The 133,513-nt window shown below is 37.8% G+C and overlaps 7 protein-coding genes, 1 long non-coding RNA gene, 2 other non-coding genes and 1 pseudogene across 22 annotated transcripts; 6 read left to right on the forward strand and 5 right to left on the reverse strand.

The window, feature by feature from the left end:
- Window positions 1–1,919: 1,919 nt before the first annotated feature.
- On the reverse strand, window positions 1,920–2,888 carry LOC131323925 (protein NRT1/ PTR FAMILY 5.7-like; annotated as a pseudogene).
- A 73-nt stretch (window positions 2,889–2,961) lies between these two features.
- LOC131323926 (protein NRT1/ PTR FAMILY 5.6-like) lies at window positions 2,962–3,754 on the reverse strand. Its single transcript, XM_058355760.1, has 3 exons — window positions 3,381–3,754; window positions 3,063–3,195; window positions 2,962–2,991 (listed from the first exon to the last, which is right to left on the reverse strand). Exons 1-3 carry the CDS (start codon window positions 3,713–3,715, stop codon window positions 2,962–2,964), a joined length of 498 nt encoding a protein of 165 aa, XP_058211743.1. The 5' UTR covers window positions 3,716–3,754.
- A 23,388-nt stretch (window positions 3,755–27,142) lies between these two features.
- On the forward strand, window positions 27,143–35,827 carry LOC131324792 (uncharacterized). Of its 8 annotated transcripts, none has more exons than XR_009199452.1 (8): window positions 27,143–27,222; window positions 27,307–27,635; window positions 27,772–27,973; window positions 28,388–28,445; window positions 28,690–28,782; window positions 29,019–29,159; window positions 31,560–31,620; window positions 35,502–35,827. It is a non-coding gene; the product is annotated as an uncharacterized LOC131324792 (long non-coding RNA). The 8 variants fall into 8 exon arrangements; XR_009199453.1 differs by having other exon boundaries at window positions 28,696–28,782; XR_009199454.1 differs by lacking the exon at window positions 29,019–29,159.
- Window positions 35,828–44,237: 8,410 nt separating this feature from the next.
- On the forward strand, window positions 44,238–48,829 carry LOC131324794 (uncharacterized). Of its 4 annotated transcripts, XM_058356912.1 has the most exons (7): window positions 44,254–44,459; window positions 44,492–44,633; window positions 46,595–46,657; window positions 47,284–47,456; window positions 47,718–47,778; window positions 47,881–47,943; window positions 48,561–48,829. In XM_058356912.1, exons 2-6 carry the CDS (start codon window positions 44,511–44,513, stop codon window positions 47,941–47,943), a joined length of 483 nt encoding a protein of 160 aa, XP_058212895.1. In that variant the 5' UTR covers window positions 44,254–44,459; window positions 44,492–44,510; the 3' UTR covers window positions 48,561–48,829. The 4 variants fall into 4 exon arrangements, with proteins under 4 accessions (XP_058212896.1, XP_058212895.1, XP_058212894.1 ...); XM_058356913.1 differs by having other exon boundaries at window positions 44,238–44,633; window positions 46,595–46,685; XM_058356911.1 differs by having other exon boundaries at window positions 44,254–44,633.
- Window positions 48,830–50,430: 1,601 nt separating this feature from the next.
- TRNAD-GUC (transfer RNA aspartic acid (anticodon GUC)) lies at window positions 50,431–50,502 on the reverse strand. The gene has a single exon. It is a non-coding gene; the product is annotated as a tRNA-Asp (tRNA).
- A 4,224-nt stretch (window positions 50,503–54,726) lies between these two features.
- On the forward strand, window positions 54,727–55,558 carry LOC131324795 (defensin-like protein 125). The gene is made up of 2 exons (XM_058356916.1): window positions 54,727–54,797; window positions 55,244–55,558. Exons 1-2 carry the CDS (start codon window positions 54,755–54,757, stop codon window positions 55,453–55,455), a joined length of 255 nt encoding a protein of 84 aa, XP_058212899.1. The 5' UTR covers window positions 54,727–54,754; the 3' UTR covers window positions 55,456–55,558.
- Window positions 55,559–57,033: 1,475 nt separating this feature from the next.
- On the forward strand, window positions 57,034–57,105 carry TRNAP-AGG (transfer RNA proline (anticodon AGG)). Its single transcript has one exon. It is a non-coding gene; the product is annotated as a tRNA-Pro (tRNA).
- A 341-nt stretch (window positions 57,106–57,446) lies between these two features.
- Window positions 57,447–58,505, reverse strand: LOC131324796 (copper transporter 4-like). The gene has a single exon (XM_058356917.1). It carries the CDS (start codon window positions 58,421–58,423, stop codon window positions 57,935–57,937), a length of 489 nt encoding a protein of 162 aa, XP_058212900.1. The 5' UTR covers window positions 58,424–58,505; the 3' UTR covers window positions 57,447–57,934.
- An 8,545-nt stretch (window positions 58,506–67,050) lies between these two features.
- On the forward strand, window positions 67,051–72,160 carry LOC131324797 (uncharacterized). 3 transcript variants are annotated; one of them, XM_058356918.1, is made up of 5 exons: window positions 67,077–67,106; window positions 67,234–67,316; window positions 67,932–68,003; window positions 69,164–71,447; window positions 71,551–72,160. In XM_058356918.1, the coding sequence occupies exons 4-5, from the start codon at window positions 69,240–69,242 to the stop codon at window positions 71,812–71,814; spliced, it is 2,472 nt and encodes an 823-aa protein (XP_058212901.1). In that variant the 5' UTR covers window positions 67,077–67,106; window positions 67,234–67,316; window positions 67,932–68,003; window positions 69,164–69,239; the 3' UTR covers window positions 71,815–72,160. The 3 variants fall into 3 exon arrangements, with proteins under 3 accessions (XP_058212903.1, XP_058212901.1, XP_058212902.1); XM_058356919.1 differs by lacking the exon at window positions 67,077–67,106 and having other exon boundaries at window positions 67,113–67,316; window positions 67,937–68,003; XM_058356920.1 differs by lacking the exon at window positions 67,932–68,003 and having other exon boundaries at window positions 67,051–67,316.
- A 23,498-nt stretch (window positions 72,161–95,658) lies between these two features.
- LOC131323927 (uncharacterized) lies at window positions 95,659–100,379 on the reverse strand. Its single transcript, XM_058355761.1, has 5 exons — window positions 100,185–100,379; window positions 99,301–99,363; window positions 97,723–98,244; window positions 96,888–97,655; window positions 95,659–96,081 (listed from the first exon to the last, which is right to left on the reverse strand). Exons 1-5 carry the CDS (start codon window positions 100,377–100,379, stop codon window positions 95,659–95,661), a joined length of 1,971 nt encoding a protein of 656 aa, XP_058211744.1.
- A 1,185-nt stretch (window positions 100,380–101,564) lies between these two features.
- On the forward strand, window positions 101,565–103,848 carry LOC131324798 (L-type lectin-domain containing receptor kinase IV.1-like). The gene has a single exon (XM_058356921.1). The coding sequence runs from the start codon at window positions 101,641–101,643 to the stop codon at window positions 103,672–103,674; it is 2,034 nt and encodes a 677-aa protein (XP_058212904.1). The 5' UTR covers window positions 101,565–101,640; the 3' UTR covers window positions 103,675–103,848.
- The last annotated feature ends 29,665 nt before the right edge of the window (window positions 103,849–133,513 follow it).

Consider the following 133,513-nt stretch of genomic DNA (forward strand, 5'->3'; position numbering starts at 1 on the left):
GTTTGAAACTTAGACGATGGAGTGTGCTTCAGAATGATTCACGTCTTTTTTTAGGCATGAATCATGTGTTGCTTCAAAAGGTACACCGTGTGAGTTCCACGGACCATCTACGTTGAGTTGAATTTGTCACGTCAAAAAGTAAAAAAAAAAAATGATAACGAGATTAGAATATGTTGGATACTACGTACGGAATAATAAAATTCCATCCAAGTGGAGCATTATTATACCCTTATGATGTACGTAAGGAGGGGAAACAAGTGGTTGCAGTCGTTACACTTATGATTTTGAAAACTCTAGGATCTTAATATAAAATTGTTATATTTACATCAAAATATATATACACCCCCACCTCAAGATTTTTTGAAGTGATATTATCTAATTTGTAGTCCTTATTAGGGGTAACGTTCTCTCTATTTTTTATATTGAAGACCCAAATTAAGAGTTTGTTTGGAACCTAAGAACAAGGAAAGGAAAACAAACAAATTTCCTCTTTCATTGTTTGATTTTAGAGCCAAAAAAGAAAAAAAAAAAAGCAAATAACAAAACTAAAGCTTTAACATGGTACTGCAAGTTAAGAACGTTAGCCCTTGGCATCCTGACGTAAGTCATACCAAAGAGGAGTTAGCATGCAACTCTTGATAAGCATAAAATAATGCTAAAAACGTCATATTTTCTTACGGTAAACCGTACGATTATTCGATTTGACAGACGTCCCGAGGCCTGTTCCAGAATACATTCTTAAAAAATAAGTACTTATTTCATATTTTCAAACTTAAAAATAATTTAAATAAAAAATAATTTTTAAAATTTTTTTTGCACCGTATAAAAGATCTCAATGAGATCTATCAAACAAGATCTGTATTGATAAAAAAATTATTTGCGTAAGTACATAATTTTTGAGCTTAAAATTATCTTCTAAAACACCTATATGCGTATAGCTTGGTCATAAGGCATGTCATCTTTGGACGACTACAATCCTCTCTTTAGCTAATTAACGGTCAGAAAACGAGTCTCAGTAGCCCTAAACCTTGACCAAACAGCCAACTTATACTTCCAAACATCCAATCTAAAATTGACACCGACAGATGTGCTCATTTCATCATTTCTAGAGAGTGTGGGTTTGATGTTCGACTTGAACAGACTTGAACAATAATGACGAGAGGTTAATACGATCTCATTTCTGCTGCGTGTGCTCGGACCAGTTTCATTTATCTTGCATCAACAACTCTTCCCTCCTCCCAGCCTTCAGTAAACAAGTGTAAAAAGTTGAAAGTGTTGTTCGGGCCTAATTTTGGGTTGTGGCAGCTTTCACATTGCACCTTTTGTATTGGTATTCGCACTTCACTTCTTGACGAGAAGTGCTAGGGACACATCAGGTGTGACATACCGTACCTCAGCCACACTCCTTTCACATACAGGTGGGGCCCGTTTTAGTGGGCTCCACCTATATGTGAGAGAGGTGTGGCTGAGGTGTGCCACACCGATGTGCCTCTAGCATTTCTGCTTCTTGACACATGCACTTCACATTTTTTTCATTTTCTAGACATAATGTACATTGTGATCAACAAAAGCCATACAAAATTAGTTTAGTTAGTGTGAACGTACCCATGTAGAGGTCAAGAGTTCAGGTCTTCTGATAGACAAGTCATGGCCTTGTAAGATATCTAGACAACCTTTGTGCAGCGTGAACAATAAACATGTAGTACTACGAATGACGTGGCTAAAGAATTCCGAATTTTATGCTATGTCGTTAGTCTTGACCCCGGCCAGTTATTATTTTGGAATTGGCCCATAGGCACTGGAGTCTTCGCTTAAACCAATTTATATACTTATCAAAAAAACAAAAAAAAAATTCAACCAAAATCAATTCTCTTCGAAATTCAGTCACTTGATTACATTATTTTGAAGACAATTACACATCACCTTTTTCTGAATACGATTACAACGACACCCCACTTAAAAAGGACACCAAAACTACGGTAGACTATATCAACTATGCCGCCGCCACCACTGCCCCTAACGCCATCACCTTCATAACAACCGGCCACAGTCACAAAACCCTCTCCTGCACATTCTTGTAAGTATACCGCTGCGCTAAGACCACATAAACCCCTATATTCGCAGCGGTGATCACCGCTAGAAGCCAGTAAAAATTGTCCCAACGACTACTATTCCAAGTCCTTCCCGAACCAACTTTTCCCGCTCTTCTCAGTCACGTAGTCCGCGATTGTTATCAACCAGCAGTTAACGTAATACGCCGCTCCCATTACACAATGGTAAAGTGCAATCCCCGAGCTTCTCATCGAATCAGGGACTTGGTCATAGAAAAACTCTTGCAATCCCACTAGAGCAAATCCATCTGCAACCCCAATTATGAGAAATTGAGGAGCTAACCATAAGACACTCATTGTAATTGAACCCTTAATTGGATCATTCTCAACTAGGGTTAGCCTCTTTTTTTCAACTAGGGCTGCAACTACCATAGTCACGACCGAGAAAACCATACCAATTCCGACCCTTTGGAGGATTTTGAAGCCTCTCTCATTTCTTGTCGCAGCTCTCAGAAAGGGTGCTATTTTCTCGTAAATTATGACCGATGAGATCATTCCTCTAGTGGCAACAGAATAAATTGAGGACGGAGGGATGAAGAAAGAGCAGCCCATTTTGTGGTCCAGGGTTGTGCCTTGTTTGATGAAGAATGTTGAGGATTGTGCCACACAGATACCGAATGGCAATGCGGCCGTCAGCCAGATGGGGATCATGTTGAGGAGTAGCTTCATCTCTTCTACGTGAGTAACAGTTGTAAGTCTCCATGGATTCTGTTGCTTCTCAGTTGAATCTTGCCTGTCATCAATAATTGCAGCCTTGTCAAGAAACCTGTAACACATGAACGATATCACCTCAAGGAGAGGATAAGGGTTTTTGGGTATTTTCTACTTAATGAAAAGGGCTAGACGTGTCCTAATGAAACAAGCGATTCGACATGATCCTCTATTTGAAAAGAGGAATGCTAGGTACAAAGAAAGTGTAATGATAAGATAAGTCGATGGAAACAAACTTACTTGAGCTTGTCGGTGTGCAAGAGGAGCCTCCCCTCTCTCTTCTACGTGAGTAACAGTTGTAAGTCTCCATGGATTCTGTTGCTTCTCAGTTGAATCTTGCCTGTCATCAATAATTGCAGCCTTGTCAAGAAACCTGTAACACATGAACGATATCACCTCAAGGAGAGGATAAGGGTTTTTGGGTATTTTCTACTTAATGAAAAGGGCTAGACGTGTCCTAATGAAACAAGCGATTCGACATGATCCTCTATTTGAAAAGAGGAATGCTAGGTACAAAGAAAGTGTAATGATAAGATAAGTCGATGGAAACAAACTTACTTGAGCTTGTCGGTGTGCAAGAGGAGCCTCCCCTCTGTCTTCTGTGACTTGGAAACTTCATACAACTGACTAGGATTCGAAGGACAGGCAAGATTTCTCTTGCTAAAGGCTGCAACAACCACCTGAACCATCGGAGTCAATGGACTCCCTGTCGGCGTCCTATAACGATAAAATGGCATCCCGATGCAAAATACGAGCAGACTGGAAGCCATCACAATAGTGAGTGTAATGTCAGCAACAACCCAACTCACATGGTGTTGAACGAAACTCACTACTGTCAGTGCAAGCAGTAAGCCGGAGCATAGGCCAAAGGTCCACCAGTTGGAAAAAGACATCTTTTTGGTTCTCTCCTCTGAATGATTGTCGTCGAATTGATCTGCTCCGAAGTTCTCCCAGGAGGGTCCTGTGGCCCCAAGTGCCGATGGAGATCAAGTAGATGGCGAGGAAGAAGATCACTTCGTGAATTTTTCTTGGTTCAGAGCAGGTACTGGTGGAACCACATGGCCCAAGGTTTGGAATTAGTCTTGACATTGTTAGGAGGATTAAACCCTGTTTGCCCAACATTGGATAATTTATTCATGTTTAATCAGTAGATGGCGAGGAAGAAGATCACTTCGTGAATTTTTCTTGGTTCAGAGCAGGTACTGATGGAACCACATGGCCCAAGGTTTGGAATTAGTCTTGACATTGTTAGGAGGATTAAACCCTGTTTGCCCAACATTGGAGAATTTATTCATGTTTAATCAAACGAAGTAAGAAATTGTCCAAACAAGGAAGCATTATGATCCTTTCCATTAGTTAACAAGCCAAATTCATTCACTTCTTAATGGATATCAAATTGGGTATATATGCATTTTTCGTAGACCGTATGATCCTTAGGGCATTGGTCAGATGAAAATCTATTTATTTTCCTTGAATTGATTTTACGGTGGACATCCATGTGCATTAATATCAATGCTTTAGCACCTCTGTAGCCCATTTAACAACTTATTTTTTTAATTAAAGGTCATATATTGTGAGAGAATCACATGTTTCGTAAAGCAAAAAAATAAGTACTTAAAAAATAAGAACCTTAGCAGAACGGAGCTTAGACATTTCGCCACACAAGGTTTCTAGAAAGAAAGTGGGGTTGTTTCAAGAAAACATCGTTTAGACATTTTGCCACACAAGGTTTCTGGGTTTTACGAGAACGAAAAGAAAATGAAAAATTGATACTCCCTCCGCCTCCGTAAAGTTAGTCTATTACGAAATTACGTGCAATTTTCAAATTTAAAAATAATATACTTACCGAAATATTTTTTGTGCAATATAAATCTTGTTTGAACGGTGCCAAAATATCTAAAAATTATTTTTAGTATATATTATTTTTGAGTTTGAAAATTGCACGTAGTTTCATAGCCGTAGGGGACCAACTTTATGGGACAAAAAGAGTAATAGACTAATGTAGAATATGCGAAGGCCCAATTCCATGATTAATTGGACCAGATGAAGTCTCGGAAGCCCAAATGATGTTTAATTTCAGATTAATTACCCAATTTGGCAAAATTCCGACGAGCTCGGAATAGGCCCAAACTTAGTGGGTTGACTTATTTTCGCGTTCCGGTCAATACTCGGCCACAAATTTTGGGACTTTTTTTTAATTTTTCAACTTTAATTATTAGGGTTTCGAGGTTACACCATATAAAAGGGTTGTAACCTAATGTTTTGATTAACTTTTGATCAATAATATTTTAGAGTTTGCTTGTGGAGCCATGAGTTTTTTTTATCTCATTTGAATTAGTATGGTAATTAATCTCTTTGTTAATTCCGCTGCGTCATAAATAGGCCACTAGTTTAATTTGACATATAGGGAGATCAAGCTAACAAAAGAAATTAAAGCACTCAGTCAATATTGTTTCCTACAAAAAACACTAGTCCAGTTTCGGTTTTAGACGTGGATTTTGACTGGCTAATTAAAGTGGGATTTGAGTTTGTTTTTTACTTTTTACCAGAAGGTAGACAATGGAGGAGGCAAGCACAGTTGAGAATCTGCCCAAATAAGCATCAGCTAGGAACCCTCCCAGAAGTGGGCATTATGCTGGTAACACCAGTCCAATAACTGGCATTCCTTGCTGCTGTTTTGAGGTCTTGATTCAGCGCTGTAGTGAGGTATAGGATTAAACTTGTTGCTATTCCAAAGTGGATCAACCTCTCACTGAACTCATTTGCTGCCAAAAAAAAAAAAAAAACATCATAGCCACAGCCAGATCAGTTGTAGTTTAGATTTCCGTTTGACCAAAAACAAAAAAAAGTAGTAGTTTAGCACTAATGTTTCAAGTTGCAATTCAGTAGCTATGCAAGAAGTAGTATATTGTAGACACCCCAATTTGAACTTATTAATCATCCTTAATTTGTGGTCTTGAGGCTTCTTGATGATGAAACGGAATTAAAACAGGACTTGACTAAAGCTTGAACGATGTTTCTTGGTCTTTTTCAAAACCAAAACCTTTTTTTTTCCCAACACCTTGAGGATAAAATGGGCACACATTTCAGTGTACAAAATATCTATGAATGAAACCAATTGGGTTAGAAAGAGAACTCAACCAGCTTTCCAACGCTTTGAAAAACGCTTAAAACTTAGTTCGGGAGTGTTCGTGGTGCCCCTCTGAAGTTGGGCAGCCACTCTTGAGCGCCCAGGACCACTCTTGAGCGTTCAGGACCGCCGAAAGCACTTTCGAGCGCTCAAGAGTGATGGTTCCGAGCGTTTAAGATCACTTTTGAGCGCTTAGGTCTGCTGACAACTGCCCAATGAATATGAAGAGCCTTTCCACTCATTTGATTTGAACGAATTTTGACTGAACTTTCAACTTGAAACACCCAGTCATGCACCCAGGCCTGCCTGAGGCAGCAGTGGATGCAATCATCACATTTTACCCCTCAAAACATTTTCTTTTTATTTTTAATTTTATTTTCAAATTAAAATTCTAATTTTGGCTTGCCTATAAATACCCCATCATTTCAGCATATGAGAAGGGCCACGAAATTTCTCTCTCAAAGCTCCCTTGTTTTCTGAAAGGGCTCTCCCTCTCTCTAAATGACTTCAAAATCTCTTTCAAAAATCAAAAACAATATCAAGAAAAGTCCTAGAAAAATCTGAGAGTTTAACCATAAACAAGCTCTTGTTTTTCTGTGATTTTTCAGTCCATTCCAAGCAACAAAATCATCCAGAAAGCATAGTCCAAGTCAAGATAAGGTATAACATTTGGTTTTTCCAAGTTATTTCCTGTTTTTCCACTTCTGAGGGAGAGCAGGGGCTCATACCAGTTTCCCATACTGGTTGTGAGCCCATTTGATCTTGGTTTAACAACAAGAGCAAGATGAATACAAAGTAACAACCTTTAAATTTGGGCATTGTATTCACTCTCGAGCGCTCGGGATCACTCCTGAGCGCTCAGGAGTGTTGTTGTTGCCAAAATCCTATTTTGTCACCAAATATTGCTTTTTCTATATTTCAGTAGATACTGGGTGTGCACTGGTCCTTCCAAAACCCAGTTAGTTTTATTTTCAGTTGCAAGAAAGCGAAGTTCGGATGGTTAGGATCAGTTCTTAGCTGTTTAAGCCCTTTGCTGAGCACTGGTGCATATTAGTAGTTATGTATTACTGTCTTAAGTATCATAATGCATATGTTCTAACCAAGGTTTGCAGGGTGGCTCAGCAGAGTTCCTGAGCGCTCAAGAGTGTAGTCTCAAGCACTCATGAGTGGTTCCGGTGGCAGTAGTTGATTTTCTATCATTTTTCACTTTGTATCATTTCATTATCATATATTGTATACTGGCACATGCATGCACCCTTTATTTGATATACCTGTGGATACCTGCTAGCTGCTTTTATGAAACAAAATGTTTTTGATAAAATTCCACAAATGTTGAGTAGAGACCGATCTCATATCGGACGAGAGTGTTGAAAATTTACGGAATTTCAGATGAATGAAATCGGGACTACTGGAGGGTCTCTCGAGGCAACCGTGCTCGTTCCGAGTTCGTTGAATCTGGACACACTACAATCAATAGACGTATTGAATTGTGGAATTATGCAACTCTCGTAACCCTCCTCATGATGGTGTATTACTCTCATAACCTCCCTATTCATTGGCAGAATTCATTAGCATGTTAATGGCAACATTACACCTCTTTTGCCTCCTTCACCCTATAAAAGGAGGCTCGCATTTTTGGAGAAGTCACAAGCAAATTCACAACGTACCAGCATATTCTGATATACATTCTTGAGAGAGAGAGAGATATGCGGTAGTCAGTTCGTCAAGACGGTCGACGGTGGTGTTTCGATGGCTTGCTGTTTAGCCAAGCCAACTCTGGGAGGAAGTCGCCGACGCAACCCACAACACCCACAGTAGGCGGCAAATCTTTCTTAAGGAGACTGTGGTATTACACAGGACTCGGTTCGACGTTCAGAAATCTGTTTGTATCTCGTACTTACATTTTATCTCCTGTTTACACTTATGTAATCTGTTTCAATCATGTATTGTATCATTTTTAATGGAATTGTTATCTGGAATTATATGTGATTGCCGAATTTTTCCCAACAAAGAGGAGTGCTATAAAACCCTTCTCCTTTTGTAACGTGGCTTCCGAACTCGAAATGTTATCTGGTTTTCAACTTCAAGCAATTATTTTAATCAAACCGGTTTCTCGGGTGGCGAACCGCAAATCCAGGCTGGTGACTCTTTTATTTTTCAAATCAAAACATATTTTTCGAACCGCTCCGATCCCCCGAAGCTGTGGTAGCCCACATTTATACTGAACAATCCCAGTAGCGAAACAATACCAAATTCGGTATCATATTTTTTCGTTTTCGCTTTTCGATCTGCTATCATTAACTAGAGAAGGAGAACACGTATAGCTTTTCCCGGGAAAAAGGGGTTTTGTCAAGTTTGTTTTTCGGAAATTTCCAGCAAAAACTCACTTTTCAAAAGCCGCTATAAAAATATTGCTACCAGATTTCCAAAGGCCGTTTTTGCGAACTAAACACTAGAAAAAATTAACCGGAATTTCTTACACGACCGGTTTTGAGAGCACCGGTTTTGTGCAGCGTCTCCCGATGGGCCGGAGTAGGTGACTCCCTTAATGTGTAACTACGAGACCTTCCACGGTTCCGTCCCAGAGACTGGTGTGTAAAAAATCTTTGCACCTATCTTTTTGAAACTTTTATCGGTTTAATTGTTTTCATAAAGCACAAAAAATGAAAACGCAAAAACAAGGAAAATGGAAACAATTCTAAGACCCAAGCTCTATCTATTTGGTTGCCCGGAAAAAAAAAAAAAATTGGAAGAAAAAGGCTTCTTTATTTTCTTGCAAGCCAAACAGGTCAAATCTATATCAGTATTTTTTGGGCATGGTGTATATATACAGTGGCTAATTATATCACAAATATACCAATTACTACTATATATATATTTATTCTTATCAATTATGAAGAGTGAGGCTTTCCAAACACCAGTGGTGGCTCGGAGAGGAACCCTTCCTTTATAATCCAAAGAGGAATCATAAACCCATTTCTCCTCATCATAACCCACTGATTGATCTCCTTTCTCTCTCTGTTCCATTTTCATCTTCAGGTTTTTGGTTTCCAAAATGGACCAAATTTTGGAAAACAGAACAGATGCCTCTCTCAGGAAATACTGCAGAGGATATCAGCTGTGGGGTGCATGGGGTTTTGCCTCTTCGCACTATATAGGGAGGGCTGGGATGATTGGGAGCTCAGAAAAAAACAAAAATATATAGAAAGTTGGCAAAGATTTGTGTTAGAGAAAAAAATATTTCAAAATTTAGTCCATCCAATTAAATCTGTTAGATTTTTTTGAGGCTTCTAACTTAAAAATAATTAGAAACAGATGGAGTAACCTAACCTCTACAGTACAATACATTAGCCAAGTTTGGGTGCCATATGTGAGCAATGTGGATTATGGTTTAACAAGCATAATATTAAGAAATATTATTTTACCATCTTTTCTAGATTTTATTATTGATTTTTCCTACTTAGTCTAGGTTTTATTTATTTATTATTATTACACATGTTTCTTAGGCATAAAATTTTGTCAATTTACTTGTCTAATATGGTATCAGAGTCATAAAATCTAGGCACTTTGGGATACTCGCTTTCCAACGGTTGGCCTAAGCCTCATCCATCGTTGTCCCCTGAGCACTTACAATATACTTGTTAAACTTTGTCTCACATCATTCACCTAAGCCACCCAAACTTGGTTAATACAGTTTAGAAGCTACTCCACCTATCGCCAATCAGCTTTAAATTGGAACCCTGCAAGAAATGATGATAAACCCCCTGATGTCTTCCTTAATCACAAATGGCCCTTTCATGTATGAGAAATGATGTTAAACCCCCTGATGTCTTCCTTAATCACAAATGGCCCTTTCATGTATGAGAAATGATGTTAAAACTCCTGTGGATTCAATATATCATATATTATATATGTTCATTGCACCAACATGCCAAACAACTGTTCGACCATATATGTAATGAAATAAGTCGAAAGTGGCCTAGATTGGCAAACTCACGCTTTTGATAATAAAATAAATAATAAAAATATCTCAAAATTCTCAATTCTTTTATATGGAGCCAAAAGTTACAAATTTTTGTGTGTGACCAAAATGAGTCTTTCAACGAGTAAAAAATAAAAGGGCTACTAATATTGCTCAATTTTTATGAAAACGACTCTTCCAATGCAATGAGTAAAACAAAATTAATTTGATTCAGAATAAGTGAGGGTCAATAGTTCTTCATTATTATTTTTTTATGATAAAAGGTGAATTTGTCAATGTAAGCCAATGGTTGATTCCTTCACGTGTTTGGTGAAACAGTTGTTGATTGGAATGTCTGTAAAATAGAAATAAAAATCACAAGAAATTTGTTGTCATCTCTCATACATGAAGGGGTATTTGCCATTAGGAAAATCAAGGCTTACGATTTGGGATTTGTCCTTAATTTTTGAAGTCTCTAAGTTTGAATTTTTCGGGTGCTGTAAACTCTTCCGTGGTTAAGTTCATACGGAATTTTACTCCGATTTTCCAATCATTAGACGTTGAGATTGGTTCCTTAAATTAAGATAGTCGAGGTGTGCGAAAACCGGCATGGACACTTTTAGTTATCAAAGAGTAGATACTCTCTATCAAATCCAGTTATGCTGTCTACAATAATTAATGGAAAAGAAACTATTGTGATGCATGGTTAGACGTGGGCCAATCAATTTCGAACTTTTTATTAAAATAATTTCCCAACTAGTCCCAAATAATCACGTGAGTGCCCTAACTTGTTGGAGAATTTTTTGTGAAACCTAATCCAACTAACTTATAGACCATCTTAAATCTATATAGTCTGTACGGGTATCAAATTAGTTCATCCCGATGCATCAATATCCATTTGCCGGATAAGTACATTAGCACCGGAAGCTCGAAAACTTTTCCAACAGTACAATTTTGGAAATTGGTTAAGTTTGGTGTGTGAAAGACGACTCTGAGCGATGCTTGTTACTTTTCGGTTGCTGAACTTTGTATCATTTCAGGTGTTATCAACTTCTTTGGACCAGTTTATACGGAGTTTTGCTTCAGCTTCAAGTGGATAATGGAATTGAGCTCTCAAGATTAGTCGATGTGCGCGTAAATTAATTGATCCGGACACTTGAGTTAATGAAAAAGAAGTGTATGGAATCAAGATTGAAATTTGATATAGCTGGAATGGAATAAGCTATTTGAACCTTGTCAACTCTTCTACGGTTCCTAATCCTATGTTATCAAATTGAATAAATTACAATTAACCCCCATGAACTATTACTCATTTTCATGTTAGCCCCTTAATGTATAAAATTTGACACTTAACCCTCTTATAGTTTTATGTAGTGGCAATAAGCCCCTACTGTTAGAAAACTATTAGGGTTTTTGATGGAAAAGGCCATGTGAGAGGCACATGCCACACTAACTAACATATTAGGACAATAATGCCCTAACACATTCTTATTGCATCTAATTAATTTATACCAAAAAATTGCCTTAGATTCGGATAAAAAAGAGAAAATTGACATTTCAAAAGAAAAATAAAGGGAAGAAGAAGAACAAGAAGATGGGTCCATGGGAGTATCCTCCATTAGAAATTAACACCCAATAGTTGACGTCTCATAAATCCACCATGGCAAGAGGGGTAATCACATAGACATGGTTATTCACTAGGTCACGAACTCCCTTGATTGGACCAAACAAAATAAGGCATAAATGAACACCCTTAAATTCAATCACATGGGATCACATGATTCATATTCCATGTTTTCTTCTTCCTCTAGTAACCGAACAAACCCAGTTCTCTTTTTTTTTTTTAAACACGAGTGACAACAAACCCAGTTGTCACTCACCACTTTTCCCCCTTTCCTCCTCCTCCATAACTTCCAGTTACCTCCCTTCATCAACTCAATTACAAGAAATAAAAGTTCATGAACCAAATCAAACTTTGAAAATCGATCCGCCCTAATTAAATTCTGCAAGACTTGCCTTCCCAAAATTATCGAGAAGCACAACTAACATATTGACACTTTTACCACCATTCCCATCCACAATTGATCTCATTTTTGCCAATAAAATGAGAAAAATATGGTAAGCCACCAATACTATGCTGCTGCTACTCTAATTAAGGAGAAATATTGAGGACATTTCACCAACCCACCTACCATTTCCAAAATTAACAAAGCAAATTTAACCAAATTCCACCCATTTATGGTAGTAATCTTGTGGATACAAATGTGCGGCTACAAAAATATATACATTTATTACACGAATACGAGAGAGAGAGAGAGAGAGAGAGAGAGAGAGAGAGAGAGAGAGGATTAATGGTGTGCGTCACTGCATTGGGCAACGTCGAGGTGAGGGTTCAGCATATTGGTGGGTTCACGGTGGGTTATGGGTTTGTGGATTGTAAGAGAGACGGATAAATTGGCTTGGGAATATGGAGGAATTTTCAAGGATACTATAGTAATTGACCATTTTCCGTCAACAACGTCAATGGTATCTGACGTACATATAGTTGGAGGAAGTTAAGTGTCAAGTTTTGAACAATAATTGAGGTTGTGCAGCGAGAAGCGGTCTTAGTTGAATGGGGTTAACTGTAATTTACCCTTTGAAATTTGAGCTACTATACCTACTGTATCTATCTGTGAGAAGCGGTCTTAGACTCTTAGATATCAACTTCCTCCAATTGCAAGTGATAGCTAACAAAGTGCAGTTGGAGATTTTTTTGGGGATCTTGGGCTTGTTAGGAGAAAAGACAACGAAAGCATCATTAGAATGCCACATTAAGCCATCCGTAAAAGAAAGAACAACTCGGTGAACGAGGCTCTCGCTACTCCAAGATTTAGGAAATGATTCATGGGAAACAGAGAGGCTACTTTAGCATGGAAAATGATAACGCCGAAACTGTTTTTATTTGTGGCAAAGTTGTAATGCATAAAAGCCAAAACAACAGTGCATAAAACCCAACTTTGGCACTACAGTTTTGACAAAAACAAAAATAGTTTTGGCATTGTCAACATCCCTTCAGCATAAGCAGACAGCAGGGTTAGCTCTGAGACTTTTGGGCCCCTGACGGAATTACAAAATGGGGCCTTATACATTTTCTTTTAAGAAATTCAGAATAAAAAGTTACCTTCAAAATAAAACTATCATAAAGATTGTACAACATAAAATAGGTCTATGCTACTTCATATTTAAATACAAAGGTGATAGGCTGTCAAAACTATTTCAGTACAGTATATAGGTCCTACTTTGGGATTAAAATTTTTAATTTGCTTCTTTTTTCCCTTTTTTTTTTAATTTACTCCTTTGCTGCGTATTTAATGGTGGATTGAAAGACTAAAAGTACTCAAGGTATCAGCTAAAAATGCATTAAAGTAAAAAAAAAAAAAACCAGTTCCATTGTTTAAGCGCTATCGATAATGCATTCAAGATGAAGGAGAAAAATAAAAAATGGCAAACTTATGGGAATTATTTCTCAATAATAACGCAAAAGGGCCTATACTAGTGCATATTTAATATTTAGCAGATGTCTACATCTTAAATCTAGATGGGGCCCCACTTTCTATTTTTATTTAACTTGAGTAATAAAAAAAGATTAAGGCCCCGTTCTGCTAAGGAAATTTTCCAAATAAGTAGGACTACTTACTTTTTGAATTAATTTGCTATATTATGAGAAAATGACATGTCTCGTAAAACAAAAAAAAGTACGTAAAAAATAAGAACCTTAGCAGAACATGAAGCATAAAAAATTTCATGTCAACCTCTGGTACATATTTACAAGTTTTGGGGTGAGTTAGCTTTTGAGGTATCTGTTGGGAAAATCTCGGCAATCACGTAATATTTCAGAAAACAATTTCATTATCAATGATAAAATTACAAGACTGAATCGAATTACAAATTACAAAACAGTTGATAGAGTATAAAGAACGAGATACAAACAGAATCTTTATGATCAAAACCGAGTCCTGTGTGATATCACAGTCTCCTTAAGAAAGATTCGTCGCCTACCGTGGGTGTTGTAGGATCTTGTTCGGCGTCTTCCTCCCAAAGTTGGCTTGGCTAAACTGTAAGCCGTCAGAACACCACCATTGACCGCCTTGGCGAACTCATTACTGCCTGTCTCTCTCTCACACAAAGAACGAATTTTAGAGCTCTCGAAGTTGTGAATTTGCTAGTGCAGAATGAAGAGAGGACTGCCCATTATATACTGCTCATGAGCCTTTGAAAACAGCCAGGAAATGAATATGGGAATTGAATTCTTAGCCTTGAATAGGGGAGAATCAATACACAATACTACCAGAATGAATGGCAGGTGCAAATGCCAGCATTAACCTCTATTCATGGGGTATTATTCAGCCAAAAACTGCTGGAAAATTGAATAGTCTTGTCCAGATTCAACGAACCAACGGGAGTCCTTGCTTAGGCTCCGAACCTCGCCTTCCAATAAGGTTGAAACACCCCAAGCGTAGGGCTAGGTCGTTGATAGCATAATATCCGAAAGTCCGGGATCGTACCCACAGAGAATCGAAATATAGCTAGTTTGGATTGTAGGTTTATATGGTAGAGTGCGGCGTTCAACACGGCCAACTTGATTTTTGCTTTAAAAGTGAAAACTAAGGAAAAGACTAGAAATGAGCTTAATTAACTTAAAAGAGGCAAGTCTAGGGATCGTCCATCCCTTGACAAAGGCCGCTACCGGCTCTCGATTATAACTCAAGCGAGAGTCACGACCGCGTGCTCACGCCCGGAAGATTTAACTTTAATGACTATATTTATCAAAAGATGTGATTAAACGGAACTAAACAAACCTATTTTTGCTAATGTATCTAACACGTAGGAGGCCACGAGCCCTCGGTACGTCGCTTGCCAAGACCGCTTGACTAAACTTCATACCAAGGAGTTAACACCGCTCGCTTAGACCAAAATGGCTAGGTTAATCCAATTTCGAAAACCATGATTTTAAGCCCGAAGTTTCGAGAACCAAATAACCGCCTAGATCTTTAGGATAGATTAGTCCAAGACTTAGCCAAAAGACTACTCACACATAGCTAAAAGACTAGACATGGTAAGAAAATGGAGCGAAAGATTTAACCGAAGAAAACGAAAATAAACTTGATTTATGCAAAAATCCGAAGCGTAGCTACAACATTAATAAACGAGAAATTAACATAAGACAAATACTTACTTGAGTTCTTAAAGAAATTAACACAAAAGCTTGAAGAACAACAATGGAGTTCTCTAGAAAAAAAAAGAGACTTAGGCCTAAATCTAACTAAAATGGCCATCCCTTCCATATATGGCATATAAGCCTATTTATAGGGCCCTAAAGTTAAGTTACAAAGGACTAAAAAGTCTCAAAAATATCCCAAAAATATTCCATAAGTGGAAATTTTCCAGAAATGGAAGATTGAAAAAGTAGCAAAAACGTGGATATTTTCTACAGGATGAACCGGTATTGGCCAAATCCCAGTACCGGTACAAGGCCTTCAATAATGCTGAAAAACACCAACTCTGGACAGCATGAACCGGTACTGGGCAATCCCCTGTACCGGTACAAGATTGACAGATTTTTTGGGCAAATTCGTAGGCTCGCTTCGGACACTCCCGAACTCGGATTTAGGCGTTCTTTGAACCGTTGGAAAGCTCGTCGAGCCTACTTTCTAACCCAAGTGGTTTGGATCAAAGGTAATTTGTACATCAAAATTTATGACAATTCTACCCTCAGCACGTCGGAAGATGAGTAGCTTTAGTAAAATTCTCACTTCTTCTTCAATTCCCTTGACTCTTGGGCGACCCGAGCAACCTCCAAACCATCTTTCGAGCACCACAATGGGGTGGCACATAGCCTTGAGTACTTGGGTGCACTTGGAGCATTCCTTGACGATCAAACACACCTTATTTATACAAATTGCCTGAAATACATAAAAACACACTTTACGTGCAATATCGCATAAAAATGACAACATATATGTACAAACACAACATACTAGAGGACTTAAGCACCAAGAATATGCATTATTGGATACTTATCAATCCTTTCGGTTGTCTTGGGAGAACCTCCGAGCATCCTAATTATCATTCACAAAATCTGGAAATTTTCCAACAATGCCCCCTATGAATGAAATTGGCAGGCATACTGACGCAGAGTACAAAGCTAACTTGGAGAGAGAGAGAGAGACAACGGATAATTCCTGTATAGGATAGGTGGCTTTTGGCTTGGAACCTTCCCTTGTGATAGTCTATCGGGTTTACTACAGAACTTCTCCTGACGTAGTTCAGTTCTCATTGTTGGGTTCATTTTGGCCATGACACCCTTTTCTTGGTTCTGCGAGTATTTTCTCGAGAATTTCGCCACAATTTTCAAAGAAGTGGTCTCACTTCATATTAACATAGGTGACCTTCCTATAAAGGGTATCTTACTATACCCCGCCTGGCAACCCAGCACATAAGAGTCATTAAAAGCAATGCTTAACCTCTTTCCATTTGCAGGTATCACTGTTCTACACCATAGGAATGGGTAGGAGACTAAGTCTACTCAGTGATCGTTCTCGGCTACTTGCGAAAGATAGTCTCACTGAACTTAGATCTTGGGATCTCCAGTCAACTAGGTTGGCTAACCCCGCGGAAACTATGAGCGTAGTGGCTTTAGCCCCATCCCTTTCGATGCTTGCTCAACTAGCTCTCGGTTTAACCCTTTAGTTAGCGGATCCGCAATATTGACTTTTGACCTCACATAGTCAATAGCGACAACCCCATTTGAGAGTAGTTGCCTAATGGTATTATGTCTATGTCGAATATGTCTAGACTTACCATTATACATATTACTTTGTGCCCTACCAATTGCAGATTGACTGTCGCAATGGATACTAATTGCTGGCACAAGTTTCGGCCATCTCGGAATATCCTCCAAAAATTGACGGAGCCACTCGGCCTCCTCAGACGCTTTATCTAGAGCAATAAACTCTGATTCCATCGTTGAACGTGCTATACACATCTGTTTGGAGGATTTTCAAGAAATAGCTGCACCACCAAGTATAAAAACATATCCACTTGTGGATTTTGAGTCCTTCATAGCTGATATCTAGTTTGCATCATAATACCCTTCCATTACTGCTGGATATTTGGTGTAGTGGAGCCCTAAATCACGAGTATACCTCAAATAGTGCAGAACCTTTACTATTGCCTTCCAGTGATCACGACCTGGATTACTCGTGTATCTGCTCAGTTTGCTTACTGAATAAGCTTTATTGGGTCTTGTACAACTCATAAGGTACATTAGACTCCCAATTATCCGAGAACACTCTAATTGAGATTTGTCTTCCCCCTCATTCTTGAATAAATGCAGATTTAAATCCACAGGGGTTCTTATGACGCTTGAATCAAACGGGTTGAACTTCTCAAGAATTTTGTCAACATAGTGTGTTTGAGACAATGCAAGTTCGACAGACGTTCTGGTGATCTTGACACCCAGAATGACATCTGCAAGGCCCATATCCTTCATGTCAAACTTTGAGTTTAATATATCCTTGGTAGACCGAATGACCTTGTCATTGCTACTAACAATGAGCATGTCATCAACGTAGAGACATAAAATGACGTACCATTCTTCTGTGTCTTTGATGTAAACGCACTTGCCACATTCGTTGATCTTGAAACCACATGACAACACAGCACTGTCAAATTTCTCATACCATTGTTTCGGTGCTTGCTTTAGACCATACAATGATCAAACAAGCCTACATACTTTTCCTTGTTGGCCTGGCGCGGAAAAACCCTCGGGTTGTTCCATGTAGATCTCTTCATCTAAATCGCCGTTCAGGGAAGCAAATTTTTACATCCATTTGATGTATCTCAAGGTTACACAAAGCTGTGATTACGATGATCATCCGGATGGAAGTAATCCTCGAGACTAGTAAGTAAGTATCAAAGTAATCTAGGCATTCTTTTTGTATGTATCCTTAGATAACAAGCCTAACTTTATACTTATCAATTGACCCATCTGCTTAATTTCATCTCCCTTTTGAAGATCCATTTGTAGCCAAGAGGCTTACTACTTGGTGGCAAATCCACTAGTTCCCAAGTATGGTTTTGCAGTATGTAGTCAATCTCACTCTTAATGGCCTCTTTCCACAAAGGACCCTCAGGCAGCTTACAGCTTCCCAGTACGTCCAAAGCCCATTTTCTACTAGATAAGTCGGAAAATCTAGACCAAAAGATGTTGATGTTCTAGCTCGCTTGTACGTCGTGGTTCAACATAAACTTCCTCTTCTTGGCCTCGTCTGCTTTCATTAGCCGGATGCAAGGTCCGTTTAGCGAAACTTGACTTTCCAATGGATCTATAAGGAAATATGTGTTCAAAAAACACTGCATTCATTGACTCAATGAGAGTATTTTTGTGAATATCTTGTATATCTGACTGATACACGAGAAATCGATAGACACTACTATCGTTTGCATAACCGATGAACACATAATCAACGGTTTTAGGGTCTATCTTCTCCTTCTTAGGAGGAGGTACAACCACCTTCGCTAGACAACCCCATGTTCGTAAGAATGTATAGGTAGGCTTCCTACCCATAAACAATTCATACGGGGTTTTACCAACATATCACGCCCTCGATTTTTGCATAAATAAATAATCTTTTTCAATAAAATAACTTCGCATAATATAAATAGTACCCAAAGAAAGTTCCCATGTAATCACTTACAAAACCAAGTCCCCAAGTTTTAAGATTTACAATATTGGAACGAAGGCCCAAAATTTCATAGTTAGCCAATGACGGTAAGTTTAAAGGGTACATGATATCTAAAGTTAAAAGAGTTTAAATAAATTTACAATTTACATCTTTTCAAGAGATCAAACAAAAGATGATTGAACCGTTTCTCAATGACAGCTTTCGAAAAAATATAAGGTCAAGTATGCACACCATGCACTCTGCGTCAAGATTCTTGAGATGTACCTGAAATTGATAATAGGTTAAACTACACCAGTCCAGTAGAGAAATTTATACTCAAGTTATATGAAAATGTAATGAAGCATGCAACTAGAGTGCATGAATTCAAACAAATGAACATGAGGTACAAGAGCTACCACTACGAATAGACAGACTAAGACTCGAGAATCCTGGATGTCCTACAAATGTCCCTAACCATTCATACGTCAACTACAAGTAATATTTAAACTCATTCCATTTACCATTGAACCTCATTTCATAAAACTTTATTTTTTGATTTTCAAAACAATTTAGAGAAAACTCAAGACCATTACAGGTCAAACTCCGTTGATTCGAGCTTGAATACTGGAGTCCGTTGATTCGTGCCCAAATACCGGATCCATTGATTCGCTCAAGAATACTGAAGGATTTTTATCAAAAATCCTCTTTTCAAAATCCAAATTTCTTTCTTTAATAAAACCTTGATAAAACCAACATTTCATTCTTTTTTTCAACAACCATAATTCCAAGCAACAAACAATCCAAACATCAACATAGACTTCTAAAGTCAATCAAAATTCTCTTCATCATGCAAGACATTCAACTGTGTTACCACCCCTTGCGTCACATTGAATTCTCTCCACCTAGGTTTCCGCATTACCACACCTTGCGTTGCAGGACCCTCAATTCAAAATTCACAACTCACGTAAACACAAATGCATTATCAATCCGTATATAAGCAGACATCACTTTTCAAGTTCGCATTCGTTCTTACATCATTAACAATGAATACAAACTCATAAGCACACCCCATTGTAAATTGATAAATACTTTAAGTCCATGTTATTCCTCTAAATCTATCACGACGCCCTACGTCACGTACCGAACCCACAACGACTCCACGACACATCACCGGCTAGGTTCTAAATGAGAATCTTATAGAACGAGTGCCAAAAGAACCTAGGGAGCTTAACAAGACAAGGCACGAGGATACGAGTCACAATACTACTCATCGGATCACTAGACAAACTCATGTCTACCCATAACACTCAACACATTACCCCTTATCATCCACGGTACTCCTATCAATCTTACGGTACATTTCCTACCCAATGACACTAATATTATACTCCAACGAGTGCCAAGAGACAAGATCGAATAACGAGCCATTAGGACACAAGCAATCATACTCGAGAGTGATTTACACTGTGTTCGGTTCCCCATTTTAAGTTTTTATTTCGTAAAGTTGTTTTTGAATGCCAAAAAGATGTGGGGCCAAAAAGAGTTTTCCAATGCCGACAAAGACTACCTCTTTAAAGTTAAAATCTGACTATTGAACCATGTGGTGTACAGTAAAATGAGCCTCCACCACTCCCACCCTCCTCTGTCCTTTCCCTAGCTTTTCAAGAGAGAGATGAGTGGTTGAGATGAAGTTTCAAGAGAGAGATGAGTGGTTGGGATGAATTTCCGAGAGAGATAGATGAGTTGGGAGTAATTGAAGAGAGAGAGGGTTTCGGGACAGACTTTTGTCCAACTTGCCAACTGGGTCTTTAATCGTCCTTTTTTCTTTTCTGGTAAGTTTTAGTCATGGGTTTCACTTATTTTTTAAATAACTTATTCAATCACATATTTTTACATTTTAACTCAAAATTTTTAATCCAAAATTGTGAACCAAACAAAACGTTAAACATGTTCTAATCATATAGGGAGTCATAACACGGAACAAAAACAACTATAGGAGTAGCTACAGATATCGGTAGACTAACACACCTCTACTCAAATGGTCATAACTTTTTGTGTACTAAGAGTTTTAAGGTGATTCCGGTGGCAAATGAAAGCTGACTTCAAGACCTTCGAATCGATATAAAGTTTGCATGAAAGAAGTTATGGCCGTTTGAAGTTGACTAAAACCCAGAAAACAGGCAGAATTTCCAGATTTGACCGAAATACAAAACCCAACCTCAAGCACGAAATAAAGTACGATCTAGGTACATAAACATCATATAAACATATAACAAGAGTAAAAAATTTCTACCACAATGGATTTTGAGCAAAACCCTAAGTGACTCAAGCTTGAAACCACCAAGATTTAGCTCCTCCCAAGCTACAATATGAGACCTAGGTCCGAGAATCCCTAAGATCAAGAGGAATAAGTGAGATTCAACAAGTGATTGAGAGGAGAAAGAGAGAAATTTGAAACTGATAGAGTTCTTACCTTTTTGAGTGCAATAACCTTGATTCCGGATGAGATTAGGTTGAACAATTCATAGATCTTGAAGATTTTGAGGTGTTTGATGTACAAATCCAAGGATTTGGGTAAGAGATTGAAGAGAGAAGGGAGATGGGTGATTTTAGGGTTGAGTTCGTGGTCGTGGAGTGAAAAATAATATAAGAGGTCTATTTATAGTGTCTAAATCGCGTGCTGAAATTTCAAAATTTTTGCAAGGTGTACCGGTACTGAAAAATTACGGTACCGGTACAGGTACCCAGAAGATTCAGCATTGCCCAGCTTCTGGTCGAGGTGTACCTATACTAGAAAAAGCTGTACCTGTACACCATGGACAAATTTGAACTTTTTGCCAACGTTCATCGAATCAAACCCTGATTGTTACCAACATTTCCACACATCATTACAACATCAAAACTCGAAGTTCAACTATTTTTCTGAATGTCCGGTACACAATGTTAGACATATCCGAATAATCCTCATTAATAAACATATAATTTAATGTAAATACGATCTTTTATATATTAAAAGATTAAAGAAAATATAAAAAATTTACGGGTCTCTACACAACATCTTTGCGAGGTATTTTATTGAGGATGTAATTAGTGGTGAGAACAGCATCTCCCCACATGTTCTGAGGCAATCCAGAACTGATCAACATTGCGTTCATCATATTTTTCAGTTTACGACTCTTGCGCTCAGCAATTCCATTAGTCTGAGGCGAATAAGATGCCGTCGTTTCATAGATAATCCCGTGTTGGACACAGAATTCTCCAAACGGTGACTGAAATTCACCACCACGATTACTTCTGACCACCTTAATCTTTCTGCTCAGTTGATTCTCAACCTGAGTCTTGTAATGAACAAATTTGTCCAGGGCTTCATTCTTACTTTTCAGCAAATACACATAGCAAAATCAAGTGCTATCATCGATAAAAGTAATGAAATACTTGTTACCGGCCCGAGTTTGGACATTGTAGGGGGATGAAAACAATTGATGTTTCGGATCAATTGGATTGCAACGGCTTATTCGTGCCTTTTCACCGGAACCCTAATTCGACGTCGGAACCCTAATCTGCAAAATAGACAGGGGGTGAGTGCACCTTTGCCTCTCGTGGCAAAGGCCCTCCGATGCCAAAGTTAGTATCACGTACTAGCAATCAAACCCTAATTATCAGTAGGAAAGCAATCAGAAAACAATGTATTGCGTACCTTTTGCCTCTAGGTTTACCTCATATTTATAGATTTTCATATGCTTGTTGCCCAAGCATCCCTGTTGCCATCGAATTCCCATCTCGTATAGGAAATTCAGGATATCAAGGATTCTCGTTTCCTTTATCAGTTTATTAGAAAAGAGTCCTTTTTAGGATTCTTTTCCATTACTGGCCGAACATCCCATTCTCATTGGGTATCTTTCTTAGATCCTATATTCTCGGGATCTTATTCCCTTACGGGACATGACTTATTCTGGAATCTTCCAGAGCATTCCCTCTGCTCCTCCTCTAAATTGGAGCTCTTTCTCTTGTTCAGCCATCTCAAGGCCGAACAGACGTCTTGGACCAGTCACTTCACATGTAACTGGTCGTTTTATCAATTACTTGGACTAACGACCTCACATGTCTTTTGTCTTTATTAGCCGAACAAACTGTATGGATCAATAACTTCCCATATCATCGCCGTTCACCATACTGCTCGGCGATAAGTCCTATCATACTTACCACGTGCTCCCAAATATCACGTGTTCGGCAACTAAAACTATCTGTTCGGGAATACCTCCCTACAGACATATTTCAGATCACACACATTAGTGTGGATTAAACCTAAAGGCTATGTGCTTCTTTGTACGGCTTTGAAAGATACTCTATTCATTTTAGCCTCTACACAAGTCTCACACTTGTGTTTCTTATCAAATTGAAAAGCTGAAATATGGTCCAAATTAATTAATCTACGCATAGAATTGTAATTAACATGACCTAGTCTACCATGCCACAAAAAGGAAGACTCAAGCACATAAGCAACAGAGGATTTCTTTTTATTGATAGTAAGGATAATAGTCATTACATTCATCTTAAAGAGACCATCGATCATGTAACCTTTCCCTATATACATTCCAGCTTTAGTCAGAGTGATCCTATCAGTCTCGAAAACCAGGCGGAAGCCGTGCTTGCTCAACAGCGAACCAGAAACCAAATTCTTACGAATATCTGGCACGAACAACACATTAAAAGGCCTTTTAAAGCCGTGAGGGCGGGCCAAAGAACATAGGGACTTCACAGTTAAGCGTGCTCATCCTGGGGTAGTCCAGGGATGGGTGACCCTGCTGGGAAGTCTACGGTCTTTGGGCGTCCAAAGCAGACAATATTGTACAAAGATGGATGGGATTGTTGTGGGCACGTGGCTGCACCGGCTCGGGCCTGCATAGGGCACCGTGCGCGGGGCGGGGCGTGACATTATTCAGAGTCAACTCTTTTCCCGAAGTTATCTTTAGGACCACTTTTTCCTGCCCCGCAACGTCCGAGGTAGCTGAATTCCCCATGAACAACTTTTTACCATTAGCAACCGGCTCAAAGGTAGTGAACAACTGCCTGTCACAATAGATATGACGTGCAGCCCCGGTGTCTACCCACCATTCCTACGGGTTAGAACCAACCATTTTTACTTCAGATACCATAGCCGAGAGGTTAATATCGGACACTCCTGCCTCCACCTGAGCCAAGTGGGCCTGAGTGCAAGGGTTAGGTGGCTTCTTACACTTCGAAGCTTTATGCCCGAACTTGTTGCAATTGAAGCACGTACCCTGAAACTTATCTTTCTGTTTCTTGGCAACACCACCTCTCGGTCCCAGATTGACACTCTTGTCCTTCTGTTTACCGGCTTGCTTGTCAGACCGCTTGTTAGAACGCCTGTCATTCTGATTTTTCCTCACACCGGAAGATTGACCATGCTCCATCATATTTGCCTTGGCCATGTAGGAAGCCTTTGCACTCCTATCCATACCCCGATTCTCCTCTTCAATACGGAGCTTGATGAAAAAAGTCTCAAAGGTCATCTCCTTATTCTTGAACATGAGATAGCTCTTGAATTCTTTTCATGCTCGGGGTAGCTTGTGGATGACCGCAGCCACCTGGATTGCTTCACTTAGAATCATCCCTTCAGTCCTGATCTCATTGAGCAGGAGCTGCAACTCTTGGACTTGGACTGCCATAGACTTGGAGTCCACCATCATATAATCAAGAAATCGGCCCACAACAAACTTTTTGGACCCAGCACCCTTGATCTTGTATTCATGTCTAAGGAATCCCACAACTCGTTAGCCTATGGAGCCTCGCCATACATAGAATACAACAAATCATCTAGAGCATTCAGAATATAATTCTTGCACATGTAGTCATGTTCTTTCCATCTGGTCACATCAATTCGCTTATGAGTGTCTGGATTGTCCTCAGCAATAACAGGTGCTTCCTCGACAAGCCACTTTGCCAAGTTCAAGGTGGTGAGATAGAACAACATCTTCTGTTGCCACCTTTTAAAGTCGACCCCAACAAATTTGCTCGGCCTCTCCACGTGAATCATGCGTACCACTGGCTTAATCACTTTAGGCAAGGCACACCAGGCCACATGCCACCTTTAGCTAATCCCATGCCAAGTACCCAAACTGCATCCGCCAAGCAGATTATAACAGTGGGATCAAGGCCAGGCGATGTCAAGGCATAAGCCAAGTAGATCACCCTAAAGGTCAACCAAAAATTGATCCAAGGCCAAGCCACGCACGATTGCCTTAGGCCGTAGCCTTACTGTTTATCCCATCACCGAATAATGGCCATGTCGCGCACGACAGGCCGTGGCCGAAGCCAAACGGGTCTGTTATCATATCACGTTTCGATTCATCAATCAATCTATAATAATCTTGTATGAATCACCGATCAATCTGCCGAGTAGATTGATTAAACATCTTACACTAGTGGTACTCCACCATGTCATGAACCTGTTCTTGCAACTCAAAGATTAGTGCAAAACAAAAACTATTTTCTGGAATCCGATGCCGATCAATGATCAAAATCTTTCTTAAGCTTGTTGGGAAAATCTTGGCAATCTCGTAATATTCCAAAGAACAATTTCATTATCAATGATAAAATTACAAGACTGAATCGAATTACAAATTACAAAATAGTTGACAGAGTATAAAGAACGAGATATAAACAAAATCTTTAGGATTAAAACCGAGTCATGTTTGATACCACAGTCTCTTTAAGAAAGATTCACCGCCTACCGTGGGTGTTGTAGGATCTTGTTTGGCGTCTTCCTTCCAGGGTTGACTCGGCTAAACCGCAAGCCGTCGAAACACCACCGTAGACCTCCTTGGCGAACTCACTACTGCCTGTCTCTCTCTCTCACACAAATAATGAATTTCAGAGCACTTTACCATTGTGAATTTGCTGGCGCAGAATGAAGAGAGGAGTCGCCCATTATATATTGCTCAAGAGCCTTTGAAAACAACCAGGAAATGAATACGGGAATTGAATTCTCAGCCTTGAATAGGGGAGAATTAATACACAAAACTACCAAAATGAGTGGTAGGTGCAAATGCTAGCATTAACCTCTATTCATGGGATATTATTTACCCAAAAACTGCTGGAAAATTGAATAGCCTCGTCCAGATTCAATGAACCAATGAGAGTTTTTTCGATTGTCTCGGAAAACCCTCCGAACGTCCCAATTGTCATTCACAAAATCTGGAAAATTTCCAACAATATCTGCTGATGCACGTATTTGAAGGCTGAACCTTAAAATTTTTTCTGAAACTTGGCCCTTTTTCAAGTTGCAAATCTGAATGAAAAAAACCTTAAGTCGAGAAAAATACCTTCACAATATGGTCAACATATTTCTTTCTTTATCAAAAGAAACCAACAACCCAGTTGATCCCATTTCTTGACCGTTGTAACATGCGATTGAATTGTTTGAGAGCAGACAAATCAAAAAGAATAATTAGAACGTAGATTTATTATTGTAATTTAGTTCATGCCGAAAGCATTTTTATTTTATCATGAAACAACTGATTAAGATAGATGAACAATAAAAATAACGTTAAAGGAATAAAATTTGAAGTATTTATTGGATTGCATCGCAAAAAATGACCCAATAAAATACATTTCTGATGCTAAATTAATAATTTTGTTTTTGAAATCAATAAAATTATTGGTACACCATTTGGGGTACACCAAATATAACTATTTCGGGATCTCACACAATTGGAGCAACTCAATATGTTTAAAATGTTGTAAGGATTTTTGTAAAAAGTCAGCTTAGTCAAATATCGATAATAATTTAATCTATTTTTTGCTCAATCAATAAATTGAACGAAGAATCGATCCAGCCCTTATCGATATTTAACTGAACTGATTTTCTACATAAATCCTTAAGAAGATGGAGTATTTTAATATTAAACGGCTCTGAGTAGAACTCCTTCACAACGCCGTGTGCTTATGGTGAACAACCAGGCCGAACTGCAGATCCCAACCGTCCGCAACAAACACAACCAGGCCACTCCGTTACCGTCCGATACAGTAATCGAGAACTCGCGCGGATGTATATATAATCGTGGACTTCAAAATCTCAATTTTCGCATTCCGGTTTCACACACACACACACACAGAGAGAGAGAGAGAGAGAGAGAGAGAGAGAGAGAAGAGAGTCCTTGTCAATTGAGATTCGAAAGGCAAGTTCTAATGTTGTTTTACTTAGTTAGATTTTGACTTTTTCTCTTTCTGTATCTTCGATCTTTTATGATTTTGTTTTGATTTATTCAAGGTTGCGCTTCTGTATGCTTCTAGGGCTCGATTCTGTAGGCAATCGATTGTAAAATTGTTGCCTTTTGATCCCTTATCTTAATTTGATTTCTTGTCATGTTGGGTCCTTATAGGTTCGGTAGTCGTATTTCAATTTTTTTTTTTTTCACGCTTGGAGTTTGATGATGGTTCCAATAATTAGGGTTTCCTGGAAGCTAATTCTTGTTAACTAGAATGAGTTTTGTGTTTCAGATGGTTGAGACCATGTTCCTTCGGCCGAATGACCCTGAGCACAATCGTCCACTAATTGATTCGTATGCAAGTACGCATGTACGTAATTTTATGTAGTATGTATGTTGTGCACAATTTGTCTGGTTGATGAACTTTTGCTAATGCTCGACTTTACTGTTCAAGGCTCGTCCTAGCGTCGACCCACTGGAACAACCAGAGTACCGTGACCTCACTGATGAAGAGTGGGAGATATACAACAAGATCATGGATGAGAGTGAGGAATGTTTAATATGCGCTCATAGTTTTTAATGTTTTTAGATATGTATGTTTGTCGTTGTTCTTACGTTATAATCTTATGTGTGCAGGGATTTGATGCTTGGCAGTGTCCTGAAAATTTAACGGAGAATGGTTTAATCAAAACACTTTTAGTTTCTAAAGAGGAGTTGCCAGATGATTATGAGAAGTTCAACCAACTGTCACAGTTCGCTCTTGACCAATACAACGACCAGCAGGTGTTTCCTTGTGTGTGTGTGTGTGTGTGTGTGTGAGAGAGAGAGAGAGAGAGAGAGAGAGAGAATTCTCTATCTCATCCTCTTTTGTTGGTTTTTCCTTCTCTTTACTGGGTTTAACTTCTTGCTTCTGTTCCAGGGAACAAATTTTCAATTTGTCAAGGTCCTTAAGGCAAATGTGGAATTTTCTGGAAGTTGTATTTACTAACTCACCTTTCAGGCTGAGGATACAGCTAGTGGTGCTTTTGAGAATTTCCAAGCACGAGTGATTCTTCATTACACAATAGAGAGAAAAGTTGACCTTGTCAAGCTTGAGCCAAAAAAATCCCAACCTGTTGAAGGTACATTTTGGTTGCTCATATATTCTTCCCATAATTCAATGTTTAATTGACTTACTATATAGCTTGATTTCGGGAAGTAGGAGGAATGAACCGTTTGATTTCTATGATTACATCCTTTGTATTAGTGGCATGGCTATGTGCTTAATCTTTTGCAAACTGTGATGTTCTATATCTAGCATGGGGATTTACCTTTTAATGGATACCTCCAAATTTGTCAGGTGAACATGATAAGATACCAGTTAATTAATTTGTACACCCCAAATATTCTTAGAAAAACAAAACAAAATATGAAGATCCATTTTCTTGTAATTTCTTATTGAGAAAACTTAGTTTAGACTTCAGAGCCATTTTTTTTTTTATTACTGTTAGGCAATGCTTGGGTACTTAAGAGACTTTTTATTTTGCTTATTTTAGGCGAATAACTAACTGTCCTATCGTTGCGAAATGGCGAATGACACCACTGAAGGAAATTGTACGCTATGCCACCATTTTGAATCATCGCTATAGTTTAGGGTCTGGTTCTTCGGTTATTTTTTCCAATTCGAATAGTTGATAAAAATTCGTTACGAAGGCTGCCCCCACAGATTTGTTTCAAGAGGGAAAGCCCTTAATCCTCATTGCCACGTTTTGCAGTGATAATAAACTGCTTATACTCAATCTGTCCTGTTACCACATCGTCTTCTCTTCTAATTCCACCTATGACAATCTGATGTTAGTTGCAGAAAGTGGAAAAGGAACTAGCGTTGATCCAATCAGCCCCAGTGAAAGCAAACGCACTTGCTTTTCTTCAACTGATGTGCCACTGAAGAGTGAGTCTCTCTCTCTCTTTCTATAGATCCTTGCTCTTCATTATGTTGGTTTCATTATCTTGAAACTGCGTCAACAATACATTTTTCCATGTTTGAAAGATTGAAAATTTTGGGCGTTAAGCCTAGAAGAATCTCACTAGCCTAGGATGATGGATGGTTTTATCTTCTTGTGTGCACATTATCAACTGCAACTATGAAAGAAAGCAGAATCTCATAAGCCTTGTCTCTGATTGCAGGTTGCTTATGAGTTCACTGGGCTTCAAATCCCATCTTCAGCATGGTGAATTAATGCGCGTCTCTTTTAGCTATACTCCTAATATGGACTGTTTTATGGACTGATTATTCAAAAAGGCAGTTTTCAGCCATGCTTTCATAAGGTAAACCAGGAGAAGCGAAAAATATGAAAAGATGGCGTGCAATCTTCCCAACTCATTTGAATCCCCTACTTTCTTTCCATGAATTTAGAATCTTAAAATAGTCCAAAGTCCAAACCCCCTCTCTCCTGTGTCGCCTTGATTCGTCTATACTGGTTCGTTATAGACAACACCCTATGAAAGAAATTCACTTCATAACCTTAAACATACAAATTGAATAATGCATCTATCCCGAAGTAACACTTCAATTCAATAACCATCCCTTCCATTGTAATTGAATAATTACCTGCAGACTAAAAATCGATCGAAAAATCGATTTGGTGGTTACTTTAAACTGCCCAATAATTGGGTTACGAAAAAAGCGAGCTATTGTCATCTCCTTGCCCCTCAACCTGTGGCGGACCCAAGAATTTGACATAGCGGGGGCACCAATTTTCCTTGTAACGCCGTAATATGTGAGTCATAGTTAAACACATTCACACCAAAATAATTTTAGCATTCATGATAATGTAATAATTTAAAAGTATATATGCATTTTAATATCAATCTACTTGGACAAATTTGCGCACCTCGACTATATGTGTTAAAACAAAATTATCACATGTTCATCATCTATTTTTCTATTATTAACTCTACAAGTACAAGTTTCAGAGACCAAAAATGTACAAATACAATGTGCGAGTTCATATTGAGTACTACACAAATGATTGAAGACGTTGGGGAGTGGGGGAAACCTTGGTTGTGAAAGAGTTTTAGTGGATTTTGAAAATAAAATAAAAAAAAAACTTTGGAGTGCGGGGTATTGAACTGTTTTAGTGGATTTTGAAAAAAAATTAAAAAAAATCTTTGCAGCGCAGGGAATCGAACTCCCGCTGTTTGTTCCTTATAGGACATTGCTTACCATTGCACCAAACTTCATCTTATTGTACAAGTTAACATATATATATATATATATATATATATATACACACAAAATCGGAAATTTTTTTTATAAAAAGAAAGGCGTGGGGCACGTGACCTCATGTGCCCTATGGTGGGTCCGACCCTGCCCTCAACAACTCGTAATTATCAATGAAAACTTTTTAATTCTAAAATTCAAGCAAAAAAGAAAAAACCCAATGCAAAGTTATCATTTCATAGTTGAGATTTAGCTCACTTAGAATGTACAGAGCTTTTGTGCATATATTCAGCTCAAAATGATTTATGTGAGTGAATTTATAAGAATGATTATACTTGTATCAACTTAAAATGAAAGACCTTGGGGTCCGGTACATCGTTGGTCCTCCCCCCCCCCGTTGAAAAGGAAGTACATGTCGTAGCATACTCCGAACTTTTTTACGTATTCCAAAGCATTGAGGGAGGTTTTTTGTTGCAACACTAAGGAAAATGAATGGGGGCCGTGTTTTTAGGCTCCTGACAAGAGTTATCATTTCATTGTACTTCGAGGCAACTAGACTTTCGCACGCGCTTGAAGCAGTTAAATTGTTCACGGCGGGAGCACCTTTTCGCTTTGGGTGGGGCTAGTTGCCTTGAAGTACAATGAAAGAATAGCTCTCTCTTGTCAGGTCCCCCATTCATTTTCCTAAGTGTCGGAGCAAGAAACCTGACAATACTTGTAGTTATATTGTTCATTCACTTGATGCTTTGGAATACGTAAAAAAGTACGAAGTATGCTATGACATAAACTTCCCTTTCAACGGGAGGGGGACCAGCGATACACCAGACCCAAGGTTAGTTTTAAATTTTATTTTCTTGCTAATATTTGTTTTTCGTAATTTATGATAGGTTCATACAAATATAATCATTCTTATAAATTCACTCACATAAATCATTTCGAGTTGAACATAAAATTGATTGCAAGTATGCACCAAAGCTCTATACATTCTAAGTGAGCTAACTCTTGACTATGAAATGATGATTTTGCATTGTGTTTATCTTTTTTGCTTGAATTTTAGGATAAAAAAAATTTCATTGATGATTACGAGGTGTTGAGGGGCGAAGAGATTGCAATAGCTTGCCTTTTTTGTAACCCAATTATTGGGCAGTTTGAAAATTTTTAGTCTGCAGGTAATTACTCAATTGCAATGGAAAGGATGGTTATTGAATTAAAGTGGTACTTTGGGATAGATGCATTATGCAATTTGTATGTTTAAGGTTATGAAGTGAATTTCATTCATAGGGTGTTGTCTATAACGAACCAAGGTGACCAACATTCTTCTTTATGTTTGTGTGCCTGGTGCTGAAATGTACCCTTCTAGGTATTGAATTGCTTTGATTGTATCAGTCTATAGGTCCAGATAAGCTTTGTCAATATTTTTCTATTTCCTTGCCCTCACCCTCTCTCCCTCAACTTCAATATAAATTTAGGTTGTATTCTTATATCCTTTTTTCTTGTTGAAACAGGGTGTTCCACCGCATATAGACAATTATGTGCCAGTGCTTTTCTTCGAGTTCAGGCTAACAGGTATAAGGATGGTCGCAAAATTTTCTCTCTGTTTTCCCCACAGATTGTACAAGAATAAAATGGCCAGAATAGCAAGTAGGGGGAAGAGTTGTTTCAATTATATCTTTATATGGTGCATCATGTTAGTAGTTTTCGGTAGAACATCTGTGGTATTAAGATTGTCTTTCGAGACCTTAAGACCTTGTTCGGTTTGGGTTTTGAGGGACATTTTAAAGTGTAATGAGTGGAGAGAGATAGAGAAAATTTACTGGGGACGGTGCGCAGGTGTTTTGAGTACCTCAAACAAACAAGCCCTAAAGATTGCTTACCTTGAGTACAGAACTAGTCTGGTTTAGCTAATTCCTGTTTGGTTTCTGTTTCTGGATCAGTGTTATAAGACACTTTCCAGAAGATTGGTTTCTTAAACACACAAACTTAGAGGTTTTCAATTTGTTTTTTAAAGCCATAATGGTTTTCAAGAACTTGAAAATGTCCTTTTTGGTATTTTCCTAAAAAAAAAAAACGTTTAAAAAAGTTCTGGAATATGTCAACAAACTGTATTTTTCTTGGATTTATTTGAAGAACCAGTGACAGAAGTTGAGTATTTTTAGTAATTAATGGTGTATTGTTTTTTTATATAGAGGTAAAGATTGTTTAATAAAGGTTCCTTTACCTAGAATCATTTTTCGAGATTACGATTGAGAAACTGATTTTGATACCGTAAAAAACTCATTGTATTCGGATTGCATTTTCTTCTAGTGAAGTTGGTTCTGAGAATCTGGAAATACATACGTTAAAGAAACTGGTCACATAAGTTTATTTCCACGGAGCTCGAGAGGTTCTAGGTTATTTGGTTATCATGGAACACGATATTCTCAATTGAGATTAGTGGAGAAGATGGACGCCAATTAGTTGAGTCCTAAGGCGGGTTTGGTTTGGGTGGGCAACTTTCTTAACAAAGGAGTTTCTGGAAAAGTGTTTCTGATTTTGAAAACTGCAACTAAACACTGGTGATTTGTGGGGGGAATTCCCACATGCTTTACACTTCCATAGGGATAGGACCTGCATTTTGGATGTTATGCTAGTACTTAACAGTGATAACATTACATACATATCTTAGGCCATCCACAGTGGCATAATCAAAAATGGATAACCAAAAGTTGACACATCAGCTTTTGATTATCCATTTAAGAGATTGCTAAGCTTAACAATGTTGAGGTCCACAATGGTCACTTTTAGTCCATAACTAAAATAAGGGATACACTACAATTTCACACTCTCTCTCCCCTTGTGTTTTCCACCATTGATCACTTCCCTCCATTACATTTTTTTTTGGCAAAAATATATCGATTTTTTCCTTTAATTTTGGGGAAAAAATTGGTGACTTCCTTCCCTAATAATACAATATTATGAATTTGGAAAAAAAATCATGTACTCAAAAAAAAAAACAGATGTGTTCTTGAATTTGTAAAAAAATGTAAGGTTCTTTATGTACTCAACCATAGGGAGAAGAACGAAAAAAGAATAAAATAAAAACGGAAAAAAAAAGTGAAATACCTTAATGCGGCGACAAATGTTTTCCACCATTGATCACTTCCTTCCATTACGGTTTTTTTTTGGCAAAAATATATCGATTTTCTCCCTTAATTTTGGAGAAAAAATTGGTGACTTCCTTCCCTCATATTATGAATTTGGAAAAAAAATCATGCACTCAAAAAAAAAAAAAAAACAGATGTGTTCTTGAATTTGTAAAAGAATGCAAGGTTCTTTATGTACTCAACCACAAGGAGGGGAACGAAAAATAATAAAATAAAAACGGAAAAAAAAAGTGAAAATACCTTAATCCAGTGACAATGAGTTGAATTGTAAATAATTGAAAGATATGAGCTTCACTTTTGGAGGGAAATAAAAAGAAAGAGTTTGTGGCTAAAGAAAATGAGATACAGAGCAGGCGAAGAAAATAAGAAGAAAATATCATTTGAAACACATGTGTACATAAATTTTAGAACCAGTTAACTTATGTGGCGTGAGATCCACAAATTTTGATTATTGAAAAAGGTTGCTAGTTTTGGTTATCCAAAGCCCAAAATTTGATTATTTCTATGAATGTTGTTAAGTTTGATTATACCATTGTGAGTCATCTTTTAACCCAATATTGTTAACTTTAAAAATAATTTGCTTTTGATTATGCCACTGTGGATGACCTTAGAACTTAACAGTTCTACAAAGGTTGCTAACATTGAGTATAGAACTAGTCTGGTTTCCTAATTCCTATTTGGTTGCTGTTTCAGGATTGGTGTTATTGGACACTTTTCTTAAACACAAAAACTCCATGGTTCATCTTGAATTTGTTTTGTTAGCGATAATTGTTTTCGAGAACTTCGACATACCCTTTTGGTGTTTTCCTTGTTATAGGTTTTTTTCTGCTGAAAAAAATCATTGTAAACAAGTTTCGAAATCTACCTAGTGAACTTTCTTTCTTTTTTTCAAAATTATCCTAGAAGACTGATTCTGAAAACTGAATCGAGTGGTTGGTAGTCTTGACCTTGTTCATTTTGGTGTCTCAAAACCCTTGAGCACGGTCTCCAATAAATTTTCTCTATCTCTCTCTCCACTCATTACTCTCAAAAACCTCGCTCAAAACCCAAACCGAACAAGGTGTTTGTTCTTTTTCGAACTTGCGGGTGAATGTTTAGGGTGTTTTCATAGTTTTTACAATTTTGATAACTGTTCGAAATTGTCCCACATCAGTTAATTATCTCCCTGCAAAACTAGTATATGACTATATGAGTCTGAGCGACCTCTCCATTCATTGTCAATTGGTATTGAGTTGGATGCTTTAATATGGTATCGGAGCTAGGTTTTTGGAGGCTTTTTCCCTTTTTTTTTGTGCCATAATTCATAGTTGCACTGTGTTTCGTTGTAATCTGTGTTTCGGATCCTTTGTTGAACTCTTCACATGCGAGTCGAGAGTCGCACGTGAGGGAGAGTCTTAGTTTCAGGGAGCTCCTAAAGTGGTGCCACTCCCACCTTGGGGGCCCGGTTTTGCGCTCCCAACTAAGGAGCTTGACGGACAATGTTCTAAAAGTCGTTGGTAGCTAGTTGGGCGGTTGGCCACCTTCGAGTGATTAATCGGTACATATTAATTAGTAATCGACGATTAATCGTTAGTCGGACCTAATCGGATAGACCCCTCCAGAGATTAATCGCCGAGTAATTCCGTGTTTTATAACATTGTTGACGGGAGCCCTCTCTTGTGAGATGGACGCTTGCTCCTTACAAAGATGAGTGCTTTTGTATGATCTTTGTATAGTAAAACATGGATTTAATAATTGGTCTTTGATGAACTTATATATCTAGCCCAAGTCATGATATCTTGAAAAGAAAATCATACTATATTGTAACACTAACCCATTTCTTACATTTATGGAAGACTTGGCTCATATCTTTACTTCCTAAAATGATTTTACTTTTAAAGTGATTACTCTATGCTACATTATTTTCATAATATATGAGCTTCTGTATTCCCTCGCTCCCACACCAGCTCCCACTACGTTGCAACTAAGGGGGAGTGTTGGAAATTGTCCCACATCGGTTAAATATCTCCTTTCAAAACTAGTATACGAGTCTGGGCAGCCTCTCCACTCATTGCCAATTGGTATTGAGTTGGATGCTCTAATAATAACATGAACTGGTTCATGACATCCATCAGTTGAATCACTTAGGCGCTGTTTGGCATCAAATCTTATCCGGGCAGCAAAAACCAGTTCAACCCAGTTTTTTACATCCCGCAAACTTGTTCTCAGTGTTAGAAACGTAGGGAGGTGCTTCTCCTGCTTTTCTTCTGCCACTAATCCCCATCTGGTAATTGACATTTGTATTTTTCTTGGATTGATTTGCAGAAACCCAAGGGGGGCAGGAAGATGATCGGTAACACTTCCCCACCGGAAGCATAAATGAAATGGTCGAGATCTGACTGTTGTATACACGTCGTGAAACCCATATTCCTTACTACTACACCTTCAAACAGGATTCAAGTAAAGAAAGGTACTGTATTCTTGTACTTTTGTTCATAAGCTGAGGAAATTTTGTAGAGGTACCGAATTTTATCTTCAATGAGGCATGCACCAGCTAAAAGTACAGTTTTGATTTGGTACTGCTCATGTATTGTCATGTATGAGATTTTGATGGCTTTGCTGTTATTCTTTGGATAATTTGAATGCCTCTACTCCTGTGTTTTTATATATATATATATATATAGAGAGAGAGAGAGAGAGAGCTTGCTGCTATATCTACTGATAAATAGTAGGGTTGCAAAACGAGCTGTTCATGAATAGCTCCTGCTCATTCGTTTAAAGCTCGTTTGAGCTCAATGAGCTGGGGAAAAAAAATCTTAATTGAGCCAACTTTGCGTTTACGCTAGCTTGGTTTGAGTGGTTCTTCAACACAAAGATATTACCAAATTGTGTTTCTATTCGTATATAGATCGATTACTTCATGGATTCTGGACTTACTTAATTCTTGATTTTGCTCTTTAAGCTTGAGTTCCGTTTATATTAGTTCAATTCGACCACTAGAGATCTATAGCTCAAGCTGAGCGCATGTTGAACTAATTTTCAATAAGCCAAGCTCGAACGCTAAAATGTTTGGCTCTGCTCATTGTAGTAGTAATGCATTAGTGTTTCTCTCACAAAGGAAACCGAGATCAAACTCTGGTTGGGAGGCACAGTTTGTGGATCCATATTTCTCTCTGAACTGTTACACAAAATTGATTCTCTTAGGAGGATCAATCGAAATTACCAGGAATGAAGAAGAAAAGTAACAAATGAAAGGAGAACTTTGAAAAGCTATTGACTGATTAGATATGGGAAAGGGTCTGTTCTACAAAGAAAGAAATGATATGGGAAAGGACAATGAGCTCTCTTTTTCACTACAAAAAAGAAGAAGGATTAGATGGGAAGGATGGGCTGGGGTACGGCACTAGTAGCATACGTTTAGAAGTGGGCACGACAAGACACGATTACTATAGGAGGGTTGGTGCGTGTTGTCGGTTGGGTATTGTCTTAATTCAATTCGACAAATTCGACAAAACCATCGCCAACGATATCAATTCTCTCTGTATAAGTTGGACTCATAATCTCACTCGACCTAAGTCTCGTTATATGAGTGATTGCCCGTTGCAGTCTATAAGTCTAGCGTGCCAAGATGGACTATGAAGCCAACCACCTTTCTAGGTTGAACTTGCCTCTATACTTATTAGTCTCCGATTAAGTATTAATCCCATACCCGACTAACATAATTTTTGATATGGTTGATGTTCGCGATGAGCTTTACAATGTATTGGTTCTAATCATAAATGTGAACCTGAGAAGGTCCAAAATTGGCCAACTGCACAGCACAGTCCCTTTCACGAACGTAGTCCAAAATAAAATGTACAAGACTAGGACACTGGGCTTAAATGGAGCATGTGTGGATACGAGAAATCAAGTAATTAGCAAAGGCTTTGTTGGTATGCATAAAGGACTAGTTGGAATTCATGAACTTATGGTTTGCTTTGTAAGCTTATCGCCTTCATTTTTTGTGAACCGGTTCTGATCATAAATGTGAACTTGAGAAGGTTCAAAATTGGCCAACTGCGTGGTGCAATCCCTTTCACGAGCCTAGTCCAAAATAGTAGCAAAATGCAAAGACTAGGACACTGGACTTAAATGGAGCATGTGTAGACTTTTGCTTAAGTGCCACGTAAACCCCTTTGCTGTCATCTCCTCATGGCCAAGCTGGATTTTTTTTGTCCAATTTTCTTCAAAACTGAAATGTCATGGGCCCCCAGATTTGACCCATTCAATCCGAAAAAAAGAACACAGCAAAATGACAAATTGAACTGTCAGCCCATTCAATCAGCCCCATTATCTATACAAGGAATAGTAAGAGACGTGCGCGACCAGAACAGTGGTGGTTTTTGGGTGGCGGGATTGGGTTTTCACGATTAATTGATATGTTAGCCGGGACACTTGAGTTATCGAAAACAAGAACAGTGTGGCCTTTATCTAGGATTGTGTTTTTTATGTTTTTTAACTCGCAAGAAAAGGGATCCAAAAACTAATATACCTGACATAGAAATGAATGGTTACCTGACACAGAAATGAATGGTTATAATCATCTTTGTGAGTTTTCGATCGGATGGATCCAAATTCTCGATACACAATTTATACCCCATGGACTCACAGATTAATCTTTAGAGAAAGATGGTGTCTTGAGTTTTAAAAAAAAAAAAAAGTTGAGAAAACAAAGATCGTAATGCAACAATATTATTCACTATTGACAAGAAAAGAGAGAGCTAGCTACTAATTTTTAATGATAAACATGCGGATTTATCATGGTTTTTTATTGTGTAGTAATATATATATATGGATGTAAATGTGTCATACTATTTTCATGTCTAATTTACCTATTTTGTTGGTTTATGTAATCTCTTTTGGTGCCATTTAATGGTGGTAGTCTATGAACTATTTTGGAGTATTAATTTTGGTTCAAGACTTGAAGTGTTAATGAAGTTACGGGCTATTTTTATAAACAATTTTGCGATTATGTTTTCCAAATTCATATTTTATGGAAACGTTTGAATGTTTAGGGTAGAACCGAAACCGGACCGGTATAGCGGTTAGGTTCTATAGTTGTAATGGTTAGGTTTTAGTTCTCATTTTTTCAAAACCGCTAGAAATGGTTTGGTTATTGGATTCTTATAGAACCGGATCAATCCAAACCATTGACAACTCCTGTACCCGCTTTCCGTTTTGAGTACGGTTCTGGAGACTCTTGAGTAGCCCAAGTTGAATATGAACATGAGAACAGAGGAGCTGGTAAGCATGGAGTTTGGAGATGGTGTATGAAAGGACTACCCAAATCCATACCATCAAGTGATTTGCTTAGTTGGTAATTGCTTGAAGTTTCTCTATCATATTCTTGAATTCGTGTCTCAATATCCGCACAGGCGGAGTGGAGTGCAGTTAGTGTCTCTCTTGTACTCCCATGAACATGGGCATATTTCGATTCTCGTAAGCACCCATCCTCCTCTCAAAATCCCCTAAAATAGAGTAGATTAGGATTAACGAATGAAAAAAAAAATTTCCATATCTATTAAGAAAATAGAATTTCATATTATTTAAGAGTGAAATGAGTGATCACTTAATAACATTTCGTGATATGACACTGCATCGATCTTTTCTGATCCCAACTTTACTTTATGGATCTGTTAGTTTAGATTATATTCTATTCTATCGGATCAGTGGTTATAACTTACTGTACCACTTTCCAACGAATCCGTGATCTTTATCCAAATCATCATTGGAAAAGAAAATGGTCCACCGGGTTTAGGGTCTTGAGGAGCCACCACGTGCAAGGTCAAATTGAAGCCCCGTTCCGTTAAGAGAAATAAATTTTTATTTTCTAAATTATAAGTGATGTAATGTGGAAGAATAATCTGTCTCGTAAAATCAAAAATAAATATTTAAAAATAAAAATTTTAACAGAAAGGATAACAACCCAAATTAAAAAACTTTAACACATATGAAACCCCGTAGTAAATGAGTTCTAGATTTTAGTACAACTGGTCCCTTTTTTTCTCAAGCATGCAAGAAGTGTTAGTCGTCAGTGAGATTTAACTCTTGGTCTTCTACATTGGGGTACATAGTGCCTACCAACTTGACTACCACCTCATTTTCAGTTCAACAGGTCTTTGAAATATATAAATTATGAATCAAATCTGAATGCAACAATTTGAGATGGTATCGTCTTATATGGGATTCCGCTCAAATTTTTATCCAATTACTTTTATTAGAAGATAATGATATTGGTCTCTTCAAATAATTATGATACATGTGAGGTGCCGGACCAACGTTGAGTTACTCTACGTCTTCCGTTCCGTTTAGTTTGCTTGAGAGTACTTTATTTTAAGATGTCCCAAATTATTTGCTCTCTTTGAAAAGTAAAAGATCGAGAACATGTAAACTTCAACGAACAAACCTTCATCAATGATTAAAAACTCGTTCTAACTGTAGGGAATAAGAATTAATATTGGAAATTTCATTAAACTAATTAGACATACTTTACTTGCATGTCCTTCAAAAAATAAGGTTCCTCATGCATATATAGGAACAATTTGGGACGGAGAGAGTATTAAGAAAAGAGAATAAACACAACCCAATCCCGATGAATTTACCCAAGTGGCCATGAGAAAACAGTTAGAGATCCCAAGTTCGAATCTCACGAAGATCAAAAATTTCAAACGTTTCGGTCGCTGGGGGTTTGTCCGATTTTTTAACTTTAAGTTAACGAAATTAGTCAAAATGCACATAAACTGATCCGAACATCTAGAGAGAGAGAGAGAGAGAGAGAGAGAGAGATAACCATAAAATGGATAGATAGGTGGGGAAGGGTTTGATGATAGGATTGTTGAGAAATTTAAGGCTGGAATTTAAGAAGACGGCGGACAACCCATGTGACCTGGAATTGGACGACACACCCACGTAAACCATGCGGCGACCCACAGTTTTAAGGACTATATTTACTAAACCACTGATCGGGGCCCAACTTCATTTGTCACCATTCTGACCCCTAATTTGGACCCTTGTCCACCGCCTCAACTGTCACCATCTTTTCTTGGCCTTTTTCCATCCAACAAATCAGGTCCGCTCTCTTCCCTCCACAAAATTTTTGTGCTTTTGTGCCAAGTGATTTTTCGGCCGTCGGACTATGTGAATTCTTTATTCATGTTTTAAATCCAACGGTTGGAAAAAAAAAAATCTCGGCACAAACGCACATGGGTTTTTGGCATTGAAGCTCCTGCCTCCCAATAAATATCCAACAAATAGGGTATGTTCTTCTGTCTCGAAAATTCCTATGCCTTTGAACTGAGGAATTTTCCATCCGTTGAACCGTGTGATTTTTTTTCATGTTTTGAATCCAACAGCTGAAAAACTTCTCGGCATAAAACAATATGAATTTTCGACATCGAAGATCCTGCCCCAGCAAATTTCCTCTGTGATGATTTTTTCAAACATTCAGAATTGGGAATTTGGAATGGTTACAAATGTATCAGTTTGTGTAACGTATCTTAAAAGGTGAACCCAACTTTATTGAAATCAATTAGGCACGGAATCCTCGTCATCAAATTCCCGTGTTCCAATGTTTCACATCTTCCTCGTTTCAGACAAGCAGCTTTTTAACTTCTCCGACTTTCCTAGTACTAGTAATACCAATTTTCGCAACCACCAATGACATGCTTCTACGTCACTATGCGTTCTTCTCGATTAATTTTGGAACCTTAAAATTAATGAACGAACAAATTAACCTCCAACTTTTTGGCTGGCGATATATAAGTATTTAATTTAAAAGGCCGTTCTTTTTTTTTTTTTTTTTTGAAAGATGAAAAATAAATTTTATTAACCTTTGAAATTGATACAAAGATCAATAGGATAAGGATAGCGATAGAGAAATCATGTTTTGTCAAGATGGTTGTCTCATCTGCCTCCCCGGTGGAGGCGTGAGTTCTAGCCTCAAGGGGGGCGCGACTGGTTCCAGAAATATGGATCTGGACCCCTTGTATACTAACATACTACTCCCTCCGTCTCGATTTGTTTGTTCTCTTTTTGACTTATTACATGTCCCAAATTAACTGTCCAATTAAAAAATCAATTGCTCAGATTATGTAATTTTTCAAATCAATAGATTAGATTTAATTTCTTTAATAAATTGAAAACCCTAAATTAAACAAACAAATTCGGGGCGGGGGAAATAACTACGAACTACTGCACATCGAAGTAGCTAGTCAAATAGTTATAGTACAAAACTGAAACCCGTTTCTAGCTAGCTTAATATCGTGGTAATTGTCATCATTCCACGATGTTGTTCCAATATCTTAAGAGAGAGATTGTGAGTGAAAAATATTTCCTCGAGTCATATCTTAGGGTTTAAGGCTTAGGGTTTAGCTCGTGGAATGGATTTAGCTCAGAGCTAGGGGGTGATTTTTTTTTATCTCGATCTGGTGGTAGTGGTCTATGACTTAAGAGTTTGTTCTTTGATCTCAAATTTATTTTTGCTTAGCAGGAATTCTTTGAGACCATCTCACTCCACGCCTAAACGACATAAACTGGATGTGAAAAGAATTGTAGAAAATTAGACCAAAACGTACGCAAACTAGGCCGAAACAACTTTCGCGCATTAGTCATTACCAATATAAAAAAATAATTTTGTCCCGATAAATTGGACCGTCCATTGTGTTTTCATGAAGAATTTCATGTGTTTTGTTCCATGTACTGTATTAGAGTCAATGGTTAGACTAAAGTCAAGTGCATCACTTGTGGGAGTTTGGACAAAAGATAAGAAAATACAACACCCCTTCAACACGTGGTCATTTGGGCCAAATTCCACAGGCGGCCTTTGCTCCTCTCTTTCTCTCCGTCTATCTCTTACTCTTGTCTTATTATACAAATAGTTGCGTGGGGTTCATATCGGGGTCCACACAAATAATTGTTTGATTGATCATATAAAAAAATCAGCTCAATAAGATAATTCTAACTAATTAATCTAATCGTCTTATTTTTCATTCAAAATTTAGGATTCTTAATACTGAATGAATTCTGAAAAAAGAAGAAGAGAGATGTCAAGAGAACTAAGTACTTATTTTACATTTTCAAACTCAAAAATAATGTAAATGAAAAATAATTTTTTAATTTTTTTTGCACAATATGAAAAGATCTCGATAAGATCTATCAAACAAGATCTATATTATTAGAAAAATTATTTGCCTAAACACATTATTTTTGAGTTTGAAATTACCTACTTAAAAAATAAATACTTATTTCGTGTTCAGGAACGGGGCCTAACTGTGTCAGCCTAGTCTTTTGATCTTTTATTGCTTAATTCTCATACACACTTTTATTCCGGCGTAGTATTTTCTCTAATGCATTCTTCTGCTCGTATTATCATGATGATCAATGACCACTGAAGAGATTTATTAATTTTAATTTATTTATTTTACTATTATCTGATTGCATGTTGCTAGTCTGTTGATAAACAACAACTAGAAATTAAAAGTTGGTAACTTCCAGTCCTATTATTAATTATGAGTTACCAAAAGACCAGGCCACCTGGTTCGGTTGGACAAGATAAAATGATAAGGCGGTCGGTTGGACAAGATATGTATATAATGATGATAAGGCCTGGTCACGTGCATAAAGCCGGAGCGGATGCAGGTGCGGTAGCGCATGCAAGCGTGGGCATGAAATTAGCGTCTTTTAAAAACTTTCAACATAATTAAAATTTGTGAACGCAAGAACTGAGAACACAAGCACAAAATGAAAATTGAGAGTTTGAACGTTGATGATTTTAAAGAATTATGTGACTAAAAAGGGCCTAGAAACCCCCCGCTCTCTTAAAACTGATCGAAGTGCCCGATGCAAAGTGTTCAAACCTGGACGGAGGGGAGAGGATAGAGTTGTCATTATCCACTTTGGTATTCGTGGCAGCAAGAGGCCGGGAGAGAGAAGATTGGACAGGTGGCATAATTCTGGTACAGTTTGAGGAGAAAACGCCCACTAACTGAAACTGAAAATCACAAAACGACAAAACACTGGTCGGCGGAAAAGATCGATCACAACTCCTTTCCTTTTAAGGGTTTTCGTTTTGAAAATAAATTCTTTACACCGTCGGTGTAAACATTTATTTTCTCCGAATCAATTGCATTGCGCTACGTAATCATAATTTTTTAATTGAGACCACTGTTTTGACAAGTGTTACGATGCAATTGATTTGGAGGAAACAAATTTTTACACCGGCGGTGTAAAGAATTTATTTTTTTTTAATTTTGAATTTTAATTATTATTCTATTTTTTTCAATCATTATTCTTATTTTTTTCTCTATCTTTCTCCAATCATTATTTCTATTTTCAAAGTGAATGAGGTTAGGAATGAAAAGATCCATCGTTAGAATGGCTTTAGGCCAAGTTCCACTGCCACAAAGATTTTTAAATTTTTTTATTTAATTTTTAATCAAAATTTTATTTTTGTGTTTTATAGTTTTGTGCTTAGTTTTTATAAATTATTGACTTGTCTTATTATTTATGACTCTTACCTAAATATTTTTAAAAATATTCAAGATAAAGTCCAAAAAATTAGTTCTTTAAACTTTTTTAAATATTTGATGTGTAGCGAAAATTGACCGATTGTAGAAAAAGCTTAAAGAAGTAAGGAGAATAGCTTAAACCAAAAATAGGAAAATTAGATGTATTTTGAATGAAAATACATGTAATGTAATCTATACATATCAATATCAATATTCGATTGACTTAACTTTTTAAATTAAAAAATTTACACATGAAATTAAAAGGAACCAATTCTTATCTTTTGCAAGATTTACTGTTAAGAGAACATACAAATGGAAATAAATTTTATTTTTTTATACACAACATTTCTGACAATTTAATGGAGCCTTAGTTTCCATAATGAAAAACATATTTATTCTAGTTAATTTGTTGAAAGTATCTACTACTACTTCTTTTGACTATAAGATGCTTTCATAACATTACCGGCAAACAAACACGCCCTTATAAGGTTTTGGCTATAAATTAGTGAAGCGACGGTTATGTTTTCCCCCCTTCTGACCTTCTCTCTCTCCGGTTCCGCTTCCGCTTCCGCTTCCCATCTTTTTTTTGTTTTGTTTTCCTCTGCACTTTCTTGTTTGTTTTCCTTCAAATCTCTCGGCTATTTGGGTTTTTCCTGTACCCTTTCTTTGACGGTGGGTTGTTCTATATGAACCACTCTCTCCAATTCCTCTCATTCCTGCTTACATAAACAGAGATTCTAGAGAGAGAGAGAGAGAGAGAGAGAGAGAGAGAGAGAGAGAATTCAGGACTATGGACGGAAAGAAGCAAATGGGTTCATCTTCCTCCTTCACTACTGATCTTTTCGGTTCGACGGAGTCCTCTGCTTCGTCGTCGTCGGGTATTTTCGGGTCTATTTTCGCGCCTTCGTCCAAGGTATTTCTCCCCCTTTCATTATCAGTTGAATTGATTGATTCAGTTTCGTTTCCTTTTTTATTACAAGCGGCTGGAGAATGCAAGTATCTGAATTACGTCAAACTGGAAATAAACCCACAATTATGCTAATCTCGACTGAAAGCCAACTAAACAACCAATTATTTTACAACCACAAACACTTATACAAATATTTACACAAGTCCATCCATATTCACATTGGGCCCACACACTACACCTCCGGTGTTTGTGGGGCCCATCGAAAGATGTGGGTGTATGTGAAGTGTTTGTGTGAATGCGTGTGGTTCTAAAATTATTGCTAAACAAGTAAACAACCCCCCCGTTCATGGGAAGAAATAACCGGTCCTTGCTTTTGGCAAAGATTGACCCTCCCTCATGGAAGTGGACAATGGTGGTCAACTGAGCTAGCTAGTTGGTTTAGTTGATTTTCCGTTTTAATATTAATGAAGTTTGTGCATTTTGTGAGTTCTTGTAACGGGTATACCTTTGATGGTCTTTTTCCCACTGTGGCCTCTTGTAATTTTTTGTTGATTGAAGATTTCTCTTGGAAACCTCCAAATTTCCAGGTGTTTTGTAGTTAATTTTTTCACAATTCATTAGTTTAGGACAACCGATGCAAGGAGAAGGAAAGACCTAAATTCACATGGCGTTATGTGGTAAGAATAGAGATAAATTTATTGAAGTTAAACTGAAACACATAGCTCTTAGTATAGCATAATGAGAGAAAAAGGGTTCAAGTGTTGACCCTAATGGAATGGGAAACAAGGGTTACTTTTGTTTGATTTGCTGAAGTTCATCAAAATAGGCCATGAAGGTGAAGAGGCTTATGTATCAATAACGATAATATGTGGGTTTTTCTTGTGACCTTGCTTTTCTTGTGTAAAGAACCGATGGAGTAGTTGCGAGGAGGTTTAGTCCTTCGGGATTTTCTGAAAGTGGAATTGGGTATCAAATAGAAATTGGGAGTGAAAACTTTACGTGTTCAATTCAAAAAGTACTTTTGTTACATGAGAACTAGTCTGTGTTAAGTACAACAAAAATAAGTAGTTTGTAATAAGGGTTGCACTCGGGACTTTTTCAGTGAAATCTTACAGAAGTTTTTGTATGAAAACATGTATGCTTTCATTAACTAAGTTGTTGTGATGTGGGCGGATCGAAGGTTATTTTCAAGTTAAGGAAAAAAAGAAGAAGAAGCTTATTAGAGCCTTGTGGGGTGTAAGGTCGCAAGACTTACACCGTTGGTGATTGATGGCAGATGTAATGGTGGTGGTCAGAAGAGAGGAATAGGGAGAGTGAATGAAAGAATTAGAAGGAAATTAAAAGGAGAAAAGCGCTTAAAAAATGAAAGCGGGTGGAGTGAGATTGTATTTGTCTAGCCGAACCTTCGCGCAGGGATTTCCTTCTATTATTGGGTTATTGGATTTTCGCTTGCTCTAAATGAACTTGCAAGTTCTGTTTCAACCTGATATATTTTGTTCTGAACCTTGTTTGTCATGACACGGTTGAATAACTTATTAGGTTTTCCCTTTAGGGAAGTGATTTTCATACTCCCCTTTTTACAATCCATCCTCCTCTTTTTGTCTTTATCCCCATGAATTTACTATGTTGCCCTTTTTTCATTACACCTTTTCACACATCTAAGGGCAACATTGTAAATTTTTCATAATGATAAAGCAAAAAAAAAAAAAAAAGAGTGTGGATTGTAAAAAGGGTAGAGTGAAAATCATTTCCCACTTACTTTCTCTACTTTTCAAATGTTTGGTCTGCCTAAAGGCTTTGTCTCTTCATTTAGAGTTGTATTTGTAACAGTTAGACGTTATTATAGTGGATTTTCTCCTTATTTGAAATGTCCAAATTGATGTAATTGTCATGAACTTATCGCTAATGATAAAAAAAAAAAAATGTGTGGTGAAAGAAAGACTTCAATTTTTGTGTTGTTTTAGGTATTTGGGAGGGAGTCTCTGCGCTCTGAGGCTGTTGGGATGAAGCAAGACTCTGCAAATCAGGTTTGGAACCCCAAACCAGGATCTCAAGGTCTGTGAACATATCAATCTCAAAATTAATGTTGTACATCTTGCTGTGCTTTTCAATTTTATTGCTAGCTTCATTTATCCTGTTCTATTATGCAATTCTTTTTTTGCGTGCTAATCTGCATTTTCCTAAAACTAGCTTCTGTGTTGACGATCGAGAGTCCCAATACAGATATCTACTCAATTTTGCTTGTCTTGTTGAATGTTTTGTGTGTGTGGCTAAACTTGGAGAGAGAGCCCTGCTTACTTTTGAAGTTACTGTTCCCATTTAGTTTATGATATGTTATAACAAATGATTCAAAATCCCTGATTTGTAAAGATAGCTCACAAAGTTTGAAAAGGTTTAAAGTTTAAACCTGAGTAGGTAGTCCTTTTGTACGTGAGGGAGATTATAAAATTCCTGTTTAGACATTTTTTAAAATGATTCCAGCTTCGACAGTGTTATTGAAGCCAAAGTTTTTAAGACCAAGGGTTTAAGGAAACTGTCCTGAATTGTTGCTAGATCTTTTACTGTTTTAGACCATATCCCTTTTAGCTTTCGGATACGTGTTTCCTTTGCAAAGTTTTTAGAAATTTGACTAATTGTTTTTTCATCATTTTAGAAAAGGTCCCTTGGAGCAGTGGAGGAGAATATCAGAATGTACCTAACAAGGACTCAAATCCTTACTATCAAGAACAAAGAGTACAACCGTGTCACCTCAGCTCATCAATATATTATGGGGGTCAAGACGTCTATTCTCATCCGCAGAAAACTCAGCCCTCTGGGTACTCAACGGTGAGTTTGTTCTAATCATAATTTAACAAGTTCTACATTCGTGATTGAATTGAACAAGCACAATAGTACTGCAAATGTTTAAGGAGAGAACCCCCATAAAATTGCAAAAGTTCATCTCAGGATGATACGTCAAGACTTGCAAAAGTAGATGGGGTTTGCATGGGGAAATCATTTATCAGTTTACTATACTATATCACATTGCATATTCATTGGCGAGTCTTAGAATCTACAATATGTTAACATGATTTCTGATGTCATCAGGTCAATAATGAAGGGGGAGAAGATGATTTGGGCATTGCTTCAAGAGGAAATTGGTGGCAAGGTAGGATCCCTTGTCTGTTTTAAATGTGCATGGAAAACTGCTAGCAGTAGGATCGATCTGCGCTGTACTAACGCATTTGTTGTCAAATACTTGCGATTTCAGGGTCTCTATATTACTAAGAGCCAACCACCTTTGGCATGTGAATTTACCCTACATTATACTTAGGTAATTTGCAGTACCCGTACTATCACAAATTTAATCGCAAATTTATATAGCTTTGTGGAAAGTTTTCCCTTCTTTTATGCATGTCAAAAGTGGAAGTAGCCTCAATTCCCCTCAAATTTCATGTTATAAATCTGTGTTCCCATTATGTTAATCTGCCTTTTTGCTCTATTTGGCATTATATACTTGATCTTTTCAAATTCCACTCCTTGGAATTTCAATCATTGGCTGGATTGAGGTACCATGTCTGCTATATGCTCTTGTTCATCACTGTTTGTGCTCCTTGCAACTCCGGAAAGTTAGTGTTGCAGATTGATCTTGTATTGTTAAATCTAAACTTATTCAGGAAACGCAATCATGACGTATCTCACCTAATGTGTTTTTTCTCGAAAGAAACTCACTCGTATTTGTCCTTATTTGCTACAAATTTAATAAATCATTGGCGGCGGTACATAAAAAAGAGAAGTAAAAAGGGGGGAAAAAGATTTGGATAGCTCGTTGCCTACAAATGGCGAAAAAGTTTTATATGCGTATGCCATGCCTCCAACAGCTGTTTGGCTGCTCTTTGTTTTGAAAACTGAATTATGATTTCAGTGTTATCTCTTGTTTTTTGTTTGCAGGAAATAAAATACCTAGGACATCAGTTTATCCCACCTTGTATATGTGGGACGATAGAGACGGATAGTAGCAGTCGTTGCAGATTGCCGTTTGTTGCTTCCCGCGGCGAAACAGCAAAACAATCGCATATAGTCTAGTTATGTGTACCCCTTGTATTTTTCTCTTCTGCTTTTCCGCCATCTTCCTAGTGTATAGTATAGTTAAAATCGCGACAAATCATATGTTCGATTGTAAAGGATGTTCGTTTAGTATAACTTATTTGTGCTGTCAACTTGTGGTACTTAATGGTTTTGGGGACTTCTTTTAGAGATATCAATCAAACATGTTGGAGGGATGTGCTAGTTCTGCATTTGAAATTGTTAAATTCTCTCCCATTTAGGCCCATTTCATTTGCACAGAAAAGATTAAAAAAAAAAAAGGGAAAAAAACCAAAATGGTCCTTGTAGTTTATTGTTTGTGTCAACTTGGTCTCTGCAGTTTGAATTGACTCGATTTACACTTTGTAGTTTCCATTTTGTTTCAACTTGGTCCAATTACTAACTGTTATTAGCCTCCGTTAACCCTAAACACAAATGGGTCCATTTTCTAGTGAATTACCGAACCCTTTCTTCTCTAACTTTGCAGACCTAAAGCCTTTTCTTAAAAAGTAAAATAGTCACTTTTTTCTAAAAATCGGACTCTCTGGCCCATGCTCTTTTTTTTAAAATATTTGAATTATTCTTCCAATATTCAAAAGGAGACTAGACACACCTAAACTTTATGCTCGGTGGAGACTCTAAGTTTTTTTCTAAACCCCTTTTGTGGCCCGAACTATGGCCGAACCTGATTCTCCTTTACCCGGAAATATGTAGGTAGCTTGATGAAAGCTCGGTCCCTTTTTAAAATAAAAACTACTTCATTTTCTAAAATTCATACATTTTTTAAAAATATCCAAACCTTTTTTAGCAAACACAAAACTCCTCATTTTTTTTTCTTTTCAAGAACCACATCGCAATCCATAGGAATCGAATCACTTATTCAGGCTCTCATCTCTCTCACTCCTTCCCCCCGAAGGCGAACGAGACATGTTTTGGTCGAAAGTGAAATCCCAGGTGTGACAAATGGAGAATGTAAGCCGTGAAAAAATGGAGAAGGAAACAATGAGGCTCTGTGTTTTGGTTCAGAGGTATATTAGAATAAGAGAAGAATGTCAGATTATGGTTTTAACCTTAGAAAAGGGGCCCATTCGTGTCTGGCGTTAACGGAGTCTAACGGTAGTTAGTAATTGGACCACGTTGGAACAAAATGAAAACTACAGAGTGTAAATCGAGCCAATTGAAACTGCAGGGATCAAGTTGACACAAATACTAAACTATAAGGACCATTTCGGTTTTTTTCCAAAAAAAAAAAAATCAACTTTTCTATAACTTTCTCTGTGTTCAGCAGGAAAGTTGTAGACCCGCAACTTTACCACTGGAAAATACTTTCGTGCAAAATAAGTTTTGCTAAAATTGTGGAATTCTAGTTTTCCTGCAAAATTTCTTGTCAATAGAACAAACACAAGAAATTAGATTTCATTTTCTTCTGTTTCACCTAACTTCACTTTTCCTGATAAACAATTTCCCACACAACATATTTGACAACTGAACGGAGCAACATTCCCGATAACTGAACGGAGCCCAACAAAAGTTTTATGTCCTTTTCAAAAAAATATAAATTCCCATGGATACACAATCAGAATATATGAAATGATTGAAAGCCCATTAACCAGTTTTTGGACTTGGGTTTCGTGAGAAGTTTCCCAACCCAATTGGGCCAGAGCAGCCCATTTTCCACGTACAAGGGGAAAAACAACAACAAACGTATTCAAAAAATCATAGCAAAAAGTAAAAGCGCCGTTGCAGGGGATCGAACCCGGGTCACCCGCGTGACAGGCGGTAATACTTACCACTATACTACAACGACTTTGTTGTCAGTGCACTCCAAAATACATTATATCACTTAAAACCTTATTAATTATTTATTCTTCTCCATTTGATTCTACCAATTCCTTCCAGCCTTATTTATTTACTAGCAAATTGCCCGTGCCGGCACTATCAACGATGATCCATTCCACACTACCTACTTTTTTTTTTTTTAGGATTCAAATTCAACTATAAACCAAACTAATACCATGTTGCATTGGTACGAATCAAATTCAGGCATAACATAAACCTTCAGTAATGGAGTCTAACCCGTTCATGGAAAGTTGGGCGTGTCGCATCCATGTTCCTCCTCATGAAACGTCATTCTGCGGTACTACTATATTGTATAGATTTTAACAATTGATGTTCTTTTATATCGTGTATATTAAGAATCTTTTTTTTTTGTTTTTTTTAGATGTTGGCATAGATAAATGTGCGTAGCCGTGCGGGTTTGATACAAGTTCATAATAAATGTACAAAGAATTGAACTAGGGAAAATGACTAGAGATTTTCAAAAGCAATTATGAAGTGTTACCAAAATAAGAGCTGTGTATGGTTTTTTTTCCTACTCCATGGAAGGAAAGATTTTATTGAACACATGATAAGGGGACATCAAGGAAAAAAAAGATAAGGTGCAAGTGTTGTTCTATTGTTTTGCTTGAAAGCACCAAAATTAAGTACCATAACTTTTATTCCATAAATGAGATAAATTTTACTCACTTTATTACACTCCTATTGATTTGTTATCCGTACATGTATGGTAATGAAATTAGTGAAAGGGATTGCCTGTTGTACTCTATAAATAGTCATCTGGTTCTTCTTTTAAAATGCATACAAAACTAAAAGACTTCAAATTAATTAAGTACCTTATTCATTGAGATGGCTAAGTTTGATTTCAGGCTTTTTGTGTTACTTTTGACAGGTATATATACTCTTTCTTTTTATACTTTCTTTGAATGTTATATGATAGATATTCTGATCAATCCTCGTACAACGTAAAAGGAGACCCACGAGGGTCCGGCTTAATTATCCGAGCCATTCACTTTGTCGGCCAATGGTGGAAATAAATGTTTCAAGAGAAATGGATGGGGACATTGGTGTCAGAAGAGAAATGGATGGTCAATGTTTGACGGTTCATTTCTCTTATGACCAATCCAATTCCATCAAATCCTTCCTAACACCCAATTAATCTGACATAACTAAAATATTATTGGCTTGGATCATAAGTTGAGATCATGGTAGATCTTCTTTTACGTATATCACAACTAACTTACGGCCAATTAATTGGATTTTTGTAATGAATTTTGCTACGTACAAGCAGTTGTTCTAATGATGGTTGATCAAGCGAAAGCCGAGGTCTGCCAGGATACGTTGGATCCCAACGGTTGCAACGCTCCAGCTTGTCGTCAACGATGTCGGGACATTCACAGGGGACAAGGACTGTGTGTTCAATCCGAGAATGCTGAAGGCCATTTCTTCTACCAATGTGTTTGTTACTATACCTACCAATGCGTGTAGCAAACTTATAAGCTATATATGGTGATGTACCCCAAAATCTAAATAAAAACTTAGTATTTGTTAATGTTGAGAGAGATCAAATTTATCAATCTTGAGATGGTTGCCTGCCTTGAAATGGAAACCTTATCCGACCGTTGGAATTGGCTCCTCTCGTGGCTATATATTCGTATCTCGTTGTCTTGTTGTTTCCCACTTTTCTGCCGCATAGACGTGAGCGGAAAATTTATGGCTTGTGCGGTACGAGTGCAGGCGTGTAAGGATTTGTCGTCGTCCAACATATGAAAGGCGTGAACGCCTTGATCTGACTTCGTATGTAGTGCGAATGCTTGTGATCCAAAGGGTGAGGCCACAAAGAGGTTCGTAGTTTGCCACAATGAAGTGGACTCAGAATTTTTCAACCGTGTGAGAAAAAGTAGAGAACACAAATAAAAAATAATAACTTTATTATATCGGAATAATAAAATTTGTGCAAAATTTGAGTTTGAAATTACCTTTTTTTTTAAAAAGAAGGTTAAGAAAGAAAGCGGAACGGAGCCTCAATCCGTAAAGCCCCAGAATTGTACTTCATGCCAATCCACGGTGCTGCCATGTGTCCCATGCCCACGGATCCACTTTCTATAATGGGAGTTACTAGCGGTTACTCCCCTGTTTTGGAGCCAAAAATCAGTTAATTAAGTCTCCACTCCCTTGTGCCGTAGAAGTAGTAGCAGTTAGGGCTGCAAACGAACATAGCGACTCGCGAGCGGCTCACAGCTCGGTTTGTTGGTGACTCGTTCAAGTTCAGGTCGAAAGTTAAACGAACGAGCTCGAGCTGATTTTTTCAACTCGTTTTGTAATCGAGCCGAGCTCGAGCTAGAATAACGGCTTGAGTGGACTATATACTTAAGTTTAGGGTTTTATTGTTATTTCATAATTTGGTCTTTCCGTTTTCACTTTCTAATCAACCAAGGGAGGCGAGAGCACACGCACACCAATACACCCCAGCTCTATGGTCGCCGATCCCACCTCCCCAAATCAACGCACCCATCGCCGATCTTCCACCGCCGGTCGCCGATCTTCCTCCTCCTTGCACGGGTAGTTTCTCTCTCTCTGTCTCTCGACCTCTTCCACCGCCAGTCGCCGATCTAGAGGGAGAGAGAGACTGTGGTTCCCAGATCTTGGCCTCCTCGTAATGGAAGGCTTTAGTCATTTATAAAATCCTAAAAAACGAGACTGAAAATGACTGCTCCCCAGATCTTGAGATTGGAAGCAAAGAAATTTGATGGCTGTTTTTTTTTTTTTCTGTGTAAGATCCAATTTTGGTAAACTTTCATGGATTTGGGGATATTTTTTGTTCCAGGCTTGCAACTTTTTTTTTGGTGAATGATTCTTCATGCGAATTTCTTACATTGGTTCTTAAAAATGATAGACCGATAGAATTAGATGATTGTTTTGATTGAATGTGATATCTGGATTGCAAAAAATGAATGTGGAACCTTTTAACGAGCTCAAGCTCGAGCCGAGCTGGCTCGTTCATGTACTACCGAGTTCAGTCGAGCTGAGCTCGAGCTTTGGAAATGATTAACGAGCCGAGCTCGAGCCCAGATTTTCCAGCTTGAGCCTCCCTATAAATGATCGAGCCGAGCTTGAACACGTTAAAACTCGACTCGACTCGTTTGCAGTCCTACGTAGAACTAGCAAATAATGGGCTTCAGAAACTTCCAATGGAACACCAAGATGCCCAGTGTCCTGACTATTTGCTTTTCTGAAGGCATAACCCACCAATTTCACATCTTGTTCGGCCAACTCCACCTTATCCGAACAAGTTAATGTCAATGGAAAGATTATTTGGTGCATCTCGCTCCACTTGAACGGCTTTATTAATCGGGCCTTGCTTCAAATTGTAGAATGAATGTGGCCCATTAATTTTTATCATGATAAACTCATAAAAAATCGGCCCGATTTAATTAAGAATTAATTAAATGACCCTTCAGCACTGGCCCAAGGTTTGGTGTCAAAAACGGGTGTAAGCACTTGTACTAGTGTGGCAACCCAGAAGATTGGTGAGAAATCAGTGGCGAGCTGAGAGCAGAAAGAGCTAGAGAACCAGAGCGAAGTGAGAGAGGGAGTTGAGTCCAGATACGGACGGTATTGTGCGATCCTTCTCCGATAATTTTTTTGTACGATTGTATGTTACGCATGGTAGGGGGGTTGGGTGGCTTTTGCTATGATCAACTACATCTATAATATCAGAAACAACCAAAACCGATCTCTACAACGGGCATGACATACGTGCCTCGCACGTCGCCATGCTCATAGTAAACATACAAGGAATTGAACTAGGGAAAACGACTAGAGATCTTCAAAAGCAATTGTGAAGTGTTACCAAAATAAGTGGTGTGTATGTGTTTTTTTTTTTCCCCTACTCCATGGAAGGAAAGATTTTATTGAACACATGATAAGCGGACATCGAGGGGAAAAAAGGATCATAAGGTGCGAGTGTTGTACTATTGTTTTGCTTGAAAGCACCAAAATTAAGTACCATAACTTTTATTCCATAAATGAGATAAATTACTCACTTTATTACACTCCCATAAGTGGCTTTCCAAAAAAACTTGATTTGTTATCCGTACATATATGGTAATGAAATTAGTGAAAGGGATTGCCTGTTGTACTCTATAAATAGTCATCTGGTTCTTCTTGTAAAAATGCATACAAAAATAAAAGACTTCAAATTAAGCATCTTATCCGTTGAGATGGCTAAGTTTGATTTCAGGGTTTTTGTGTTACTTTTGACAGGTATGTAATCTTTCTTTTTATACTACTTCTTAATTTGAATTTCATATGATAGATGCTTCTCATGTGATCGATCCTCGTACAATGTAAAAGGAGATCCACGAGGATCCCATTTAATTATCCAAGTTGTTCATTTTGTTGGTCTCAAGGTGCTCTTCGTCTATGAAAAGAATCAGATCGATGGACATCAATGTTACAGGAGAAATGGATGGGGACATTGCTGTCAGAAGAGAAATGGATGTCCATGTTTGACAGTTCATTTCTTTTATGACCAATCCAATTCCATCAAATTAATCCTTACTGGCGCCCAATTAACCTGACTTAATAAAAAATATGGTCGGCTTGGATCATAAGGGTGAGACCATGGTAGATCTTCTTTTACGTATACCACAACTAACTTACGGCCAATTAACTTGATTTTTGTAACGAATTTTGCTACGTACAAGCAGTTGTTCTAATGGTGGTTGATCAAGCGAAAGCGAAAGCCGAAGTCTGCGAGGATAAGTTGAATCGTTGCGCAGACGCTGCAGACGCTGAACTTTGTCGTAAACAATGCGGGTACATTCACGGGGGAAAAGGACAATGTGTTGAAACCGAGAACTCTGGAGGCGGTTTCTCCTACAGATGTGTTTGTTACTATGAATGTCATCATGATCAGTAGCAAACTTATAAGCTATATACAGTGATGTACCCCAAAATCTAAATAAAAACTTAGTATCTGTTAATGTTGAGAGAGATCAAATTTATCAATCTTAAGATGCTTGCCTGCCTTGAAATGGAAACCTTATCCGACCGTTGGAATTGGCTCCTCTCGTGGCTATATATTCGTATCTCATTGTCTTGTACGAACTAGTGTGGAAACCCAGAAGATTGGTGAAAAATTAGCGGTGAGCCGAGAGCAGAAAGAGCTCGAGAACCAGAGCGATGTGAGAGAGGGAGTTGAGTCCAGATACGGACGGTGTGGTGTGATCCTTCTCTGAGAATTTTTTGTACGACTGTGTGTTACGCATGGCAGGGGTGGTCCGGGTGGCTTTACCACTAGTATAGGGAGTTCGCCCTGGGTTCGATAAAAGCACCGAAAAATACATATAAACTATTTTTTTTTTAGTATTGTCGGCACGTGATCACCCATGTGGAGCTAAAATAAGTGAAAGTTTAGTTAAATTTGAAACTCCCGACCGAATGAACCGGTTTGGTTGCGAAATTTGTTAAAAACAGAACCAAACCAGAACGTATTTCACCCCTACTTAGGCGAAGATTGAGATTTGCATCCAACACCACCTGTCTCTCACCCTCGACACTGATGGGAGGAGGAGATTCCCACACAAACACAAGCACAATTTTATTCGAAAGCTTGGACATGTCGGATCGTTCGATTCACTGAAGCAAATCTTGGAGGATATGAGAATTATGCGAAAAGAGATTTGTATGATGAAGCTATTGGTGTCCTTGATACCATGGAACAAGTATTTCTGGTGAAACCGGGGATCGAGCTTATGCTTCTTCATATCGTCATATTAAGTTTAGTTATAACTTCTGGCCTGTTAAATGTTCTTGTTGATGGAAAAAAGTTCGAACCGGCGGAAAGTGTTTGCTCCATGATGGTTTACTAGAGGAGTTAAACCTGATGTTTCAACGTTCAACGTCGCGATAAAAGGCTCTGTGTAAATCCCATCAAACTAGGTCTGCCGTTTCAATGATCGAAGATCTGTCTAACTATGGTTTGGCACCGGATGATACCACCACCGTGAAAGGATATATTGAGGAAGGGAATTTGGAAACTGCGCTTAGAATCAGGGAGGAAATGATCATAGCATAGCACACAAAACTCTTACAATTACAGTCTCTCATTATCTCTCTCTCTTTAGATAACCTTACATTTACGTGGAAAAACTCACAAAATCAAGCACGTAATTTCAAAAGTCTTTACCTAGTGCTCCATGTTTTTCGTTTTTTGGCTTCTTCTCCCAAATCTAATCTTTGACTAAATCTTCTCCACTTGTCTTTGAAGCTTATCACATCTAACACGTTATTGTGCATCAAGCTTACTTTTCAACAGACAGTTGGGTCTAAAATAGTAGGAACGTGTACAAATACTTTACACGCGTATGGATTTGAGAAAGTATTTAAAAGCAAATTAAAAACAAATAATGGGTTAAGAGTTAATAGTGATTAATGAGCACATCAACAGAGTTAAGAAAGTATTTGGATACAAATTTTGTTTTGCAGGAGAAGGAATGGGCATTTGGTCTAGTGGTATGATTCTCGCTTAGGGTGCGAGAGGTCCCGAGTTCAATTCTCGGAATGCCCCCCCCCTGTTAATTTAATTTTTTTGTTTTACTGTTATTTCTTCCTTTCCTAGCAGTCAATTGTCATTTCCCTTGGTGTGAATATGGTATGAATACAAACTTGTTTGTAATCGCAAAGTAATGAGCTCCGGTTCAGTTTGGATGATTGGATCTGTCTTGCTTTGGGCTATTCTGGATTCACTCGAGACCCGCAACAATGATCCAAAATTTACGTTGGCATTAATATGATAGAGTCCTCGGAATTTCACGCCAAAAATGAGCTTGATCAAATTAAACGACAATGATTGCATAAAGACCATATTTGCTGTATAAGAAAACAAAACAAAAACTGACAGCATAATTGTTTTTGAAGCTGAATCAGGTATTTTATTCCTTCACAAAGCTTAAACCGTTATTCTCTCCCTCTCTCGACTGAAAACAGTTCTTGAAGAAAAATACGTCTTACGGACGAAAAGCAGAAGCCCATTATCGCAAAGGTAATGCTCATTTTGGGTCCCACTTCAATGATCGAAACTATTTATTTTGTTCAAATTTATTTGTTAGGAGATCATGCAAAAAATGAATTCAATCGGATATCGCTAGGCGCTTGATCTGAAAGTTACATTTTCTAGTTGATAATTTTAAAGGCAAAAAAAAAAAAAAACTTGTAGATGAAGAAGCCCTTACAGAGATCCGATTGGTATAGAATTTTTCGCATTGTCTCCTAACAAATGAAACTTGACAAAATGAAAAGTTTTCATCGTTAAAATGAGGAGCACAATGAGTTTACGTACCCCCTCAAAGAAGATGAACATAGTGTGGATGAATGAAATTGTTCTCTACATCAACCCCTCATTGGCTCATTGGAAGATCAGAAGTTCTACGCAACTCCTTCAAAACCCGGCTCCCGAAAAGCGAGAACCCAACTGCATGACCTAGAACCGCCGCAATAAACACTCCACCGTTGTACGACATGACAGCCAGAATCACCATGTATACAAACCCGGCCCGAACCGCGTGAATGCCGGTCTGAAACAACCCTGACGCAACCCGGTTCGCCCCTGGCTTGATATGCTCGCAGTGAGAGAGCCACTCGACGAGCACGGCTAACCCGAATACAAAGATCAGGGCCAAGGCGTACATGACCGTGCTCGACCCGGGCCAACCCGAGAAAAGAAACTCCGCATTTTTGCCCCAGTAGAATGCCACGTGCATCAGTACACTTCTGTGGTGCACGTGACCGGCGGTGGCGTTGTACCACGCCGCCATCGGTAGTGCGCCGCGGATGTTGTGATGCATTATTTCCATATTGGTGGGGTGGAGTTGTGGTTGATTTTTCATTGAAGATGGATGGTTAAATAAGTGAGGAAGTTCAAAAGAATGGGGAGGGGGAAAAGGGAGGGAGATATTATTCTCACTGCCTCTTTGGGGCCGGTTGTGGTTCCAAGTGCCAGACTAGAGAGTGTGTTGCACGTCTAATATTCTTTCAATTTGGTTAATTGCACTAGCTCTTTGAATTTTGCAATTTTCTCACCTTTTCCTTATAGTTCCGTTCAATTGCACGAAAATAATGGAAAAATCAACTTTTTTGTAACTTTCTGTGTGTTTAATTATCAAGAAAATTATAGAACCCACCTTTTTAATTTTTTCACTGAAAAACACTTTCACGATATATATTTTGGCAAAATTGGATTACCAATGGGGACTGGGGGAAGCTGCTGTGCAGATTCGTGCTGCACAGCGTGCTGCGCACCCTCCGGGGAGCCTTGCCGGCATCGGTCCGGCGATCGGAGACGTTCACCGCGTAGAGCTCATCGAGTTCTACGCATACGCCAAAAATCAGCTTGATCAAATATTGTTAAGTGTCTCATCGGAATATATATAACTTGAAAAAAATAAATCCTAATGGATACAAAACACTGGATCAAAACCACTGAATCCATTTTTTTCAAGTTATATGTGTTCAGATGAGACACTTATCGATATTTAATTGAGCTGATTTTTGACGCACACGTACAACTCGATGAGCTCTACGCGATGAACGTCTCCGATCGCCGGACCGATGCCGGCAAGGCTCGCCAGCGGGTGCGCAGCACGTTGCGCAGCACGAAGCTGCACAGCAGCTTCCCCCGGTCCTACCAATGGTGAGAGATTATTATGTAGTACAAGGCTCAAAGTGGGGAGTGGGGGTAAAGAATCTTTCTTTTAGGAGGAATGTGATTGGGACATGTTGGCAAGCAATCTTGTAATGTAACATAAACAACACGTAAAGGGAATGCTTTTCGGTCAGCATAGGATCACAGGAATGATGCTAGTTGTCTTGTCTAGTGCCTGTTTTTATAAAAGAGAGAAATTTATTCACGGCTTCGCACAATTTCGGTCATGTATTTCGACAATCAATGGTTAATATGTGCTTTTTTAATTTTTACCGGTCAAAATTGGTTTTCAATCCGGACCGTCCAAAACACTTTTGGACGTGCGTGATTGAGCGCCGTAAACTTTATTTACGGGTTGTTCTGTAAAGAAGTTTTCCTGTTTTATAAATTGCATAACATATTTCATAACATTTCTATAGAAACTTAAGATTTTGTGTATAAATTTATAATTTTATATCATATGTAAGGATTCGTATCAATACACAAACAAACACGTATAATTTCATACTAGAGCCACCCCTGAGTCTAGTTGCGTTCTTAACCACACATTGATAATGATATGCGTGGCTAGGAGAATACACATATTTGAATGTGTACGATGTGCACCTCTATTAGTATGGCAACTATTTTCAATTCATCGAACCTTTTGCCTACTCGTTCAACTAAAAAAAACCTTTTGCCTACATCCCAACAAATGCACAGTTCTGACCGAGATCCCCTCGGGTCAACTCCATTTTCAATCACAGAACAGGTTGGTGTCCAAACCTAAGTCACATAAAAGCACATGCGGGAGTGTGCGAGTGCAGAAACGCGAATGTGAAAGTGTCTCTCAAGAATCTCCAAAACAACTAGAATTCGTGGGTACTGCAAGGATGCCAGTGCAGAGCAATGATTGAGAACGCAAGTGTAAGCCATTTTGAAGGATAATGTGGCTAAAGTCCAAACAATACATTTGGTCACAGGGACCTAGGGATGCTGCCAAGTAGCTCCCTATTGAATGGGTGCAGAGCAGCCGATCTAGCCGTCATCTTGGCACGGACGGCTTGGATTGAATCTGAGTGCATACAAATCTGAACCATCCATTGCTCGGTTAAGATTCGAGCGGTCGATTGTCGAGATGAGTGGCCGGATCAACTGCTCTGCACTGCTCTACAGGCAAGCATCTCCCATTCCTTGGTCACAGAAGGAGAGCAGGCCTGTTTGACATTACAGAAAAGTTATTATCTCAAAGGAGCTTGTACAAACGGGCTAGCCCAATTTGGTCGTTTTGGGATTGCTTAGTCCATTGGACTTTTTGGTCACGCGCAAGCCCATCGGTTCATTTTCTCACTCTGGTTTGGTGGATTATTATGAAATCAAATGCTATAACTATAGCCTATAAGGTACCCTGGGGTATAAATTTGTGGCACAAGTTTAGAGTTATTTAAATATTTAAATTATATTTTCTTATACGCATTCTAACATCTACTAATAATTATATTGAGAATATAAACCACTCCATCAAAAGAAATCAAACAATATTTTGAATGACAAAATTGACCATATGACTCTTCGTATTCTTCAATCGTTTAAGGTGAGAAAGACAAAAACAAATACTCCGTATTATTTTGGAGGGAGATCTAATTAATGTAAATGAAAAATAATTTTTTGATTTTGTTTGCACTGTTTAAAAATTTTCAATAAGATTTATCATATAAGATCCATATTGCTAGGAAAATTATTTGCATAAACACATTATTTTTTAACTTAAAATTGTCTTATTAAAAATTAAGTATTTAAAGGGAGTTCTGGAACGGGGTACGTTCCTCTTACCCAGTGTTCCTCTGAGTCTCTGACCACCTGTTTGCGTATCAAACGAAAAATATAAATAAAAATTACATACCCAGTGTTCTCAAGTTGTTACAAACCAAGTATTCTTTCAAGCTCTTAACATTCCTTTTCCTAAGGAGGACAAATTACAAAGGTATGAACACTTATATATATATATATATATATATATATATATATATATATATATATATATATATATATATATATATATATATATATATATAGAGTTAGGTTCCGGTGAGGGATCCCTCGTTTTATTAAAATGCGGAACTCCCCTTTCCGATTGAATTTCGATGATCCGAGCCGCTCAAAGTTATCAGAACGTGATTTTAAGGGTCCCCGCGAGAAATCAGCAAAAAAAATGACCGGGAAGGGCTTCATCCGAGCAGTTTTCATTGAATGGTTAAAAAAAAACTGCTCGGATGACGCCCTTCCCGGTCATTTTTTTTGCTGATTTCTCGTAGGGACCCTTAAAATTATGTTCTGCACACATTGAACGGTTCGGATTTTCAAATTTTGATCGGAAAATGAAAGTCTCTCATTTTAACAAAATGAGGGATCCCTCACTTGAAAATTCCTCTATATATATATATTTGTTTTGAGTTATTTAGAAAGAATTTTTCTATTATTTTATAGGATAAAGATTTCTTTTTTTGCTATTTTCATCAGATATTGGTATTTTAATTTGTAGGACAATTGATGATAAATATTTGGACTGTGAGTTCAACCAAATGAAAAGAAGAATTATTTTTGACTTGAACGAGATTCCTCAGGAAACCAAAAATACAGAATCCGATAAAAGTGTCGAAGAGATGAACAATTTAGTGAAAAATGACTTTCAATCTTTTTCTAGACAATGTTTTCGCAGAGAAGTCGGCTTTCGTTTATTACAAAACTACTTCGAGCAACATAGGATTGAATCCTATATTTTGTGTGAAGTATTAGAAATTGGAGTTTTGGTCATTTTTATTTTTGTTATCTCACCCGAATTTTGTATGGTTGTTATTCAATTTTTATTTTTATTTTTATTGTACGGTTGAATCCCACGGCATTTGCCGTCAAGCGTTGATCGGACACGGTTTCTTGTGTGGTTATTTGCATTTGCCATTTTGGTGCCATTTGTACTGTACGTAGTCTACTTATTAGCATTGACCATTTTTAAAAGGAAATTAAATGAGGGTAGTATTGTTTGTCATTAAAAAAGCAAAAATGCTGCTTGCATAACAGTTGTGTTGGTTGTGTGCGTAATTTTGACCGTCCAGATGTATTTGGACGGTTTAGATTTTAAAAAAACCCTTCCAAGAAAAAGTTAAACTTTTATGGGGAAGAGTTTGAACGAATCCTGACCATTTATTACAGCAATTGACGACTAGAGATTAGTTGTGTGTTGTGTTTTACACAACCGTTGTGTGTGTAGCATTTTTGTTTTAAAAAAGGTAGTACAAATATTTATGGTCAGTTTAGAAAATAGTGATGATAAGTAATGCTTTGTGAGTACCCATGAACATAACTCATAGATTTAGGTATATTTATTGCATCTAAAGTACTGCCCTAGGAGCACTTATTAGCGAAACCGTATTATGAAATGTCCTTGAGTCGTTTACCATATCCCATAATAATTACGGATATCTATACAAATGCTGTCAATTCAATTCTACTGCACTGAATATTTTCACACGTTATCTATGCAGATTTTGCCATTGATACGCCTGTTTGTAATTTTGTGGAATTAACCTTACACATAGAAAAGCCATTTTGGGGCGCAAAGCGCAATAAACAAGTGGATGAATGAATTTGCATCTATATATAAAACAGAACGGTATCTTTTAAAATTATTTCAAAATTCTTGAATCAAGAATCGATTATTAAATCAATCAGTTACAGATATCTGATTGAGTTGGAAATTATTCATGGTCTCCTAACAAAATATCTGAACGAAATGATTATTACTTATTATTAAGGTGCAATTCGGAAATAACACAAACTCGCAAGGGTAATAGATAATTTTGACTCTCCAGCCCTTGGTCAATTATTTGGACCCTGTATATCAGAGGCTTCAAATTACAAAATTTAATTATTAATTACAAACTTGTCAAAATAAAAATTACGAGCATGTTTTGTAAATGGAAATGCCAACACAAAAGAACTCGGTTTTATTTTTTATTTTTTTTGAGCTAACAAGCTGATGTTGCAATCTTCTACTGTTTCTTGTTTCAACCCCCCCCCTCTATTATTCGGATCCGGATCCTCTATGAGGATTCTTCCCTGTGAGGATAGTGTGAGGATTCTTATGAAATCCGGACCGTTTATCTCGGCAATTAATGGTCCGAATTAAAAACAAACACTTCCGAAAAAAAGTTACTCTTCCCTATTATCCTTCCATTTGGTCAAATATTGTTGGCGTATTCCAATCTTGGAATGCATTCAATACCAAGCAAGCACCTTTTATAACTTTGAAAAAAAGGCTTGTGGGCGAGATATCTATCCTTCCTTTGTCAAAGGAGCACGAATAAATCTTTGTGAGTAAAAGGCTGTAGGCGAGATATCTATCCTTTCTTTGTTAAAGGAGCAGGAATAAATCTTTGTGAATCAGAAAGAACCCAAGGAAAAACAATCACACGGAAGCAAAAAAAGGAAAACAAAGATTGTCGTATATCTTAGGGATCCTTCTTCTTTTCAAAGCTCCCCAATGTTCTAGCTATAAGGAAAAAGCATCTACGTGTAAGGATCAAACGCTTACCATCTTATCAAAAATCTCAAATGTTAGGCAAAGTGCAACTAACATTTTTTAAAATTTTTTTTTTTGTCAAAAGTGAGAAGATTGTATTGATAAACGCCTAGCAGTACTTACAAAACGGAGATCATTACAATGAATTTGGACAAAGCCAAACTAATCGTCTAAAAAATACAAAACAAGTAAATCACAAGGCAATCGATGTCTTTCATCCTAATCCAGGTATAGCCTGACGCAACAGCGACACTTTTAAACTGCCTAACATTTAATTAGGAGTCTCAAACAAGAAAAAAATGCAAAGTTAAGGACAAAAGACACCAAATACCCAGACGATCATCGGATGCACTCTAACCAATGATGAACGCACCAATGAACTCCTAAAAACTACAGATCTGTTAAGCCGCCAAAAGTTGGCCCGCCAAAGACATCGTGTAGGGATAGAACACTGAAACATAGATATCGTTGTGAAACAACCTCGATTGAGAGAACCCGATCTGTAGACAAAATCCACTTAAAGACGAAACTAACAACTCTCGTAAACGAGAGACAAAACTTTCACAGATCAGACGACAAGTCATTGATTTGAAGAGACGAAAGAAAAAAAAAGGAAAAAACAGAGAAAGAGAGTCAGAATAGAACCATGGCCTTCCCCTTCTGCCGCCGCACACGGGTACGGAACCCACTGGGAGAAAGGAAGGGGGAAGTGGAGTTATGGTGGTTAGGGTTGAGAGAGAGATGGAGAAGAGGATATTATGACTGATCCTTCCAACTAACATTGAATGACACTCAAAATATGTTTGTACGGAATCTTGAAATTGGTATGGACCATAAAAACAAGACTGTCTTCTTATAACCAAGTTGAGATAATTGCGGGAATGAATTCAAAAATGAATTTTCACACCATGGTGGGTCATAAAATCAGCAAAAAAAAATCTGCTGGAACTTTGATCTGCATCATTTAGATACGAAGAACCCATGAGGGACCTTTCGGTTGCCTCGAGCGACCCTCCAAATTTTCCACGCTCCTTCACCAAATTTTCTAACAGATTGTGCATGAGTAATCAAAACCAAACTAATTACTCCTACAAACTAATGGAATTTTTAATCATACTACTAGTTTATTCGTAGAACTTGATTTAAAAAAACTTACGGGAGTATTCCATTTTCCAGCTGCTCGGCCCCATTCGTCTCACTTTTTTTTCATAGGGTCCTATTAGCAGCCCACTGGACTGTCAGAAATTTAAAAATAGACAGAAAAAACACAGACTCAAATACACTTTTTACAATTTTCAAATACATTTTCACCAACTTTTATCCACTTTTCACAAGTTTCAATATACTTTTTTAATCTTAACGACATCTTTTAAGCTGCATTCTTTTGACCTTAACTTAAATCTGAAAATTGTTATTATTTGAATTTTTTTCTCATTTGTTAGTTTTGTGCCAAACTTTTTGAGTTATTGATTCATCTCGACGAGAAGAATCCGAAAAATAATTTTTTTTACTTTTACCCAAGCATTTTAAGAAATAACCATTTTTTTCATCAAAATGTGATTTTTTTTCTTTAAAAAATAATAATTTTTAAAAATATTTGAATAAAAAAAATTTTACTTTTTCGATTTTTCTGTTTTTAGCATTTTCTTTCCACAATACTTGATCCAGGTAGTACTCCTAGTAATTTGGTTTGGATTACTACTAGATTAGATAAGACAAACAATAGGCTGTCACTTTAAGACTTTTTCAGGCACATTAGCCCAATAGAATAGATCCTGCGGCTAATGGTGCTATTTCAACTCCACGAGGACCCACTTAAAGTTATTCCAAGGGGGTCCTAGTCCATTCGATAAAGTTTTATGTATACGGGGATATTAATAGTGTTGGTATTCTCTCTGTTCTGTTTCCAATTTTTCAGTTATTTTTTGATCAAATTTGGATGATCGGTTCCGTTCATGTTTTAGAGTTCGACGAGAAATTTAATTGTACCTAAAATCATGTTCATTAAATTTTAATAGATACATGATCGGTACACGTGAAAATTAAAGAAAATCAAAACTGAGTTAAAAAAACACACTGAATCGAAACCCAATTTTGTTTTTTTAACAATTTTCACATGTATCTACTAAAGTCTCATAAACACGATTTTTTGTGTGATAAAGATTCTCGCCAAACTCTACAAAAATAACGAAGCCAATTATCCAAATGTAATAAAAAAATGACCAAAAAATTAGAAACGAATCGAAGGAGATAGCAACACTCAAATATACATAAAAGTTTCTCCACCCTTAATAAAAGTTTGTCTCCGGTCGTAGTCCTACTGGTGGTGGTCTTGGGATCCGGGATAATAAAAGAGGCAGGCATGTTTGTCTCCCAACTCCGAAGTGGTCCCTAACTACCCTCCACCCGCCGCCCTATCCGATGTGTTTACAAACTGTCCGATTGAAAGCCAAAGAAAATAATTAGAGCCCTTTTTTAAAAATATTTTTTAAATTATATAGTAGTATAACGTAAGTGCCAGGGCCAACATATGTCTAGCTCGATGAATTTGGGAACCAATCCATCGATCGCTTTCGAGGGAATCAATTGAAGTTAGAGTTAAATTATGTATGATGACCCCAAATAAGTTGACAACACTACGGATTTAAAAAAAAAAAAGTAATTTGCTTAAATTTATTAAGTTAACTTAAGTATTAAAGCTTTATTTATAAAACTCGGGCAGTTCCTCGTTTAAAGACCAAACAAGCTACTTACATCATTTTTTACAAAAATAAAAAAATAAAATGAGAAATACAGATATGTAAATACAAATCCAGACTTGTGCTCCCTCCATTCCAATTTATTTGCTCATCACAAAAATTCTCCCTATTTATTATTGACTAAAAGTTGCTGGGTCGAAAAATGTTTAATTGCCTGATTTTGAGTTGAACTCAACATTTCTTTCGCCGCAAAACTAGTAAACGGGTAAAATTGAAACTTTGGTCTTTTGGTGGTTGTTAATTGCCAACAATTTGGGACGAATTCCTTGTACATCATGGAAGAACCACATGAATCTATCTATATTAGGACAGCTTAGGAAATGTATTTTTTTGGAGGAAATCTATATTCGTAGCACTACACTTTTAGTACAAAAATAAAATAATGAACGGTTCCTCAATTTCCTCCCCAAAACCCTCCAAATTCTTTAATCCTCCCCCGACACCAAAATAATACGGAGTAAATAAATAAGAAAAATAAAATAAAACGCGCCTCTCTCTCTCTCTCTCTCTCAATATGTCACCATCTCACTGAACCGAAATCAGATTTCGCGGTCTCTCTCTCTCTCTCGGTGTTCACTACTTTCTTCTTGTTCGAAATACCAATTACGAGGACAATCACAATATTAGTTCTTTTTATATATTCTCATCACTGTGGTTAGTTCTTTTCTTTGCTTTCAGTGTACGTTGTGCTTTGAGTTTCATTATCACTTACTACCGACTCCACGGCAATGCATCTGATCACCATTTCTTGATTTCTTCTGGTACGTCCTTCTAACCTTTATCTTTTCGTAAATGGGTAGCCATAATTTGATCGTTTCTTTAATATTCGTTCCGAATTCTGTAGATCTTTTTAATAGTATCTTGTAATTGGTGGTGGAATCTGAATCGTTATATACATTATGTGTAGATTTTGGTTGATTTTTCAGAAATGTGTTAGGTAGTCAAGCTTTTCTTGGAATTCGCTTGAAATTGGGCCTCAATTTGGGATCTTTTCTTGGAATTCCTCGGAAAAAAAAAAAAAGAAAAAGAAGGAAAGAAAGAAAAAAATGGTTACAGGTCTGTTGTTTAGATTTGTTCACACATTTTAAGCCATTCATTTGATCTGTTGATCTCACAGTTCTTAGTGCGTGAGTCTATTTATTAGCGCCTACGTGTGGTGCAACATTTTTTGGAACGTAGGTAGTGGTTGTGAGTCTATTTATTAGCGCCTACGTGTGGTGCAACATTTTTTGGAACGTAGGTAGTGGTTTTGATCGATTCAATTGAAAATAATTACAATATTGTGTCTTTTACTTTGGGGAATAGTCTCCACTTTCTGCTTTTTTCTTGGTGGTAGTCCCTTTGTCCATACCTGATGTTTGAAATTCCATTGCCAGCATAGCGGCATTGCTTCAAAGGGCGAGATAAGTCTGGATGGCCTCTGAATTTTGAAAAGACAGAAGTAACAAGTACCAATATTTGGGATCCCTTTCCCTTATGTCTTTCGATATTGATTGTATGGTTTTCTGCAATTGCTAGAGCAACAAGCATTAGTTGAATCCCTTTCCTTTATCATCTTTCTCATTTTCCGCTGTCAAATGGCTCTTTAGCTGTCCAAATAACATCCAATGTTGACCCCCTTAACGTACTTTTCCTTGGAATTGTCTTGAATTTGGACCTGTCTTTTGGATCTTGTCGCAAAGATGTCAAGAAGGGCCTTCAGATTTCTTAAAACAAATTAATAAAAAGCCTTGTACCTGTGGGCTTTGTGAAAGATTGGTGTGCTATTTATAGTTACAACTCTCTTAGTTTCGATCAGTTCCATTGTCTGTATCTGCAGCTGTTTAATTTGCAAAATGAGTTGCAATACTGCCTTTTCGGGTCCAATTGATTTGATGCTAATGTATTTCTTAAATGTAAATAGTTCTCGCATTTTTGTACAACTCAGCCACCTTGTTTTCATTCTTGGATGACCTCTGTTCATGGATAGCATCAGCCTCTGAAAACTATAATTCTGGTCACGGATGGAAAAGCCTTTCTCATATTCTTGTGTGACTGAATAATTTCACATGGATAACATCAAAAATTTGCTAGAGTGAATGACTTCAGAAGGAAGGTTGTTGAAACTAAAACGAACCTAACATGATTATTACTGGCAAACAACCAACTGTTGTGCATTTTTTATGTAGATCAAAAATGGCTGATGCACTTGAAACTTGTGACGCGTGAATAATATTTCTAGCGCAGATAACTGGGATCAGTTGTTGAATTAGGACTTGGGACTACGGATTGCACACTTGCTTGCTTTTTAATATTGAGATGATTACATGAAACAATAACCCCTTGTATACAGTCCAGGCAAAGTAGAAAACTTATATAATCTTTCTAACAGTGGTTTTCATGAATCTGAGGAAACCTTGGCTTCATTTGCTGCATGTCATGGTTCCCTAATTTTAGTTCTGGGCTGAGTCAAATTATAAAGTCTGTTTTTCTTGTATGCCACTGATGGGAACTTTAGCCTTGTTGCATAATTTCCACCAGTGCTAATGATTCTCTGACTTTTTCTAGCAATCCTTGGCTGCTTGACCCTAAAAGCAATCTTTTAATTTTTCTTGATATCTATTTGTAGGAAGTGATCTGGGGAAGAATAATTTGGCAACTCTTATGAATGACGAGGATTGGTATGCCTAATGTAAGGTGATACCATGCCAATAAATCAATACTCAAGGCCAACTGGGGACAACGGGTTCCATTTAGAAGTCAAAAGGAGTTCAAGGCCACAAGAAACCTCAAAAGTTGTGAAGCCAAAGGCAACTTCACTTGATGAACATCAAGTTCGAAAGTCTCAAGATGATGAGCTTGTTAGGTACATGTCAAATTTGCCTGCATATCTCCAGCGAGTGGAGAAAGGAGAAAAGTTCCAAGAGAATGCTCTGAGTTTTGGAGTTCTAAACTGGGAGCGTCTAGAAAAATGGAAATCCAACAGAAAATGTACCACACCAAGAGGTGACACTACTGCATCGTCCTCTATCAGTAATTCCTCACTTAAGGCAGGTGAGTCCATTGCATTCTCTAGGACACTTCAGAAGAAGAATCTTGCTCCTTGCACGAAGCAACCCTCGTCACAGTGCCCTCATCTTAATTCATCTCATGAAGGCGGCTTTTCAAAATTTGAGATGGACAAGAGAAAAGATACAGATGACAAGTTAACATCAGAAAAGGGAACTTCATTTTCAGAATTGAGGAAACATCGATTATCATGTGGTTCTAAGGATGAGACAAGTGCTCTGAACGACGGAGTGACCATTAGGATAAGGGAGGTGCAATCATCAGAATACTATGTTGGTCAAAACCACCGGCATGGCAATGAACAGGGCACTGTTTTCAGTTTACCCAAACATGCTCCCAAAAAGAGTTGTTCTAAGATGCCAAATGATGCTTCTTGTACATTGATGCATCCAAATGAAACACCAGCCACGTTATCCCAAGGTAAACGCATAGATGAAAATGCAATGTGTGTGAAGCCCTTAAGTGGAAGTGCAATTGATGCTTCCAAGAGGTTGAATCATGAAACTGCTGAACCATCAACTGTGAAAGGAAAGCATTTGTCACCTAATCGTCAGTTTAGCTTTAGCCTTCGTAGGATTGCCAGAAGTTTAAGTTTTAGGGAGAGCTCAGCTGTTCCCCAGTTGAGATCTGAAGAATCTGATGCCTTTTTCTCTTCTGAGATCTTTTCTGATGTTCTACATTCATGCCCTCGTCCTATTAGATTAGATCCCAACCCCGGGTCGGACATGAGGCGGCATAGCTTAGACGCTTCCCTGAGCACGGAGTTTCCTAGCTATGATGCATCTAGCTCTTTAATGTATCCAAATGAAAAAATACTCAATAAGATATCACGTGCAAATTCAATTGGGGCTTCCGCGCGGTTGGATGAAGAAAGGCACCGCTCGCCTAATCGTCGGTTCAGCTTTGGCCTTGGCAGTTTGAGGAGAAGCTTGAGTTTCAAGGAAGGTTCAAATGTTCAGGGTTCCACAAATGGTCCTCTCAAATGTGGTCGATTAACATCTGAAGTGTCGGACTCTTTGGATAGTTCAAGAAGAAACAAGGCTAACACTAGGACTAGAGCAAGATCCAGCCCTATGAGAAGGTTACTAGACCCTCTTTTCAAGATCAGGGGAACAAGACCTCATCATTCAGCTGAGACAGCTCAGCCTTTGACCACAAACTTGAATTTAACCTCCAAATCTGAGTCCATTGAGGAGAAGAAGCACGAGGCATCCACAGTTCAAGGTCTTCTACAACTCACGATAAAGAATGGGCTCCCTTTGTTCAAACTTGTCAGTAGAAATAGTGATATTCTTGTTGCTATGAGAAAATTGTCTACGTTTGCCAAGGATGATGCTGGATTTAGTTACACGTTCTACTCTGTTTGTGAAGTCAAGAAGAGTGGCGGCTGGATAAATCAAGGGCATAATGCAAAAAAATACGGATTTAGCTATAATGCCGTGGGTCAGATGAAGGTTTCCAGCTCCATGGACCAATTTGGTATGAGGGAGTCTGTCCTGTACAGTGCTGAGGCAGATCAGGAACTCGCGGCCATTATAATCCCAGATGAGACTTCATGTGACTATGGAGATCAGAGACATAAGGGCAAGGAGTTACTATGGATGGAAGATAGGAACTCCTTTAGACAAGCAGAAACTGAGAAGTTGATTAGCACAAGAGTCATTATTCCTGGTGGCGTTCATGGATTGCCTTGTAAAGGTGTTCCTTCGCCATTGATTGACCGGTGGAAGTCTGGTGGATCGTGTGACTGTGGGGGCTGGGATGTCGGTTGCAAACTAAGGATTCTTGCCAATGAGAATCATAGACAATGCTTGAACAAATATCGTTTTGAACTTTTTGATCAGGTACTGGCTCTCTTTTCTCGAAATGAGATCTGTTTCTTATAAATTGATAATGTCTTATAAACTTCTTGAGTTGAGTTGATAAATTTACTTGTTTTTTTAACAGGAAGAAACTCAAGACAATCAGCCAATATTCAGCATGAGACCATTGGAGAAGGGGACCTTTTCGGTTGAATTCAGTTCATCGATTTCTATGTTACAAGCCTTCTGCATTTGTGTCATGGTCATAAGTAGTCAGAAGTCATTTGATTTCTCAGACCTGAACTACCCGGCTGAAGAAAAATGGCTGCAGGAATCCAACAGGGTACGAAGGGAAGCACCCACAAAATATGTCCAGTCTCCACCCTCATCTCCCGTTGGAAGAGTATAGCTTTCATGGAAAGATTTATCCGTCTTGTTGCTGGCATTCAGCTGCGCTGAAAAGGCGAACGAAATAGCAATTCTATTGTCTCGAAGAGGGACTTGTTGCCGGCAATTCTACTCTACCACCTCGATCGGGGAAAGTTTAGTATTCGAGGCCTGTTTGGCACCAGTGTCACGGACAAGAAACCGGGAAATAAAATCATTAAGGGAGAATAAGTGTACTGAAACAAGGAGGGAATGTGGTTTTTTGAGAAACGGAGACCTCATTTTTTTTTTGGGTTTAGGGCCTTTCGGCAAAAGGTTTGTATATACAACGTTACGTACAACTGAATAATATGGTTATTATTCTGCTCAATTTGTATGGAAAATATGGATCCCTGAAAACTGCTCTGATCCTTTACACCAATTTCTAACAGAGAGAATAACAATACTAGTTTCCGAGGTACAAACATTTTCGTGGGAATTCTTGCAAACTCAAGAGTTCTGATTCCTAAAGGACGGATGCAGAAGATCACGTATTCTTAGAGCATCCCCAATGGAGATGTAAAATACATCCGGATGGATAGTTATAATAGATGAAAAAAGTGGTTAAAAGTTAGTTAGATGTGAGATGCAAAAAAGGAATGGCTAATTAACTAACTTTCCCTCCTCCTTAATTTTCCCCAATCCTAATTCAAGTACTACTTCTGTGGAAAAATAATTTTGGTATCCGGTAATCGAGGACTTTAAAAAAAAAAATTATTCCGGAAAAAAAAAAATACTTTCGTCCCTTTTTTTTTTTTTTACTTCTCATCCACTTCAATTACACCATTTACTTCATCCATTTACTCCCATCCAATCCACTCTCAACCACACCATTTACTCTCATCCACTCTCAACTACACAATTTATTTCAGTCATTTACTCCTATCCACTCTCAACTACATCATTTACTCCTATCAACTCTCAAATTGTTTCATCTTGACAGGAGTTGAACGATTTTCCTCTCGCACTACATCCCTTTGCCATAATTGGTACACTTTTTTTTTTGGAGTGTGTTTGTGGAGAAGGAAGAAAATTTTTGTTGTGTAAAATCATGTAAAATCACACACATTTATAAGTAGGAAAAAAAACATCAAAAGACCCGTTGGGCAGCCAATGGTCGGATCCTTATATATATAAAAAAAAAAAAAAAACAGCCAACGGTCAGATCAAAAGACCCGTTGGCTGAGATCAAAAGACCTGTTGGCTTACTCTTCACCCCAACTTTACTCTTCACCTTCACCCCAATCAGTGTCGGCCCCGATATTTGGGTTGCCCTAGCCCAATCTCATATTTTGTTGCCCACCTACTAATAAGTCATACAAAATTTAAAAATATACAAGTACAAAAAAAAAATCAAAATTACATTGTTCTTTTAACTTGAATAACATAAAAAAAAGAAATCAACATCAAAATGTAAATTCCAATTATAGTGTTTTATGATTAGCATATATGATCCGCTTCAAAGAAAACAACTTCTCCTTGCATTTTTCGAAACAAAATTTTCAATTGAGTCATCGTATTTTAATTATCCAAGAACTTGGGACTTTTGATTTTTTTGGCTTTTTGGACTTTTTAGTTGATATATGTGAGAATAATGGCTTGTCTCGAAAAGCATAGAAAATTAAAAAAGTCACAAGTGCCCAAAAATGCTTTTAGTGAAACGGCACCTCAATTTTCAATTGAGATTAAAAAAAATGCCTATTGAAATTATAAATTGGGAAGAAATATAATATTATTTTAACAGAAATGATTTATATTCAAAGTCCAAACAACATTAAGAACAAAACCCAGAGCTTTGGGGCTTTTATTTTTTATTTTAAGAAAGATTAAAAACCTGATCTTTGGAGGGAAATGGACTGGCGGGGTTTCATGTGGTTTGATTTTGGAGATTTTTAGAGCATTGAGGAGTAGTTTTTTGCAAATTAAATAGAACAGATATATAGCATATGAGAGAGAGAGAGAGAGAGAGAGAGAGAGAGAGAGAGGAACAAAAATAGGAACCATGCTACTGGTACATACAATCCGTGCACATATTGTGCACAGATTTTGTAGTGGGGTCACCACGGGTCTCATACAAATGATCCGAGCCGTTTATTAAATGTAAAATATTTTTTCAAGAATCCCCGTAAAAAATCAGCTCAATTTAATATCTATAAATGCTCGATCCAATCATCTAAATTTTCATTCAGATTTTCAGGTAATGAAAAGTTAGATGATTAGATCAAGCACCTATAGGTATTGGATTGAGCAAATTTTTTACAGGAACCCTTGAAAAAATGTTTTACATTTAATGAACGACTCGGATCATTTATGTGGAACCTGTGGTGGGCCCCACCACAAAATCTGTGCAGAATCTGTGCACAGATTGTATGTACCAGTAGCATTTTGGATGTGGTGGGGCACTGGGATTCAAACTTAGCATCCCAGAGCTTTGATAGTTCATCAATGACCGCAATACCAATCAAACTCTTTGTGCTACTAATGTAAACTTTTTAATACTTATACCTAAGTTTTTTTTTTTTTCTTTATTTGGTTGCCCCAGCCTGGGGTTGACCAAGCCCTAGGACTTGAGGGGCTTACCCTGAGGCCGGCCCTGACCCCAACTTTACTCTTCTCTCTCTCTCCGAACAAAAATTACAGAACCAGGCGAACCAGAACACCCCCCGTCCTCTCTGTGAACTAAAGTTCTGAATACCGTACCGGCTAGAATACTGGTTTTCTTATTAGTACGGTATGTACCGGTACTAGCAATGTTATGAATACCGTACCGGCCAGGGTACCGATTTTTCTACTGGTACGGTACGTACCGGTACCGGTCAAATACCGGGTACCGTTTCGGATTTACCGCAACACTACTACAATAAACCATAAAGATCACAGTTATTGAACGTGATTGTAAGTTTTTCATCACCCTCTTGCTACTGTGATGGATTTGAGTGTGATTGTAAGTCACTCTCTTTTATCACAGTTATAAACTATGATTGAAAGAGAGAAACAATCACGGCCAGAAGGTGTGATCGTTTCTTTTTAATCACGGTAATAAGCCGTGATTGTTTCTCTTGGGCGTGATCATTTCTCTTTTCTGGGTGTGATTGTATGTCACTTTAGATCACGGTTATAAATCGTGATTGAAAGTTCAAAATGATCACACCACCATAAACTGAGATGAAAAACCATTGCGTGTGATCTTTTCTTTGTATCTACTAGACCATCTTTTCTTATCATTGCCAAGTTTCGAACCCACGCACCTTTAGTTGATTTCCCAAACTATTACCACTAAGCTAGCCAAGAATTTCTGTTACATTAGGAAAAACAAAAATATTTATATTTACTTCCTAAAATGAGAAAACTTTTTTTTTCCTTAAAATTTACTGAATTTTTTGAAATGCAATTAACAAGATATTAAAATATATAAAAATACATTTATAAACATTGTTTAAAAAAATTTAAAAATATGAAAACAGATCTTTTGCCAATCAAAATTAATTGTTGGTCACCAAAAGATTTTCTTGGGGCGAAAAATTTAGTTTTAGCTAGTAAATTTAGTATTGTGCACTTTGTATTTCTATGAAAATTATCACAACCTGCAAATTGTAACATTATAGACAAACTTTAGATTTTTTTTTTATATAAACTAACCATTTCACATGAATTTTGTGTTTATATTGAATTTCAATTTTAATGGTGACTTCTCAATTGGATTTTAATCATTTTTCAGATAAGGCTAAGTCATAATAATATAATTGCTTTTTTACCTAATGTGTCAAATGTATACTTAAAAGACATTCGAAATAACTAAATTTCATTACTACAGTAAACCATAAAGATCACGGCTCGCCTACGTGAAAATTGGGCACTAGTGGAACAGTCCACCTGTCGTCGAAAAAACAACTGGGCACTGGTGGAACCAAGTTGTAGGATTTGCCTTCTCCCTCTCAATCTTTTTGGGCGTGAAGATGAAGATGAAATGTAAAGATTTTTTTGGATGGGTGTTATTAAGGCTTATCTTCTTACCTTTTGTAAAAAAGAAAAAAAATAACTTTTCAAAGTTCTTAACGACGTCGTTTTTCTCACATAACTTTTCAAAGTCTGCCTAAATGAGTACCAGCCTGCCCATGTGAAAATTCAGACTACGCGCCTAAATAGGTAGGTTTTTTTATCTCACTTTTTTTTGTGCTAAAGTTTTTTATCATGCTACAAAGTTGAGATTATTTCTCTTTTATCTCGGCATAAGAGTGAGATCTTTTATCTCATTTTTTTCCGCCCTAAAACCTTTTATCACGCCACAAGGGTGAGATCTTTCCTCTTTTTTATCACGCCACAAGGGTGGGGTCTTTTCTCTTTTATCTCGCCACAAGAGCGAGATCTTTTATCTCATTTTTTTCCGCCCTAAAATCTTTTATCACGCCACAAGGGTGAGGTTATTTTTCTTTTATCTCGCCGCAAAAGCGAGGTCTTTTATTTCGCACTAAAATCCACTTTTTATCTCAGCTTTGGACTTAAACTGAGATAAAAAAATTTAAGCACCACTTTTTATCGCGCTTTCACTAAAAACTGTGATCTTTGTGAATCTCCTTAGTGTGACGCATATCTATTATTGTAGTAGTGCAACTACAATATATATAATAATTATAATTCAAAAAATTCTCTCATACCATGCAATTCATCATAAAACACCTATATATTTGCCTTTTGTCCCACATTGCCTTGTTACAAAACTATTTTCCATCTTAAATGACTTTGCACACTAGTGAACTTGTGAATGAAGATCTAAGAAGAGGTCTCGCGCGCTCAGGAAAATGGGTCGTGGCCAAAGGCAATTTGGAAAAACTGATTCGGAAACCAATTAATCGGGTGCGCGTCACGAGTTATTCGCGCGCAAAACCGGCAACTTTTTTTATTATTATTATAAACGTTCCAGAAAAAAACAATATATTAGCAACTTTTTTTTATTATCGTACACTATAATAAACGTTCCAGAAAAAAATAATATTATAAAATATAAGAAAAAAAACGCTCTGCAAAAAAAAAATTCTTAAGCGTTCCAGAGAACAAAAAAAAAAAAATATATATATATATATATATTTAAGCGTTCCAGAAAAAAAAAAAAAAAAAACCTCTGCAAAATTCCGGATGGAATTTCCGGCCGATATTTCCCGAAACGGCCGGTACCGATCGGTATTTGGTCCGGAACGGTATTGGGGTGTTAAGGTACCGGTTTTCTTCAAATCCGGTACGTACCGTCCGGTACGTACCGGCCGGTACGGTACGGTACGGGGTTAACAACTATGGGTACTAGTGAGATACCGGTACCATTTCGGATTGATCGATAGTAGTGTTATTTTCCTACCTAAAAGAATTTATAGTATAATATACACTTTTTAAAATAAAAAATATTTCGGTATTTGTCCGGTACCATTCGGTATTTGCCCGATACCGTCCGGTATTGTCTGGTACTTGAAGAAAAAAATAAATTTAAAAGTAGTCCGGTACTATCTGGTATTGGCCGGTACTGACAGGTATCTCTGGTACCGTCCGGTATTTGAGCCGGAACGAAATTAGAGGTGCAGGATACTGGATTCTGTCAAAAACAGTATGTACTGACCGGTACGAAACGGTATTGATAACCTTGCTTTGAACCTAAGTCAATTCTAGAAGGCTTTACCATCCCTGCTTCAAGGAGTCTTTACTGTAGCACTAATTGACCTAGCCTGCACCTGGAAGACTCGGAAGCGGTGACGAGGGTTTCGGACGGCGACGACGATCCAATCCCTCTCTCAAATCAGTTTCCGGCAATCTTCCGGCGTGTTCTTGCGGATTCCGGCGTCTTTCTGATGAACAGGTAATTCCGACTGTCCAAAATTCTGGTAAACAGTTGGGGTGATGAGCTGTCAATTATAACTATAGTCAAATGGTGATGAAAATATTCTTTTTCCATCTCTGCTATTTTACTACCTAATTTGTTCCATTTTACATCTCCATGAGGGTTTTTTTTTTGCATCCAGGTTGTATTTTAAGTATAGAACCTGGTTTCATCCCCAATGGGGATGCTCATATTGCAGTTTCCAGAAGACGAGCAAAATCTGCGTTGGATAGTGGCCAAAATGAGAAGTGTTGTTTCAATAACTAAATCCAAATGGTAATTTTTTTCTCTATCTTTCTTCAAAATGAGAAGTGTTGTTTCCTTTGGTCCCAAAAAGTCAATTTTTGAGCTTCTTTTTTTGGATTCTCCAAAAAGTTGGGTTTTCGATTCTCTCGTCGAGACGAACCAATCATACATAAAAGTTTGGCACAAAATCAACAAACGTAAAAAAAAATTTAAATAAGAACAAAACAAAAAAATTATAGTCGGCAACTTGTCGATCGGTGGGAACTCTGAACATCTGCTTTGGTTGTGTTCATTTGAACTTATTACGGAGTACTACTTAATACGGACACCCCCTACCAGTAGTATGGATGGAGGTTACCTTCGGGAAAGAGGAGTTGTTTGATTTACAAGGAGAAATTTTTCAGTGCCGGGTGGGCAAGGGCTACGTGGTGTCCGCGCACCATCTCGGCCGTTCAATGAAGTTTTGGACGGCCCAGATCTGTTCGGCTGTCGGGGAGTATTTTAGTTATTTCACACTTTAAAACAGCCGAACAAATTTGGGCCGTCCAAAACTTCATTGGACGGCCGAGATGGTGCACCACGGCACCACGTGGCCCGTGCCCACCCGACACTGAAAAATTTATCATTTACAAGACGTTCAGTACGTATTAGTAACTGTGTTGGGATTGATGGAAATTGAACTACCCTCCTCGGAAGAAAAAATGAAACGGCGCATGTGAAAAAGAAAAGGAGTGAAGAAAAGGTGGAGTATTAGCAATGACTAAAATGATAAGTACACACTCCAGACACTCGTACACACTTACAAGACGTATAGTGGTGTTAAATGAAGGGAAATGATATTGGCACTTCAAAAATTGATGCAGACATTCCAAAAAATAAAGGAAAATGACTTTGGAATTACACTAACTTTGGAGTGCCAGCATCAATTTTTGGAGTGTCAATATCATTTTCCTAAATGAACCAAGTAAACTCTTGTTAACATGTAGATAAGTACATTTTCAATTTTATGCCCCCACCGTGTGTTGTGTCCTTCAATTATTTGAAATCCGCGTGCCCAAATGTCTATGTCGTGTTGTGCGTCCGGATCAGTGCTACATAATATACAAGAGCATGGATAAATATATAGCAGTACAAAAATGAATAATTGATTTTTACACTCCTTTTTTTATACTCACTTTTTTTTTTCGTCCTCTTATAATATGGATGTACAAAATTAATATATTATTTATATACTTGTTCACCTTTGGGAGGATAATATTGTAAATTCATATCACACAAGGACAAAAAAAGAGTGACTAAAAAAAAGAAAAGCGTGGAAATCAGTACCACACCGTAAAAATCCAGAGATTTCAATGGGATGAATCTGTCGGACAGTCGCTATGCAATATGTAAGTATTCTTTCGAACTTGTGTGCATTATTAATTAGCTAGCCAGGCAAGTTTAAAAGTCATCTTGTTCTCTCTCTCTCTCTCTCTCTCTCTCTCTCTCTCTCTGGGGAAGGTGGAAAGCTAGCCGGGAAGATTTTTAAGATGTGATCAATGCATGTGTGCTGTAGACTTGTTGGGAACTTGGGAGAGAGAGAGAGAGAGAGAGAGAGAGAGAGAGAGAGAGAGAGAGAGAGAGAGAGAGAGAAATATATATATACACACACACACGCATGCATGTATATTTGCTTTGGTCTGATATATACATCAAGGGAGAAGCCAGAAGGCAATTAAGGGTCTTTCACGGGTGCAAGAATCCTGTGAGCTGAGGTTCTCTCTTTACCATTTGCAGTGATGAATGTTTTAATTACAGTTTTTAGTATAAGTTTTTATGGGCTATATTACAAACATGATTAATTTCCAGATTTCGTACTTCTATTCTGTTCTATTTGTTCTTCTATTTTGGCATATAAATGGCCGGGTACTCGAATTACATTTTCAGGACTTTTCAAAAAGAAGAAATTAAACTATTTTTGCGATTAAAATACTCCTCTAAAAACTGAAATAATTAAGATGTGAAATCCATAACCATTTTAATTAGTATTGAAAAAATAAGTTTTAGACGTACCATTTGAAAAGGATGGCCAACTCAGGAGTTTCCCAAATTCATTCCCAAACAGCCCTTTGGGCGCGCATTTTTGTCTGCTCACGGTTTGTTTTTAGAAGAAAATATGGAGTATCATAAAAGAATTTATATCAGGGTTTTACAACATATCATAAAAGTCTTACTATGGAGATGTGTACCTGTATCCATTATATTGCTGACATATATTGAGAGATACATTATACATGGTACAGGGATTAGGGCTGGCTCTGACATTTGTGAGGCTTAAAGCGAACTTTTTCAAACGAGACCCTCAATATACACTACTTTGTATAGTATAGTTAAATACTTGGGGAAAAACCTTCATAGGAAAGTCATTTCAATCATTTGATAGAATAAGTACCCAACATCGATAACCATTACAATTTATCAAAAACTTTTCATTTAAAGATTACTCTTCTCGCCTTTTTAGCTGCAAATGTACTAATTAAACTTGCATAATTAAGTTTCTTGCACCATAGCCTTTCCAATGGACAACATAGCCAATTCTTTCAGTCTCGCTTGATAGTATTCTGTACGCCCCCTTAAAATAACTAAATAGTAACCAAATTATACCATGTTTTGGCCCTTTCACTTGAGCCCTAATTAAAATTGGGCCCTTAAAATTTTTAGACAAGTTAATTTTAATTTTTATGTAGGCCTAACTACTATATGGACCTATAAAATTGGGGGCCCTTAAAATTGGACAAAAATCGGGGGGCCTAAAGCGATGGCTTTATGAGCGTTAGCCCCAATCCGGCTCTGACAGGGATTGATGGGGGACAAGCAGTGGTGACGGTTTTAAAACGTTGTCCTGCTCTACAAGTGCTTTTTTATTTACCATCACAGTAGGCATGTCTGCTCTAGGTTTTTAGTTCAAGGACATTAAACGTGCCATCAGTGTTACAACAAATTTTTATCTATGAAGCACGAGTATTCTAGAAATGGTTCCTTTCAAAGGAATCCTTTGGGATAATATGGTTTGCACAGGGGGTATTACTATTTCTTTTTTTGCATGACATCAACTTGTAAAATCACCCATATATACTCCCTTCAACTATAATCGTTAACCAATCGGCACCATTTTGTCAAAAAGACCGTTAAGATGAAAGAGTCGGAAATTTTTTATAGATTGTGGGGTCAGAGCAATGTATAAGATAGCTTCATGCCCTATTGGATAATAGCGGTCGATATAGAGGTAATAATCAGTAAATCAAATGTCCAAATCCCTTAACGTGAAAGTCTGATTGTAATGTACGGATGAATTTTAGAACCATGTTTATACTCCCTTGGCTTGCCATTTTTTTTGCAGATGGAAGAAAGAAAATGGGAGGAACTGAATATGGATTGCTTGGTGAATGTGATTGGGAGAGTGGGAATGGAATCTCTGCTTTTGGACGTTCCATTTGTGTGCAAGTCGTGGTACAAAGCCACCCTCTGTTCTCTTTGTTGGCAAAAACTTCGTTTTCCTCCAATCTCATTCCACTTGGATGATCTCTTGGATGATCGCTGCACGTGTAGATTGAAAAATGAGTGTAATGTAGTTGATGAGCCGTCGGCCTCTGCATTCATCATGTCTTTAGTCAAACGAAGTGATAGATCTGTTACTTCGTCTATAATTCTTCCTTGCTGCTGTACAAAGAGGACATTGCTTTACATTGCTGATGAGTAAGTTCTACAAACTATATGTAGGAAGGTTTGGTTCGCTTGTTTATTAATTTGCTCATTTCTTATTGCTATAAGAACTTGTTCATCAAATAACCGAAACAAAGGCTCTAGACCCTAGTCATTATTTTGTTGGGTATAAAAACCATAGAACCTTAGAAACATATTGTCCTCATAAACGAATGAGTACCGACGAATCATAGAAAAAATAGGTCACGAGTTCAAACACTCTTTGAAGCATGTGTTTAGTGAGAACATTTAGAAACCCGGGTAAATTATCAAAAAAGATACTATATATGTAGAAGTTACAGATTCACAAATAAATTTGAGGAGACAAATCTTACGTACGTCACTACCTTGAATTTAAAAACATTTTCTTATGAAGACGATGTTGACTGACTGATACGGAGATGACATTAAATTAGCAATGTCAATGCTAACATACCCAAATTCCGATTCAATTAATATAGCTTTCTCTACTTCTTTCAGTTTCATACAACATATTCATGTTACGACTCACTATAACTTTTTTATGTACATGCAGCTCAATGTCTCCCGGCCGGGGTTTATAACGTTATAACTTCACGTTTTATCTTTTAACATTTGCTCTTCTTTTAAATCACCAGGTCTCCGAATCTGAGAGCTTTGGTGCTTCCTGTGTACCTAGATCATGATCTCATATTCTCATTTCGAATCTTCCAAACCTTATGAGCAAGTGGAAGCATTTGGAGATTCTGAGTCTTACAAGCCAGTACTCCAACTTTAACATGCAAGAAGTCCTTTAATTCCCAAATCAACGTTCAGTGCAAGGACTTTTGGGGACTGGCTGTCAAATGGGGCTCTATTAAAAAAAAATGAAGCTTCAGCTATTGTCACTCTCGTACCAAACATAAAATATTTGGATTTAAGTTCTTCTATAATTCATCGGGAGAACTTGGTGATAATTTTCGGAGGCTGCAAACAACTTCTTCATTTTGACGTTACTGATTGCAAAGGATTTGATGAGGGCGATGAAGAAATATTAAAGCTTGCTTCTCATATCACCAGATAAGTTTGGAAATGCTACAAGTTTTAGAAAGCTTACATGATGTTAATTTTCTTATGGAGGAACTAAGCTTGCACGCTCTCCGCGGACTGGATCGATGAGATTGATCATGATGACGTTGATACGTGGGCCTGTATCTTTGTAGGACGCTTCCGTTTGGAGATTGAATTTTGCAAGTGGGAGCTCAAGGTCTGGACTTTGGAAGTGTTCAGGTAAAGCTATCTATATTTTGGAAGGGTTATATAGCTCGTTTTAATTTTGGATGGTGAAATTGCTAGTTTCTTTTGCATATTCAAAAACGGTGTTTGGTACCCGGGTACGTAGACTCGAATTTTGTGATTGCTAGCTTATTCCCAAGCCTATATGTTTTTAGATTTTCTGACTCCCCTTTGCTGCAATATTGGATTTCTTTCCTCTTTAAGTAGTGTCTTTCCTCTTGATTTTTGTGTAAAATAGTACGCGACCAATCACAACAACACTGAGGCAAATCCTTCTTCGATTTGAAATTTCCATTAACGATCTTTTGACGGTAAGAGCATGAACCCCTGATCTTCAGAATCAACGTACAAATGGTTGGGTGATGCATCTTTAAGTCTTGTAACTGATGCGTCTTGTGTTTACGTATGCTAGCGGTTGTTTTCAACAATGCGCTGCGTTTTTTTCAGCTTTTAGTTGATGATATTGTTTTTGTGCTTGGAGCAAGGTGGCTCGGTGAGATCGGCGTCTACGGGTGTTAAACATAGTAATAGCTTTATTACGAATACAACACGCACGACTGTCATCATCGAAACAAATCGGTTGTCGACTACAATTTCATCCGTACATGCCTTGCTCCGCAGTCTCCACTTGCTGGTCTCCGATTTTGAGCTTCGATCTTGTGTCGGTCATTGTGTTCCATCGCTCTTTGAGTCTTTACGGCCCTTTTGTGATCGCGGTACACTAGTTAAACAATGGTAATATCATGAAAAATAAAAGACACCGAATTACGAAAAATCAGCAAAAAAAAGGCAACTTAGAGCCCAGTTCCAGCAATTAAAATGTACCAGTTTCTGCAATTAGAACTCCATTTTCAGCAGTTTCCAGCAATTTAGATCTCTGTTTCATTCATTCAAAAACCACTTTCAGCAGTTGAAAAGCAATTCCAGATAAAATTGGTCTCACAGTGCATTTTTTAAAATATACTATCCACCCGTTGTTTGTGTAGCCAGGTTAATGATATCTGATCAATTCAATTTTCTTATTGAATAATCTGCCTAGAGTAATCTTCAAAGTAAACGATTCAGATCATAACGATGAAATTTTGTTTGGACACAACGAGGTGCCCTACAAACCCATACTGCATTGGCGTAGTACATGATCCCCTTGTCCCCGTCATTTGGACCACCCCCAAAATGGCCAATTACATCATGTACAGTTCCCTCAACATTACACAAACTGGTACCTTGGACAGACCGTATTATATGACACCAAATAAGTTGTTGGGGCATACGGATAAAATAGAACAGAGGAGGGTTTCTTGGCATTTCCTCCTGGGATGCTGAGCAACCCTGTAGGGCTATAGCACATCTTGTAGTGTGCAATTGGAGACGTTCATCTTGACAATCAATAGTTCAAATATGTTTGTTAACTCTTACCGATAAAAGTTAACAACGAATCTGAACCATCGATTGGGGAACGGACAATCTGGATGATCACTACATCTCTATAGTAACTTGCTCACTACAGCGTTCCCTGGCCCTGTCAAGGACAATCCGAAAGTCACTTGTTTGGCCATTTTTCAACTGGCATCTATTCAAAGGGACCCAAATTAGAATCCAGTCCAAACCAATCCAAACCGAAAGATTTGGTTCAGGTTTTTAGTAGTATGGTTTGGTCATGGTTTAAAAAAAATTAGAAACCGCGTTTTATGGTTTGGTTTGTGAATTCACATTTACAGTTATGGTTCTAAACCGCATTATATGGTTTGTGGATTCACGTTCACAGTTATGGTTCCAAAATAGTATTGGTTCTCTAAATTCATAATCCATGAAGTATTGGTCTGATTTTTGGTTTACTATAAAACTAAACCAATCCGAATCATGCTCACCCCTAATAGTTATGGTTTTATCAGAAAAATAGAAGCTTGTAGGTAAGCTGACATCTGACTACTCCCTGTGATGGCTTGTCTTTAAATCTACCGAACATCACTCTTTTACAGAGTTGTTTGGTTTAGCTCTTTATATTGGTGCTTCGAAAACAGTAAAGAAACACTAGCCATGCAAGGAGTTGAAAATCGCAGTCCACCATGGTTGAAGCTACTGCTAGAAGCCAGCTTCTTCATGGACTGTCAAACTCACAAAGATTCCAAATGTAGTAAGTGCAACCACTACTGCTTAGAATGCACTGGAAATCCTTTCTGTCTCTATTGTTCGAATGACCACAAAAACCACCAAATCATACAAATAATTGAACGTTTAGATTAAATGGTTAAATTACTCTGTATTGTTGTAAGAGAAAGAAGGATAGGACAAGTGTATAGGGTGTTGGGTTAAACTAACCTAACACAATCAGCTCTTATTTATATAATGGAAAATCATAACATAAGACTACATTAACCAATGTGGACTAATATCAATACTATATTCTAACACTCCCCCTCAAACTGGAAACTCTCCAGCTTGTTACAACCAATGAAACAATTGCCTCAACTACTGATCAGCAATAACGAAAAACTACCAACTTGTTAAAAATAATGGAACAACTTTCAATAGCAACGACCAACGAACGAAACGACCAACGAAACGATTTCAACGAACTTCAACGACCAACCAACTTCAACGATTTCAATGACTTAAACGAAATAATTTCAACAACCAACAAATCAAAGAACGAATTCAACGACCAACGAACAACAAACGAATTTAACGACCAATGAAACCAATTTCAACTACCAACTTCAATTACCAACCAACAACCACCAACTTCAACAAAATAGACGACAAAACAAGATATGTTACCACACTCACCAAAAGCATGGCCAAAAACCCGACTAGGAAACCGAGAATTATGACCATGTTCAGACTGAATGAAGAACCAACAACAACAGAGACAGCGGAAGCAGAATCAAATTTTATTGCAAATATATCATCGTGTAAAGAGGCAACCAACTAATATATGCAGATTGTTTCGAACATAATCGAGTGGTGGTGTGATGATTTCGAACGCTCTTTAGGGAATTTCAGAGGTTCTCGGCACCTTGGGGATGGAGATCAAGGATTTTCAAAGTGAAGGAGAGCTATTTTGGAGATGTTGGAGACTTGGCTACTGCCAGCAAGGGTCGCCATGACTGGGTTATGGCTAACTAGTACAGTTTAGGCACCGACGAGGCTATTCAGGCGCCGACAAGTACAGTTAAGGGACTGGGTAATCAATTTTGAGGGATTTTGGCCACGATTTGGAGTTTCTAGGGCTGAGGGGCCAGAAAAACAATCGCCGGAGGGTACAATGATCGCCGTCGGAGGATACGATGATCGCCTAGAGAAAACAGAGGTCGCACAAGAGAGAAAAACCAACAAGCATTGTTCACAATGCTACAGTAGAGATGATGTTGGCAGTAGATTTAGGGTTTCGTGATGAGATGATGATGGCGGTAGAGAGTGGCAGCTAGGGTTTTGTATATCTAAGGTGGATGGTGAACCCGCTTTGATACCATATTGTAAGAGAAAGAATGATAGGAAAAGTGTATTGAGTGTTCGGTTCACTAACCCTAACACAATCAACTCTTATTTATATAATAGAAAATCATAACATAAGACTACATTGTGGGCTCTTCAACTGGCGTGCCCGAAGAGTCGCCACCCGGATTTTTGAGATGGATGATCCGAGAAATCGAAAGTTTGTTTGAGAGAAAAATGCTTTTGATCTAGCGGAAACATTGAGACTTTGGGTTCGGGAGTCACGTTACGAACGAGGAAGGTTTTGTTGAAAAGCACCCCGCTCGCCCGGTAAAGACCGGTCTCTACTAAACATTTTTAATGGGAGATTTAATATCGTTTGAAAAACTTAACTTTGATTAAAACACGTACGGGAAAGAGACATAGGGTTTAATATAACACATTGACGTGCTAGTGGTGCGAACTGTATAGTATGAAATGAATGAACAATGTATAGAAAATGAAATAACAACATTACAGCAGTCTGCCAATATCATATGGAATACCGCGCGACGGACCGGATACATCGCACGCGTGAAAACTACCGTGCGGTGTACCTGTCAACGCTTTCCAGAATCAGTTCGCTTTTACATGACAAAACAAACGTAGGTCCGCAAAATAGTTTTTTATATTTTTTGAATCTCTGAAAAGTGATTTACGAGACCTTTTTGTTCGTCTTATCATGTAAAGCAATGTTAAAATTTTTTTGAAATCTTAAAAGATTTAATAAAGTAAATAAAAAAAAGACTTTTAACATGAAACTTGATTCTGGAATGTACCCGCACAGAAAAGTAATAAAGAGACTAAACAGAATAACATAAGAAAGAATATGTACAAGAAATAAAATAATGCACGATGTAATACACTACGCCGTGCGATGTTGCAAAACGCCGCACGATGTAGCGTATCCAGGGCAGAAACTGTTTTTTTATGTTTTTTGAATATAAAGCTTATTTGAGACCCAAACTCGGTATAGAAAGACCGAGAAGAGCCTCGATCACCTCCCCTCAAAGCTAAACGTGATTTAGCCAAAGAATTTGTTTATACCTTTTGATCGAAGCTTGGATGTGCTTGAAGATGGAGGAATGAAGGTTGATTCGGACTGAAAGCTCCTAAGATTAGGTGGGTTTATGAGTTTAAGGGAGATTTGAATGAGTTTTTGTAGAGAGAGTAGGAAGAAAAATCAGTTTGAGACTGATTTTGTAATAGTCCAGTTAGTGGGTTGATGTAGAGAGAGAAAGATATGTATATGGTGGTGATGGGTGTATTTATAGGCAAAAATATGCTTGGGGTGCTCCTAAAGGAAGAAAGAAAAAAAACGTGCAAAACGTGCTCTGGCCAATCTGCTAACGCGCATGGAAATCTGTCAGACACTCCTCCTGAAGGCTATGCGGTGGAGTGATTTTTGAATTTTTCTGAAATGTTGTGTAACGTTTTGAAATGCCGTGCGATTTTCCGAGACAGCACAGCTCACCAAACTTCGCGGGGGCACCCCGAATACTCCCGAACTCGGATTTGAGCGCGGTTTGAAGCGTTGGAAAGCTTATCGAGTCCTCTTTCTAACCCAGTTGGTTTCACTCAAAGATGTTTTATACATTGAAATATGTGTCCACTTTACCCTCAATGTGTCATGGAAAAAGTTGTTTTTGACAAAGTAAACGCATCTTTCTCTTTTCCAATTGAACCGAGGGCCACCCTAAATGTTTAAAATGGGATTTTCTTGAGGTTAGAGAATGAGTAAGAAGGGAGCAACAATCCAAGATTTGAAGGTATATTTTTTCTTATTTCATCATCGAAAAAGTTAAAGATTATTCGGAGGCCTAGATTGGGGTGTCTACATACATTAACCAATGTGGGACTAATATCAATACTATATTCTAACATGTATAACCAACGAATAATAAGGAAATCGTAGTTCTAATTTGCATGTGCTCTTACACGTTTTCAGATAAGGCAATCCTCTCTGAACAACGTTGTGAGGGTGAATGATATCGGAAAGCATATAAATGTTGGTGCTATTCAACCATACATGATAAACAAGGGACAGATTGTCTTCTTGAATCACGACCATATATAGGACTCCCTTATGGTGTGACCAATATTTGTGACATTTGTCGTCGTTGTCTACCAACTACTGACTTCAAGTTCAGCTCTTTGAGTTGTAAGGTAATTAGGGCTCGTTTGGATGCGGGATTAGATTTAGAAGTATTATGTAAGAAAGGGAGATTAGATAGTAGGGGGTATTGGTTAATATGGGATGGTCCACATTGATGTGATGTTTATGAAGGGAGTATTAAATAGTACTTGGTTTGGATGAATGATTAATTTGGAGTATAAGAAAGGGGGATTGATGTAAAAAGCTGTTAAATGATTTTTTTGCCCTTATGCAGTGTTTATGACAAAATTTGTTAGTTTCATTATAATTAGAATAAATACGTGTTTTTTTGAGCTTCAAGGGACAGAAAAAAGAAAAAAGTGCAAGGCTTGATTTTGGGAAAAGTTGAGAAAAAAAATTAAGTGTTCTGAATTTCAATCCGTTTGAATGGGTGGAAAGATTTTATTTTTCTGATCATTTAATTTTAAAGGGTCATAATTAAATTTTGACTCTAGAACTCTCGTTGGTTAGTCCTAAGATATTTAATTGTACGACTTTCTTAGGGTTAATCAAAGAGAGTCCTAGAGTCAAAATTTAATTATAACTATTTAGGATAAAATGATCAGAAAACTAAAATCTTTCTATCGGTTCAAACGGATTGAAATTTGGAGCACTTAAATTTTTAACCATATTTTTTAATATATAAACTGCAGGTTGAAAAATTAAGTGTTCCAAATTTCAATCTGTTTGAATGGGTGAGAAGATTTTCTTTTTCTGATCATTTAATTCTAAAGGGTCATAATTAAATTTTGACTCTAGGGCTTTCGTTGGTTAGCCCTAAGATATTTGGTTGTACGACTTTCTTAGTGTTAATCAATAAGAGTCCTAGAGTCAAAATTTAATTATGAGCATTTAAGATAAAATGATCAAAAAACTAAAATATTTTCACCGGTTCAAACGAATTGAAATTTGGAGTGCTTAATTTTTTTTTGTTTTTGCTCATGAAATGGGTACTTGGGGTTGAAAATGGGGATTACGAGGGGTACAATCGTCCGAAATGGAGGAGAATTAGGGGGTATTACACAATAACAGGTCAGACCCTGTCCATCGCTAAGACCCCCTCAGCCGGTCTTAGCAGGTATTATGGAAGAGGGGCCAAAGATAAAACCCCCTCCAAATGGAGTTGCCAAACGGGTGGTCCATAGCTGGGACCCATGTACTAAAAGGATGGATTGTGGTATCCCCTTCACAGTACCCCTTCCAAGCAGGTCCTTAGCGATTTGACTTCCACCTCTGTCGGGGTTTGCCAAGCGATTGAACTGCCGAACACTTCGACCATGTCATGTTGGATCTGCGATCTCATGGTTCCCGAAGGCTCGGGTACTGCTGATCGCTCCTGCCGGCCATACCCACCTCTATGTCCCATGAGCCACACCCATTGGCTAAGGGTGGTTTGGTTGCCGAAGATGCTAAAGGGTCCGAGCGGTTTGTTCGGCCTACTACAGTGTACACCAACTAATGTACATACCATAGGTTTTTTTTTGTCATGAAAACATGCATGTGCCATATATCCATATCCCAGTTTTAAGGGGATCAGAGAGGGGGTACCTTGGCTCAAACCCAGGTCCCGTCAGGACAGCAGAAGTGCCCCCATTAGGGAGACCAAGAAAAACCAACATCGAGTATATTTAAATGATTTTTGTTTTAAGGGGATATTTTTCTAATTTTACATCGAAAATTTTGAGCTTTTCAATCCTTCTTTATTTTTACTCCCTCCGTCCTAAATAAGAGTCCGGCCCACAAAACTAGACTTTAAAAAATATGTATATTTTTTATTAAAAAATTTAAATTTTTCACAATCTAATAGAACTCATTGCTATCTATTGATTTGTGAATTTTTTTTGATTTTTTTAACGAAACAAATGCATTTTTTTGAAGGCATAGTTTTACGCGCCGGACACTTATTTAGGGACGGAGGAAGTATCTTTTAAGGGAACTTTATAAAAAATAAAATTCTTTTATTGTTATACTTGTCCCACATCACTTATAAAGAATTGTTTAGCTCCTGGTCTATCACATCCACGTGTATTCGGGCTGCAAGTGAAGGGGAGTGTTATACTTGTCTCACATCGCTCATTTAAGCCACTCAAGCTTGATTAATATATTCTAGAGACTACTTCACTTATTGCCAATTGATTTTAGGTTGAAAACGTACCCTCCAAAAAATCTACTTATATACATAACCGTTATACCACGCGCGTACTCCAATTTCTAGTATGAAAGTTTAAAGTAGCGAAAAAACTCACATGTCAGCTGACCATGCGTATTATGCCTAGAACTTAAGACCAAATTACTTAATCCATTAATTCTTTCATCTCAGTTGATCAACTTGATTTTCTTTTGTGGAGATTAGACTCTCGTTCTTGGTTACTCATTAGCTTTAGTTTGAAACCTTTCTCCATCAACTTCAAGTCAAACATTCTAAATTTTGGGATCATTGGAGGGTTTGCCTGATCGTTAACTTTAAGAGCTTTGAAGTTCGTGCAGGTGCGCGCGTGCAAGCTAGCTGCCTAGACATCCGTTTATTGGAAAGGGTAAAAAAAAACAAAAAAAGTCGTGCGTGCTGCCTTCCCAACTATTCATAGTTGATTGGATTAATTGGTGGTGGGGTAACTGGTAGAATAACAAACACACCACAATGACCACATATTGCATGCAGTCTATGGGGATATAAATCTCAAGTCGGGATCAATATGAGGTGCTAATAAGATTTGAGAAGTCAATAACAAGGACCAGAGTATTTACGACGAAGACCTATAGATGTTCCTCTTAGGCCCAGAGTGCCCTCATGGATTTGGCTATACTATGCCACTCCCTATGATCTTTTTAAAAATAGACTTGCAGGTGTGATGTCAAATGTCATGAAAGACTTAGTTGAAACCATTCCTAATACCAATTGGTTTTAGGAGAGATGGTGGAAAAGCGGTCCAACAAATGGTATCAGAGCCAGGAAGTCATGGGTTCGAGTTGTGGGAGCGTCATCGTGAGGGAGGGATTGTTGAGCCCAGAGTGCCCCCATAGATTTGGTTCACAATGCCACTCCCTGCGACCGCTCTTAAAACAGACTTGTAAATGCAATTTCGAATACCATAAAAGACTTAATTGAAACCCTTCCTAATACCAATTGATTTTAGGAGAGATGGTCGAAAAGCGGTCCGACAAGTGGTATCAGAGCCAAGAAGTCGTGGGTTCGAGTTGTGAGAGCGTCATTGTGAAGGAGGGATTGTTAGACCCGGAGTGCACCAATGGATTTGCAGGTGCGATGTCAAATGTCATAAAAGACTTAATTGAAACACTTTTTAACACCAATTAATTTTAGGAGAGATAGTGAAAAAGCGGGTCCGACAGTTTCCTCGATTGAATATAAAATCTAAATATTCTTTGACTTTGAAGATTTTCTCCCAAGATGTTTGTTTTTTTCCTAAGGCAAAATCGATTTTGTTAATCTTTGAAGAAGATAACAAAGATTAAACGTATCTCGGGCACACAGTAGAAATGCCACCCGAAAGCCAAAAGCGAAGAAAGACAAGAAGCCAAACCGCACACCTTAAACAATCCGGAAACCTAGAACGATGCAAAAACCAAACCAACGCCGAAAAACAAGAACAACAATAAGGGACAAAATCAAAAAAGTTGATGCATTAATTTATCTTCATCTGCTGATAAGGTTTTGTTCGAAGGTTCCCAATTTAGCCCTCGTTTACATGGAAGGGAAAAAAAAAAGTGCCGAATATATGATGAAAAATTGGACTGGCTTTTCGTAAAAACTTTGGACTCGATCGGACTAACTTTGCTCAAAACTTGTCCTATAAATACTTTTGAACGCGTTTGTAAGAGCATGCCATTTTTCAATTGGTTCCTTTTCCAAACAAATTAAATAACCATTCACTCTTAGGCTCTGTTTGTTTGGGTGTAAAACATTTTCAGCAAAAATATTTTCCACATTTTCACTTGTTTGGCTGCACAAATGCTCGGTAAAATTATTTACCGCGTAAATTTTTTTACACTGGTTGGCGTAAAATGACTTACGAGGAGAAAGCCTGTAAGTTGTTTTCCAAATTGACGAAGTAATGAACACTTGTCACGTAATCCATCATCATCTTATTCCCTTGGCCCTCGGTGGACAAGCAGCACTCTTGGCAACAACCAGTGGCTTCACACAACCAAGAAAACCATGGCAACACCGGTCAATTGGTTTCTTTCAACAACTGTTGAGCATATGTTTATTAAGAAACTCATTGTTTTGAAAAATATTTTTCATGTGTCAACCAAACAACAGAAAATAAAAGTTTAAAGTTTGTTTTTCGAAAAAATATTTTACATGAAAAACATTTTACATTGTAAAATATTTTACATCGAAACAAACGGAGCCTTAATGCCAAAAATCTTTTGTCGATCAAACATACATGAGATTCTATATCGAGATTGTGAGATCCCCAAATGTCCCACATCGGGAATTTGTAGGAAATGAATGTGAAATATAATGGATTCCGACCAGCTATTGTATAACTTGAGGATTACCTTTTGAGCCATGTGCTTAGTTAGATTAAGGTTTATGCAGGTCAGTTGGGTTGGGGGGTCGTTACAGGTGTGTACTAAAAAAATATACGAGATACTATATTTCCTTTTTTCGATCAGTATATTCGGGTACTGTGTGCACAGATCTTTTTGAAAAAAAACCTAAACCATCACAATTCAGAAAGGGGTTGATGATAATAGTATCTTGGATTTAAGAGCTCAAAAATGAATCCTTGGACCAGAAGAATTTAATATGCTTCACTAATGAATTTATGGCGGAAATGAAACCCTTCACTTTCAGCGAAATGCATCCTCATCTATCTATCTATGTACTCCACACACTACTCTCACTCTCTCTCTCTCTCTCTCTCAAAAGAGAAAACTCCAGAAATCCACATCAAGCAACTATATTCCTCTCCTGTTTGAAACTTTGTCCCGCAATCAAACTTTTATTTTGAATAAAATTACGACATTTGACATTAATACACAAATAAAACTTTCAAACTTTCTTTTTAATAAAATCCTTTGGTATTTTATTAACCAGGATTTCAAAAATGAGTTGGCCTAACTATGAAGAGTAAGCATAAGTATCGCCACTCTATAGACAAGTAAGTAGGTTGCTGATGTTCTAGCTAGTCTCAATCAACCGTTGACATAGCAAAAAAATACTTCCCAATTGTTTAGATTCCGGATGCTGAACGACATTATGCTCAAAATAATTAAACTCCATTTTTTAAAATACTGTTTGAGCTTCCCAATTCTTAAATACTTTCCAATTGATCGTGTGAACTTGAAATATTTATAATAAATTTGTTTTTTAAAAAGAAGAACCGAAACCACGCAGGGCCTTGGGCCCATTGCCCACCTGTAGCCCCGCTTTGGCATCAAGCCTGCCCTGCCCACCTTAACGCAGTCATGCACAGCGGCAATTGACTACGATTGTCAGAATCTATTGACCAAATAGCCACCGTCAGGCTCCGTATGATAAGTGTGTTAGATTAGATGAGATTCGAAATACTGAGTGTAATTCCAAGTGGGTGTTTGATTGTGTAAGGATTAAATTATGCGATTGTTATTATCAATTCCAATATTTTGTTTGATTGGAACACCAAGGAATATGATACAAATTACATTTTCCAATTATATCCATGGGTGAAAACCTGGTCTATGAAATTGCGTGGAAGACCAGCTCAAGAATTTACAATTTTTGGATAGTTTGCAATTTTTTTTCATCCAATCAATTTTGAGATTCTTATTGGACAACCACCCTGCATTAAACCAACATATATTTAGAATAAAGCAAGCGTACATTTTTTTACCAAAAGTCCCATAAAAGAAGGAAAATGAGAAAACACAACAGATAACATCTTATTATACTCCCTCCGTCTCACTTTGTTCCGCCTATTTTCTTTTTGGGACGTCCCAAAAAGAAAATAGGCAGAACAAAGTGGGACGGAGAGAGTAATAAATCTAATTATTTTCAATGAAGCTGCATAGTCTACTATGAATATTAGATAGCAATTGTTTTTTTGTTTTTTGTTTTTTGATAAGTGCAGATCTTATTAAGCTCAAACAACAATAAAGTCTAGGGATATAGTCCCTTACAACAACCAGCAGAAAACAACTCCAAACTAGCCATCAGAACTAACAAACAAGAACCAAAAAAACTAAACAGGTAAGAAAATCTTGCTAGATAAGCCCCAATTCCTGCACAAAGATTGATTCTCCAGAGACTGTTTCATCTTTCTCCTTGAGCTAAGGAAGTCTCGAACATCAGCTACAATGCGTCTTATCACTTGATCATGCCCCATCACTTTCCCTTGGAAAATTCGACAATTTCTCTCCCTCCATAGACCATAGACAGTTGTTGCTAGGGAACATTGAAGACTAATAGATTTCAAACTTTTACCATTAACCTGTCCACAGTACCAGTTAAGAACCTCCACCAGGCTACAAGGCATATCCAGAATCATATTTTTGGTAGCCATATGCTGGCACACAACAATGGAAAAGGAACATTCAAAGAATAAATGTTGGTGAGTTTCATCAGCAGACATACAGAGAGGGCAGATGCCATCCAACTGCATACCCCAGCTTCTCAACCGATCATTGGTGCTAAGTCTTTGAAGGACAGCCAACCAAAGAATAAAAGACCATCAAGGGCCATTGAGGGACAGTATTACCACCCCAGACAATCTTGTGCCAAGACTGAGTTGGATACTTTTTCCTAATAGCATTACAGGCTGACTTAACAGTAAACATGCCACTTGGATGAGGAAACCAACAAACAGAATCTTCAGTGTTAGGATTTGGTCTCAAACTTGGGGAAGTATGAGCCATAATAGTTTGAATGGACTGATTTCTCAATCTAGGCCGGCACCAATCACCTTGTTCTATAATAGTATCCACTTTAGCCCATAAAGCTCTGCCCAAATTAGTCACAACCCTCTCACCAAACTTAGCATACAAAGGACCCAGGTTGTGCTAATTATCCAGCCAAAGAAAAGAATTTGCCCTATTACCAACAAGACATTTGATAAGGGGTTGGCACAGCTTCCTTAAGCCAAGGATTTTCCTCATAGTCCACGAAGAAAAGAATCACAAGGAATATCCATGGTCCAAAGACAGTTCTCTTTAATGAAATATGTGTGCATCCACTTAACCCAAAGAGTGTCAGCCTTCTTACACAAAGCCCATAAATGCCTCAGCATAGAAGCCCTATTCCACTTCTTTATTCTTCTAAACCCCAAACCCCCTTCCTCCTTAAGACAGCAAATCTGATCCCACTTAACTTTAGCCCCGGAATGCTTAAGCTCAGTACCAGACCAGAGAAAAGCCAGTAGAGTACATTCAATCTCCTTAATCACTTTACTAGGAATGATAAAAATAGAGCTCCAGTACACTTGAATGCTAAACAAAATAGACTGAATGAGCAAGGCCCTCCCATCATAAGACAATGTCTTAGAATCCCAGCTCAAAATTCTGTGAAGAATTTTCTCCTTCAAAATAGTACAATCATCAGCTTTAAGCTTAGAAGAGATCAAAGGAACACCCATGTATTTAATTGAAAAATGGCCTTCAGGAAAAGAAAGGAATGCCCTCATTTGAGCCTTAAGATGCACATCAACACCCCCATAGAAAATAGCACTTTTATGAATATTAGGTTGAAGACCAGAGAAGGAGTGGAAATCAATCAAAACACCAGTAATTAGCTCAAAAGAAACTTGATCCACACTACTCAGGATGAAAAGATCATTAGCAAAAGCAAGATGGCAGATATTCAAAGCACTACACTTGGGATGGTAAGAGAAACCACCATTGTGGACTTTGAATTTGAGAATAGCAGCAAAAGCTTCCATAACAATCAGGAAAAGGTAGGGTGAGATAGGGTCACCTTGCCTTAAGCCTCTATAACCAGGAAAATAACCCTCCATATTCCCATTAATGACCACTAAGTAAGGAAACACATTGCTTAATCCAATGCACAAACAAACTAGGGAATTCCATACAAATCATGGTGTCAAAAAGGAAATCTCAGTCATCCGAGTCATAGGCTTTCATAAGATCAATTTTGATTGCACATCTAGGAATACCATGATCTCTATGATAACCTCTAACTAACTCTTGCATCAGAAGGACATTATCAACAATTGATCATCAATTTGATACAAGCAGATTGAGCTTGATCAATAACAAATGGAAAAACACATTGCATCCTATTTGCAAGGATTTTAGATATGCATTTATACTTCACATTGCAATAGGATATAGGCCTGTAGTCTTTGACAGAGGAAGGAGCACTAACCTTTGGAATCAAGGAAATAGTAGTGGCATTCCATTCTTTAAGAAGCATACCAGATTCAAAAAAAGAGGCAACAGCAGCAACAAAATCACTTCCCACCACATCCCAACTTTTCTGGAAAAACAAAGAGTTGAAACCATCAGGCCCAGGGGCCTTATCCCCATTAATGGACATAAGAGCAGCCTTTATTTCAGTCACAGTAATAAGAGCAACAAGCATAGCCCTAAGGTGATGAGGAACTTTTGTATGGATAGCTTGAGTAAGAACATGAACAGAATCAGTTTTTCCCATGAATGGAGTACCCAACAGGCCAATATAGTAACCCAAGATCTCCTGCATAACAGCCTCAGGATCATCAATCAATGTACCAACAGAATTAGTGAGACTAAGGATTGTGTTCCTTGCCCTATGGGAGCACATTTTCCTATGAAAGTACCTAGAATTCTGATCACCTAGAGCAAGCCATTTAATCCTGGTTTTCTGCTTCAAGAATGATTCCTCAGCCATTCTTAACTCCACATATTTACCCAGCATATCTTTCTCAGAGTGACACAAAGCAGAATCAAAAGGAGATTGAAAATACAAGTCTTGTACTCTATCTAACTCCTCCTTTGCATCACATACTCCTTTACTGATGTTAGAGTAGTACTGAAAATTAAAATTTTTGAGAGCACCTTTTAATCTCTTCAGCTTGGTAGAGAGCACAAACATAGGCCTACCAGTCACATGCTTAGTCCAAGATTGGACTAGAACCTTTTTAAAAACTGAATTCTGAAGCCAAAAGTTGAAAAATTAAAAAAAACTCTTTTCTGTGTAAACAGGGCAGCACAGTTAACACCATGGGGCAATGATCTGACAATCCAGGAGCAAGAAAAAAAGCTTCATAGGCAAGGAAAGTCACCAACCACTGATTATTAGAGATTACTCTATGAATCCTACTTTTATTATCTCCCAAACCACCCCTTTTATTAGTCCAAGTGAACCAAAAACCCTTAGCTGGTAAATCATCATGAAGAATATCTGCTAAACAATGATTGAATTCAGTAGCTACATTAGAGTCGAAACCTACCAGTCTCTCTAAAGTTGCTCTAACAGTATTGAAATCACCCATTTGAACCCAAGGTTTAGTACCAACAGAGTTAGCAGTGATTCTCCTATCATCCCACAACTGTCTTCTATCTATAGCTTTATTATGCCCATATACCACAGATAGAACAAAAGAAGTAGAACCATCCAGAGGAAGAAATTCAGAAACAATCAATTGATCAGAAGAAAACAAGATAGAACTGCCAAAAATAGTAGGGTCCCACCCAAGGAAGATCCGAGCAACTGGACCCACAGAGCAATTATGAACACTCAACTAGTGAGAAGGAAAACAAGACTTAGCAGTAGAAGAAATATTAGAATCTCTAACTTTAGTCTCCACAACACCCATTACAGACAATTTATGAGAAGAAATAAAAGATCTAACTCTTGTTGCTTAAGAGGATTATTAAGACCCCTTTGTAGGGAGGTATTCCCGAACAGGCCCAAGAAGAGCCCGAGCACGGTGAAGGAAAAAGTCAAACGCACTATGGACCAGTGACATGAGAAGTCATGGGTCCAGAGAGGTTGTACGAAATCTTGGTTCAGTAAAACACGAGATGTTATTGGACCAAATACAAGGAAAGTGACATGTGATGCCACTGATCAGGTAGCTTGTTCGGCGAAGAGAGAGCCGAACATGAGGAGAGTTCCTTAAAAAGGAAATGGTCCAAATCATTGATAAAGGACCAGTTACATGTGAAGTAACTGGTCCAGGCCGTCTGTTCGGCCATGAGATGACCGAACAAAGAGAGAAGTCCTATTTAGAGGGAACATTCTAGAAGGGTCCAGAATCACTGGTATTCCGTTAAGGGATGAGATCCCAAGAATATAGGATCTAAGGAAAGATACCAACAAGTATGGGATGTTCGGCTTGTTATGGAAAGAGTCCTACAAGGATTAAGGAAATAAACTGATAAGGGAACGAGAATCCAAGAGATCCTAGTTTTCCTATACGAGGTAGGAAACTTAGGGCAATATGGATACTTGGGCAACAAGCATCCATAAATCTATAAATATAAGGTAAACCTAGAGGAAAGAGGTACGCAATACATTGTATTATTCGATATTCTCCTACTGATAATTAGGGTTTCTTTAGTACGAAATACTAACAAAGACATCGGAGGGCCTTTGCCACGAGAGGCAAAGGTGCACTCACTCCTTGTCTGTTTTGCAGGACAAGGGTTTCATTGACAAATTAGGGTTCCGGTCAAGAGGCACGTGAAGCCGTTGCATTCCAGTGCTATTCAGAGCACTACTTGAATTTGTCCACCTACACCCTTATATTCCAAGCACCGACTTTGAATGATTAAGAAGAAAGAACTTTACCAACCCTCCCCTTGCCAGGACCACCAGGACCAGAATCAAAAGGAATAGATAGCAATTGTTGAACTCTCTAAGTCCACACAACACCAATTCATACCAGCTAAAAGAGGAGGAAAAATTTCTGTTGACAACCTACCAAACACCTTATTAATTTCTTTCAACCACCGTATTAGTTTCTATCAACCAACTACCTTCTTCCAAGTCTAGAGAAGACAAGTTGGAATGAAATACAGATATGGAAACAGAGTATAGGGATTTGGCGGGAGAAGTGCATAAATAGCAGCATATTAGGGTTTTGGGTGGGTAGGTGAGGTGTATAATGGAGGGTATTATTGGTATTGAGTTAAAAAACCATGGGCAAGGTGGTATTAGTAATCCGGGAAAAGTGTGGGATTACTAATCCCATCCTCTTCTCAATCCCATCCTTAGTTTGACAACCAAACAAAGAGTTAGAAAGCCCATAGGATTAGCAATCATATCTCAAGGACTAACACACTTATCAAACATGGCCAGTGGCTATGGCTGCGTTCTTATGAACCTAACTTAAACTTAACTTACATTTAAGAATTTTGTCCTTATTTGAATTTTTTTCGCATTTGTTAATTTTGCGCCACACTTTTGCTAGCTATTGATTTGTCTCAATGAGAGGAATCCGAAAAGTAAAATTTTTTCACTTTTACTCAAGTATTTGGAGAAATAACCACTTTTTTTGAGCAAAAAATCACTTTTTGTATTAAAAAGTGATTATTTTTCAAAATACTTGAATAAAAATGAAAATGAGGAATGACGAGTGCCATAATCGAAGTGTCCATTAAAGGCTTTGGCCCACTGCCAATCAATTGTTCCTTCTAGAAATCTAGGCTTCTGTCATTATTATTGCTCCAGAAGAACCGCTACGGGGAGGTGCTTCAGGGGCTTTCTTCCTGCACACACCGGCGTAGGAGCCACACGCTTGATGGCGGAGTCCACACTAAGGTTGGATAGAAAATGTCCTTGAAACATCTCATGGTGGTGCTCCGGAATTACAGGATAATCACTCAAGAAACTTGTATGCACTTTGATATTGAAGAAATTATTGTATAACATTATTTTCTGGTGTAATTGACTAATTGTAACAATCTTTTACTGTCGCCATAATTCCACATTTTCATTCACACCAAAAGGATTCTTTTTTGTTAAATTGTACAACCGCCACTTTAGAGCCAACGCTATGGTATTCAAAACGAATACTATCGTCAAATTTGTGCTCACATAATTCTAAATATCTACACCTTAGCATATAGAGTCTTTCTTCCGGTCCGTCTGGACCAGTTTTGTCCAATTTTTGTATCGGAGCCGTCTAAAAGTATTTTCGACAGCCTAGATTTGTTCGGGAGTGTTTTGGATATTTTGTAATAAAAATTTACCCGAAAAAATCTAAATCATTCAAAACACTTTTGACCGGCTCAAAAATTGGACGAAACTGGTCTAGGCAGATTGGACAGGATCCTTCCCAAAAATTAACAAAAGATTGGTGGACAGAAATTGGTTAATTTTCAATCCTTAAGGCCTGATTATCACGAACTTAGTCACATAATGCGAGTGTATAGGTGCGAGCACGAGCATGAAAAATTCTTTCAAAAATATTTCAAACTACTAAAATACTCCATCCGTCCCAATTTACTTGTTATTTTTTGGAGTTCGTGCCACTTTTCAATTAATTATATCTTGTAATTTATAATATTTTAGGTGATTTCGAAAATATTGAATTATAGAATAAATCGAGATCTATCAAATAAGATCCATATTGAATATAAAATTTATTACCATTTTAAAAATATAACTAATTTTTTTAATTCAATTAAAATAGAACTGTGATAAATAAATTGGGACGAAAGGAGTACACAAAAGTGATAATTGAAAGCGGTGACGTAAAACGAGTAACGAGATCCGGAGCGAAACATCCCAGTGAAGAATTACTATTTGACTATTAAAATAGTTGAAACTCAAAACAAGAAGCGCCCAATGGCCAAGATTCCTTTCATATCTATGCACTTGGCACACCCATGGAGACTCTGCATATCCCCCCAAAGTACCCCACCACAGACCACACGAAACCCAAATCAAGATTTGACTAAAAAAGTTACTTGGTTTATTTTTTTATTTTTTTTATTTTTTTTATTTGTTAGTATTCCTTCGATTTTTTTTTAAAATTATTGCTTCTCGACGACGAAAAGAATAAAAAAATAAAAATTACAATTGAAATTCAATTTTTTTTAAATAAATAGAAAAAAATCCGACCAAATAAAAGGAGATCACATTTCCTCAAAGCATTGGTCTCAACTCTCACACCCATCATTTCACAGCCATGTTTCTCACTCCTCTTTTTTCTCTCTCTCCTCTCCTCCTCCTCCTCCTCGCTCTCCTCCCCTCCGCACCGGCCCAAGACCACCTCAGCTTCACCTTCAACAACTTCAAAGCCGCCTCACCAAACCTCACCCTCGACGGCATAGCCGAGTTCACATCCTCAGGTCTCCTAGCCCTCACCAACGGCCCCCGCCAAGAAAATGGCCACGCCTTTCTCCCCGCAACATTCCCCTTCAAACCCTCACCGAACGCCTCCGTTTCCTCCTTCTCCACCTCCTTCATCTTCTCCATAATCTCCGATTACCCCGCCCTCTCCGGCCATGGCATCGTCTTCGTAGTGGCCCCCGCCCCGGGCCTCCCCGGTGCCCACGCCAGCCATTGGTTGGGCCTCTTCAATGAAACTAATAACGGGAAATCAACCAACCACGTGGTTGCGGTAGAGCTTGATACTATATACAGTAGCGAGTTTCATGATATAAATGATAACCATGTTGGCATCGACATTAATGGGCTGGAATCTAATGTGTCTAAGCCAGCTGGGTATTATTCAAATGGGAGGTTTCGGAATTTGAGTCTGATCAGTGGTAAGGCGATGCAAGTTTGGGTTGAATACGACGGGGGAAAGAAGGAAATGAATGTTACTATGGCTCCGGTTCATTTGCCCAAGCCAAGCACGCCTCTATTGACTCTTTCTAAGGATCTTTCCCCGATATTGAACAAAACTATGTATGTTGGGTTCTCTTCCTCTACTGGTTCAGTCCCAACTTCCCATTATATCTTGGCTTGGAGCTTTAAGATTAATGGATTGGCTGATGGGTTTGATTTCTCTCAACTCCCTAAGCTTCCTCGCATCGGACCCAAGAAAGTTTCTAGGCTTCTGACAATTGGATTGCCTGCGATTTGTTTAGTTTTGGTGTTTGGAGTAGTTTCAGGGGTAGTTTATTATGTTAGAAGGAAGAGGAAGTTTGCTGAAGTGCTTGAAGATTGGGAACTTGGCTATGGGCCTCATAGGTTCAAGTACAAGGACTTGTATATTGCCACCAAAGGGTTTAGGGAAAAGGGGCTCTTGGGTAGTGGGGGATTTGGTAGGGTTTATAAAGGAATAATGCCTACTTCAAAAATTGAGATTGCAGTAAAAAGGATATCACATGAATCTAGGCAAGGAATGAAGGAATTCGTGGCAGAAATCATTAGTATTGGACGTATGCGCCACCGGAATTTAGTACAACTCTTGGGTTATTGTCGCCGAAAAGGGGAGCTTCTTTTGGTCTATGACTACATGCCTAATGGAAGTCTAGATAAATTGCTCTACAACCAGCCGAGTTGTACCCTCAATTGGCAGCAAAGATTTCGAGTCATCAAGGGTGTGGCGTCGGGCCTTTTCTATTTACACGAAGGGTGGGAGCAAGTTGTTGTGCATAGAGATGTCAAGGCGAGTAATGTGTTGTTAGATGGCGAATTGAATGGGAGATTGGGCGATTTTGGGCTAGCTAGATTGTATGATCACGGAACCGATCCACAAACCACTCATGTGGTTGGAACACTTGGGTATCTTGCACCGGAGCACACTAGAACCGGGAAGGCCACAACGAGCACCGATGTGTATTCTTTCGGTGCCTTTTTGCTCGAGGTGGTATGTGGGAGGAGGCCCATTGAGCCACGAGCAGCAGCAGAGGACTTAGTTTTGGTGGATTGGGTGTTTTCCTTTTGGAGCAGAGGGGAAGTTTTGCGAACCGTTGATCCTAACTTGGGGATAGAGTATGTGGCGGAGGAAGTGGAGTTGGTTTTGAAGCTGGGATTGTTGTGTTCTCACTCTGAGCCGGTTGCCAGGCCGAATATGAGGCAAGTTGTGCAGTATTTGGAGGGAGATATTCCTCTACCGGAGTTGAAACTGATGGGTATTTCTGCCGCAGGTCTGACGTTTGCTCACCGCGAAGGGTTTGATGATTTTGCACTGTCGTATCCGTCTTCTATGGAGAAGGCGTTTACGCACTCGTCTTCTGCTGCAGAGTCCCATCTCTCTGGAGGCAGATGATGCTTCTATACTTTAGTAGTTTTCATAACTTTATGGATGAGTAATGTAACCATATGGTTAATATGTTTTTCTATACTCTTAGGCATAAGCTTCTCTTCTATGTATTATCTGTATAACAAAATTGTATGATACCTTATGATTATAAAATCCCCATGTTCCAGGGGCCTTTTCACATTTGTTTGTTTGCGGAAATTCTTGCTCATTACCACCGAACAGAGGCAAAAGTATGATTGTTTTCGGTTCTCCAATCCACTATAAAGATGACTAAAGCACATTGTAATAAGCTTTTGTATTGTATAGATATCTATAGCACATTGTATGCCGCTGCTGCTTCGAGATTTCCTTTAGCCTTTCCAAGCAAATATTGAGTGCAGTTCTCAGTTGCCTAATGTAATAGAAGAGCCGCTCAATACCTTGTGAAACATGGGATTGATTTGGCTCCACAGTGCATCTATTGTCCAACCACTGACTTCACTTCTAAATAGATGAAAGTCGGAGAAATTCCATTTATACTGAAAGAAGCTTAAACAGAGTAACAAATCATCTGTAAAAATTTCAACCCTTATAAATTTTCCAACCAGACAACAGAAATTACAAGTTTACTTCTTTTATATGATCTCTAGATTCATTCAAACAATTTTCATATGATGATGCTATGCTCTCAAATTTTCCATTGATCTTCTGAAGGAAATGTACTCAAGTTGTTCATCTTGCGTTAATCCAACATTGGCCTTACTAAACTAGCCATGACTCATCAGCTAATGGTAGATGAATTTCAACAAGCATTTTTATCATCAGTGCATTCAGATTCTTAGAAATTCAACACTACTAGTAGTTAGATGAGAACTTAGAGTAGGGGGATGCGTATCGAAAATTATGTAAACTTATAAGGAACTGGGGATTGGCTTGAATTCAATAATTGTTTGTTGCTTATTGAACTGGTAGCCTAAATCTTTCAATTTTGTTATGTTTTTGTAGTGGTGTTTGAGGATCTGGGTCGTTACACATAAGTTAACAGAGAGTAAGGAAAGATGACGTGTTATTCTTGTGCACTACTTCTGATATCGACTGTTATATTGAATGACTGTTTAGTTATAATGAAAATGCCCTGATTTATCGGAACATTAATTTAAATAAAATTTAATATTTATTTAAATAAAATGATAATTAAGTCATTACAAACCCAAATTTGTCTTATGATCCAAATTACATTTATTCAAATTCAAAGAAGGGCACTAAGGTGATTTGTACTCTTTTCGACGTCCTTCGATCCTCAACAGTCTGTTTTGCTCCGAAATCCTCTAAGTTATAATATTTCCATTGTTTGTCACCTAGGTCTAACATGTCATGGTCATAAAAATAACACCATGAGCTTTTACGCTTGATCTGTAGCTAACTCCAACCATTGTGTCCCTCATATTAACAAAAAACTCATATATTTTAGTAAATTAAAATACAAAAAATTTAACACTTCATCACCTAAATCAAATCAATGTACAAATTAAGTTTCAACATATCATCAGAGTGCCATTGTCATCGCAGTGTTTTGTAATTTGTGTCATTTTTCTTTAGTATCGATTTTACTCTCCATTATTTTCTCTCGAGCACTGATTCCTTTGACCATTGTTAGGATCATAGACCAAGTCTCTTTGTGTTGGTGAATTCCACAATAAAATACACATATAATTGTATCCTCATTTATCGAGTTGTAATTTATTTATTTATTTCTAGAGTGTATGTTTAGGAAGTCGAGGAAATCAAATATTGTGTAATTGAGAGAATAGTTTGTCAAAGAAAAATGGTAGAGTTGGTTAAGGAAATTGGAGCGGAGGAAATCAAGACTCTCAACGGATTTTGTGCACATGGCAGCCGAATAAGGAAAGAGAATTAAATATTCAAGAGTGAGATTGATAAGGTAATTTGTATGGAAGGAAATCAAAGGAAATGAAGATTTGGCAAAGTATTTCGTGGACGAGGAAAAGTAGTCTCAAAATCAAGACCCTTCATATATAGAAACATCTTTCAGCACTTGGTGCTCGAGCATAACCTGCAAGTTCTTTTCGAGTTGTTCGAGCAACCTTCTTGTTTAATTTCCAGCAATATATTTATATACAGTTTAGTTGGGTTTTTTAGTTTACCGAATATTTTTGTGCCGCCTCTCTCTTGCTCTAAATCAAAGAAATACCTAAGGGGGATTGTGGCTTGTCTCTTGGAGTAATCATATGATCCGTTGATCATCAGACTTTCAACTTAACTCCAAGAGTTCTTTTCAAACTTTGATTCTATTGAGTGAATCATTCTTCCGGTGGGTACCGACGGTGGATTCCATAGGTCATTGGAAGGCTTGAGCGATTCAAGGCAGCGGCGGTCAAGCACTGGGTGCGGTGAACGAGTGATTCGGCAATTAGCCTTGGTCAACCGAGAGCGATTCTAGGTTGTAAGTATAGGTTTGTTTGTAACCGTACAATGAGTTATAGTGCATGATTTCCTTCCCGTGGTTTTTACCCATTTAAGGGGTTTTCCACATATATCTTGTGTTCCGTACTGTTCATCGTTTATTGTTTTCCAATTCCTTTTATTTTGCTTGATTAAGTTTTTAGATAGCGAAAAAGGATTTTTCAATTGGTATCAGAGCGGGGTCGCTCATTAATTGTTGGATTTCTTCCTAGAGCGGATCTATAGCAATAATGAACATGAACAATAACATGAATCATCCTTCAAGTCGTACACCTATTTTGGATAGTGAAAATTTTGACTACTGAAAATCTAGAATAAAAGCTATCATGAGGTCTGTGGATGAGGAAATTTGGAATTCTTGCATCGAAGGGTATAGCCATCCCACGAAAAAAGTAGAAGAAAAATAGGTCCCTAAACTTACTGCTGAATTGTCTCACGAGGAAAAGGCTACCTTACAGGCTAATAATCGTGCCTTGGATATTTTATTTAGTGCTGTTGATGTTAATGAGCATCGTAAGATTGCAAATTGTGAGATTGCAAAAGAAACGTGGGATATTTTAGTAACTTGTCATGAGGGAACGGATGTTGTTAAACAATCTAAGTTACAGAGACTCACTACTGAATTTGAGATAATTAGAATGCAAGAGGATGAAACTTTTAATGAATTCTACTCTAAATTGATCGCTATCATCAATAGTTGCGAAACCCTCTGTGAGCCTATTCCTTCTTTTAGGGTGATTAAGAAAATATTGAGATCCTTGCCTGAATGGTTTAAGACAAAGGTCACTATGCTTGAGGGCAAACGTAAACTCAATGAAAAATCTATTGAAGAAGTGGTAGGTATTCTCCAAACTTATGAAGCTAATATGTTACAACCCGAGTCTCTAAAATCTAAAGTTAAACCGTCGATTGCTTTTGCAAGCTCTCAAAGAGAGTCTAGGGAATCAGATTGTGATGATGAGTATGACCTTGAAGCTCTAGATATATTTACCAAAAACTTCAAACAATTTTTTAAAAAGAAAATGATTAAAGGTGATGGGAATAAGAAATTTGAAAACAAAAGAAAAAGTGAGTCTTCTAGTGCTAAAGAAAAGAAGGGGATTAAAGGACCTCCTGTAGGGCCACAGTGTATTGAGTGTCAAGGATATGGTCACTTAGCTCATGAATGTGTTAACAAATTGAAGAAGAAGACTAATTTTAAGGCCAATATAACTTGGGATGACGATAGTGAATCTAACAATTCCGAGGAAGAACAAATAGATAACACAAACTTTATGGCTTTTGGAGCTTCTTTACAGTCGAACCTTAGTGATCATGAATCCTCAAATGATAGTGAGAATGAGGGAAGTGAGGAGGAGTTTAGTTTTAATGAGCTAAAACAATCCTACAATATGCTGTTTAAGGAGAGTATTAAGATTAATGAGTCTAATTTGAAAATGGCTGAGAATTATAATAATTCTAACAAGGAGTTAGTGATAGCTAAAAAACAAGTGGAAGAGTTGCAAGGTTTTTTGAGCAACGTCACTAGTGAGAGAGAAAAGTTGAGTAAGGAGGTTGAGAGTCTTCGAGAAAAGAACAAAGTCTTGACTGATTTAAACGCTGCGTCAGAAGTTAAAATAGAGTCATTAAATATTGAAATTGATAATGCTAATATTCTATTTGAGCATTTGAATACGGGTTCCAAGAAGTTAGACGAAATTCTTGATGTTCAAAGGCCAACGAGTGACAAAACAGGGCTTGGATTTTATGAAGCTTCGTCCTCAAAAATAGTTGGAGGTAAACCAAATGAGTTGGAATCAAAGAAGGTAATGCCGAAACCCCGTAGTATTGATACGGCTAAAAAAGTGATTGGAAAGGTATATAATATTAGACATGACAATTTTCCTAAATTTATTCCAACATGTCACTATTGTCAAGTTAAGGGTCATATTAGACCAAACTGCTTTAAATTGCATGGCTATTCCATCGCTAAACATTCTTATGCCACTAACAAAAAAGGGTCTTGTGATAACTTTGCCCCTAGGTGGAACAATGGACAAATGCCTAGACCTGTTGGATATAATGATGACCACACTATAAACATGAATCCTAGACATATATCTATCGGTCAGAACGAGAGCTCGCAGGTGAAGACTAGACCCATATGGGTCAGGAGATGTGATTTGCATTGTCTTGCCACTAATACGGTTTCTAAGGCTAGAAAGATTAACATGTGGAATCTCAATGGTGGTTATTCGCGTCATATGTCTAGCGATACATTCGGTCGGGATATGCCTCATTGATTGAGTGTTTTTTCCTTTTTCCTGTTTTTCTTAATTAGTAGTGCTATGTTATATTTCTCAGTTGAGTAATCTATTATTATTGTTTTTGTGTGTCTTTACTCCTAGTTTTTGTTGAGTTTTAAAGAAAATCCAAAAACATTCATATATACAAAAATTCTTTAAAATTTTTTTGGGGCTATAAGCATATTTTTCAAGGATGAGTAGTCAGCCATGGGACTCAAATAGATGCACATTTTTTAGAATGCATGCACATTTCTTGCTAATTCCACTCATGAGATATATTTGGATATTAGTTGCACCATGCCTTATGACTCTATGATCGCCACGTTCACACGTCAGGATTAGAGAGATTATTCAGATTGGATAGTTGGTTCTCTTGTCCATGAGTATGTCTCATTTTGTTTCCTCAGTGATTGACCTTTTGGCATCTTGGTTGGATACGATGTTCTCTGGGTTCTGTTAAAAAACATAAAAATCATATAAGAAAGACAAAAGTCTATTTGTGAGATCTTAATGCTTATCCGGGCATTCATCGAGTACTGGACAATTGGGGTGAGGTACTCTCCCTCTGAGCGTTCGTGTCACAAAATGGATAGACTTTGTGAAGGCATCCGTGTTGGACCACTTGCTTAGTAACCGGGGATTGGGTATTAGGTACTCTTATTCCCAATATTTGTGTCAAACGGCAATGGGGTAAAAATATAAAAACACGTGTATTTGTTTGGAAGCATCAATAAAAATTGATATGACAAAATACTCATTGGTTGAGGGGGAGTATTTAATCGTTGAGGGGGAGTTATTTCTAATCCTTGGGATGTCATTTGTGTCATCATGCCTGGTTTGACTTCGTGGGAGGAAGGGTGGTTGTCATTCTCATGGAACGTGAGAAATCTCGTATCCGAATATGGTGGTCTTAATATTTTCTGACGTGTCACACACCCACTATGTCATGGACTCATATCGCCTGTTGCACTTAAATATTCCATTCCTTCATGCTTGGGGTTCATACAAATTTACTCATGCATTTTTTTTGAAAATGTAGTGACATTTACTGAGCCTCATGGTTGAGTACTCGTATCTCCAATTAATGTGTTCATCTCCTATGGAAACCCAATTTATTTTGTGTTGATGGTTATTCGGTATGCTATTTTTTCCCCTTCTTTTTGCGGATGCTTTCAAGCTGATGGAGCTTACCTTGTGTGTGGTAGTACTTGGCTTATGTCACTATGTTACTATGATACGGTTTGGCTTAAATTGATTTTACTCTTTGGCTTTTACTCTTTGGCTTTAGCATTTTACCTTTGTCATTCCGTGACAAAAAGAGGGAGTAATTTATTGATTAACAGATTGTCTTCTCAGTGTTTATTTCTGCAGCTTCACAGGTCGTGATCAATCTGTTAAGGGATAGGTTGTTATGTATGTTTTGTCATGGAACTGCCAAAGGGGGAGATTGTTAGGATCATAGACCACGGTCTCTTTGTGTTGGCGAATTCCACAATAAAATACACATATAATTGTATCCTCATTTATCGAGTTGTAATTTATTTATTTATTTCTAGAGTGTATGTTTAGGAAGTCGAGGAAATCAAATATTGTGTAATTGATAGAATAGTTTGTCAAAAAAAATGGTAGAGTTGGTTAAGGAAATTGGAGCGGAGGAAATCAAGACTCTCAACGGATTTTGTGCACATGGCAGCCGAATAAGGAAAGAGAATTAAAGATTCAAGAGTGAGATTGATAAGGTAATTTGTATGGAAGGAAATCAAAGGAAATGAAGATTTGGCAAAGTATTTCGCGGACGAGGAAAAGTAGTCTCGAAATCAAGACCCTTCATATATAGAAACATCTTTCAGCACTTGGTGCTCGAGCACAACCTGCAAGTTCTTTTCGAGTTGTTCGAGCAACCTTCTTGTTTAATTTCCAGCAATATATTTATATACAGTTTAGTTGGGTTTTCTAGTTTACCGAATATTTTTGTGCCGCCTTTCTATTGCTCTAAATCAGAGAAATACCTAAGGGGGATTGTGGCTTGTCTCTTGGAGTAATCATATGATCCATTGATCATCAGACTTTCAACTTAACTCCAAGAGTTCTTTTCAAACTTTGATTCTATTGAGTGAATCATTCTTCCGGTGGGTACCTACGGTGGATTCCGTAGGTTATTGGAAGGCTTGAGCGATTCAAGGCAGCGGCGGTCAAGCACTGGGTGCGGTGAACGAGTGATTCGGCAATTAGCCTTGGTCAACCGAGAGCGATTCTAGGTTGTAAGTATAGGTTTGTTTGTAACCGTACAATGAGTTATAGTGCATGATTTCCTTCCCGTGGTTTTTACCCGTTTAAGGGGTTTTCCATGTATATCTTGTGTTCGGTATTGTTCATCGTTTATTGCTTTTCAATTCCTTTTATTTTGCTTGATTAAGTTTTTAGATAGCGAAAAAGGATTTTTCAATTGGTATCAGAGTGGGGTCGCTCATTAATTGTTGGATTTCTTCCTAGAGCGGATCTATAGCAATAACGAACATGAACAATAACATGAATCATCCTTCGAGTCGTACACCTATTTTGGATAGTGAAAATTTTGACTACTGGAAATCTAGAATAAAAGCTATCATGAGGTCTGTGGATGAGGAAATTAAGAATTCTTGCATCGGAGGGTATAGCCATCCCACGAAAAAAGTAGAAGAAGAACAGGTCCCTAAACTTACTGCTGAATTGTCTCGCGAGGAAAAGGCTACCTTACAGGCTAATAATCGTGCCTTGGATATTTTATTTAGTGCTGTTGATGTTAATGAGCATCGTAAGATTGCAAATTGTGAGATTGCAAAAGAAGCGTGGGATATTTTAGTAACTTGTCATGAGGGAACAGATGTTGTTAAACAATCTAAGTTACAGAGACTCACTACTGAATTTGAGATAATAAGAATACAAGAGGATGAAACTTTTAATGAATTCTACTCTAAATTGATCGCTATCATCAATAGTTGCGAAACCCTCTGTGAGCCTATTCCTTCTTTTAGGATGATTAAGAAAATATTGAGATCCTTACCTGAATGGTTTAAGACAAAGGTCACTATGCTTGAGGGCAAACGTAAACTCAATGAAAAATCTGTTGAAGAAGTGGTAGGTATTCTCCAAACTTATGAAGCTGATATGTTACAACCCGAGTCTCTAAAATCTAAAGTTAAACCATCGATTGCTTTTGCAAGCTCTCAAAGAGAGTCAAGGGAATCAGATTGTGATGATGAGTATGACCTTGAAGCTCTGGATATATTTACCAAAAACTTCAAACAATTTTTTAAAAAGAAAATGATTAAAGGTGATGGGAATAAGAAATTTGAAAACAAAAGAAAAAGTGAGTCTTGTAGTGCTAAAGAAAAGAAGGGGATTAAAGGACCTCCTGTAGGGCCACAGTGTTTTTGAGTGTCAAGGATATGGTCACTTAGCTCATGAATGTGTTAACAAATTGAAGAAGAAGACTAATTTTAAGGCCAATATAACTTGGGATGACGATAGTGAATCTAACAATTCCGAGGAAGAACAAATAGATAACACAAACTTTATGACTTTTGGGGCTTCTTTACAGTCGAACCTTAGTGATCATGAATCCTCAGATGATAGTGAGAATGAGGGAAGTGATGAGGAGTTTAGTTTTAATGAGCTAAAACAATCCTACAATATGTTGTTTAAGGAGAGTATTAAAATTAATGAGTCTAATTTGAAAATGGCTGAGAATTATAATAATTCTAACAAGGAGTTAGTGATAGCTAAAAAACAAGTGGAAGAGTTGCAAGGTTTTTTGAGCAACGTCACTAGTGAGAGAGAAAAGTTGAGTAAGGAGGTTGAGAGTCTTCGAGAAAAGAACAAAGTCTTGACTGATTTAAACGCTGCGTCAGAAGTTAAAATAGAGTCATTAAATATTGAAATTGATAATGCTAATATTCTATTTGAGCATTTGAATACGGGTTCCAAGAAGTTAGACGAAATTCTTGATGTTCAAAGGCCAACGAGTGACAAAACAGGGCTTGGATTTTATGAAGCTTCGTCCTCAAAAATAGTCGGAGGTAAACCAAATGAGTTGGAATCAAAGAAGGTAATGCCGAAACCCCGTAGTATTGATACGGCTAAAAAAGTGATTGGAAAGGTATATAATATTAGACATGACAATTTTCCTAAATTTATTCCAACATGTCACTATTGTCAAGTTAAGGGTCATATTAGACCAAACTGCTTTAAATTGCATGGCTATTCCATCGCTAAACATTCTTATGCCACTAACAAAAAAAGGGTCTTGTGATAACTTTGCCTCTAGGTGGAACAATGGACAAATGCCTAGACCTGTTGGATATAATGATGACCACACTGTAAACATGAATCCTAGACATATATCTATCGGTCAGAGCGAGAGCTCGCAGGTGAAGACTAGACCCATATGGGTCAGGAGATGTGATTTGCATTTTCTTGCTACTAATACGGTTTCTAAGGCTAGAAAAATTAACATGTGGAATCTCAATGGTGGTTATTCGCGTCATATGTCTAGTGATACATTCGGTCGGGGTATGCCTCATTAATTGAGTGTTTTTTCCTTTTTCCTGTTTTTCTTAATTAGTAGTGCTATGTTATATTTCTCAGTTGAGTAATCTATTATTATTGTTTTTGTGTGTCTTTACTCCTAGTTTTTGTTGAGTTTTAAAGAAAATCCAAAAACATTCATATATACAAAAATTCTTTAAAATTTTTTTGGGGCTATAAGCATATTTTTCAAGGATGAGTAGTCAGCCATGGGGCTCAAATAGATGCACATTTTTTAGAATGCATGCACATTTCTTGCTAATTCCACTCATGAGATATATTTGGATATTAGTTGCACCATGCCTTATGACTCTATGATCGCCACGTTTACACGTCAGGATTAGAGAGATTATTCAGATTGGATAGTTGGTTCTCTTGTCCATGAGTATGTCTCATTTTGTTTGCTCGGCGATTGACCTTTTGGCATCTTGGTTGGATACGATGTTCTCTTGGTTCTGTTAAAAAAAATAAAAATCATATAAGAAAGACAAAAGTCTATTTGTGAGATCTTAATGCTTATCCGGGCGTTCATCAAGTACCGGACAATTGGGGTGAGGTACTCTCCCTCTGAGCGTTCGTGTCACAAAATGGATAGACTTTGTGAAGGCATCCGTGTTGGACCACTTGCTTAGTAACCGGGGATTGGGTATTAGGTACTCTTATTCCCAATATTTGTGTCAAACGGCAGTGGGGTAAAAATATAAAAACACGTGTATTTGTTTGGAAGCATCAATAAAAATTGATATGACAAAATACTCATTGGTTGAGGGGGAGTCTTTAATCGTTGAGGGGGAGTTATTTCTAATCCTTGGGATGTCATTTGTGTCATCATGCCTGGTTTGACTTCGTGGGAGGAAGGGTGGTTGTCATTCTCATGGAACGTGAGAAATCTCGTATCCGAATATGGTGGTCTTAATATTTTCTGACGTGTCACACACCCACTATGTCATGGACTCATATCGCCTGTTGCACTTAAATATTCCATTCCTTCATGCTTGGGGTTCATACAAATTTACTCATGCATTTTTTTTGAAAATGTAGTGACATTTACTGAGCCTCATGGTTGAGTACTCGTATCTCCAATTAATGTGTTCATCTCCTATGGAAACCCAATTTATTTTGTGTTGATGGTTGTTCGGTATGCGATTTTTTTTTCTTCTTTTTGCGGATGCTTTCGGGCTGATGGAGCTTACCTTGTGTGTGGTAGTACTTGGCTTATGTCACTATGTTACTATGATACGGTTTGGCTTAAATTGATTTTACTCTTTGGCTTTTGTGTTCACTACAAGAAAAAGTATGTTTAGTGACGAAAAAGTGGCGATAAAATTTAATTTCGTCGCTAAATGAGTATATTTGGTGACAAAAAAATAAATTCGTCACTGTTTTGATAACTTCCTTGACGAAATTATTTTGTCACCAATTATAACTATTTAGCGACGAAAAAGATATTTTTGTCACCAAAAGCTCTTATTTGGCGACGAAATAAAATTTTCGTCGCCAAAAGAGTAAAAAAGGAGACGAAATTATTTTTTGTCGCCAAAGATAACTATTCGGTGACGGAAAAAATATTTTGTCGCCAAATGAACCAATTTGGCGACGAAAAATATTTTCGTCTTCTTTTTACGTTTTCAGTGACGAAAAATTTATCCTTTGGTGACGAAATTTATGAATTACGCTTTGTCACCAAATATATTTCGAGCATAACTCTTTGCTCAAAATTCCGATTGAGATAATTTAAATTGGGTTTGAACACTAACATAAGAGCTACGACTTTCATGTTTATTAAAATTGCTAATTTTAATGTTTAATAGTTCAAAATGCCGTTCAAAATATATTTTAATGTTCAATGTATGTGTTATATATTAGATATTTCAAACATATGCTGAAAAGTTTGTGTGGTGTAGTTGGTTAAAGCTTGCGTGCAAAACTTAGGAGACTCGAGTTCGAAACCCCGCAGGAGCAAGAAAGTGAGATTTTTTTCACATATAAGAATGTCTTTCGCAGCGAAAAATTTCGTCACCGATGGGTCACCTTTGACGAGCCAAAGGGAATAATTTGTGACGAAATTTTTTATCATCAAAAAAGCACAATAGGTGACGAAGAAAATTTCGTCACTAAGTCATTTTTCCGTGACAAAATTTTTCGTCACCAAAAGGCACTATAGGTGACGAAAAATAAATTTCGTCACCAGGTAGGAATCCTCGACAACCTTTAGTCGACAAATTTTTTTTCATCACCTATATTATTTGTGACGAAAAACATACAATTTGCGACGATTTTCATTCGTCACCCAATTCAATTTTTCTTGTAGTGGTTTTACCTTTGTCATTCCGTGACAAAAAGGGAGAGTAATTTATTGATTAACAGATTGTCTTCTCAGTGTTTATTTCTGCAGCTTCACAGGTCGTGATCAATCTGTTAAGGGATAGGTTGTTATGTATGTTTTGTCATGGATTTGCCAAAGGGGGAGATTGTTAGGATCATAGACCACGGTCTCTTTGTGTTGGCGAATTCCACAATAAAACACACATATAATTGTATCCTCATTTATCGAGTTGTAATTTATTTATTTATTTCTAGAGTGTATGTTTAGGAAGTCGAGGAAATCAAATATTGTGTAATTGAGAGAATAGTTTGTCAAAGAAAAATGGTAGAGTTGGTTAAGGAAATTGGAGCGGAGGAAATCAAGACTCTCAACGGATTTTGTGCACATGGCAGCCGAATAAGGAAAGAGAATTAAAGATTCAAGAGTGAGATTGATAAGGTAATTTGTATGGAAGGAAATCAAAGGAAATGAAGATTTGGCAAAGTATTTCGCGGACGAGGAAAAGTAGTCTCGAAATCAAGACCCTTCATATATAGAAACATCTTTCAGCACTTGGTGCTCGAGCACAACCTGCAAGTTCTTTTAGAGTTGTTCGAGCAACCTTCTTGTTTAATTTCCAGCAATATATTTATATACAGTTTAGTTGGGTTTTCTAGTTTACCGAATATTTTTGTGCCGCCTTTCTATTGCTCTAAATCAGAGAAATACCTAAGGGGGATTGTGGCTTGTCTCTTGGAGTAATCATATGATCCGTTGATCATCAGACTTTCAACTTAACTCCAAGAGTTCTTTTCAAACTTTGATTCTATTGAGTGAATCATTCTTCCGGTGGGTACCTACGGTGGATTCCGTAGGTTATTGGAAGGCTTGAGCGATTCAAGGCAGCGGCGGTCAAGCACTGGGTGCGGTGAACGAGTGATTCGGCAATTAGCCTTGGTCAACCGAGAGCGATTCTAGGTTGTAAGTATAGGTTTGTTTGTAACCGTACAATGAGTTATAGTGCATGATTTCCTTCCCGTGGTTTTTACCCGTTTAAGGGGTTTTCCATGTATATCTTGTGTTCGGTATTGTTCATCGTTTATTGCTTTTCAATTCCTTTTATTTTGCTTGATTAAGTTTTTAGATAGAGAAAAAGGATTTTTCAACCATCTTTCAGATTCCACTAGGCTCTCAAGATATTTAGATTTTGCCACCCAAAAGCACTGATTTCACCCACCGTCTCTTTCAGATCCAACCGGGCTCACAGTCTTTAATCAATTCATAATGCATCATGTGACACTAGTTTCGCCGACCATTCTTTCAAATCCCACCTGGCTCTTAGGTCACACACGCACATCCGAACCATGATTCTGCTGACTAGCTTTATTGATCCCACCGGGCTCTCATGCATTTGACTAAAACGATTAACTATAATAACAACTTCCAACTAATCCAATTATATATCATCATGCGAATATCATTTAAATCCTAATTCCCACTTTTCTTACTTGGTTATCTTTCCAGAAGAGAATCTATGAATTTGATTCGATAAACAAAAAAGCAACGTACTCGATCTCCTGAACAAACTTATTTGCCATGTAGATTTTTCTAAAACAAGTAATTGACATGCAAGAAGTCCTTTCCCAAATCAACATTCAGTGCAAGGACTTTTGGGGACCGGCTGTCGAAGCTGGCTCTATTGACAAAAATGAAGCTTCAGCTATTGTCACTCTCGTACCAAACATAAAATATTTGGATTTAAGTTGTTCTGAAATTGAGCGGGAGAACTTGGTGATAATTTTGGAAGGCTGCAAACAACTTTTTCATTTAGATTTTAGGGATTGCAAAGGATTTGATGAGGCTGATGAAGAAATATTAAAGCTTGCTTCTCATATCACCACATTCAAGGATGAGGGTTCAAGTTTGGAAATGCTAGGATTTTTAAAAATGTTAACTGATGTTTAATTTTATTACAGAGACACTGAGCACGTTCTCTACGGACTGGATCAATGAGATTGGTGGCGACGATGATACATGAGCCTGTATCTTCGCAGGACGCTTCCGTTTGGCGATGGAATTTTTGCGAGTGGGAGCTCAAGGTCTAGATTTCGGTAGTGTTCAGGTAAAGCTATCTATATTTTGGAAGGGTTATATAGCTTGTTTTGACGGTAAGTGCATTGAACCCCTGATCTTCAGAACCAACGTACAAATGGCTGGGTGATGCATCTTTTTCAGTTGTAACTGATGTGTCAGCCTTTAGTGAAAAAAAAAAAAGGCATCTTATAGCCCAGTTTTAGCAGTTCTAAAGAAGTTTCAGCAATTTAAAAACTAGTTCCAGCAATTAAAATACAAGTTTCTGCAATTAGAACTCCATTTTCAGCAGTTTCCAGGAATTTAGATCCCTGTTTCATTCATTCAAAAACCAGTTTTAGCAGTTGAAAAGCAATTCCAGATAAAATTTGTCTCACATTACAATTTTTTAAAATATACTCCTGTAACGCTCCCAATTTTGGGTACGTTAAAAAGACAATTTCATTGAAACCTCAAAATAGAGTTTGGCTCTTATTACATCATAATTCTCATAAGAGTACTTTTAATACACAAGGGAGGGTATCTAAGGTTCCTAACTACAGCTCCGCCTGCTCCTCCATCCTTGTCAGCTCTTCGGCTCCAAAGGCCTCCAAGGTGTACAGCTTACCATGCTCATCTACAAAGTCTGACACATTATACCAGCGTCGCCACCAGTATAATATGTCAGGATCACCAAAGGTAACACCATGAGCTACGAAAGCTCAGCAGAACAATCTCATACCCGCTAACCCATGACTTACAAACAATAGGTCATATACAACAGATAGTAACAATAACGCATTCACATTCGCTATTCAAACTATCGTTGGTATCCATGATTTTCTGAGTTTCTCCTACGCGACTCATCGTAGACCGTGCCACCATTTTTCATATACCGATCAAAATTTCCAAAATCATTTTTCAACACACCCAACCTCGGTTCCGCCGTTCCGGGTTCCCGAGTATCCTCACAATGGTTCCGCCGCACCGGGTTCCCATTGGCACACAAAATTTGCATTGGCTCCTCTCCGCGGATAACCAAGCCACATTACCAATGAGGCTACCACGTCCGGCCGCATTGGCAATCTTCACAATGGGCTACCAAGTCCGGTCACATTACGAGTTTTCATACACACAACAGGCTACCAAGTCCGGCCACGTTGCGGTTTACACAATCCACATGATGGGCTACCAAGTCCGGCCTCATCGCGGGTTTCCATACACACAATGGGCTACCAAGTCCGGCCACATTGCGGTTTTAAAACACATCTCATCATTATCAACACCCTATGTGTCATGTTTCTATTTTCTCGATTTTTGTGTCATGTTTTCATGCATAGACTCCGCGGTAGGACTTTTCACATACGAAATCATATCATTCATTGAAATCTGGAAACTAAACTAGCAAGATCATCCAACTCTATATTGAAACTAAACTAGCAAGATCATCCAACTCTATATTGTTAATCATACTCAGTCAATACTTAAAGCATAACGCCACATGTACGGACGCCTTTGGAGTGAAAATCACTTATGCTTTATCACACCACAAGTAATACAAGCAATTCATATATGCATGCACATAATCATCTTAAAGATCAAAATACAAATACTTCTAAACAAATGATAAGTTCTATCTTTCGAAATCCGTTAAGGATAATCTACTTATACTTAGGGAAGTGAATAAAGGTATTCTACCGTTCTTCTTGGCGGTAGAGACGACTACGAAATGTAAGTTGATAATTGGACGGAGTGACTTCCTACAGTAGGCTTCCGATAGCTTCGAAAGAGAAAGATTTCTCTCGAAACTTCATCTTAACTAAACTACTTAAACTTTTTTGGATCGAAAGGTGGTTAAGGGGCGGTTTAGTGGCGGTCTTGAATGAGTTTCTTGAAGAACACAAGAAGAACTCAAGAACACCAAGAGCAAGGAAGAACAACACAAGCTTTCTAGAGAGAGAAGTTGAAGAATGGAAGGTGTGAGTTGAATGCTTGGACAAGGGTGCTATTTATAGCAAAAGTCTTGGCTATTACCCAATGAGTAAAATTTTCCCTAGCAATTATTGTCCAATGGGTAAAAAATTTTCTATTAAACTATCCTAATAAACACATGATACTTTATAATAAAATAAGTATACCTATATATACATATATATATATATGTGTGTGTGTGTGTGCGTACCAAAAAATCTAGGTAGATTTTCAATTACCAATAAAAAATTACAAGATCAAGATTTTCTATTAAAATAATCCAATTTTGCACATATTCTTATTAAAATATTAGATTTTGTACTTGGACAAATCTAGGGTATTTATATAATATAGTATATATGTCCAATATTTAAATATGGAAGTACCAAGTATCAAATTAAATAAAAAGGTTATGATTCTCCCATTAAAATAATCATAAAGTACTAGTATTATAATATTACTAAAAGTACTTAGAATCTAGGATCTAGATTTATCTCAATATTTTAATGCACAAAAATCACATGAAAAATCTAAATTTTGATTATTTAATAGATCATTGTACCTTGTTGGGAGATTAATGCTATTATCCAATGGATAACAATTCCCCTAGTAGTTATTAACCAATGGACAATAGTTTCCCTAGCGATTAATAACCAATAGATAATGGGATAGGATGATATCTGATAAACAATGCATATTTGTCCTTTGCACATGAGAATATACACCAATATATTACTATATCTTGTACTAATCAAATATTCTAATGAATGGCCTATTGTCCAATGGACAAAGATTACCCTAACATTTATTGACCAATGGATAAAGGTTAAAGGTCCAAAGGGTTCCACTAGGGTTCAAAAGGTTCAAAAAGGCTCATCTAGGGTTAGGAGAACATAACTAAGTGAATTGGTAGTTAGGTTCCTCTAACTAATCGGTTGGAAACTAATTTGATTTGCCACGAAGGACTAGAATCAACTGACAAAGGATTAATAAAATGAATTTTGAAAGCAAATCCAAGTATAAAAAAAAAATTCAAATTTTTAACGAAATTTTTACTTACCAAAAGTCAGGGTTATTACAATCTATCCCTCTTAAAACAATTTCGTCCCCGAAATTGGCGCGTGACTACGGATTAGACATATTTGCCATACGGGTCTTGAAACGCCCCAAAATGCTTTGGTATCACACGGTCACTGTCCAAAGCTCCGGCAGGCCCTAGAAGTATCTCGGAGTAAGACGACAGCGTTTCAGGCATTCATCACAATCCTTTGCATGTTTGGTTAATCAAATTAAGTCTTATCACCTGCTTAACAAAGTGGGGTTGAGGATGCTTCAGCCGTCGAACAACTCCCCTTGTTGTACACCTTTGATGAGGTTTCTATCATAAATGCCAACGTCAAATGCAAAACCTCTACCAAATCATCATGCGGACTCGTATTCTACAAACATTCCTTAGCACGTCCTTGTCGAATCCGCATGCTTCCCCATCTAACGATATTAAACCCATTTCCAACACTAAGAAACAACGGATCGTTTGGGCAGATTCACTCCATCATCGTAAAGCGTAAGTACTCTATCCTTATCCCGAAAAAATTGAACATCAGCAAGTAAGCTCTACGATACAAACTCGAATAATATCCGCAAAGGCACTGAAAGAACCTATGCAGTCCCGGGAAAACAAGACTTTGGCATTATCGACTTCTAGCGGTAATTTCAGAGGTACGGCTGCTTCCAATCCAGTACTGCTTCAACCTTACTTTCATTCACCTCGATTCCGTTCTTGGATACCACGTGCCCCAAGAACTTAACCACTTCTAGCCAAAACTCACATTTACCTGTCTTGGCATAAGGTTGGCTATCTCGGAGTACTTGTAGTACTATCCGGAGGTGTCCTTCGTGCTCCTTTTAATTGATCAAATAGATCATCGATCCTTGGTAATGGATACCGGTTCTTGATTTAGCTCCCTGTAGTCGATGCATAGTCGAAGCATCCCTTCTTTTTTGCGAACAGTGCAGGTGCTCCCCTTGGTGACGTACTCGGCCTGATAAACCATTTGTCCAACAGCTCTTGCAATTGGAGTCTTAAGCTCCTTTAGCTCAGCTGGGGCCATTCGATACGGCGCCATAGAGATTGGTGCCATTTCCCGGTTGGAATTCTATAGAGAAGTCTATCTCGTTTTTGGGTGGTACGCCAGGAAGTTCTTCAGGAAAAACATCGGTGTACTCATACACTATGTGTGGTAATCCCACTTCCATTCTATTGGCTTCTTCCAATTGGAGGCTAGCTAGCCATCCAAACCGTTGGTTCCGCTACCTAGATCTTTTCGTCGTTGGACTCATTGTCTGTCTATCCCCCTTAAATAGGAAATGAGTCCCTTCGGAGGTACATACGGTCACCATTTCTGATGGCAATCTATGACCGCTCGATGTGCTGAGAGCCAGTCCATCCCTGGGATTACGTTGAAATCCGCCATGTTGATTACTTAAAGATCGCAGGTTAGGCGCAAGTTGGCTACTTCTAGTTTGCACCCTCTACACACTAGACTAACAACTATACTCCCCTCAAACGGTGATATTACTTTCATACACGTACTTAGGGGTTCTGTTTCTAGTGCCAGAGCAGTTACGCAGGCAGTAGATATAAACGAATGAGATACACCAAAGTCAAACAAGGATTGTACGCGGGTACTATATAATAGTAGCGTACCTTGGATCAAAGAGGGATCCTGCTCTTGTTCCTCAGTCTGCAGTGCAAATATGCGCCCTCCAGTGCCTTGTTGGGTTCCCATGGGCTGTTTTCCTTTATTTTGCCCATTCTGTTGCTGTGATGAGCCTTCAGGGTTTTGCTTCACAAAACCTGTCTGTCCAAAGCTCCCATTACCCTCCTTCTGAGGTTGCGGGCATTGGCGGCTGTAGTGGCCCATAGCCTGACAGTTGTAGCACCGAACCGTCGTTAAGTTCCGACCACTTCTCTATGGTTCACCATGCCCTGATGTAGCAGTCTCTCATGGTTGATTGCTTGGAGTCGGGTTAGAAGGTTTATGGGGGTAGGGTCCACAGTTGCTGTTGAGGGTTTAGGTTCGGATTGGCCCACCGATGTTATTATTCGCCTTCCTCCACCGAGTTTTGAAGTCATTCTCCTCACTCTCTAACCGGAGAGCACACTTCACGACTTCAGCATATGTGGTAAAGGCTTGAGCCACCACAGCCCTCCTAGAAGTTGTCAGCCCCCACTCAAATCTTCTTATCTTATTGTCCTCGGTTGGAATGGAGGTTAAGGCATAACGGGACAGTTCCTCGTACTTGGCCGCGTATTGAGTGACGGTCATTGTTCCTTGCTTAAGGTTCAAGAACTCTTGTTCCTTGGCCAGGCGAAGGGGCGTGGGAAAATATTTGTCGAGGAATAGAGTCTCAAACTCGGCAAAGGTCATGGTGGCTATGGTATGGGTTGCTTCCATCAGGTCCCACCAATAGCGGGCTTCTCCCTTCAATTGGTATGTGGCCAAGGCCACACGGTCCCCGTCCTGGGTGATCCCTAAAGTTCTGAGGATCATCTTGACCTCATTCAGCCAAGTCTCGGCTACGAAAGGGTTGGTGTCTCCGTGAAAAGTCGGGGGTCGGCGTTTGCAGAACTCGTTCATTGCTTGGGTTCGGGTCATAGGTCCATCGTCGTGGTTTTGGTTTTCACGGTTAGCGTTCAAAGCAGCTATGAACGCTTGCATGATTTGGGTTAGGTTGGGATTAGCGTTAGGGGATTCTCCATTATCGTATCCTAATCCGTGGCACGTATTAACCATTTACGAGGGAAAATCGAAAGGGGGTTTTAGTCAACTAAAACAAATTTTCTTTTTGCAATTGGTATTTCTTTCAAAAGTCGAAAGTAGTTTATCGAATAGTATGCAACAGTACTCTTTAATATAAGCAAAATTTTCATAGATAAGCAAAAACGATACAATCATAGAGTTCTACTATAAAGCAGATGGAGACACGAGATTTTTCCTAATACAAGTTGAAAATGATCCTAATCCTTAGCATCCTACATCCCGAAGGATTACAATTTCTCCTAGGTCGGCCTAAGGTATGCCTAATTGGCATCCTCGATCCCCTACCATCTTTCATCGAAAGCTTGGCGCAAACGACGTTCATATTCTTTTATGATCGCTGCGAGTGCGACGGCCACGACGAGAGCCCAATACCAGAAGGTGTTGAGATGGTTATTCCCGGCAAACCACCGTGGCATGCTTATTGTAAGTACCGCACAAAACAAAATGAGGATGAAGAGTTGCATCCTTAGGGTTTGGATTGCTATGGTTAGTTCGGCTCGCTCGATTTCTTGGAACACGGCATCTTCCGAAAATCTTCGTTGTCGGGTTGCCATGGCTTGGTACAATAGGATAGCGATTTTGAGGGGTTAAGATGGTGAGGGAGATGAAGAGATGGAAGTGATGGTGGAATATATATAGGGGCGGAAGAGGTGTGTTGATGAGAGAAAGGATTTGAAATTTAAATTTTGAAATTTGAATTTGGAGTTTGAAAATTTGAAGTTTAGAAGGTGTGGTTTGCCGCGCCTAGTGGGGTTATGCTTGGCACTCGGTGCTAGGTTCTGCTCTCGTCCCTTAAGAGGCGTGGGAAAATATTTATCCAAGAACGGCTCCTCAATGAACTAGTAAATAAAAATTTCTTAACTGGTAGTAACACCAAGAATATTTTTGAGTTTCTAAGTTCCACATTCGATTCTTGATTTAAGTCATCATCCAATTGTTCGGGAATTCCTAGCTCAGTGGTACTGCCAATTTCTAACACCATGCTTCAATCCGAAGATTATTTTGTCAGAATTTCACCCAATTTGGGACGGTAAACTTAAACTCAATTCACGTTTGTACAACGGTCAAGCTATCTTATGGTCTACCCATTCTACCCATGGTCGAGGGTTGAACCTAAAGCTTTAATACCAAGTTGTAATGCCCCCAATTTTGGGTACGTTAAAAAGACAATTTCATTGAAACCTCAAAATAGAGTCTGGCTCTTATTACATCATAATTCTCATAAGAGTACTTTTAATACACAGTGGATGGTATCTAAAGTTCCTAACTACAGCTCTGTCTGCTCTTCCATCCTTGTCAACTCTTCGGCTCCAAAGGCCTCCAAGGTGTACAGTTTACCCTGCTCATCTATAAAGTCTAACACATTATACCAGCGTCGCCACCAGTATAATATGTCAGGGTCACCAAAGGTAACACCATGAGCTACGAAAGCTCAGTAGAATAATCTCATACCCGCTAACCCACGACTTACAAACAATAGGTCATATACAACAGATAGTAACAATAACGTATTCACATTCGCTATTCAAACTATCGTTGGTATTCATGATTTTCTGAGTTTCTCCTACGCGACTCATCGTGGACCGTGTCACCATTTTTCATATACCGATCAACATTTCCAAAATCATTTTTCAACACACCCAACCTCGGTTCCGTCGTTCCGGGTTTCCGAGTATCCTCACAATGGTTCCGCCGCACCGAGTTCCCATTGGCACACAAAACTTGCATTGGCTCCTCTCCACGGATAACCAAGCCACATTACCAATGAGGCTACCACGTCCGGCCGCATTGGCAATCTTCACAATGGGCTACCAAGTCCGGCCACATTACGAGTTTTCATACACACAACGGGCTACCAAGTCCAGCCACGTTGCGGTTTTCACAATCCACATGATGGGCTACCAAGTCCGGCCTCATCACGGGTTTCCATACACACAATGGGCTACCAAGTCCGGCCACATTGCGGTTTCAAAACACATCTCATCATTATCCACACCCTAGGTGTCATGTTTCTACTTTATCGATTTTTGTGTCACGTTTTCATGCATAGACTCCGCGGTAGGACTTTTCACATATGAAATCATAAATCATTCATTGAAATCTTGAAACTAAACTAGCAAGATCATCCAACTCTATATTGTTAATCATGCTCAATCAATACTTAAAGCATAACGCCACATGTACGGACGCCTTTGGAGTGAAAATCACTTATGCTTTATCACACCACAAGTAATACAAGCAATTCATATATGCATGCTCATAATCATCTTAAAGATCAAAATACAAATACTTCTAAACAAACGATAAGTTCTATCTTTCGAAATCCGTTAAGGATAATCTACTTATACTTAGAGAAGTGAGTAGAGGTATTCTACCATTCTTCTTAGCGGTAGAGACGACTACAAAATGTAAGTTGATAATCGGACGGAGTGACTTCCTACGGTAGGCTTCCAATAGCTTCGAAAGAGAAAGATTTCTCTCGAAACTAGATCTTGACTAAACTACTTAAACTTTTTTGGATCGAAGGATGGTTAAGGGGCGGTTTAGTGGCGGTTTTGGATGAGTTTCTTGAAGAACTCAAGAGCAAGGAAGAACAACACAAGCTTTCTAGAGAGAGAAGTTGAAGAATGGAAGGTGTGAGTTGAATGCTTGGACAAGGGTGCTATTTATAATAAAAGTCTTGACTATTACCCAATGGGTAAAATTTTCTCTAGCAATTATTGTCCAATGGGTAAAGATTTTCCTATTAAACTATTCTAATAAACACATGATACTTTATAATAAAATAAGTATACCTATATATATATATAGGTAGATTTCCAATTTTCAATAAAAAAAAATTACAAGATCAAGATTTTCTATTAAAATAATTCAATTTTGCACATGTTCTTATTAAAATATTAGATTTTGTACTTGGACAAATCTAAGGTATTTATATAATATAGTATATGTGTCCAATATTTAAATATGGAAGTACCAAGTATCAAATTAAATAAAAAGGCTATGATTCTCCCATTAAAATAATCATAAAGTACTAGTACTATAATATTACTAAAAGTACTTAGAACGTAGGATCTAGATTTACCCTAATATTTTAATGCACAAAAATCACATGGGAAATTCAAATTTTGATTATTTAATAGATCCTTGTACCTTGTTAGAAAATTAGTGATATTATCCAATGGATAACAATTTCCCTAGTAGTTATTAACCAATGGGCAATAGTTTCCCTAGCGATTAATAACAAATGGATAATGGGATGGGATGATATCTAATAAACAATGCATATTTGTCATTTGCACATGAAAATATACACTAACAGTCCGTCTCCCGTAAGGACCACCTCATTTTAATAAAATGCGGACCTCCCTTTTCTGATTGAATTTCGATGATCCGAGCCGCTCAATGTGTTCAAAACGTGATTTTAAGGGTATCCGCGAGAAATCAGTAAAAAAAATGACCGGAAAGGGCTTCATCCGAGCAATTTTTGTTTATTTTTTATCGAACGGTTCAAACAAAAACTTCTCGGATGAAGCCCTTCCCGATCATTTTTTTTGCCGATTTAACGCGAATACTCTTAAAATCACGTTTTGAACACATTGAACGGCTCGGATCATCGAAATTCGATCGAAAAATGAGAGAAATTAGGAGGTCCGCATTTTAACTAAAATAAGGACTCCCTCATTTGAGACTGACTGATATATACACCAATATATTACTATATCTTGTACTAATCAAATATTCTAATGAATGGTCTATTGTCCAATGGACAAAGATTACCCTAGCATTTATTGACCAATAGATAAAGGTTAAAGGTCCAAAGGGTTCCACTAGGGTTTGAAAGGTTTAAAAGGTTCAAAAAGGCTCATCTAGGGTTAGGAGAACATAACTAAGTGAATTGGTAGTTAGGTCCCTCTAACTAATCGGTTGGAAACTAATTTGATTTGTCACGAAGGACTAGAATCAACTGACGAATGATTAATAAAAGGAATTTTGGAAGCAAATCCAAGTATAAAAAAAAATTCAAATTTTTAACGAAATTTTTACTTACCAAAAATCAGGGTTGTTACAACTCCCCTCATCCTCATTCTTTAGTTTCAATTAGTAGCACTTTTTTCCGTTCCAAAAAGATTGTCCCACATGATAACTAGTAAATGGGTAATAGATAAGGAATTCTCTCTTTTACCCTTTCCTTTTTTAATTAATAATAGGAAATTGATTTTGGCACTCCAAAAATTGATGGAGAGGCTCCAAAATTACGGGCTCCAAAACGACGTCGTTTTGTGTATTAACACAGTTGAATTTTGGAGCCCCTCCATCAATTTTTGGAGTGTCAAAATCACAATCCTTTATAATAGTACTAAAAAAGTAAGAAAATATACTGATTGTGTTCTCTTAATTAGTTGAAATCTCTAAAAGGGACTAAAAAAAGAGGACGAAGGAAGTACTGTCCACCCATTTTTTGTGTAGCCAGGTTAATTTATCCGATCAATTCAATTTTCTTATTGAATAATCTACCTAACACACTCTTCAAACTAAACGATTTAGATCATGACAACAAAATTTTGTTTGGACACAAGGAGGACTACAATCTTGTAGTGCATTGGCATAGTACATGATCCCCTTGTCCCCGTCATTCGAACCACCCCCAAAATGGCCAATTACACCATGTACAGTTTCCTCAACCCTACGCACACTGGTACTTTGGACAGACCGTATTAATGAGTTTATGAAAATAATTTTTTAGTTTTTTTTGCAGGGTTTGATCGATAAGATCTATCAAATAAGATTCATATTATATATTTTTTTTATTTCAGTAAATCTATTATTTTTATTTCAATAAGTCTATTATTTTTTAAGAAGGTAAACCGGAACACTACCTAAGTAAGGTGTTGGGCATACGGATAAAACAAAGCAAGGTTTCTTGGCATTTCCTCCAGGGATCCTGAGCAACCCTGTACGGCTATAGCACATCCTGTAGTGCGCAATTTCGAGACGTTCATCTCGACAATTAATGATTAATTGAGATATGTTTGTGAAATCTTATTAGTAAAAATTAACAATGAATCTAAATCATCGATCGGGAGAAAGAAACAGTCCGGATGATCACTATACCCTTGCAGTGACTTGCTCTCACTACCGGTTACTGTGAGTCCTGTCAAGGACACACAGAAAGCCACATGTTTGGCCTATTTTTCAACTGACTTCTGTCTAAAGGGACCCAAATTGAATACGTCAAAATCCTCTCTCTACACTTCCGTGCAGGCTTTAGCTTGTCTTCAGTTCCTTTAAGCTTATTATTGTACCATGCCGTCGTTTCCGAGTATGGGCTCCAGTGATCCGTATGGATCGGAAGAGATTTTTTTAACGAAATCTGTCGAGTAGATTAAATTTTCCTAATAATCTATCGCAAAACCAACACGGGCGAATGCCATGAAGATCAAAATGTTCCAAATCTTCGAGCGACTGATGGTTTATCCTTCCAATTGTTTACTTCCGAGCTGTAGGATCAGTCGGGTGTGTGAAAGCTGGCCCGAACAAACGTTGTGTGCAAATGCTTTGACAACCGACGTGCCTATTTCAGTGCGGGACTTCTACATGCATGCATCTATGATCTACCTGATTTTGACACTCTACTTTTAGCCAGTGGTACTCCATATTTTGTTTTGTAATCTCACATGATTAAGATACAAAGTGGAGTGCCAGTGACTAAAATAGGAGTGTCAAAATCAATTTCTTTTATTAATACCAACAGTTTAAGCTTTTGGGACTACAAGTTAGTTAACATGGTATCAAAATTCAAGTTGCAAAGAGGTCTCGGTTTCAAGTTTATCTCTTTGCATTTGGTTCCCGGTTGCATTATTTTTCTCCCATTTGCGTTGTATCGCAATAGTTACGGATGTTTGCATGTCCACGTGCTTGACGTGATTGCATGTGAGGGATACATTGTTGGGCCCCTTCCTTGATAGCTCAAGTTTTTTTGACTACCGGTAACTTAACAAGACAATTTCATTCCAGGACCAAGACAAACGTGGAAAAGTAGGTGGATGATCATCAGTCTTGCAAGACACAGACATCCATGGAATTAGGGGATACTGCCATTCCAAGACCAAGACAAACATGGAAAAGTAGGTAGATGCTCAATCTTGTAAGACACAGACATACATGGAATTAGGGGATACTGTTGTGTTGTGGCTTCATTTGGGGTACAACCAGGGTTCCGGGATGGTCCGTTCGGTCGGAGGGCCGTCCGGACAACCGAAGTTGCAACTGAAGATCCAGAATTCGGGACTTCCCATCCGAGCAGGGCTCCAGGCCGTCCTGACAGCCAAAACTTCCCATTCGAACCAGGGCTCCGGGCAGGGACGGATCTAAAGGGGGCACGCGCCTCCACTCGAACGAGTGCTCCCATTCAAAATTAAAATATTTTTTTTATATATTTCGTATAAATTAGCATAATTGTAAAAGTGTGCTAATATATAAACATATACACTTGCATATATCTCAAAAATACACATATAGATTTAGTTTTATGTTTGAATTTCATCATATGCTGCATTTATATTTGTTGCTTTACAAGTTTTTTTTTTTTTTTTGTATATTTGGAGTTATTCTTTCTTTATTCTCTTTATTTTTAATCGTCTAAGAGAAATATTTTAAAATAAAGTCATTAACAAAACTAGTTCGATCATTCTAAAACTTATCGATATTCATTTAAAAATATTTTAAAATTTTTGTCTAAGATTTTGTTTTCTTTTTTATCTAATTTAACTTAAAGTACGTGTTAAAAACTTTTGTAGTTAATAATGCATGCTTTAATTTTGTACGATTGTACTATGGTTGACTAAAACAAAAATGAATTTTTGTCATTATGAATAACAAGTACCCCTATTAGGCTATAGTCCTGGATCCATGACATCCATCCCCGGCTCCAGGCCATCCTGACAACCAGAATTTCCCATTCGAGCGGGGCTCCAGGCCGTCTGGACAGTAGGAACATGCAGTTGCACATTAAATCTCATATTTTTGTTCAATTTTAGGGTTTGTAAGTTAGTATTTTGGTGAAAGAAACCCAGAAAAACAAATAAACACAAGAGAGAAGAGATTGTTGCTCGTAATCTTTGTTGATTATAGCGAATTGATTCGTCCTCCCTCTCGGAACTAGATACACAGCCGAGCCTGTGTATCAAACCCCGCAAATCTTTGTCCTTTTGTGTTGGTTGTTTCGTGCTCGCCTTGATTTCAAAAAAAAAATTGTTCGTGTGATAGATTGATTCGTTGTATCTTCTGCTATCGCACAACAAATTAATCTATATTATAAAACAGAGCGGTTTTTGTCTATACATATAAATCCAGCACCCTCTATAACCGTCCGATTAATATTTCATGTTAGTTGTAGCCGTTTGATCGAGAAAGTACTTCCTAATATAAACTCCCCTAACCTTATGACCGATAAATCCTTTCAATTAATTGCTTTTACGTTGTTTCCTTAAGAAGGTTTTCCTATTTAATTTTCCTACATCCAACTCAATAATTTCCTTTTCATGTTAGTTGTTTCCTTAAGAACGAAACAAACCTTTTTTGATTCATATACTAAAAGGAAACATTCTTTGTTTTTTAAAGTTGATAATTACGTTGTTTCCTTAAAACGGAGTAGTATCTATATAATATGACAGGGAAGTTTTCAAATCCCCTAAATTTCCTCCTATATTTTGGACCAAAAGATCGGTACATATTTTTTCTACGGCTGAGATTAACGGATAATATGGCTAAAATTATATTTGGAAACCTACTATTAATTCCTTATTGCATTTTTACGACAGATTGTATTTTAAATCCCACCTATTCATTCCTTTAATTATAGGCTCTAAAGGTAATATTTCCAAATTCCTTTCAATCTCCGAAATCTTTTCCACCTTCTACAATATCAATTACCCGAACTATGATTTCGGGTAATTAGAAGTATGTTTTTGCATTTGTACCATCCTTTCCAAATATGTCGTTAGCCTTTCTACCTGTAGATCTCAGCCGTTGAAAAAATACGTACCTTCTATAATATTAATTATGCCATCCATCATTATTATTTTTTGTATCTATTAGTTTTGCGTCAAATTTGTAGACTATTGGTGCGTCTCAATGAGAGAAATCAAAAAAGTAAAAAATTATGATCCAAACTCAAAATTTTCTTTCTTTTTCAAAAAATTTAAATGTGGATCATAATTTTACTCTTTCAATTCCTTCATTCGAGACTAACTAATAATAATTTACAAAAATTAACACAAAATTGATAAATGCGAAAATACATTGAGTAAAGGAAAAAAAAATTAGCCAACCCGAATTGTGAAGCCAAACCACGTGCTAATAACTTACAGTATACATTTTCGATTAGCATACTAACTTGGAAATAGAATTTTTTTCAAAAATTGCATGAAGATTTATAAAATACTTTTTCGATCAGGAATATTGCCTAAATGAAAATACAAGTTTTCCTCCCAAGTCCCAATAAATCCTCTGTTCATCGTTCATCATTTAGGAATATTACCTACATGAAATGTTTCTCCCTGTTACCTTTTGCAATTGATTTTCCTTTTCCCAAATACTCATCACCACGTCTCTCTCTGGTTCAAACCAGATCATTCAAAGTTCAAGTGCCGCTCCTCGCTCGCCATCACTACTAAACTCCGATCAGCACCTTTCGGTAGTTACCACAACCATCGCCACCAGTACCATCGTACACCACCGCAAACCACCATCGTCTGCTATTTGATTTCTCTACCTTTTAGTGATTTATGATCGACGGCGCGGCGGTGTTAAATCCAAAAAGGTGAGTTTATTGATTTATTCTCTATCATAGTTTTCTGTGATTACTTTTATTTAGTTTAAAACCCTAAGCAAAATAATGTGATTGGGTTCCTATCCAACTTATATCCAGTGTGGTTAGCTTCTCTCCCCCTTCACAAACTCAAGAAGGGGACTTGATTCAAGACAGTTTCAACGAGACTGATTTCACAACAATCGTCGATGCGGCCATCATCAACAACAGTTCCGTATGCACCCCAACACTACATAATTTCAGCCTTAGGGATAAAAGTGTTAAACTATTTGTTGTTTAATCGGATGGGTTGGGTAGATGAAGAGTAATGCAGAATTGATATTTGCTTAGAAGTTTAATCTGCTTGGGTAAAGTCAGTGTTATCGTACAGTGAGTTGGTGTTGGTCTGAAGACAAAAATAATTTTGGATCAGCAGAAGGAAGTTAGAGTATTGCTCGCTCAAAAGGTATTGTGTTCTTTAGTTTTGAACTTCATTGTGCGATCATAAAGCAGGAGCTATATGTTGTTGCCTCCTAATTTTTGGACACTTATCTCTTTCATAAGCTGAGCTTCCTACTACTTCCGCGCACGGCTCTAGATTCTTCTAATACTGATGTTTTTTTATTTTTCATGCAGCTATTTCATCAGTTTTTGGGTTCTTGCTATAACCGAAGGTAATACATTTTTCCTTTCTTCATGTACACGATTGAGCATGTCTATTGTGAACGTGTATAAACATACGAGACAATTTTTTGCTCTTTGTATATAGGTATAAATAACTTGATCACAATCGTCTTAACATCAGAAGTCTCAATTGTTGTGTTATTGCTAGGGCTTCCCATTCATTGTTGGAGTTGGACCTAATATTCATGCAGTCACGTTCCCTTTGTTCAGTAGATTAGATAAAACCTTTTACTAAGGGATGTACTTGAAGGGAGCTGGTTGATGAAGCTAAGGTTTTACTGTAGGAGGATGGGCGGGGAAGGGATTTGGAGGTTTATGACGGGTAGGAAGGAGTTGGAGGGAATTAGGGCTCAGATGCTGGTGGCATTGGGCGACTGCATTGATCCGGCCGGCGAGGTTGGAGACTAAAAAAAAAATTGACTTGATTAGAAATTTCATTTGATTATACCTTTTTTTGTTGTTTTGACTGTTGCGCTTATTTTGTAAACTGTTAGTTTTTTCCTTCTAAATTTCATTTACTGAAATTTTAAAATTTGTTAGAAAGACCCTCTTTGAAGTTTATTAACAAGAAATATAATATTTTTTAGAGAAATTAGAATTGTTGGAGGGGTGGTCAATATTATGGCACCACAGTTAATTTAGGTTGGGTTTCGAATTAATTATGTTACGTCTTGCCTTTAGACAGGTCCTACAATCATTCTGAAATATGATGTTGCATTTGTTATGTTATCTCATTCCATTTGAAATAAAGATTTGGTATCTACAGTATCTTCATGATTTTATTTTACAGGTGTGAATTAAATGGCTTCGTTTAGCATGGGTGTTACGCAATGATTTTGTGTTTGTTCCATTGCAGTGAATTGGA

The sequence above is a fragment of the Rhododendron vialii genome, chromosome 4a (assembly GCF_030253575.1).
Source record: "Rhododendron vialii isolate Sample 1 chromosome 4a, ASM3025357v1".
In the NCBI taxonomy this organism is placed as follows: domain Eukaryota; kingdom Viridiplantae; phylum Streptophyta; class Magnoliopsida; order Ericales; family Ericaceae; genus Rhododendron; species Rhododendron vialii.

Excerpts from the sequence above, each read along its gene's own strand:
- LOC131323927 (XM_058355761.1), bottom strand. The coding sequence starts at position 100,379 with ATGTTATACAATAATTTCTTCAATATCAAAGTGCATACAAGTTTCTTG. Across the intron at positions 99,364-100,184 it reads TGAAGCACCTCCCCGTAGCG|AGAGTTCAACAATTGCTATC; the intron begins GTTCTTCTGGAG and ends GTGTGGACTTAG. Across the intron at positions 98,245-99,300 it reads GTGGTCCTGGCAAGGGGAGG|TTGAGTGTTCATAATTGCTC; the intron begins GTTGGTAAAGTT and ends CCTTCTCACTAG.
- LOC131324796 (XM_058356917.1), bottom strand. The coding sequence starts at position 58,423 with ATGAAAAATCAACCACAACTCCACCCCACCAATATGGAAATAATGCAT.
- LOC131324795 (XM_058356916.1), top strand. The coding sequence starts at position 54,755 with ATGGCTAAGTTTGATTTCAGGGTTTTTGTGTTACTTTTGACAG. Across the intron at positions 54,798-55,243 it reads TTTTGTGTTACTTTTGACAG|TTGTTCTAATGGTGGTTGAT; the intron begins GTATGTAATCTT and ends ACGTACAAGCAG.
- LOC131324794 (XM_058356911.1), top strand. The coding sequence starts at position 44,511 with ATGGACGGAAAGAAGCAAATGGGTTCATCTTCCTCCTTCACTACTGAT. Across the intron at positions 46,658-47,283 it reads AGCAAGACTCTGCAAATCAG|AAAAGGTCCCTTGGAGCAGT; the intron begins GTTTGGAACCCC and ends TCATCATTTTAG. Across the intron at positions 47,457-47,717 it reads AGCCCTCTGGGTACTCAACG|GTCAATAATGAAGGGGGAGA; the intron begins GTGAGTTTGTTC and ends TGATGTCATCAG.
- LOC131324797 (XM_058356920.1), top strand. The coding sequence starts at position 69,240 with ATGCCAATAAATCAATACTCAAGGCCAACTGGGGACAACGGGTTCCAT. Across the intron at positions 71,448-71,550 it reads GTTTTGAACTTTTTGATCAG|GAAGAAACTCAAGACAATCA; the intron begins GTACTGGCTCTC and ends TTTTTTTAACAG.
- LOC131323926 (XM_058355760.1), bottom strand. The coding sequence starts at position 3,715 with ATGTCTTTTTCCAACTGGTGGACCTTTGGCCTATGCTCCGGCTTACTG. Across the intron at positions 3,196-3,380 it reads TTGCACACCGACAAGCTCAA|GTTTCTTGACAAGGCTGCAA; the intron begins GTAAGTTTGTTT and ends CATGTGTTACAG. Across the intron at positions 2,992-3,062 it reads TTGCACACCGACAAGCTCAA|AGGATCATGTCGAATCGCTT; the intron begins GTAAGTTTGTTT and ends CTTTTCAAATAG.
- LOC131324798 (XM_058356921.1), top strand. The coding sequence starts at position 101,641 with ATGTTTCTCACTCCTCTTTTTTCTCTCTCTCCTCTCCTCCTCCTCCTC.